The sequence below is a fragment of the Plectropomus leopardus genome, chromosome 9, assembly GCF_008729295.1.
Source record: "Plectropomus leopardus isolate mb chromosome 9, YSFRI_Pleo_2.0, whole genome shotgun sequence".
NCBI classification, from domain to species: domain Eukaryota; kingdom Metazoa; phylum Chordata; class Actinopteri; order Perciformes; family Serranidae; genus Plectropomus; species Plectropomus leopardus.
Window position 1 is genome coordinate 30,246,366 of NC_056471.1, and position 144,179 is coordinate 30,390,544.

At 39.3% G+C, this 144,179-nt stretch overlaps 1 long non-coding RNA gene across 2 annotated transcripts; it reads right to left on the reverse strand.

Moving 5' to 3' along the window:
• Positions 1–18,595: 18,595 nt before the first annotated feature.
• Positions 18,596–95,387, reverse strand: LOC121948544. Of its 2 annotated transcripts, none has more exons than XR_006106159.1 (3): positions 95,060–95,387; positions 29,229–29,347; positions 18,596–19,834 (listed from the first exon to the last, which is right to left on the reverse strand). It is a non-coding gene; the product is annotated as an uncharacterized LOC121948544 (long non-coding RNA). The 2 variants fall into 2 exon arrangements; XR_006106158.1 differs by lacking the exon at positions 95,060–95,387 and adding an exon at positions 29,423–29,516.
• Positions 95,388–144,179: the final 48,792 nt, after the last annotated feature.

The window sequence follows — 144,179 nt, forward strand, 5'->3', positions numbered from 1 at the left end:
TGACTCCCATCCCCAGTTATGACTAGCCATCCTAAAATGACTAAATTAAACAATGCGCCATTTCAAAAGCATATCTCTTTTATATCGACCCATATAATAATGTTGAAGGCAACCAGAGCTGGAAAATCCATCTACTCGTCCAATCAATTCCCAGAAAACACACTTCCTACAGGCTAATGATGTACAGCCCTCTTCATTGTTGCAGTAATCTCAGCCTCCCTGAATGCTGCCAGGTTGACAAGTTTTAAAATAGTTAGTCGCTTATGAAAAACACAGACTGAGAAAATGCATCAAAATACATTAGTTCACACACAAACTCCCTGAACCTCTGTATGTGGTCTAATAGAGCTGAAACATTCAAACCTAATCTGTCTGGTTCTCCAGGCGGGACAAAGCAAATACTGAAATGACTCCACTAAGTGACCTAATGGTCCATTTACATATTATCCTTCTCTTTCATTGACCCTCCTGACAACAGCGTGCAAGGCTCGTAATAAGTCACAGATCCGCTGAATTCATTTATGGGTCCCATCTTTTCCCAGAATACACTTGTAATGAGGATGCTCCTGTCGCCTAGCAACACCTGGAGATAAAATTGGACAGCAGCTGAGCATGAAAGTCATTCCTGAGAGCGAGTTAAAGAGGATACCATCTATAGCCTTCACATTAAATGCCCTATTGGTGAATTGGTGCTGGTTTGATTTTAAAATTGGAAGACATAAAAAAAAAAAAAAATGTTTTTTTTGGCACTGACGCATTTTCAACACATTAGCACCCCCTGTGGTGATAAAAGGAACTACAAAAACATTAATACCTGTTAAGTGACACTTCCTATATTCAGTGTTATTCGAAGCCACTGAGGTGGAAGGGATCATAATGACGAGTATGGTGTTATTGAACTCTCTGTCAGCATCATTGTGCTGACCGTTTGCGGCGCTCTGCGATAACAACTCTGTCTCTGTGAGGGCAGATTACAGCTTTGATGCCATAATTGAAATTTCACAAAGGATTTATCTGAAACCAAAAGCCGTTGCTGTTTAAGTGAGGCGGACAGGTTATTAAGTTTCTTTCACAGCATGATCAGCTTATTTCTCAGTGGCTGTTTCACTGGTGCAGATGTACTGTCAGTTGAAATAATCCTCCAAGTCACTGGTGCGTATCCATACAACCCCTGCAACATCAAGTCATCTTAACATTTATTCAGCGGGGGTTTCTTAGAGGGTGTTTTCTTAAGAAGTTGCTGCATTAGAAACAAACAAACGTTTGTCTGTCTGGCTTCAGTCACGCTCTGGCTCTGGGCCCGCTCAGCTTATCCACTATTACAGGCATATTCTTAGACAGTCAACAAAAATAAAACAAAGCAGCAGGAGACTTGTTTTCTGTTCTTATCTGTGCCTCTTGGTATTTATAAATAGTTTCTAGAATCAGGAATTCAATTTCCTCCAGACAATGTCTTCCAAACAACAATCTTATGTGGATCACAGCTTTCTGCAGACTGTGAAGATGAATCACGCAGAGAGATGAATTTGTTTAGTATTTTACTAATAGCATCCTTGCTTTAAAAGATGCTTGTGGTCACACTGCGACAGAATAGTGTTTCTGTGTGCAACTGTTGCCATTCAGCCGTGTTACGTATGGCTACATCACAATAAGCTCTCTATCAGCAGAGATAATCAAGGCTACTTTACACAGGAGATGCAACCCTGGTGAGAGCTGAACCTCCTCTGCAACCAAAATCACTACATTCCCAATACTGTTCGACACACATTTATGTGAATAAACAGTAGTATCTTTTTGATGCACTGAGCTGTGATTACCACATCACTTCCTGGGAGCCTCCTTACCAGTTTGAAAGCGGTAACCATGGTAAATCATTGCAAACTAACTGATTTACAGATTAAAAAAAAAAAAAAATATGCCTAGCAAAGTGAAATTGTTTACTTGCACTTAAATGGAAACATTATTGAGATTACAGAGCAGCCTTACACGGTGTCTGTTATTAACGTCGTCATCTGCAGCATTGACTGTGGGATATTTATGTTGGCATAAAGCATACTATAATATTTTACTGGAAATTTTATGCAACACATCAGTTTCATACCAAGGTTTTGGACTAAAAAAATAGGACTGCGCAATATGGAGAAAATCAATATTTAAAAAAATATATATTGGCATATATATTGGAACAATATTTTAGGGTGACTTTTTTTTCTTTAACTAAATATTTACAAAATATTAAATGACCGAGTGAGTAAAGGCAAATGATAGAATAGTCAAGTTAAGTTAAGTTGTGAAGTCCAGAAAATCACATCACTTTGCTGTAATGCAGCCTTTAAAACCAGCCAACACAACACTTATGATATTATAATATCTAAAATCAAAGACACTGCCTAGTCTCATATCATGATATTATTATGACACTAATATATTGCCCAGCCCGACTAAAAAAAATCTCACATACTCATTAATTAAACTCATTAATTATACTAAATAGTATGCATGGAGTTTAAATAAATATAATTTCCTGTTTTTGTCCTCTGGTGGGATTTATTTTTGTAAAGGAGAGAGAGGTTGAGGGACAGGATATAACTCTGCTGCTGTCTCATTCCTGCTCACCTGGTTTGCTGTCAGTGGCTCACAGCTGGAAATAACGTCTAAACATTGTGTGTGATGCTGAAACAGCCCCAAAACACCACAAGAAATAGAGAATAAGTATCTTTGGAAAAATACTTTGCTTTTTTAAATCTGTGAAGTTTATGTCATGTAGTGTTTTTTTTCCCCCTTTTCCCTCGCTGTGACTTATCATCTGGATCATATATCGTAGGAGTGCATTGCTTGACACTTCCAGCGGTGTAATAGTGTTTTATTTGCTCGCCACTGAAGCAGTCAGTGTAATATCATACAGACCTGCAGGTTTACGGGGAAGTTTGCAGTGGTGATTAGATATCTATATTACCAACATGTCATGGCCATTTGATGACACGTTTGCAGGTTCTCATACAATATATAATGTGAGCTGCAGCGCTGCAGAGCTCGGTGAGAAAAGACTGCCATTCATCACCCCTCCAGTGACTTTTACTTTTAATAAAAACTAGAGATTATTGTGAAAAAATGTTTTAATTAAAGGTCAGTGTTATCAGTCAGGTGTTGACTCTGAATAGTTATCACCGAGACTGAGGCATCAGGATCCCCTCTGGCATGTGATAAAGACTAAGCCAATATTCTGCAGCCGCAGCTTCTCGCTGATGTGACTTGGAGGATTCATTAATTCACGCAGCTCAACATCATGACTGCTACATGAAGTACACCTTGTTTTTTTCACTTTTGAACTTCCTGCACAGTAAAATAAGATGAACTTTAAGGTATTTAAATTTTAACATTAATGGTTTAAAGTCACCTTTTTCACACTATCAAAGCACTCCTTTGTTACCGGTTGCTGTCTCATGGTACACTACTGTATATTAGTACACTAAAAATGGTCCATTTTCACAGCACCCTGCTTTCTCATTGACCCATATAATAACAATGTTGAAAGCAGATAATAAGTTACAGATCTGGAGAATTCATTTATTGGTCCCATCATTTCCCAGAATACACTTGTGCAACGAGGATGTTCCTGTCGCCTAGCAACTCCCGGAGATAAAATTGGACAGCAGCCAACCATGAAAGTCATCCCGTAGAGGGAGGTAAAGAGGATACCATCTTTAGCCCTCACATTATGGCCCGGTGGTGATTTGGATCCGTTTATCTGCACAAAATTTAGAAAAAAGTTGATGTGCAGGTAAATATTTTGTACAGAGTGATAGTAAAGATATGGGTGAAGGACTGATGTGGGCATTTTGCTGCAGGGTTGAAAACTACGTCGAAGAGATGGATTACTTCTGTTATGTGAACTGACCAAACTGTGCACAAGGTGTGAGTTCAACACGAGTTTAATGCTTTAGCTCTGTCGTCCATTTTAGGAAAGGGCATGAAAATATTATTTCAGTGAGCGGAAACAGCCACATAAGCACCATCGATGTCCATATGTGAGAAATGTATGTAAACTTCTGCTTTTTAAAAGCTTGCTTTTTTGTTCTGATAGTGAGAGAGACAGGAGCGGCAGGGGCGGGGGAGGGGACGACAAAGATGGTGTGTGCTCTCCCGGGGGCGCCAAAACTTTCACTATTAAACTATGTGAAATATGTATCTAGAAGACTATAAACTATTTATAATCTATAAAGATAATCAATAAAAAAGTGAAATTTGAACATTAGATCATCCTTTTTAATCTTTTTTTAACCTCATAGATTTTGAGTATTTAGCGGATTCACCACACTGACAAGCATGTTACATATTCTTACTCTGTTGGTTAGTATACACATCAAATATGGTTGAGTTTTGGGTGTATTAAGATGTATATTGCCGAAAGATGAAAACATTTCAATATATTGTGGTATTTAGGAAAACAACTCATAATTCGTACACGCTTTGTATCATCTCCTGTTGGTAAAAACAAATCCAATCATATAAACTCATTATATGCCATCAAAACAAACAGAAACAAAAGCGTTTCAGCTACAAAGCCATCATCAGCATCACTAACCGTGTACCAGAGACATGTTCAAGATTTTAGAGTTGTGCCTCACCGGCTGACTGTAAAGGCCAGCTCCTTCTCACCGAAAAAATGCCATAGGTCAAGAGTACACGCAGCATATTATGACACATACTAACGTTTATTGTAAAGCTGCGCGCTCATGTGACTGTGGTAATAATAATGGGATCAAAGGAGGATGTAAGGTCAGCAGTAAAGTGCCACAGTCTGCATAATATTGTATGAAGATTAAAGAAGTCCCTGTATGCTGGGCACAGTGGGTGGAGGATGGATCAAGTAAGTGCAGGACTTTCACCCAGGAGGCCAGTATTTGTGCCCAGAAGTCCACGTTAACTTCCTTTAATAACAACACACGGTAGTATGCTTGTATGTGTAGAATATTACTCTGGTGACGTTTGTCATGTGACATGTGTGACATGGAGTATGTGACATGACGTATATGATGCGATGTATGTGAAGTCTGTCAAGTGACATATTTCCCATTATGATAGTAACAAAAGCACTAACTAAAGCCAAACCATGACGGCTTTCTTCAGCCTAACCGACTAGTTTCATAGAGTAACTGTTTAACAACAGTTTAGACGCGTTTAAAACTGCAAACATGAGGACAGTCATTTTTTTGGGACAGTCATAGAAGTTGTTTTGACAGTCAGAAGAAATTGACCTATTCTGTCGTTCAGGTATTAGAGAGTCTCAGATGTGTCCCAGTTCCATATTACAAACTCATTTTTAAGCAGTTTATAAGTCATTTATTCACACTGGAAAAATGTCAAAATTATGTCTAACTTAAATTCATCAGAGTGCAAATGAAGATATGCTGATGTTAACTATTGTCTGAAAAATGCTATTGTCTGCAAACGCACAAAGGAGATAGAGGAGCAACTGACAGCTGCAAACATTTACATAAAACTGAGAAAAACAGATAATTAAAAATGTATTTTTTGCTCTTCTCAATATGGAAAGTTTGTTTGCCAGTGTGCATATTGGGACACTGCAACAGATCCTTATTTGAAAGCACACACACTGAATGTTTAAAAAACAAACAAACTGATTTTAGTATACCAACTGCGAAAATGTAGCCAACACTAACAATTAGTTCAGTGTTTATCAGATGAAAAAAGTACATTGAGTACATTACTAGTATGAAGTTGGGAGAAGACACACTTTTTTGATCCTTTTGAGCACATCGAGGTTTGTGACCTCCAAGAATTGTTTCTGCCCACACAACCTGAGCACCGTCTAATCAGCCAGAGTGACTGAAAACACCTGCGACAGCTCACCAGAGGACTGAAGTACTCAACACCACTATATTTGTTTTCAAGTACTTTCCATTTTATGCAGCTTAATTTGTTTCCATTCATATCTACTTAATTCTAGTCGACACGGTGTTCATTAACAATGGCCCTGGGTTGTTTTTATGTGATCATGTTTCTACATTGATCACCGTCCAAGTGTTAAATTGATCTGTTTTCTATCTTCTGTTATTTAATAATGCAGTGAATTAAAACTGCCAGAGGGTGGTCTTTTCTGCTCTCTTGAGATTGTTTCTGGGGGAGAGTGATGAAAATGTAACTATAGGTTTCATGGAAACGTACAAGATTTATTTCTCTGTAGGTGGGAGCGATCGATAACAACTCGGCTCGTGGTTTCACTAAACTTTAAACTGAACTCATCCAGCTGTTTCATTTCTATGCAAATTGCGGCTCTAATGCTTGGAAGAAGAGCTGTGCAAGATGCCAGCGCTACTAAACTACGATGATACATGAGACCAAAGATGACACTGCTGTGGGTCACTGGCAAAGTTCTGTAACTTCCCAGGAATAAGAAAAACAGATGCCTTTTGCAATGCATGATGGGTGTGCGGTGCATTTTGGAACTTATTTTGGCCCAAATGCCGATGGTAAATTTTGGCAACTGATGTTCCTGCAAACCACAGATACTTCACATTCGTACGTTTCATACATATCATGCCAACATTTCTGAAGTGACGTAGTACATGAGCTGTCTTTGTCATCGGGAGGTGAAGAGGACACCTGCCAAGCTGCAGAAAACTGCAGACCACTGTTTGAGACCAACAAACAACAAAAAACTGTTGTTTTTAGCAGGTCACCGCTGTGTTTCCAGCGGCTTCTTAGCAAACAAACGTGCATTTCTTTTGGCAATCTTCCCTGTGTTTCCAGGTATAGGTATAGTGCCACAAGAAACCTTTGTTTATAACCCAGACATTGCTGTGTTTTCTGTCAGATAGTGCCATGAAAAGTGGTTGTTTTTCCACAGAGAAGCTGTTGTGCTTCCTGTCAGGATAGTGCCATAAAAGCTGTGTTTTTATCCAAGGCTTAACTGCGTCCCCAGTCAGGATAATGCCGCAAAAAGTGGTTGTTTTTTTACCAAGACGTTGCTGCGCTTCCTACCGGGAAAAGTTTGTTTTTAACCAATAAACTGATACATTTCCACCAGGAATAGTTCCACAAAAATAGTTTCTCTCCTACCAAGACGTTGCTGTGCTTCCTGCTGAAATTATGGCATGAAAAGCAGATGTTTTTCACCGAGCCATTGCTGCATTTTTAGCAGGACAAAATATGATCGTTTCAGTGTATGCAAGACACAATACCACACAAATGTATTGAATTAATGGTTTGGCCTGCAGAAATGTAAAATGGATTATTTGCATGCTTTAATAGTTTATGATATGCCAATTTCTCTGCAGCATTTTCTTAAAGGTTAAAACTAAAATTTAGAGACAGGATAAACAAGATGCAGCCCTTTCAAATCAGTGTTATCTGATCTTTATCTGCTGCTGTAGAGCTGAGACATGACAGACACATGACAAAAAAACACTATAATTTAAACACAACCAGTCTGGGACATATCTGGAAATAAAAAAATACTCAGTGGACGTTCAAATGTGATATAGGTAATAAAGTAGAGGAGCAGATCTGCACAGACACTGTGCTTCATTTGTTCCCATAAACACATGACAGGTGCTGCTAAGAAGAGGCTCATTCATAGAAAGGATCACAGCAACAGCTCGGCCAAATGATCCGCTCAGTTCTTAGCTCGGTACAGTTAATGTGTTTTTGTCAGTGGGAAAATTCCAGCGCTGCACCGGGTCCCATGTGGTTGTGGTTTGGGTGAGAGGCACAGTAATGCGTTTGTGACGCAAGAGGGAGGAAATTGCAGAAGCTTCCTGCACAACTGTGCTTTTGTACCACTTCCAGGTGGATGCCGGGCCAGTCTGCAGGCAAACAAGACCTCAGCGACTTGGACCAGAGTGAGGGAATATGGTGCAACAGCACAACCCGAAGGCAGGAAGAGGTACTTCATCTGGGAAAATTAAAACTCCGACAGCCTCCTGGAAACAGGGACTGAATGCAGCTGCAGCTTCAGGTGAATGTTTTAAGGTGAAAAACACACACAGACTATTGTGAAGCAGTTTAAGATCTGTATTCAGGGAGCTACTACGAGTAAAGTTGGTAAGGGGATCAAGGTCAAAGTCAAATCTGAAGGTATCTTTGAAGAACTGAGTGCTGCTGATACACAAGAGACGTAACAGAGGAACATAGCAAGATACTGAAGTTTCAGGGTGGGTCCTTCCTGTTCTTTTCCATGATTTAAAAAAACGTTTAAACACGGTTGTTTCAGATTTTTGAAGAGTCATTGTGTAAGGTACTTCTCTACAGTCAATGATTTATTTTCACCACTCTATCTTGCCATCAGACGGCACTTTCTGACGGGAAAACTGAAGCAGTTATATTCAAAACCACCAGACACCGGAAACATTCATTTCACCTGGCAGAGCAAGGAAGTTGCTGGTCAACCACTGCCTGATCGGTTAGTTTGTTTCAGTTACTGACTTTCGGATCAAAGAATCATTGAGAACACATAATTATCAAATAAAGCTTGGCTCAGTCACAAAGAGGCACTTTAGGTGGGCTAGTTTATTTAGGAAAACTGTTGAGTTTTGGAAAACTACATTTTTGCTGCAAAAACAGACATACTTTGACCAAAACTGAAAGGCTTGGATTTGAATACACAAAGAACATTACTGGAGAGCTACGAAATGATAAGTCAGAGAACCTATCTGCTATTGGGCTGACAACTATAAACCTCAATATTTCAGCTGATTCAGTGTAACAAGCAGACAGCTGAGAGTTTCTCTTCCATGCAAAAGTCATTTCAGCTGATCTCTTTTAACAGATAAAATGCAGATACATTTCTCAGAGAGCTAATATTAAACTAACTCTTCATCAGACAAAGCCGACCGGTTCTGAAATTGCACTTAACCAGTGCACCCGCTTTTGCACAACCGTTGTCCGATTCAATTCAGTTCACACAACTTTTTTTTATCCCAAAGGGCAGTTTGGTTTCAACAGTCTACAGACAACACAAACATTTACAAATAAACAGCAGACAGGAGTAAGCAGTATGTCAGAGACGATGAATACATAAATCAATATGTTGACTGGCACGCTGGTGTCCTCGTGTGAAAATACACGGGTGCTGAGCAAAGAGTACACAGTTCAAAGTTTAAAAAACTATTTTAAAAAAAAAGGAAATAAATAAGGTTACGAGGCAAATGATAGAAAAGCAGTTAATACCCGGATACTAAAATAAAATGCTCATTCCCAGAGACAACTGTCGAGGTCGAACAGCCTGAAAACAGACGCAATGAAGGACTCTGAATGATGTTTTTTTATTTATTTTTTTTTATTTCCTGAGTGAGTACGGTGGACGCAGCTGTTTCAAATGTGATTGGTCAATCCTACTCGGACTACAAATGGACACCACAACACTGCTGATAACAAAATCTTGTCCCGAGAAGCAACATTACAGGGGTTACAGTATGATATCACAACCTAAATAATAACAATAATAATAATAATAATAATAATAATAATAATAATAATAATAATAATAATAGATCCGCCCTTCAAAAAGAGTCTTAAATCCTGACACTTTGAGTAAATCCCAGACAACTTTGTTCCCATCCTTCTTTGCTGATTTCAGCGAAGCCTTCAACACAATTCACAGGATCAAGAAACTTAACCAACTCAGCATCTTTCAACTCCTCATTCACTGATTTCTCAGTTCGCTCAGGTACAAACCAAAGGCAAAGAAACGCCCCTCAGATACTCTCGCTACTCTTTTCTAACAACAAAATGATACAATCACATAAAAATCCAACACACTGTGGCTTCAAGTGAAGTGCTGGATGCATTTTAATGGTATGTCTTTTCTATTGTGGATTTCTGCATATTTCCAAACAACTTTTAGTGAGGAAAACTGTTTGTGCATATAAGTAACTAAGTGAAATCTTTGCCAGATTCTGAGAGATTAGCTGTCAAAGCTCAGTTTCTGTAATGTAGATGAACATTGATGCTGAAATCAATCGGGGCGCAGGGAACATGCAGCTCAAAGACGGCTGAAGTCGAGCTTTCACATCAAAATTCTGCTCACATCCTGTGATATAGATCATTTTTCATCAGAGGAGGGAAGGTCACACACACATAACAGACATTTCACCCCAAAGGAGTGAACCAAAAACGTGATTTTAGACTTTTTCTGTAAACGCAACACTGACTGCGTGTGAAAGCTTTGAATGATTGAATCTGAATATGTGATTGTACTGCACAATATGGAGTTTGCTGTACCTGTCTCAACATATTCACTATGGACACTGTGTATAATTGGGATTTTAGCAGAATAGAGATTTCTGAGAGTGCACAACAACAGCAGGGGACTCACTTAAGGTGAATATGTAAGAAAACCATGCAGGAATGACCGACTAGTGTGGGTTGCAAATCAAAAGCACTTTTCTCAAACAATTATTGGTAAATTTAACAATCGAATAATCATTTTTTGAAAATGAATAAATAAAAAAACATTCTTATCTTTCTTATTTCTAGGAATACCACAAGCAGTTTAAAATAATAAATAATAATAATAAATAAATAAACATAAAAATACATTAAAAAAATAAATAAAATGCTGTTTTATCTCAATCAAAGCTCACAGCAACATATTTCATATACTTTGAAAGTATTGCATAACCTATCAATTAATCAATAAAATTTAACATGTTCAGTAGATTCTTAATGACGGATTAATCGATCATTGACTTATTGTTATCATCCCTACAAACTTGAACTCAATAAAGATCCAGGACTTATCCAACCACTGGCGCTGTGAGCGAAGTTTTTTACTGCAAAAAGCAAATCTGAAATTCTAGTTTGTGAGTTAAAGTTGTATGAGAGTGATGTTTTGTGTGAAAAAAGAAAAATCATTTTGCATCTTAAAGTGTGATTTAAAAGTTACATAGTATCTACTCACAGGTATTCGACCACGCAGTATTGTTTCTCATATTTGGAGTAGTTACGCAGAGGAAAACAAACGTCCAGCTATGGCGCTGTGACCATCACGCATTCACCAACCAGCTACAACATCAAGAAAACAAAAAGCAAACTGCAGAAACATTTGGTTTTAATCACAGGGGAGCTTTGGTCAGGAATAATAGCCATTCACAATCTGCCATCTGCCCTAATATACTTTAGTCTAAATTCAGCTTTTTCTTCATAATTAACATGCAACATTTCCCATCTGGCACAATCACGACTAACATTTCCCATCTGCTACAGTGGATTTTCATTTTGCGTTCCTGACTTTCACTAATATCTTGCTCAAAAAACCAAAATGTCCCCTCTCTGCATGAAACAAGATCATTTCTATAAAAATATATCACATTAAAACTTATAATGTGACTGTATTAGATATTCTACTAGTTTATGATGAAGTGATGTTTTCTCAAATGTTTTTTATGAGCAGAACAGGTGTTACAGTAACTTTTAAGTAAAGATTAGAAACTGCAAGCAGAGAATCTAGACTGTGATTGACCTGCTGCAGGAGTACGTTTATATGCTGATACATCTGCTTTGATATATCGATTCAGTGATCAACGATAAAATATTATAAATGCAAAGTGAAAACATCAATGAATATCATAATATTTAAGATAAGCCTTTATTTTGAAATCCCTACAGCACGCATGTGTCAAAGCTTGCGTTCAAGCACGCCACAGTGCTGGCTGCCAAAATATTTAATGATATTGTCTCATATCGATCACAGGAGTTCAACTGAGTCTAAATCACACTGTGGCAGACTTACTGATATCTGTAAATATCGCTTTGTTGTCCCAAGCAGCAAGATCCTAATAAACTGCGATGAAACTCTTGATTTTTATTCCAACTTGTAACTCCGTAACCACGTGACCACAAGTTTTTACATCACTTAATAAAGACAATTTCAAAAGATTCATTTTCCTTAATTCTAAATATGTTTGGCATTAAAAAAACATTCAGCCAGCACAGTACTAAAGTTTGCAGTGGGTTAAAGATTGGAAAATAAAATGCCTGAAAGTACGACAGTTAACAGTCACAACGTAAAGTTCAGTTCATTGGAGGGTGATCCATAAAACCCGTTTTGTGTTCATACATACTGTGTGCTGCTTTACGTGTTTGTGTACAACATATATATTTAACTCTTTAGCACCATCTGGTGTTTGATTGTTGGTACTAAAAATAAAGAGTGATACTTAAAAAACACGTTTACATATTTAAAACTATTTTGCAGTTGTTCAGTGGACAGTTTGAGTTCGACTTCAGTGCATTATCAACAAACCTAAATATTGGACTAAATGTGTGCAATTTCTTGCATTTTTATAGTAACTATTTTAGTCCTATCACTGGATTTGAATGACATTTTGCATTTCAGGTAGTCCAGTGTCTACAAATGCACTTTCCTTATCGGATGGGATCAGAAACATATTTCTTTTTGTCTAGTTTTGGTAGACTCAGTATGGTGGTGACAGTCTAGAAACGTTGCTGGTGTGAATTTTAAGACTAGCTGGAAAAATGTGACAGATAATAAGTAAAACTCATTTAATACTCCAGATTATAAATATTAAAAAAGGAGTATGCTCTGTTGATCGGTAACTTTAGAAACATGTCTGAACTGACAGCTGTTTTATTTCAAACAACCACTGATGTGGGTTTTTAATAGCTGTGTTAATTAAAACCATCAGCGATTGCTTGAAATAAAACGGCTTGAAATAAAACAGCTCTCTGAAATACACACGAGGAAGGAAATCAGACTCTTTTGTTTCGCAGCCAAACTGACATCAGAAATAGCTTCACAGCATTCATGATGCTGTGTAACTGTACGTGTTCTGTACTTAAGTTAAAAAACACACAAATCAGAGTGAAACACACAAGATCACCATGATCCATAAAACACTGATGATATCATGTTACTCTTTACATCACGCTACTGACTGCACTTAATAAATATTCCTCAAAAAGGAACCTTTTGACTCGTCCATTGTGCTCAAAAACCTGGTAAATATTCTCCGATAGCAAAAGCTTCCAAACACCGAAAGAAGCAAAACAGATGCAACCATACCAGAGTTATGAATCAGGATCCTTCATCTGCGTCACGAACAACTCATCACCATCAGGCTTTCTACTAGAATTAAATCTGATGATACAAGCTATAAGAGGTTTGGAAAGAGTACTGGAAAAGACATACATAGCCAAAAAGTCCAGCTACTTTAAATCTGTTACTATAACACTATTTATAAATATTTTGGTAAAAATGTACATAGATCAAAGTGAGTTAAGTACGGTGAAAGAGTGGTACTTTATAAAAACTTGCATTCTGGAACAATTTACTCAATTGTCCCAGTGCCTGTCCCAATGTCCCAGATTACTGTCCCAATGTCCCAGATTACTGTCCCAATGTCCCAGGTTACTGTCCCAATGCCTGAGCACTCAACTTATATTAATCTCCTGACTACAATACACAGAGGAAAACATTAGGAATAATCAAACACAGAACTGACACGCCATCTCAAACACAATATGTCCAAAAACCACTTTTTACAGGCACAACTGACAAAATGGGATACCCCAAATATTTTGAAAAAAAGATGTAGTGAGAAGAAGTAATTTCAACATCTGAACCAGAATTGGCCAATGCTGGTTTCTGCCAATATCACAAACAGATTTTTTTTTTTTGACAAAAATAAACATGTACAAAACATCAACCCTAAAGTGAACTTTTTTTTCTTATTTTGCACAATAACTTAGTTTTGCAAACATTGAAAAGCATTGTATTTTATGTCTCTATCTGCTGGCGAACCATTAAGATAAGAATATGCATAAGATAATGTTAATATCAATACTTGATGATCAAGTAGGTGGGGAAAACAGTGGATGTATCGGTATCAGTTATTGGCCAAATGAGTTGTTATGTATCAATATATTGGATATCAGCAACAAAAAAAAAAAGAAAAAAAAAAAAAATCCACTATGGTGCATCCCTATTCTTCAAATAGACCAAATCATATAATAAACAACACAACTAAGACTCCTCACCTCCACAACGTATTTTTTTTAACCTTCTTTAAAAAAATCAACCAGGGCTCCCAAAACAATCTGATCAAAAATACCAAGCTCTGATAGATGAAAACCCAAGATATGAGACCAGTGAAACCAGTTAAGAGCCCAACTGGGACAATTCAACAGCAATGACACCAGCAATAAACAACACGTGTGACACCGCGGCGGTGCAACAAGCATTTTCACAAACAAACAACAACAACAACAACAAAAACAACACAATTCAGCTACAGCGCCGTTTCAACACAACTCTCACTCATAACCTAAAACTAACCATCAAAATCAGTTTGCACTCACCAGTCTGAAGATATTTGGGACGGTCTGCTCCTGCTCCAGGTCCAGGTCCGGTCCAGCTCCTCCAAAGCTAACAGTCCAGTGGACCTCTGTGTCCCAGTATAACCAGTCCGCTCGGCCTCTCTGTTACAGGAATCCAGTCCAATGAGCCGCTTTTGTTGCTGAGCTCCTCAAATGTTTCAAAAATGTTGAGCTCTTCGTTTAAAAACAGCAGGAAGTCCTCACACACGTCAAAGGTAAAAGTTCCTCACAGAAACGTCACCTGTAACATCCGCCACGAGCTTTCAGCAACCAGCCTCTTAGCCACACCCACGCGCACCTGTTAATGACGCAACACCGCGGGTGTGTTTCATTTGTATCACTGAGCTGCTGGCCAGGCGGTGCACTGAAACACTGCTTTACCCACCTGTAAGGGTTAATTTGTCATTAAAGCAAAGGAGTGGTGAAGTAACGAGTCCTAAAACGCAGAAGTCCGTTGGCCTTTTAGCACGTCCGGATCTAAAAGTCTGGGTTTTTTTTAATGGGTTTTCGGTAAAATGCATTAATTAGGATCTGCGGTTAACAAAGGCAAAATATATTTAGAAGTTTTGTTCTGCAACATAAAATACGTCTGCTTTAACACGATTTTTGAACTTTTAAGGCTTTACTCGTCTTAAAAAATGCGATTGCTAACACGTGGCTAAATGGGACTACAGTGTTTGTCGGGGACGTTAGACGTCATCACAGCGACACAGAAACTCATTAAACCCGCTTGTCTGCCTTTACAGCTTTAAGGAGTCTCACTCAAACTTGTAAATGTATCTGTTTATAACATTTTTCGATTGTGTAACGTGCTTATATAGTGTTTGTAGCTGTGACGTTTAATACGTGCGACCGCGATGTAGTTCGTGTACAGCCTAACAAAAGCTGTTTGCTTCTGGCGATTTTATTTACTTCAAGTGTTTATCTCATAAGTAAGTAAACAAAACGTGTAAGTCTCGTAAATGTGTGTTAACCCAGAAAGCTTATTTGACGATAATCGCAAATCCCATTCAAAAATCCCATAAGGTTTTTGACGAGGAAACCAGTGCGACGCTAACATCGGCCTACAAAATTACGTCATCCCTTCCCCTCTGTAACATAACGTGTTTGGTTTTAGATTTATAATACATCCATGGTTTGGTTGTGATGCGGATGCGATGGCACATGTTTAAGCATACAAAAGTAGTCAGAAACCATTTAAAAAAAAAAATCAAATACATTATAGTTAATACAATATTAAGTAACATCAGGGGCATCTTTTCTTAAATTTGCCTTTTTTCGAGTTACACCTCGAAAAAAGAAAGGAAATGACCTACATAATAATTAATATCATATATATATATAACATTTAGGTTTTTATTCTTTTTTTTTTTTTAACTTTCTGAAATATTTTTCTTTCTTTCTTTGCAGAGAAAGAAATGCTCTTAATTTGGCACTTCTGACCCTAGTTTCACTGCCATGTACCATTATTATTTTGAAAGCTGATTACACATATTAAGTCCAGTAGAAGAAATTTCCTACTAAAAAAATACTTTAAAATATTTTCCAGAGATTTTCAATTTAAAAAAAAAATGGTTCAAACTGACCTGTAACTTCACAGGAGGTTTAACTGAAATAACTGGACAAACTGTAATCTCACGGGCCGCCACACGGTGTCAGTCTTTTATAACCTAAAAGACAGAAGCTTTCAGTAAAATCTGAGCTCATGATAAGACACTGGTGTTCAGGGGAAACGGCGGTAAGAAGAAAAGAGAAAATATCAATGCAACAAGTCTAGACGTGTTATTTATATTTCTGTCACAGTGAAACACATACATTCAGTTTTCAGCCTGGTTATCACCGTCACACAGGCTTTTAGCAGAAGTCGTCACCGTTTTTCAGGCCAAGGACCCTTTAACCCTGTTACACCTACGCTGACATCAGTTTTCTTGAGCTGTGTTCAGACACCTTTCTCAAGTATTTAAACCCTCAGAAAAATTTTGATGTCTTTCAAAAACTAAGGAAAAAATGCCAAATTCGCAAGAAATGACCCGCAAATTGCAAAAATAAAAATAAGTAAATGGTGATATGATAAGATATGAAAATTAGCTGGATGAGATTATTAGATATGATCAAAAACGAGATTAAAAATGTCCGGAAAATTATATTTAGAAATCTCATAATTATCTATTATTATATTTGTATTACAAAAACAAATTCTCTTTTTTTCGTTTGTTTTTACTTTTTTGGTTATTTTCAGGTAATTTTCTTGAAACTGTTTACTAGTTTTTGCTATAATTAATTAGAATAATAATATTATAAACATTTTTTCCTGGATGATTATCATATTTTTCTTTATTTAATAGTACTTTTTTTTTTTACTTTATCTCTCTTTCTCTCACTTTAAAAACTAATTTTCAGGTCATTTTCTCATCACCTTTCCCTAATTTCTTGCAATTTATTTTTCATTTCTTTGCTCATTCCCTTTTTTCCAATGTTTTTTTTAAAGAAACCAAAGCCATTTGGTCAGGGCTCAAAGTTGTAAACACTTGTTAAAGGTGTCTGAGAGCAGAAAAGTGATGTCAGTCTAGGTTTCAAAGGGTTAATGGAGTCTTGGAGTCTTGACTCCTGCAGTCTTGACCTTTATTTTATTTTTTTCTAGCTAGAAGAGAAAGTCCACTTTCATAAAAATACAATATTGCAAAAGGCAAAAATATATTGAATTTCTGTTAATGTGTATTTTCAGACATATTTAAATTTCTGAAAATAAAATAAAATAAAAAAAAACAGCTGTAAAAAATGATTTGGTGGACCCCTGCAGTAACACTGAGGACCCTCTGGGGGTCCCAGGACCTGATGAAGACTCAGGGCATATTTGATATTGGGAAGTTCCTATAACTCCCATCACACCGTCATACATTTTAACTTGGCTTTCTATTTATTCCCGTCTTTCTGTAAAAGAATCATCAAACTTTCTCTCCTTGATTGATTAAGAATATTTTAAAAGTGAGGGTTTACTTTTTTGAATCATTTCTCACTGGACTGATTTGAACACTTGAGTGTAAACAGTTAAGTTCTGACAAAAAGATGAGAGACTCCCGACAGACATCGGCCTGCTGTCAACAGTCCAGAGACAGAGACAAACAGCGTCCATATTTTTAGATGATGAAATCAGTCTCGAGTGAATTATTGTTGCTTTGTCAGCGAAAAACTGGAAATAATCAGAAACACAAGCCAGAAATTTATGCTCTGCAATTATTCCGGTGGCTAAAAGTAACTTTGTACAAGCAACAAGAAACCCATAAATTTCCTTAGTTAAAATGATCAGCGTCAAAGATTGGATTATTTTTTTTAGATTTCCAGATCTGATGTTTATGACTTTTCTCAAAAGTCTCATTCAGAAAATTAAAGGTTCATGGAAACATTATTAAATTTTACACTATGAATTATTTTAGCTCCAGGTTTGTTGTGATTATATATTTTAATCTATGTTTTTATTGCTGATGTATATTTGATGAATCTTGATTGTCTTGTCTTGTTTGTGTGGACCCCAGGAAGAATAGTTGTTGCTATGGTAACAACCTATGGGGATCCAATGTAAATAAATAAATAAATAAATAAATAAAATGACATTGTGTTGATGTTGTGTTAAATGACACCAATTTTACATTTAACATTAATACATTTATTATTTGGGGTTTACACTCTTATACGGTTTATATAAAAATAAACCTAATATAACAAATAACATTTATAGTAATACATTTAAAAAAATCTAAATCCAAATTCCAAAATCCAAAAAGTTGTTCCTCCAGCTACATCTCATAAAGTTTTTTATTTCCTCTCAATATTTTCATGAAATATGATGTGTTTATATGATTGAATAAAGTTTACTCATTACACTTAGATAATCAGCATATTACATATTTATCTTATGTAAACCAGCTGAAGTGAACAAGGCAAATGTTTCATTTTTTTAGATCAAATTTCTACTTACACTTTCAATAAAAATAGAAAACAAAGATGTATCATGACTTTGTTGTAAATTTACAAAATCAGAATTCTTACAATAAGAAACTGTTTCTGTAACATATTTATTGCTTTTGGAAATCGAGTTTTTATCTCGTATCAAAGTTTCTTATTTTTTATTTGCATTCTGAAATTAAATGTGATTCTTTTTGGGAAACATATTAAGAGATTTCCTTTCCCTGCAGGCAAATGAAATCAAACCAAAGCAAAACATTGCACGGTGAAATTAACAGATGCAGTAAACTTTTTAAAAATATATTCATGTCATAGTCCACATTAGTGCCTGGATTATTGTTTCTAAAGCTGTAAACTTTTCTCTGACTTGTCGTATTAATAAAAAATAAAAAAATATGTGAAATCCTCACTGACTTGAGTCCAAACTGACTGTTCTCTCCTGTGTTTTGTTCCTCCTTTAACTCGCCAGATTTTACTCGCCACAGCAGGAGGATCCATAACATTTCCAAAGGAATTTAACCATTCACAGCCTCGAAAAACTCCTCCTACCTTTAAATAATAGCTCAGTTTTTTATAGCCCCTCTCACTCACACACACACACACACACACACACACGCACACACACACCCTTCAATGAATGTTAATGCAATATGGCCGCAGCCTGGCCAGGGGTGGGGATTGACTTGTTTCCAAACACTTAATTCAATTTGTCATCGCCATTCAGGGAGGCTCAAGTGGTCTAATTTGTGTTAATGAGGGGTAATAAAGTCATAGCCCCCTATATTACTGCCAGGGGGGCGTCAGAGAGTGTGCGCTCAGAGTGTGTGTGTGTGTGTGTTGGGATGGGGGTTGTAGGTACGCTATTGACTTGCTTTGGTCTCAGGCGGCCTCCCTGGCTGTTCTCCGTCTTGCGTGCCGTCCATCAGGACACCGGCGCCCCTCCTTTCTCTCTATTGTGCCCCTAATTAGATAGCCTTTGTTGGGCTAATGCTGCCGCCATCTGGTCGGCCGTCCGGGGGCGTCGGCCGCAAGGTTGAGGTGGGGGACCCAGAAGGATGGGTCTCTGTGGTGGGGAGGCCCCTGTCCTCCCATCCTCCTTTCTGCACGTCCCCTCATTCAATACCTCTGGCCAGGACCATCTTCTCCCTTTGGCTGACACCACAAGGACCCTTTCACACTTGAAGGAATTAGTGAAAGATTGATGTGTCCCTCTCCCTCTGTCAGTGCGAGAGGGCGTAGCAACATAGCGGAGAGACTTTCTCCCAGCAGCCGTCGTATTGTGTTCCCCATCCAGACTGCAGGCTTTTCGCAGGCAGATAAAATATCAGTCTGGGAGGTTATGAGTTGTAGATTTGAGCCGTTTGGTAGTAAAATAGCCAACAGTGGAAGGTCGAGGTGGTCACAATGGGCATCTGCCAGGTGTGAGTGTTAAGCAGTTGGAGTCTAAAACACAAAGTGAATTTTCAGGTGGTCTGAAAGCATCAGACGGTCTCTGGCCTTTATCCATCACCTAACAGGAGAAACAGAGCAGGGCTTTTAGTTGATCGCTTCAGAAAACGATGGTTTTGGTTTCGGATCTCATCTGGTGTTCTCACACAAAGTTGACGACACGCACGAATACTTCAGTCGTTGAATTAGCTCTCACTCTGCCATCAGACGTCTTTAACGGCTGGGATTGGACAAAAGCAGAAGATAAAGTTCCCCACCGTGATAAATAAAGTTTAACTTAACGTCAGCACATCTGTCCTGTCACACCTGTCACACACACGCCTGGAATTTACAAACACACACACACAGGTAAGAAACTGCACATCAGCGGCAGACATCAAAGAAAAATCATCAAGCAGAGTAACAGCTCTTTCTTTGGCTTCAGCAGAGCCTGTGACGGCACATGATCAAATGCAAATAAATGGTTTGTATGAAATCTAGCAAATTAGCAACCTATAAATAGTTTCACCATATTAGGAACTTAATGTTTCAGTTACGTCGTTAAAGTTACATCTGTTAGGTTGGGTGCCGTCACGTTAAAGTTTTATACGTACTCTAAAGTTATGTAGGTCAGGTTTAGGCAAGTAAGTTAGGCTAGTTTTCGGAAAAGAAACATGGTTGGGTGTCATCACGTTGCGTACTTAATGCTAAGTTATAGTATGTACTTAATGTAAAGGTAAGTAGGTCAGGTTTTACTTCTTGATCGCAGCTTTCCTGCTTATGTAGGTTACATAAAGACTCTGGTGCGTTACTTTTCCTGGTTATACGTATGAGAGTGCATGAGAACGGCCTGAGGAGATAAGCAGGCGTAGATAACAAACTGATGGATGAGTCTCAGAATGAGATAGTTGTTGTGCAATGCAGAGTGCAAAAGAGGTTGCTGAGTGGTGAAAATGTGATTAGTTGGCAAAAGTAGGAAAGAAAAAGCACTTCTGCAAAAAAACATTACGAATGTGTTTTTCTAAAACACAACTTGATACATGAACCAAACATCTCCCTTCTCCACAGGTGCTGATTATATTCTTCATGTATGCTTCGGTCATTTTTGCACTATGGGATAGAAGAATTCATACTTTTTGCACGTTTGACATGTAAACCGAGAGGATCGATGACACAGGATTACCCATAGTTTGACCGACAAGTGTTCTCTGTTACTGAACGGAAAAATATCACAGAGAACACTCAACGAGAACGTTTTCCCAGCGACACCCTACTTGTCAATCAGTGTGTTTGTTTTGTTAATAATGTTTGTGTTGGGGACCGTGTGTGTGTGTGTGTGTGTGTGTGTGTGTGTGTGTGTGTGTGATGGGGGTTGTTAAGATTCTGTTGTTGATGTCTTAAGTCGCCCTGCCTCTCTCTTTCAAGTGGAGAGCACAACCCTTCCATGACCCTGAGCAGTTGGCTGACTGCGCCTCCTTCACGCCTCTTTCCTCCCACCCAGAACAACATCGTCCATCTGCCCCCCCCCCCCCAACAGGCTGGGACGCGGGCTGCCATGAGCCTGCAGAGACACACACTCAAGTTTGTGGATACATGAGGAAATCGAGTGAGATCAAGAAGCAGAACAAGAGGCGGCGATTGTCAGCGTGGACGAACAGACAAAGAAAACGGAGCCACGCAGGGAAATTTAAACTACATTAACATAAAATCCAACCACGAAGACATCACAGTGATGCTTAAACTGGTTGACAAGTGAAAGGAAAAATGGGAAATTCCAAAGAAAAAGGTCATCAAAGCCTCACTTTTAAAGGGACAGTTCACCCCGAAATCAAAACCACATATTTTTCTCTTACCTATAATGCTGTTAATCAGTATTTTTTGGTGTGAGCTGCAGACTGTCAGAGATATCAGCAGTAGAGATGTTCACTTTTTCTCATATGTATATGGAACTAAATGGCACTAAGCTTGTGGTGCTGAAAGCACTAAATAAAAAAAACCACAAACATTTGAAACTCAACAGTTTTGCCTCTCTCCAGAGATTATGACCCGGTCACTTCAGATAATCCACAGACCCCATTGTGGGCAGTTTTATGTAGGAACTATTTTCTCTCTACCAAACTACACCAGCCAGGCATATCACTGCGCAGATGGAAGTGTGCATACACTGCTAGCTCACCTGGCACCACTTACTGAGCTGTGGTCTAAATTATACTCACAGCTACATAATGAGACGGACATGGACGGAGTCTTCTGTCTCTGCTCTGCATTCATTCTGTGCATATTTGTGCACATTTTCGAAGAGCGGACAAAGGAGGAAAGTACCACTAGATATTGTGGAGGCAGTGGCGACCATAGGAGATGATGAAGACTTTTAAATAATATATTAATAATATTTATATATTACATAACATTTAATAATATACAGTAATATATGGTGACATTAGTGAAAAGAATTCTCCATCCACATGTAAATAATGGCTGCACAGTCCTCTCTAGTCCACAACACGGGTACAATACGCTATAATAACTGTCTCCACTGTCTCTTCATTTGCTGTTGTGTTAAAGTTTTGAGTCCCACCTTTGGCTGTATTTATGGCAACATAACGGACGCATGGAAGTATGAGGACAGTGATGTCTACAATGTTTGAAACAGAAATATCTATTTTCTTGCGAAAAGGAGGATAAATGAGTCTTAAAGTTACAGCTCAGTTCAGGAGAATCCATCAAAATGTATATCTTGCACTGCTTTCTTCTGTGCATTGATATGGTTAGTGGGTGTAGTTCGGTAAAAAGAAAATAGATATAAATATACATGAAAGTGCTCACAACAAAGTTTGTGGATTATCTTGAGTGACTGGGTCATGGTTTCTGGAAGGAGACTTTGCTGTTGAACGCATTTTTTTGGTGCTTTGAGCATCACAAGCCGAGTGCCATGTAGTTCCATTATATTGGTGAGAAGGCAGTCATCTCTGTGGCTGATATCTTCCAAACTCAAAATCTGACACCAAAACAATCTGGACCGATAAACAGCACTACAGGTAAGAGGAAAAATATGTTTTTTTGATTTAGGGGTGAACTGTCCCTTTAAGAAATGTTGAATTTAGCCAAACAACAAGATATCCCATGGCATGTATCCCATGTTTGTCATACATACATGCATGTCAGCTGCTTATCTCATATCTGTCAATACTATTTTTCATTAGTATTTTTTTAAATATCTAACAGAGGCCAGCTTTTGCTGTTTTCATTTGCAAAAGTCAGCTTCAACTTACTGTCAGCACATTTTTTCTAACAAGATAAAGAAAAAAATCAACAAAATACTCAAAACATGTTAGGAAACATACAAGCTACCAGCTATTTTTCCATATTAATATATTTTCATACTTAAATACAGTCAGAATTACCAAAGACAATACATCTGTGTCCGTGTAGTCCCTCCTGGATCTACATATTATAAAACAACCTTCTGGCACAATATATGCACAGAAAGCAGCGCATACCAAACATGCTTTGCAGACTGAGCTTCATTCCAGCTATTTTCCTTTTTTTTTTTTTTAATACGCTGTGTTGAAATTCACAAAACACAGCAGGCTGAAGCTCCAACAGCAAGCCTCTTTGAAAAGTATTATTTTAGCTGTGAAAGTTTTTCTTGGAATTATAAACTGTGCATAACTTCAGAGCGGCTCGGGCCTAAATTCTCTAATCCTGAAAGTCAAACTTCATTAAAGTATTCGATTTATCTTCCAAGTTCCTTTTCCTCAGCCACATGTCGAGCACACCCTTCGTGTAATGGTCTTATTAAGAGGGAGTTGGTTTCCAAGCAAACTGGCCCGTGTCTCCGATAGCAAAATTAGGCTTGAATGAAATCAGACACGATTAAGGAACTTATTAGTTCTTGTCATGTTCTTGTGGGTAATACAATAAACACGACCCTCAAATAATCACAACCATCAGGGCTGCAATCATACTAACAATTGAATTCCCCCTGAATAAGTATATCCACATTACAGTGTCTTGGCTCAGCTTGATGCAGTGTTATTATAGGTGTCGTTAAAGCCTACACCCTTTGTTACGGAGGTGTTAAGCAAGACATCAGCGCTGTGAAAACATTTTTATAGCCTCTGTACAAATGACATTTTTATATATAAACACCATGTCACTGCTGAGCAAAAAGCAAAGTAATAAATGTCAACGATGCTAAATGCACACAGGTAGTGTACAGTGAGAATATTTTTTTTTTTATCAAGCTCTCGTAGTGCATATTTATATCGTATTGCATGCATGAGTGAAATAAGCACTCAAGTGTTTGACTATAGGCATCAATACTAAATCAATTCATCTGCCACTCTGTCAGTCTCCTACCCCCCACAGTGTCTATATGCATTACATTAACACTCATCTTTATGATCTAATATCTTTGCACATATTTTATTTGCTCTTCTGTGAACTTCTGCAAAACATGTGATTAATATTCTATTCTGCACATCTGCTACAGCTGTCTTTTTCTGAAACAACAGTATTGCACATATTTGTAATGTTACAGTATTTTTAAAAATCTAATTATTTTTATGTTCTTGAGTGTTGCATTACTTTGCCTTATCTGTTTTCTCTTAACCCTTTGAAACTTGGATCAATGTCACTTTTTTTCTGCAGCTTTCAGACGCCTTTCACAAGAATTGAAGTATTTAAAATTTCGGAACCTGAGAAAATCGGGGCAATTTCTTTCAACAACATGGGGAAAACAGGCAACTTGCCAAGAAATGTTCCACAAATTGCAAGAAAATTGTAGATTTAGAAAATATATTTTTTAAAAAGCTAAGGATAAACGTCTGAGGAAAAAAGCAAAGGAAAATCTATATTTATTATCATCATATTTACATAATTTAAATTATGTTACGAAATTATTTTTTAGCACTTTGTCTAGGTCATTTCCTTGTTTTTTTTAAAACTTTCTTTGCTTTAAAACTAACATTTAGGCAGTTTTCTTGTACTTTATGCTAATTTCTTGTTCTTTTTTTTTCTTCCTTTGTTCATTGCCTTCCTCCCATAATTTTGAAAGAAATCAAGCCAGTTTGATCAGGTTTCAAAGGGTTAATAGGTCAATAAATGTTATTCTGATTGTGATGACAGAGTGTCTTTTGTAAAACAGCGGCACTAGGTGTCGCCAAAGTCAGAAATCCTCCATAGAGCGCCTTTAGGTATCAGGAGCAAAGGTGCTCAATATACAGATGTCCTTTTCAGATTTTTTTATTGTTATTTTCTTCTGTACAGAATGGTTTAAGATACCAATCACAGGTTAAAAAAATAAGATGGATTCTTTAAAACACTTATTTTTGCATGTCTGCTTGACTGTAAAGAATTTAAGGATTATCAGAGCTTTGGCCTAATTTCCGTTGATTAACCAACTGAGTGACTGACTGGTTGTTTCAGCACTTTAACACAATTTGGTACTTTAATCTTTTAAAATGTATTTCGCTTCATTAGTTGATGACGCATTTTGTATATAATCCTCATCTGCAAAGTAGTTTTCATGTCACTGTATTGAAGAAAAAAAGGTACATTACCCTCTAAAGATGTAGTGGTGAAGAAATATAAATTACTTACTTTTTGAGTAAAAGTACTTGTTATTTTCTACAAATGATGTTATTGTATATACTATATTATAGTTTAGTGGTTCCCCTTTTGCTCAAGGGATCTCTTTTGTATTATTGAGCAAGCTTACGACCCCTGACTGAGTGACATATTTTATGGATATTTTGTATTATATTCAATACAGTACAGAACAAGTGATTGTGTACAATTGACTCAAATAATGAATGCAAAAACTGCAGAAAGTTTGTGTGAATATTGCATAAAGGGATGAGATTTTATGATATTCTGAATAACTTTTTTATGACTCGGTTTGTCTGTTATGTTCTTTTAAACAGTTTGTACCCATTTTTTTTTTCTCGACAAATTCAGAATTTTCTTTAAATGCATTAAGAGGCTGTTTTGCACAGAGTGAAGACCCTGTGAATATAGCTTTTATTCAGGTCTTGTGCTCTTATCCTGTGAATTTTTCTAGTTTTTTTGCCTTAAATAACAAATGTAAAAGTAGCAATTGAATTTTAGTTTTTGAATTTAATGCAAAAAATGCCTTAAAACAAAAATAAAACAATCTTTTCTTACACCCCATGAAATCAAGGACTCGTGACCCCCTGTGAAGCTTTGGAGACCCCTTGTGGAGGCCGGGACCCCCACATTGAGATTAAGTGCTGTAGTTTATGCTTTAAATTCTAAAAATTAAAAATTAAATTTCAAAACACAAAATAGGTTTTACAGCCTTTTTTTAAATTCTTAAAGGAAATATATCTATCAGCTCCTAACACACAAGTGTATTGAATTCAGTGCAGCAAAAAAATGTAAAAAATATTTAATCTACTAACTCTGACTTTAAAAGTACTGTGTTATATGTGGAATGATTACTGAGAACCACAACAAAAAACTTATGCCACCAATTACACCCCATGGTGGCGAGAACCACTACATCCTGAGATAAATGAGATAAACAAGGACCTCAGAAAGAGTCTTCATCCTTGAGCGCTCACACACACACACACGCACAGACACGCACACACACACACACACACGAACGCACGCACGCACACACACACACACACACACACACACACACACACACACACACCTCCCCAAACAGACACTCTATCTCCAGGCCTTTACGCTCCTGCAATGCTCGCAGGGTTAAAATAAACGTTACTGCTGAACCATATTGTGCCCTCCCTCCTCTCTCCATATCCTTTATTCACAGGCGCGTAATTGGTAGTCAATTTGAGCTCCCCCTTTGCCTATTGTGGGCACATTTTGCTCTGACAGAGTGCGGAAGATTAATGGCTACGAGCAGCCAAGGGAGGCTCGCCTCAGCAAGCATGAGCGCCCTAAATTCATTACACCAATTTCCCCCTGTCCTGCGCTCCCCTACTCGCACCCACGAGAGAGGGGAAAAAAAGGAGGGGGAAAACAAGAATGAAAAGGGATAAAAGCAAAATAGTCAGATGGTGGTGGTGAGAGAAAGGCAGAAAGAGGTGAAGAAACAGAGGATTAAAGAGATGGCGGAGCGTTAGTGGTGATTCTGGGGTCGCACACGCAGGCTGGAGATGAAAGAAAGAGCTGATGTTTTTTTGGAGCAGGATGTTGTCTGTTTAAATTTCAGTCTGTGCTGACCGCTGGAGTAGTTACAGGGACTGGCAATAAACCAGCTCACAGCGTCCCACACTGATACTGTACATATTCTCCAAAAAAACACATGCACGCACACAAATTGCAATCCCAAAGTGTGAATCCTACCTTTGCCAGAGCATCCCAGCAAGCTTTTAACATCCAGCGAGCTTTATTTTTCTTTAAAATTTGACAGCAGAGTAGGAATTTGTATTGAAATGAATTTTAAGTAGAATATTTAGACCCTAATTTCACTAAACGATGCTGGCAGCAGCTAAGAGCTGCCACCAATAGGCATCTCGAACTTCATATTGTTGCTACACTTCAACATTGCTTGGTCAAAATGCCTGCTGGGATGTGAGCAGCCAGCGCTCTGCCTGTGCCAAGCCTTTCACAAGCTTCCAGGGCACATTTATATCTCACTGGCCATGGGTCTGTTGGCAACGAGGCCTGGCTGGCTGGGATGAGCAGGAAACACCTTGAACTTGGGAATGATAAGGGTGACCTGTCCCCATTTACTTGGGCTGACCCATAATTGTGATGATTTATTTCTCCTGTCAAAGCCAAAGGGAATGCCCCGAGCCTCCCCTCTGCATGTAGTCTCCCTGTTTTTCCCCCTTTTTTTCTTCTCTGGCACACATTCTCGCTGTTTTCGCCTCTTGGATTTGGCCGTCGCTCTCTGTTCGCTTCACTCTGACAAACGTGGGAGTTTGCATGTGCGTTTTCATATGTGACGTGCATTTCTCTGTGTGTGCATGCTTGTAAATGCTCCAGTATGCATGTGTGCGGCTCCCTGGCCTCAACAACCTATCAACACGGCTGTGCGCTCAACTGTCAGATGTTCCGTGCCCGCGGCGATGGCACCACGCCCCCCAAAGGACTCGCACAGACCGCCTGAAGAAGATCAGTCTTGCACCAGGGCCGAGCCCATTGTCTCAAAGTGACAGGTCTCGTGGATGGTGCCTTGAGGGACGCCGCCAGGAGCCCGGCTAGGCCCGACTCCTGTAGCTCCACAATGAACCTGTCTGTCACACGTCACCTCCCTCCGGCTGTCCTGCCACGAACCACAGCCAAGAACAGCCCTCCCCCAAATGACACTTCCTGTCTGCTGCTGAGACCACTAATAGATGGCAGTGCTGCAGGAGCCTTTTAAGTGGGAAAAAATATACCCTCTAGTGACTGTGTTGGACATCCTTGCCCATATAGGCAGCATCAGCTGATAATAACTGATTGCATATCCACATTTATATCATTAACAGGTCGTGTGTCATTTTTTTCCTTAATATAAAGAACTAACTGCGTACTGGTCAAGCCCCCAGGAGCGGTGCCGGGCTCTGAAGCCTGTTTTACACAGAGGATAGAAGTGGAATTACAATGACCAGGTCTGTCACCTGATGCCATGGGGACCAAAAATACTTTTTCCCATAGACTAACATTGTAAAATCAGTCAATACATTTTTTTCAGCATCACTGACAAAAATGTGAAATGAGAGTTAGTAGTTTCTCTATCAGGATTTGATCTATTTCGTCTCACAATATTTCGAAAGTCTAGAAGAGCTGCATGATTAAGTAATTTCATCCTTATTTGAGTTAGTGGAGCACTACATCAGAAATTAGCTGTTCGGCCAGCAGAACTTAGTCATTTAACTCCCTCCAAAACCACATCATAGTCATCTTTACATTCCTGTCTGTGCAGAAATTAAACTAATGTCACAATTATTAACCATCAGGTGGATTTCGGACAGAGCCAGGCTAACCATTTGCCTTCTTTTTATGCCAAAATAGGCTAATCCTGCTTAGAGCGCCATACATAAGGCACAAACATAAGCGTAGTATAGATCTTTGCAGACCTTATCATCTCAAGAAAACAGTAAGGTTTTTTCCCAAATTGTCTGATCATTTCTCTTAAGACTTTTTTTGAAATATTTTAGAATATCTTGTTATCCACAAATCTCATGAAAAGGCTACCAGAAAGGCCAAAATATCACTTATCCAGTTAACAAGTTATGTCTCTGTAGCCACAGTCTGATATAGCCTCCATGCCATAAAACTCTGTAAACATCCAAAAACGGATAAAACATGTATTTTTTCCCTGACAGCCAAAACCTGCAAGGCATTTTCAATACAATAAAAATGCTTTGCTTGCATGTTGCACGTGTTATCATGGCTGGTGAAGCAAAGGGAAGAGGACTCAAATCTCGATAATCAAGGCAGACGGGGCAGTTCAATGACCTGTTGACCAAGTAAAGATATGAACTTACCGCCATGCGCAGCAGGCCCAGACAGAAGTGCCTGAGAGTCCACAGGTAACCAGAAAAGGGTGCAGGTGGCAGACAGGTGCAGGTACAGGTTTCAGGATACAGGTTTCATGTTGTAGGGTCTGGGTAAGGATTACAGGTTACAGGTCAAAAAGTACAGAGACAAAAAAAAAAAACAAAGGCTTGAAGCTACATACCAACGTTGTAACTTTAACAATCCGGCAACACTGCAGGGTTGACGAGGTGAAAGTGGAAACAGGTTGGTGGGTAAAATCAGGTAACTGGGACAGGAGAAAAAGTCAGTGGACATCTGGTAGACAGGTAGAGAATAGCAATAAATTGGTTCAATGGAAATGTGACAGTTGCATTATGAACATTTTTGTACCTATCCTGTTCCAAAAAGTCAAGAATGAACTGTTGTAAACAACACTGGACTCACAATACGCCTCTTTTATGTGTTTTAACTTTTGGATGACAGAGGACTACTACGGCACAGAGATTATTCAGCAGGATTAATTCTTTGGCAAACGAGGAGTGCAGCCTGCTGTTGGAGGAAAATGTCCTTATCAGACTTTTTATGTGTTGAATAAATCTGAATGGAAATCACTTTAATCGCAAGAAATCTGCCCACCAAATCTGCTCTTGTCCAGTTGTTACACAAGGTTGTAGATGGACATGTTATAAAGGTCTAATTCAACCAAGCATCTGATCCAAGATGCCCATTTGATAACTCCAGTGTTGTAGCTGCAGTCAGACAAAATGTGAGGTTTTTGGCACATGGTACTGTAACACCTTAACATTTACGAGTGAACAAAACAATGCCTTGTTTTCCATCACTCTTTTCTCATTATTTTACAAAATGAATACCAGAGATTTCAAAATCCCAGAGGCTATGAAACCCTAAATTACCATGTATGATTTCACCAGAAGCAAGAGAAGGGCCGTTTCAGTCATGTGGTTTTGACTGAGGGGTTATTGCAGCCTCAATGCTGTTGTTTTATCTCAAACTTAGTCAAGTTTAATTTAATCTTTGTCAAGGAAATATCTTGGGACAGGCGTTTGTAATCGAGATATTTTACACAATGTTCAGCCTGACGCTTTTGTTTTCAACAGAGTGAAGATGGCTGAGTGTTTTTACAGGATATTTGTTAGGTTGCATGTACTGTAACAACATAACAGCTGTTGTATGATTTTAAAATACAGTGATAATATGCTGAGCATGCATCCATTTCCATAAAGAAAGCCACACTTTGAGTTTAGCCCACCACAGCCACTCCATTGCACTGTATTGCTAGAGAAATAGCATCTCTGTTATAGAAATTAGGTTTTTAGTGCCTTGCTTAAGAGCGACAGTAAGATTTATTTGAAAAATGATTCAAATATTGTGGTACTGGGTGGTTAGAGTTGCAGTGGTCTGCAATAGCTGGGATTGTGCCACCGAATGGGGGATTTTTTTTTAAGCAAGACATCCTTGCATTTCCAACTGTGATTGTGCCTCCAAACAAGGTTGTTTTTAGCAAGACATTGCTGTATTGGCTGAGGCAAATGTGCAACAAAACGCAGGTGTTCCATTACAAGACATCTCTGCATTTCCAGTAGGGATTGTGCTTCCAAATACTGTTGCTTTGAGTGAAACATTGCTGTATTTCCAGTGGGGATTGTGCCACAAAGTGTTTGTCGGTGAGCCATAGCCACATTTCCACTGGTGATCGTGGCACCAAAACTGGATATTTTCAGCCACAACATCTTTCCTACGAATCACCAAATAGTTTTAGTGACTAAACATAACCACACATTAATCCGAGCATTGTTGAAAATGCTCGGATTAATGTACTGGTAAGTTTTCATTTGATCTGCAGTTTGTTTTGTATGTTCAACCTCCATCCATGGTGACATTTCAATATAAAATTGCTCCATTTTTATGATGTTAAAAACTAATATTTTATTCTGCAACGATGCAGCCAAAGGTCAATAGCAAGACTACACTTATGGTGAACATTATAGAGAGTCTTTGCAGCACAGTCAGTTACATCCTTTGATGGTGGCAGTTCAGTCCAGAGGAAGACTTTTTTTCTTCTTTTCGGGGTGAACTCACTTGTCCCGGCCTTCAAAGCTCTTGGCAGATTAACACAGCAACAGTGCTGTGTGATTTGGCCTGCCATGTAATTTATGTACCTTCTCCGGCTCACGGTTTCCACTCTGCACCTGTTCACAGCCGACAATAAGCACTGTTTCCATGCCAGGGCTGCTTTGCAGAAATGGTGACAGTGGAGGTGGCTGCACAGGTCAGAGATTTTTTTAAAAAACTGCACACCATTCTCTTATTTTATTCTCCTTTTGACTTGTACAAGAAAGGGAGAACTTTAGGGGGTTGGAGGCTTTGGGGGGCACTTCCAGGGCAACCAATAAATCAGTGTAGGCGAGATAGATTCATCGATAGGAGAGCAACATAAAAGGCCTCCATTGGAGTAATCTAGACAAGGTGTGCAGGTTCGTTCCTCTGCTGCTCGCAACTCCCTCAAGATGGATACCGAGCGAGCTTGCAAGGTTCCACTTAGCAGCACCTTCCGCAGAGACCTGGAATCGGAAGACACTCCAAATGTTTCGCATTAAGGTTTCACCATTGCTGGAGCTGTGGAGTTGGGAACCAGGGGTGAGTGGGAGACAGGCGGGGGGGTGTGGGTTTATTGCAAGAGATATGGTCAGAATGACGGTGGATGCTGCGATGGGTAAGTGTTCATAAAGATGTCACAAGAAAACTTCAGGAGACACAAAGTCTCAATTTCAGCCATGGTGCTGCCAGCCAGATGTGGAGGCACAACTGGATCATAACCTGCCTGTCCTTCATGCCAAATCTGAAGCTAACAGGCAGAACCTCGGCGTTCTTTTGATGTGGGTGCCAAAAGGTGTCCAGACCCTTAACAACCTACAATTTATTGCATCACCATCCAGCTAGGAGTGAGAGGTCGAAGTTTGTCCGGTGAAACGTCTCTTCATCCTCTCTTTTTTCTCACTGCCTCCCTTTGCTCACTTTTATTCCTCCCACTCCCCCCCCCCCCGCACCTGTTTAACACCTTGACTTCATTAATGACTTTTGTCAGTCTGCTGTTAAGTGTTTCATGTTACTGTTGCCTTCGTAGAGGTGCAGCGGACTAAGCAAACAAGGGCTGAGTGAGATCTCGGGTCCCACTGGACGTCTTTCTCTCTCCCAAAATACTTTTCTCCACATGAACAGTGTCAGAATCAGATATTCATATAAAAGCAAGAGCCAGACTGATACCAAAAAGCAGGAATCAACAATATGATATGGTATTTAGCATGATACAGTGAGACTACAGCTGTGGTGGAGTGAGTTTTCAGTGGTGCAATAAATTGTGCATGAGGGAAAAATAATCCCAAGATCTGATGCTCGAGCACTGATGGGTGTGGGGGAGTGGAGTGTCACTGCAGAGCATTAGTGTAAAAGAGTAAAAGTAAATGAAAAGGCAAAAGTCATCCGGGGTTCAGTACAAAATAAAAAAAAGAAGCAAATTTGTACTTCCACCCTGTCAAATACCGCCGCTTTGTCAGTGGACGTCTGCATTCAGACATTCTGAAGCCGTTAAAAACCTTGTTTTTGCAGTGGTTTCAACATAAAATCCAGATGCCAAAAGTCATCCCTCACACCTGTATGACACGCCACCCGAATGGAACCTGTCACGTCCACACAGTGAGCCACTGGACGGCGTCAGGTTGAAACAATGCCAATAACAACATGATATAATTAGCATGAGCGTCCCTATAGGGAGGGCTAGAGGGGCGGTGGATAGATCAAACAAACCTGGACTTTCATGTGGGAGTCTGGTGTTCGCTTCCTGTCTGAATGTGCTGTTTTTTTTCCCTCAACCTTAATATGTACCTTTATTGCCTAAACCTAACTATCCAAACATTTTTTTGCCTGACATTCGTTGCCATGTGATTTCGTCCACATCCACTACAAATTAGCAACATGTGACAGCTTGGAATAAAAAAGCTTGCCTAGCTTAAATGTGCTCAGTTCGGCCCTGAATGTTTGTGATTTTTTTCTAGTTCAGGGCATAATGAGATTTATGGAGCAGGAGAGAGGGTAAAGTAATTAGTGCTTTAATTTTAATAACAGGACTAAGAGCTGATATTTAACCTTTAAATGGCTAAAGAGTGTGAACACTTGTTAACATACATTATAACCGGGACATACATCATTTTATGGTAGACAAAAAGGGTATTTCTGTACCATTTAAAAGACTGAAGAGAAGGCTTATCCCAGTTGGAGATGTGAGAACATATGGGATTATTAGCTTACACAGATCTGTTATCACACCATTTTATATTTTGAAATGTTCCCTGCACTCCACGCCTCAAGTAGAAAAAAAAAAAAAATCCCTTTCTGTTGATGTAAAGTGAAAGTACTGTTTGACCTGGGAGTGACTCAGGCCAAGACCAGATGGCCTGGTAAATTAATAAAAAAAGCAAAGCCATGTGAAACAAAGCATATGGACTGGAAACAGCAAATTCCAAGGGGATTCCCCCGCCTTTCACTGAGACAAGTGCGCTGCCACAACCTTTAACTGAAACAAAATGTGAGCAAATTTGTACCCGTAAACGTGAAATTACTTTCGCTCATTTGAATCCCCCTGTCTCTTCAACGCTGCCAAACAAGTCTTTGAGGCTTTGCACAGTCGTGTGCAAAAAAGAAACAGAGTTATGTATACGAAGAGGGAGGCGGAAGAGAGGAGGGAGGGGTGAAAAAAATCAAAGAAAATATCTGGCAAGAAGATTTACAACTCTGGCGAAACGTTTCAACTGCTGCTCGAGCAGAAGCAGCAGCAGTAAGTGTTTTAAACCAGAGGTCTGACAGCGCAGGAAAGGTGGCAGGGCGGTGAGGGGGAGGCAGAGGAGGGGGGGACGCCTCAAAATGGCTTTATGACTCTTGTTATCAGGTCTAAATAAATCAATAAAAATCCCACTTAAGGGAGGCTAACATATTTCATTCTTCAGCTGTTATTGATAACTCCAGGCCATTTGGGCCGCCTGGAGTTTTATATTTTAAAAGTCATGATGCTTCAATTTGTATAGATATGCAGCTTGATGTGCTGCAGGTGTGGGGGTTTGATGTTTGAGGAGCATAAAGCTGTGGGGTGAACCGCATGGAAAACTCCACAGCTCCCTGTGGTAACAGCAGATCATTTGTACTGTTATTCATCAGGCAGCACTATTTAATATGTTAACTGCATTAAGCAACAGTGTTAAATATGTTTTCGGTATATTGAGACATCATGCTGAAATAGAAAAGGCAGGAGCAGGAAAAAAAAGGCCATTCCAGGGGTGCTTTATTTTGCACAGCGATTCACCTGTTGTGTTCCAGACTGACTGCGCTCAACTCAACAAGCACTCCGCGAACACATTTTTGGCTTGACGATAAAACATTTTTGCTGTTGCTACACATGCGTTGAAAGGTATTCACAGCCTAAACAAACTGATCTGTCAGGTTTGTCCACTTGTACAGGCCTGATGATGTGTCAGTTTCTTTCTCATCTTTTTAATGAGCAGAAATGTTTTGTCAGGCTGAACTTTTTGGAACAGATGGAATGTTTTCACTGATTTAGCCGTCCAAAAAAAGAAAGTGTGTCAAATGAACATCAAAATAAACTGAGACAGCAACATAATTGCATGGAAAAATGTTTGTATTTTTTTGTGGTGGATATACTGAAACACTTCATTTCAACAAAGCTGTGTGGCTAGATTTAGGCACAAAAAAAACACTCAAAAGATCATATTTTGGCTTATACACAGTTTTGGAGGCACAATCCCCACTGGAAATGCAGTGTTATCACATTAAAAAATGACTTCTTCTTAAGCCACTATCCCAGCTGGAAAAGTAATGTCTAAAAAGACTAAAAAGTCGCAGGAAACACAGCCATGACTCACTAAATCACAGCTAATTTAGTTGTTTGTTGGTCTCAAACAGTGGTCTGCAGCCTGGAAAATGTTTCTCCTTGGTGACGTCCACCATCCCTTCCACCTCCTGATGAATAAGTCCTCTCATACAGGTTATTTTACAAACACTGATATGCAACATGCAAATGTAATGTAGTCATGGTCTGCAGAAATGTGCAAAGTCAACATTCTTTTGGAGACAGACAAGGATACAGAACCAACTACATTTTTGTTTTTGCAGAGCCATATATGATAATGTGTACTTACGTGTGTGGTATTAAAACTGTGTGCACATAAATGTAGATGTATGCCATGTATATTTGTAACTTTGTATATGTTTATGTTTGTGCCGGTTATCCAAAATTACAAAATCCAATTACATTTTTGTCCAATTTTGATGTTTGTCTATTGTCTATTTACATTTGCTGAAAGTCACAGAGCAAGACACAAGCCTTCCTATTTTCTTTGTTAATCACTTGCAAAACTCAATCTTTGTGTTTGTTAAAATTACGCAAAGGCGTCAAAAATAAAAAAGTCAAAAATGCAATTACTTTGCTTTGAATATAGTTACAACATCAGTTTGAAATAAAGAGATTATATATACAGTCTTTACTGAGTAGGTTTAACTTGTCTTACAATGTTATTTATGAAAACAAAAGTGTGATTGCACAATTTGATAATCAGGAACAAATGAGCAGCAGGATGTGTCTTTGATGTCTGCATGTGCACTTGAGCACTGAATATATGTCAAGTGAAGGGGAAGTCCCGTCTTACTATACTGTAAATTACAGCATGTAGTTGTGTTAGGACATACTGTGGAGATACTAGAAACAAGATGACTGGAATATGGGAGTTGGGGGAGGGCGCCATGCTTCCCGCTCATGCCTGGCACGGCGGGGGGCTCCTGGATGGCACTGTCGCCCATATGGCCAATCACTCAAGCAGGGCCGAGGTGCTTTCAAAGGGACCCCGCAGCAACTTGAAGCGGGACTGTCTCCACAGGGGTCAGCGGCCGTCTGGGCAGGAGAGGCCAATCTCCTGCTGGCCTCTTAGAGACAGACGTATCAACTCTTGAGTTGTAACCTCTACACCCCTGCTCCCACACACACACACACACACACACACACACACACACACACACACACACACACACACACACACACACACACACACACACACACACACACACACACACAGCACCATCAAGTCTTTCCATGTATAGCACACAGGGCAGCAGTGGTCTGCTAATGGGCCAGAGACCATGACCTTGAGAGCTGGGCAAACAAACGAGGAGGGAGCTTGACATGAGATGAAGCTAACTAACCAGCCTCTTATTTACGACTTTGTTTTTACTTTTTGACTTTTTAAGACATTAAGCTGTAATCCCAGTAAATACTGCATCAAACTGTAGACCTAGCTACTGTGACTGTAAGAAGGAAGATATATAGTCCATATTAAAACATGTTTTGGATAGTAATTTCTTGACGTATGCTTACGTACAAATAGGTGGTAATTTACCTCATTTTTCTGCAAATATCAACCCATGGCTAGCAGGTGCAGCATACTAGCTAACAAGTTAACAAGTTAACAGTAAGGCTACTTAAAAATAAGTATATAGCTGACTTAAACAATAAAATATGGCTGCTGTTCTTTTTTGAGTTAGTAGTAAAACTTCATATATCTACATACACTATTCTACAATTTGTTTACAAGTTCACAATGCCGATGTATAGAACTGCATTATATCTGGGTGGTGTTAAAGGTCCAGTGTGTTGTTTTTAGCTCCATCTAGTGGTGAGGTTGCAGAATGCGACCAATTGAAACTTCTCCCGTGTGCCAAGCATGTTGCAGAACGACGGCAGCTGATGTGAAAACGCAGAACGTGAGAATACGAATGCGATTATCTAGAGCCGGTTTTTGGCTGCTGTGGAACCAACATAATAGACTTCGTAGAAGAGGACCCACTTCGTATGTAGATACAAACTGCTCATTTTAAGGGCACAAAAATGCAACAATTCTTAGTTTCAGATGATTATACACTCATGTTAACATAGTTCTGAACATATTTTACAATTTCTAATGATATATTTCCCCTTAATCCCACACACTGGACCTTTAACAAACATTACAATTGCTTTCTAATTTTCTGAAGAAAAACCATTAAAAACGCCTCATAATCAACAGGAATCAGCAAAATCTTTGCCACAGTGTTATGAAGTTAGGATCCACTGCAGTGCTGTTGCTCTGAATTTCATCTCACTTCAAATACTTCTATTATGGTGCCTTAATTATTCAAAAAGCCAACATGTTTCGACCACAGTATTGTTGGTCTTGTATGATATGTCTTTTAAACAGGGCTTTTCAAATGTTTCCCTTGTCATTAATATTTTTCCATATATTTTTGAATAAGTGCCTTCTTGTCTATCACATTTTTTTTGCATTTTAAAGGAGCACTTGAGAAAGTTTTGATCTATAAAGGCCAACAAGTCTTTAACTCTAACTTTAAAAAGTTATTTCTTGTTCCTCTATGACAGCTATTTAACTCAATTCCTATGACAATGTCAAACTGTGTGTCAAATATAAAAATGATTACTAGAAACTAAAATAGATACATGGCTGCCTTTTCTTGGAGTGTTCAAGTACTAAACAATGCCAGGAAATGCTACAATAATGTTATTTAATGAGTAGTAAGAAAGTTAGAAATCACTCAAAAAGGACGTTACTAAATATTGTAACTTTCAACAGTATTGTTTTTTAAGGATTAATCAAGAGATTTTTCTTTTTTCATTAATTTCAACAAACAAAATGTATATTTTTAAATTAAATTTAAAAAAGTTCACATAAGCAATAAAAAATTAAGCCATTCAATCAAGTGAAAATAATTACTTAAAGTGCTGAAAATTAAATTTCATTTACATTACGTAAATTATGATGTTTTGAGGAAGACATTATTACATCTTCAGCCCAGTCTGTATTGATATCTGAGGTATTTCTTTGAGTTGGGAGGGTCGAGGGATGAACCCCGTCGAGAATGCAAGGGAGTGACTTTAGATTCAATTTCTCAGTCTCAAGACAGCGTTTATGAGTCTGTGACATTATCCACAGCGACAAAGTCTCACATCTGCACAGATTTTCAGCTGTTAGAGTCATTCACAGACGCTGCAGACGGGAACGGGTGTCGGCCTTGAGTTATCAGTGAACTGCAGACACAGAACTGAAAGACAACACAACGCTAAAAAATATTTGATGCCCATTTCTGAAATTAAATACTTACTCTGATAGCTTTCTTGCTTTGAAAATGTGAGAAATTAAAGAAATGCTTTTGCAGTTAAAACGTCAGGAAAAATTAATGAGCAGCATTTGTAAATCTCAAGCTTTTCCTGCTCATGAGATTTGATGGATTGATGGATCGGGGCTTAGCAGGCTTTTCCTCCCTCCTTCAGAATTCGGTTCTTCTGACAGAAATCTAACAGTTTCCCAAGGCAAAAAGCATAAACCCAGGGTTTTACAAGGATAACACGGTTCATGGCAAATATGTCCTTTACTCAGATGTCTGGCTCTATACCACACATGGAATAAAAACCTGGTCCCATTTGACTGAATGCCAAGCCTGCCTGGACTTACTTTTTCTTCCCCCCACAGTGAACATTTTAAGCATTACAGAATCCTTTCCGACTGCACACTTTTGCTGCTCCACAATTTTTAGAATTTATCTAAAATTTCTAATTTCACTGAAGTTTCAATAAACTAAAACAAATTAAGAAAAAGGTGGAAAAAAAGGGTCTTCAGCATGACAAGCAAACAACAGAAAGCTTTTCAGCTATCTGAAAATTCAATAACAGTTCCCATGAGATTTTTAAAGTTAGAGTTCATGTTGCCTTTTCAGATTTACAGCCATTATTGCTGCTGGATGCACACATCAGGGCTGCAACATCAGAGAATTTTTTTTCCCTTAGTTTTGAAGCTGAAGTAATTTGTACTTGGCGACGCGTTTGCTATTTTCTTACATAAACCCAGTTTTGGCTCTGACTGCAGTTGTTGATTTGTATTTAATACAAAACCTCTGTGGCTGAACACAAGTACAAAACAGTGCAGATGGTTTGTTGTATCGTAGTCTTCATGAATCTGGATCTGAATCACTGTGAGCTCCAGGGTGCTTCTCTGCACCGCCGCTGACCCCGAGCTCTGGCTTTTTCTCTGGAGAGCGTTCAGTGAAAAGAGGATTTTCCCCACCGGGATCAATAAAGTCTCTCATTATCGTTATGTACTCTGGAAGATCTAACAAACAGGAGCAGCACAGCTAGAAGACGCAGAGTGTCTCCACTGCTATACATGTCTGCAGACTGCTGTTGTCAGCATTCCCCCTCTGCTCTCCTCTTTCAGCTGCCCGGTCGCTCAGCGCGCCCTCCTTTCGGGGGTGATCATGAATCATGGAAATTGATTATGCTGTCACATCTCAAATCCCTCTGCCCAGGGCTTGACCGCAGAGTGTGTGACTGCAGGTCGGTCAAGCCTGCTTAAGGGATGCACTGCTGGATGCCCTGGAGAAGGGCCAGTCAGCTGAAGTGCCCCTGCAGGGTCACGCAGCTTCCCACCGTAGCGAATGGAAGAGGATCACTAACGTCGGCGGGAAGGAATGAAGATATCCTGCTTAAAATACCAGAGTCCAGCCATCGCTGCCCGTCCTGCTCCTGACTGCTTCCTACCCCTCCAGCTCCTCGTCACCACTCTCTTTGTGTCATCCGTCTTTATCAGAACGCTATGCTAATGACTTCATCTGTGACTACAGATCATTCCTCATCGACTCTATTGAAATTCTTGGAGAAGTCTTGAGTAACATCATGAGGTGATGGAGGACATCTTGGGGTTTTGAATATCTTTGCCTCATCACATATAAGAGGCACACAAGAGTGATTCAGGGAAAGAAAATCAGGATGCTAATCCCCTCAAAATGATGCATACACTATAAATTGCTCTTCCCAGAACTCAAACTTGCAGAATCAGTGCTGCTTCAGAGTTAATTTAACACAGAGAATGATTTAAAGAAGTGTTTCACTGTTGGAAAGATGGCCTTTCATAAAACAAGGATGTCTGTGCAGTAAAAAGACAAAAATAATTAAAATTGGTGCTACATGACCAGAGAAAACAGAGAAAAAGGACGTTTTTGCTCCAGAGGCAGAAAATCTACCAGAATGCACTGCGCCCCACAAGACCAATAAACACTCCCCCTGGTGAGTGATGTCATGCAAACTCGTATATATTAAACAATAGTGGCAGGCTGGCTAGAAATGATCCCGTACTCCAGTTAATTGGTAAGCTAAAACATGTTTCTGAAAACATATAGATATAGAAAACGTAACAATCTTGATTTATATTTAACCGATGCAGTTTAGTTTAACCACATGATCTCAGTTTTTTCAGCCTCTACAGCCCTAAAATCTCTCACTAACATGTTCTCATCCCAAGTCATCACATATTGCCACTTTGTCAGTGGACCTCCGTGTCTACATATTACACTCTAGGTATCCTTTTACGTCTGCTTGATGTTCCAGGATGCTGCTACCGATGACAGGATGTCAACAAAAGCACATGGTGGAATTAGGCCATGATACCAAAGCATGTGGTCAATTTTAGGAAACAAAAGCACTTGGTAACCAACGCCACAACATCAACAGAAGCACATGCATAGGATAAGGCAACAAACACCAGAATCCTGCATGGAAGTCCAGGGTTTGTTGGACCCATCAACAGCCCCTCCCATTGCTATCCTTCGCTGAAAACACAGCAAAAGCGGCGATATTTGACAACTTCTGAATGAAAACGGGCTGGAGTTTGAGATTTGTTTCTTGAATTGATCTTCGTGTCATCAGTGGTGGGCAACATGAAAATGTGGAAGTACAGCCTGCAGTTTCAACAACAGCCCCAAGAGCCAGTGAAACTCTGCTGGAAGACGTGTTTTGCATCAGTCTGCATCATCTGGCGAAGTCTTGCCAGGGGGAGGAGGGATATCAAGGCACTGGGTAGATGGACGGAAGTTTACTGCAGTTCATCTACACATACTATCCACACTGTTTTTATACAAAGCTGGCTGAAATTTCAAAAAATATCCCCATAAATTTGCAGAATCAAAACTGCCCCAAAATGAATTCACCACAGAAAAAGATACACATGAAAAATGAAAACTGTCCACACAGAGGCAAAATATGATGCAAAAAAAGAAAGAACGTAATTCATAAACACTGCTACAGTTTTTCACAATCAGAGGTTTACATCATTAACTTGGACCAAACTTTGTTTCCTCTTGGGCCTATTTTTCTCTGCAAAACTATGCAGGACATTCAGTCATTTACAGACAACAGTAAAAGTGCTTTTCAAGAGTTTTTTTTTTTTAACTTAACTTTCAAGCGTTTGTAGTTTATCATATCAACATTATTTTTCAGCTGCTCCCCGTGCACCTTTGCCTCTAACCCAGAGTTTCCAACAGACTTCCCTTAATGATTTCTGCAGATTGTTGTTCTTTTTTATTGTGAAGATAAATCTGCTGTAACAAGCTGAAAACACCCATAAATCTGGGCCCGGGCTCAGGTTGCAACTAGACTTTAAGGGTCAATGTTGCTATGACGACGCATCAATCCTTCAAGGGGCCGAGGCGAGCACTATAAAAGAGGTGAGTGTCTGTGACAGTGTTACTGTTGTTATTGTGGGCTCACCATTAAAGCCTGTTTAAACGACACAGACTGAAGGGCCACTTAACCGCCCTCAGGCATGTCTGCACTTCGGGCCCTTTTCGGGTTCTTGTTGAATCAGCGAATATTCAACTCTGCTTGTTACTGTACTGAACTTTTACCACATAGACATTTATTTCAGCGTTATTTATGCGGCAAAGAATTTGCAGAGGATGTACGTAGTTTTGAAGGAATGCCTTGCTTCACTTTCATACTTTAACCCCTCAGAGCTGCAGCGTTCTTCCCAACTCTTCCCACTTAACAGGTTTAACACTTTACTCAAGGTGTTAAAGTCTGAACAGAAGTTGACAAGGAAAGGAAAGGCGTTGTTTACTTACACCTGCCAAGATTGTCCCAGCTGGAATTTCCAACTTTCAACAAGCCTCTGTTCTTAACTTTCATGATGCTTTCCAACCATTATTTTGGCTGCAAACTGGCAGTTACAGGGTAAATATAGTCCTTTTTGTTTTTTACCTGGACTGAAATTTTCCTATGTATTTGTGTCTAAGTGCCTTGTGGGAACAACAATTTTTGAAATCAGTCCAGTACTGAGCAAAAGCACAGCAGTGAAACAGGCTGCCACTAAAAATGTTAGTTTTTGCCACTGACAGGCTCAGATTGCTATCACAAGTTTTCGACAACATTAAAGAAATGATCCCTGGAGAGATGGACATTTTTGTTAAAGAGAATCCTTTTTGCTTGACCAGAAACAGCCCCAAAATTATGATCACCAAAGCCACCAAACTCTTATCAACTTTTATCAGCTAACTTTTAACTGTTTCAACAATCACCGACTTTGGTTTGGTTGAAATGAACCTTTAATTTACCCAGTTACAAAAAAATGCTGGCTCTATGACCCCTAAAATTATTCTTTATTTAAATGGAGTCTGGTGACTTTGGTGAAAGCGATTTCATGGATGTTTCTGGTTGAAAAAAAAGGTCTTTCTCTGTTAGGATCCTTTCCATAATGTTGCCACTCATAATAATAATACTAATAATAATGATAATGATAATAATCTGAGCCTGTCTATGGCAAAACAAGCACTTTTAGTGGACGCACATTAATGGCATGAACATGCCCAGAGTGGTTATACTGCAGTCTGTTTTGAGGCTGCGAGCTGCACTCCTCAATACTTACTTACATTAGTCCCTTGGACACAAAAACATGGTGAAATAGTGTCCTGATTGAAAAATATCTAAGTTACCCTTTAAGTCAGAACCTGGGTCAGAACCATAAAAAGAAATAATGGTTATGAATTTGTCTGCAGACCAAGAAAGAGCACCTGAACAAGCTACTCTGTGATCAGATTCAATTAAACTTCATGGAGTCCAGTCTTTGTGCAGTAAATATACAATGCACAATGGCAAAATTTACATTATTCTTGGGTTGTTAACAAGAAAAAAAAAAACCTAACAGATTAAAGGGCAGAGATTTTGAATCTACAAGAATGATGAAAGAGGGGCACTTGTTTTTTCCTTGTTTGCAATCTGCAATATAGTGATTGTGTCTCATGCTCACATTGCTTTGTTCTTCATTGTCGTAGCGTACTTTAAAATTGGCACTAACATTATTTTCTGGCAGTGGTGGCACAAAGCTGAACTTTGACGAGTAAAGCATTTTATTAATTTGAATAATAGTAAAAAGCTGTCTTGTCACTGAATGTAATCCAGCTTTTTATGTAATCACGGACATCTATGTTGTGTTTGTCCCGTGGTTTGAGTGATTTGCATTGGTTTTAAATTAAACTTAATTTGCTATTACAGACACATGACAGACCAAGCATGTATCAGCAGATCAAAGACGAACACTCTGTCATCATTTGGTCTGCTGCTCGTTGTTTTTTGGAGCCTCCAGCGGCAGCATCCATCCGATGGAGAGCACTCCCAACAAGGTGTCCCAGCAAAGAGCCAGACCTCGTGCTGAAAGACGCATCTCACGCTCAACCTTCACTTGGTCCCAACCAAAGCTCTCTCTTGTTCATTTATCTTTCCAGGGACAGTTCGTTCTCCTCCATATTAATGAATGCCAGTTGTTCCTGTGCTTCACAATCAGGAACTCCAGATTTGGCCTGAGATCAATCAGATCCAAAAGGCTTCGCAGGAGCCAGTTATGTTTGCTGGCTGATTGATCATTTTTCCCTCTCTTCCATATATTCTATAAAGTTATCCATTACACTGTTTTTACTTGATAAATGCATCCAGCAGGGTATAGCATTGGCTGTGTATAAAACCCTGAGAGTTGAAGTAAAACAAACAAAAAAAACAACCAATTTTGAAAATTTATAATAAGAATCCCTTTAATGCATACTTAATGGGATATTCACCAATAATTGTACCTGAGATTTATTTTAGGCCACATACTTGCTGAAGCTACTGGACCAAAAGTTTCTCCAACACCCTGTTATCTAATTAATAATAAATAAAATATAATAAAATAAAACAAAAGAAAAAATAAAATAAAATAAAATAAAATAAAATAAAATAAGCCCATGTCAAAATCATTGTGTTGTAAATTTCTGTAAACCATGAACACGTTTTGTCAACAACCCTGTGATGGATAGACGGTTAGACTTTGGCACAAAAAACGCTTGGTTACTGTTATGAAAACATTATGTTTTGGCTTATAAAGCCATATTTAATGGCACAAATGTTGCTGGAAAAGGTGGGAAACTCAAACTTACTGTAGGGACTGTGTATTTTCGGAAAAACAGAATTTCGGGGCAATTGCTGTTTGTTTTAAGGATAATGTGCTGTTGCAGAAATGGGCTTTTGGTCCAATGGGACATTTTTCTGACTAATGGGGCTTTCGAATTTTTGGCCATTGGTACAATGGCATGGCACCCAGTTTCTGCCCGTCCAGGTTTGGACACAACCACAGAGTTGTTTAAATTACACCAGGGTTAGTAGCGTATTCAGAGGTCTCCGTTTTAGGGGTTCCAAAATGCTGGAGTAGTATGGACGCCAGGCGTAAACATGGGAATATTTATGAATTTTAAAACAAAAATGTGTTTTTGTGGATGTAGACTTAGTCTCCTTCTTAGGGAAGATTAGGGTTTACATATCTAGTACACTGCTGTAGCTCTCTCCATAAACCCTGCAGAGGTACTTTACACTTTTTCTACTGTAGTTCAACTTTGCAATATAATCACAACAGTGGTACTTAAAGAGAAATCTGCTTTATCTACTTTGTAATTGACTTCCTCGTCTCATATTCAAAGCCGAGGTAACTCTTTTTCCATCTTTGCTTCCTCGCCATACTGCAGGTCTCATGTTCTTCTGCACTTTTTGATGCATTGCTCTCGCTGATTAGAGGCTATTGAGTTCAGGCTCAAGACGTTTTCTGTCCACTCCCTGCAAAAAGGTTCGATGAATTACACCACAACCAAAACCCTTCAATTTGGACGTCAACGTTTCAGATCCTAAGCAGCTGCCCACATCCAAATATGATTGCTTCTCAAATACTTTGACCCAATGAATGGGTTGCCAAGAAACAACAAATCGATGCCAGAGTTGCTGGAATCTGAGTAAACACATTGCTAAGATACGCTGCAAATCCCCCATCAACAGCTCCATGCTTGATGACAGCTAAGTGAAATGTGCATTTCCTTGCAGTAGGGGTAAAAGAGGAAAGAAATTCAAAATAGCTGTGGTTATGTGCTTTCTACAAGAGCATCTGTTCAGGATCTGTTTTCAGTTTTGCTCATTAGACCCTTCTTCACTCTTAAGATCAGGATAGTCTTCTCTTAGGAGCTCATCACTGCTGCATAATGCTGCAGGATGAGTCGACTCTTCAGACGGCCGCCATTGCCAAAGCTGGTTATCACTCCAATCAAGCTTTCATCAATTACTTAGCTCTTCCTTGCCATGCAGATCAAACAGTGCCGCAACTCTGTGGTCACTCCGGACCTTTCTGTTCGCAACAGCAATTGGAAACCAGTAAGGAAGAAAGAGAGATGTGGATATTGCAGATTAATAGAAACCATTCAAAAATGCAGTCATAAATTGTAATCATATGTGAAATGTCTTCGTAATCACGTGTCACTGAGAAGAAACATACATAGACTCGCTCACAGGAAGGCAAAATATGCACGGTACTGTTCAATTTATGCACATATGCTTCAGTATTCTTTGTGTGAATTATTCAAATTGCAAAACTCATTTTTAATATTACAAAACAGAGATATGGGGTCCATTTAAAAATAACAAAAGGATGGTTTTCATGACAGCACATGCTTGACTGAACTCAGTTCCTGAGAGTAGGCAGCTGACTTTGAATTTTTATCATTTTATGCATTTTGTAGACTACATTTTGCAGATTTTCCTGGAAATGTTTAAGATTGCAACATCCCAGTAGACCATATGCAAAACCACTGAAATGTTCAGTTTAAGTTACATCTGCCAACGCACGTCACACACCACACATCACACGCCACACATTGGATCTTTCAGGCAGAAAAGTGCAATAACGTCCTGTAATTTCTACAATCCACCTCTAATCTTAGATAATGAAATTGTCATCTGACACTGTGTTGTTTGAGCAGCGTGTGGGGAAGAGACAATCTGTAATCGCCTGCATAGGAATGGTTTCCCCAAGAGCCCTATCCATCACATAATCTTGTTATTGCCCGGAAGATAAGAAATGCATTTAGCTATCTTGTCATTTTCCCTCCAAAAAATGTCTCTGCAAGCATGCAAATGTCCCCTGTCAGCTGCAATTGAGGCGTTGTGCAGGAGGTAAATAAGCATAACACAGCACTGATTTGTTGTTTAATAAAAGAGGGATTAAAAACAAATTTGGATCAGATTCCCATGTGGGTGTCTGCATCGTTGATCTTATTACCAAGATTGTTCATGGACAAGTATTGAGGTACAATGGGTGTTGTACAAGTGTATGTGTCCCACACTGAACTTTTTTTTCTGCTGCGGCATCTTTGTTAATTATAAACAGAATCGTTTTCATTTTTTCTTTGTTTTGTTTGCATCTCTCCTTTCTTTCTGCCAATGTAGCCACCACTGCTCACTCTAGCAGCTACAAGTACAATTTATTTCAAACAAACTGTTGTTCATGCTGCCAATGACTCAAAGAAAGTGTTGCCCAAAGAAAATGTTGACACTGGATGTTTTTGCAAACCATAAATATGTATCACATCAATATTTCTAAGGTGACGCAGGAAATGGGCAGACTATGTCATTGGGAGGTTGAGGGGAAAGTGAAAGGCATGTCACTCAGGCAAAACAGGTGCCAAACTGCAGCTCATTGTCCGAGACTGAACAGCGAGTCAAAGCTGATTCCTGCATTTTTTTAGCCCTCAAACATGGATGTTTTTTAGCAACCCATCGCTTTTTTTTCCAGAGTATATAGTGCCAAAAAAAGCTTCTTTTTTTTATTTTAAACTGAGACATTGCTGGGTTTTTTTCTGCTTGAATAGTGGCAGAAAAAAATGTTTTTTTTACTGAGACTCCCTGTGTTTCCTGCATGGATAGTGCCATGAAAAGCAATGTTTTATAGAGATATTGCTGTATCTCCAGTGTGAATAGTGCCACTAGTTTTTTGGTTTTTCTTTTTTACAGAGACCTCGCTGTATTTCCAGCGTGGATAGTGTCATGAAAAGCTGTTGTTTATTTACTCAGACAGTGCTGCATTTCCAGCATCGATAATGCCATGAAGTTCTTAATTTTTTTTTAATAAGGACATCACTATTTCCAGCGGGGATGATACCCCAACATCTAAGCTAAAATGTTCTCAAGTCCCAAACATAACTGTATTTTATGCCTAAATCTGACCACACATTAACCACAACATTATTGAAACACACAGCTTCTATGTATCCCCTACATAATAATGTGCAAATGTGGGTTTGTAAAAATGTACAATGCCAACATTTTTTCTTGGGTTACTGCCAATATGTATATTTGACTTTCTGCGCATGAGAGGATTTTTACTGGAAAAACTCAAGAAAACCTACAATGAACATGTAAAACAGTAAAAACCTTTCATGAACTGTTGATTAAATCACCACTGCATTAAATCAAATGATAATAAAAAAGTAATTTCCCTCTTTTAAACATTTCTGATTTTCACTTTTACTTTTTACTGTAACAAAAATCAGCCCTTGCCCTTCGAGCCATTAGCAAAGCTGGAAAACTACTCTTTATTAGTAAAGTATGTCCTCTCCCACTTCAGGCCCGTCCCGCTGTGGAAGCCCAGAATTTATGTTCCGCGGGGAGCACGCTGGTGAACAGACGACTCACATGTGTCTTTGCACTGCTTCCCTGCGGCCTCCTTTAAAGGCATTCTGAACTGATTTGGGGGGATATCGTAAAGCAAATGATAAATTTGTACCCCTGTCAAGCGCGGCTGTGCACTGACGATTTGCTCCAGGAATCATGTAGGAATGCCATATATCCCGACTGATTGCTACTCCCCGCTAGCTGATGGCAAAATACATTACATCATTAAAGGTATAGGAGGAAATAACTTAGGCTTTGTTCCTGCTATTGTTCTGACATCCAACAGCCCGTTTGATGTAATAAAGATCTATGCTGAGAGACAGACACTGAACATGTGTCTCCCTACTAAAAACAAATACATATTCATCCTCTCCCTGCTTCCCTCTGTTCTCCTCTAAAGCCTGCACATCTTGCAAATGGTTTCTGGCAAGTGCAGATACCATATCTGCCATTGTGCATCGGCCTGCATTCTACATTCTTCTCGTTTCATTTCCTCCTTTGCATGTCTTTGATTTTACTTCTGCTATACAGAGGACATTGCTTTACCACCAAAGTGATATCGTTCATTATCAGAAAATAACTATTTCTTTCGGCTTGAGAAGCAACACAAGTAACCAACCTTTGACACATATTATATAAGATTATAGGATAGAATAGGATTCAATTTCAGTCACCAAAGTGGTTTGCCACCATAGACAAAAAACAAAGACAACATACACAGCATGTAGACAGAGACATAGACACAATCTACACATTAGCTAACACCAGGGAGAGGCACTGAATAGAAGTATGCATAACTCCACTGCAACAACAATACAGGGGCCAGTAAAAACCAATACAGACAATAACAACATAAGCAATTCTTGTATACACTGAATAAATAGATATGAGAAAATAGATGGTAAGAAAAGACAGTGTATCAACATTCATTAAAAAGCTGCATGAACAAATTAAAGAATCTTTCAGTGGAGCATTTCGGCAACAGGAGCCAGTTGCTTATACATCTGAAAGCACTGTGCAGAGGATCAGAGGATGGGTTTTCTGTGACAAAACAATCATAAGCCTCCATGGTTTTGTTTCAACATTTTAGGGGGGCACGTGTTGCAGGTCAAACACTTTCCTGCACATTTCCTGCATTCTGGTGAGTTTTGTGCATCAATTTGTGCCTTCTCTGCATTTATTTATGCTGGAAATGTCATGTTACTTTCATGCTACAATCCATGGATAGATAGAGAGAACCAGATACAGAACAGGAGGCCGTGGCTCCTTCATTCCCATGAAAGTTGTTTAGGGGCGCATGAAGCCCAAAAGTTGGAAATTTTGGAACTGCTTCCACACAGTTTGGTTTAGTCCTCTGCTAAGTTGAATAGGGAAAAATGATTCAATTGTGCAGCTCTTCTAAACGTTCAAAATGTTATGGGACTCTGGATCAAATCCCAAAAGTGAATCGAGTCATTCCGCAGGGATTGTGATACACACAATGTGATACACACAAAAAATGTATCCATTGATTTTACAGGTGTCTCTTTTGCTATGTAAGTCGACGGGAAAAAAAGAAAATTAATAAACTAATATAATATATAATAGAATAGAATATATACACATATATATAAAAATTTAATCTTATCAATCATTTTCTTGATATATTCCCCAAATTATTTGATATATCACTCAATTATAAAGATTTTCAGGTCATATTCTTGTCACCTTTTTTTTTGTCAACAACATTTCTTGCCAAGTTGCAGATTGCTTTTTTCCCATGTTTTTAAGAGAATTCATTCTAAGGTTCTTAGAGTTCAAATGTTTTAAACACTTTCAAAAGGTTAAGAATATCTGGTGCACCTGGACTTTAAAGAAAATTAAGAAAATACATAAGAGAATATTTAAGAGAATGAGCCCCATTGTTATGTCTGCGAGTTGCATTTTAGCAGCTCGGCACATACATGTTTGTACTTTCAGTGTTTTTACTGCCACATGTTATAAATATTGAGGGGGACGTCTCCCCTGCAATCTATCTACGCCTTTTTTATAAATGGTATAGATAGTGAACAATTTTTCCAATTGTTACATATGTCATCGTCCTGGAGTAATTGGTGCACCACCCTGAATCCCTTTGTGTTTGGAAGACATTAGCAGGATTTGAGCCGTGCTCTCAGATTAGATGGCGTGAGAAATGTGGCTTGTGGGTTCAAGGGAGCGTAGGGCCCTCATGCCGCCGCCTCGGCTGCCCCATCCCTACCTCAGGGGCGACTGGTAATCCCCTCGGGCAGAGGCAATAAAACTCCAATTTCTACTGTACCTGCCAGCTGGGCGTCTTTAGTCAGTTCGAAACACAGGGAGCATGAAATTCCCGAGGAGCCATATCAAAGCGCCAGCCCCCTTCATTATGACATCAGAACCTTCTGAAGTCAACAAGCATGAAGGCAGACTGGAGCGCTGCGTGGGTTCACAGCCTTGAAGGGGGATCTGTCGCTATTAAGGACTGTGCGGGGGGATAGCTAACAGAGGGCAAGAGGGGGAGAGAAGGATTACATCTATCATCATGTATATGTGCTTCCATCTAAAAGGCCTGCCTGCCATTCTCTGCCCCCAGCAAGTCCCCCAACTGTTGTGATAGCCGAGACCGTAATAAAGGCTTTGGCGGTATCATAAACACAGCGTGATGTTGGGTATCAAATGCTTAAGGGCCTGTGACGAAGATCTGAGGAGAAGCCCAGAATGCTGTATGTAAACACAGTAATGGTGATAATTACAGCTGGATGTGGCCGTGATCCATTTGTCATCTTAATAAACGCCTCTCAAAGCCATAAAGTAAAGCCGAAGTGAAGGAAACCTATAAAGGCTTAACGACTGCATTTTAACACTTAAGTAATTGAGAGCATTAATATAAATGTAATGATCAGACGCAAAACTGAAAGAGGACACACAAGATTCAGCTAATGAATGTAAGATATCACAGTAATGAAACATTAATGATCCTCCTCAGGATTTCAGCAGATAATGGGCCAAACAAAAAAAGACAACCAAATGAAAAATGCATAAAAAAGAGAACATTTTGCATAATAACTGTGGTGTCTCTGAAGGCAAATAATGTGTCTGAAGGCATGAAAAGTGAGATTTACTTTAACCTTGAGCCTGCATAACCTGGGCTCTGACTCCAACTCATGTCACCACTGTAAAAGTTTTATTTTCAGCAAATTTTCCAACTAAACTATTAAAAAAATCTCTACCCATAACCTTATTGCCTAACCAGCATTTGCATAAAAGACATGTTTTCTCATAACGATTTCTTATAAAATATTATATATACTAAAATAATTTCTTATTATATTTAGAAATTATTATTCAAAAAATAAATAGATAAAAATTCATTATGCAAAGCTTTCTCTGCCCACCCAACCCTCGGCCAGCCACTGTCCACCCCATGGCATAGCAATGTAAAAAAAAGAATAAAAAAAAAGAATAAAATAAAATAAAAATGTAAAAACTGACAATTGTAAATAAGTAAAAGGGAATAAAAAAATCAGAGTTACATGGTTTAATTGAGAATCTGGAAGTTATCCTGTATCACGTTACAATGTGCACTGGAAAGCCAGAGGCCATATATGGCCACAAACAATAACAGCCTTGTAGTGTAGAATAATAATCGCTGCCATTCTTGCCATAAAATCTATATGCGGTTGACATTAAATAAAAATTTAAAAAAAAAAGTCCTGCCTCTCACATCTTGTGTTCTAACAGAAATTTTATAATGGGATGTAGCTTGAGTGAGAGAAATAGAGAAATAGCATCTATTATTTGTGACTTTTTTAATAAATCATATAGGAACTGCTACTTTGTTTTATTAAACTGTTTTAAAAAACACTCATTATAACAGACAAAAACAATATAAACAACTGCGTATGTCTAAATGTGCATTTCATTTCTCTATATTGTCCACAAATAATGAAAGTCTGAAATATATTGCACTCGTTCTGATTATGCTGCTCAGTTTTTTCATTCAGAGTGTGTAGTTACTCGCAGATATCCTACATACTCACACTCACAGAGTTTTCTAGAAGGTGTTGACAGAGGCAGTCTCCATGCATGGCAACCATTACAGTCAAGCTCAATGAGATGGTCCATTGGAAATGAACAGATCTGTTTTTGCAAGTGATCATCAGTGAGTGCAATTAATCATTTGGGCAATTATTAATCCTGGGGGTTTCCTGGTAATGTTTCACAGAGAAGATAATCTCAGGCAGGGGACTCTGTTGGCTCCCTCACAGCGATGTGCGTATAGCACCACTGTGTAGTGTTAAAATTTGACTTGTGTGTACAGTTTCACAACTGTGCACTGACGTTTGTACATTCAACTGGGTCAGGGTGAAGGAAAAACAGCAGTGCATGAGCAACCCAGTTACAGGAAGAAAATGATGGCATTGTACATTTCCTAAAACCACAAACACGTTAAGTGCACTTTTATCATATCAGCGTTTCTAAAGCGGGGCATGGTTGATGTATTTTCTGCAGCTTTTCAGCATCAAACATGGGTGTTTTGTAGTGACCGGTCACTGTTTATCCAGTGTCCTTTAGGCACCAAATGGTGGTGTTTTGTACCAACCAGTTGTTTTCACAGCAGCTTTTAGGCACCAAGCATGGGTGTTTCTTTCCGACCTGTCACTATTTTTCCAGCAGCTTTCAGGCACCAAACATGGGTGTTTCTTCACGACCCATCACTGTTTTGCAAAGACCCGTCAGTGTTTTTCCAGTGGCTTTTCGGCTCCAAATGATGTATTATGACAACCATTCTGAGCTCTTCCTGTGGCTTTCAAGGCATCTAACGTGGGTGTTTTGTTGTGACCCATCATTGTTTTTTAAGCAGCTTTTTGGCTCCAAATGTTGATGTACTGTGACGACCAGTTGCTGTTTTTCCTGTGGCCTTTTAAGCAGCAAAAATTTGTGTTTTGTAGTGACCCAGTGGGAAAAGAGCTTGTTTTCTTTTGCAAGACAAAAATGCTTTTCAAGAATAGTGGCCCTAAAACAACCAAAACTTGATCTTTTCCTAACCATAACCATTTGTGTTTTGTGCCTAAACCTAACCACGTTACCACAGCATTGCTAGTGGTAACGTGGTTATCTGCTGCATAATAATGTGAAAATGTAACACATCCGTGGTTTGCAGAAAAGTACGATGCCACCATTCTTTCTTATTATTTGGTTGTGCATGATTGTATGAAGCTTTTAAAAATCTAAAACACTGAAAAGCCAAACTGAAATGAGCATAATATAGAATTCGGTTTGGTGTTTGTGTGAAGTCTGGACTTTAAAACTGAGTTTAACATGTGTTTTGTGTGGAAGTTTGAACTAAATAGGACAAAATGCTAGTTTTCAAAGGAATGTGTTCCTTGACAAATACGATAATTTATTAGAGCATTCATCAAAGCTGAACAATCCATTTCTTCTGTGAGCTGGCCTGAGTGGAGACACATGTTAATAATCCAAACTGTTTCCACAATTGTTTAAAAGGAAATATTGGAGACATTTAAAACCAGGATCTAGTCCGGAGTGGAATGTGCTTTAATTGCCGTCCTTGGCAACGGAAACAGACTTGAGTATTTGATCTTGCCCAGTGTTGGCACCGTTCTGAGGAACACGCCTCCATTTCAAACATGGCCAGTCACTCTCTTCCTGCCAAATCAATAAAAGACAATAATTGTTGATGATAACAATGACTGAGCACGCTCGGCCCACGGTCCAAGCTGGCCAAATTCTGATCATTTCTGCGGCTTCCAAAACAACACGTAGCCCACATTAAGGAGCAAAATGAAATTCCTCATGATGGATGACTTTAGGAGGCCTATGGACAGGGGATGGCCGTCCAATGCTGGGACGCGATCCCAAATCTCTGCATAATGGCTTCAGCTGCCTTGTCAGTCACCTGAGCCCCCTCCGCTTTTTAATCGAACCGCCAGTAATGAGTCGGTCAAACATGACCTGACAAATTGATTTGGATTCCCATCTGATGAGTCCGTCCATGAGACAGTCCCTCTCTGTATCGGGCCAAATGTTGTCACGGAAAGAAATGAAATGAAGAAATGCAATAAGCAGAGATGCAATAAAGTTCCAGACAGGCCTTTGATCAATAGAAGACGGAGAGAAAAATGAACGTGAAGTGTCTGATTTGAGGGGACACATGATCCAATTTAGCCGGAGTGCTAAAATAAACTCTGTTGTTTTTGATTGAACTTTACACAAGCATTCAACACAAGCTCACTGCAGCCACTTAATAACCCCAAAATAATATTCACACGCATGCATCTGAATATTCACACACATGCACATGTAATTTGGGCCCTTCTGCATGTGCAAACAGCCATCAAGCACACGCTCTCTTACACACAACTTCAAATAATGATATTGCCTAACCCTTTAAAAACTGTGTAAATCGGCCTGATTCCTTTCAAGTCTATAAAAAGAAAGCAACGAGTAACCTTATGAGAGATGACCCAAAAATATTGGCAAGAAATTAGTAAAGGTTTCAAGAAAATAACCTGAAAATTGCAAAAACTGCAAAATATAGAAAATAAAAAAAACAAAAGCAATGGAAGAAAAGACCTAAAAAAAACAGAGGTTTATATATACACACCCCACCTTAGTTTTTTGTGTTCATTTAATAATAATAATAATAATACTTTTTTTTCTCTCTCTCTCTCTTTATACAGGTCATTTTTTGTCACCTTTTGCTAATTTCATGCAGTTTGCTGGACATTTCTTGTCATGTTGTTCATTGATGTTTTTTCCATGTTTTCGAGGGGTTTACAGGCATCCGAATTCAACACAAGAAAACCGGGTTTCAGAAGGTTAATATGCATACATGGACAAGTCATATTTTCTTGTTAGGTTATGGTATATATTATTCTAAAGTTGCAGAGCTTGCCTGGGACCTTTAAATCTGCCACCTGGGCAGAGTTCAAGTTGAATGAAGACGAAAACGGAGTGTAACGAGTTGACGATTCTGTCTGATATTAGGCAAATATGGAGCAGAAATTCATAATAAATGCACATCACATTTTAAATGATCATAGACAAAGAGATTTGCTTAATTAAACCTCACTGCCCTCTAAGGTTTTTACATTTGCTCAAGAAAAATCTTAATTTCTCATTCTTGTTTTTTTTTTTAGTTTTTGCTCTGTGACTATGTACAGCCAAGTCTTCCAGTGACTTAAAAAAATCCCAGGGAACATATCAGTCTCCCAAACTGTATTCCAGAGTTTGGGGAGCCAGCGAGCGCAGCACGGGGATTCACTTGGGAGGCATTTTGCTGTCACTTACACACAGACTCTTTATCAAATTGTGTCCGACAAACACATCTCACATTCTGCCTCTCCGTGCTCTCCAGACTCCCCGGAGGAAATGTCTTGATGTCCTATCTGCCTGCCTGAATGATGATATCTAAATCTCCGAGCAGCTGCTCTGCCAAAAACAATGAGCAGAGTCAAGGGGAAGGGGATCAGGAGCAGTCAGAGACATGTTGGGACACACCAGAGACTTTCACAGGGCCTGATCGGAGAAGGCGGGGGGACAGCGGGGAAAACTGGACCAAACTTTAAAAGCAGTTCAGTTGGGTTATTGCGAAAATAAAACAGTTGGAATCTGGTTTGGCCTTGAATTTTTGGACGCCTTCCTCATGAAAACAATTGATCGCACAGCATTAAACCATTTATGTACTTCATGAGGCTTAAAATATAGCTTCAAAAACCATAACAAACAAAATAAAAATAGGTTTATATGTTTTATATTTTCTGCGACATTAAATGATTTTGTTTTAGCCCTGCAAGAAATGTTATATCGTGTAACATATAACTCAATTTCTTGCTTGTTACTCTGATAGAAAATGTGTGCGCTTGCAGACGCCACATATATATATATAAAATATTTATATATGCTTTATTGTGCAAGAGTTGGCACGAGACTGATCTGCAATAACTTTTCTGCTTCAGTCCTTCCTGTGAAGTTGAAAGACATTTCCCCTCCTCCTCCCCGCTGTGCGAGGTGAGGCGAAAACTTTCCAAGCACCATTGGGAAGCTAATTAACAAGGCGGGTGTGAAGAAACTCCCGCTCTCGGTTGTTTTTACCCCCTGACGGGAAACACCCACTCAATCGCTCTACCTCAGAGTGTGCCTTTTACTTACAGAGAGGAAGCTGGAGGTGTTTTCCTAAACTGCCCCCCTCTAACTCTCCTTCAGCTTGGTCTTGTCAGTATGTGCTCACGCATTGAGTAACACACACATGGTTAACAGAACACACATTTCCATATGCACACACAGAGTTTTTGATGCTTAGTCTCACACACACATACAAACGAAGGGATAGAGGTCCGCACACGTGTCTATCTTGACAAATAAAAAGAACAGAGAAAACAAAGAAGCTGCATATTGTTCATGCCTCATTAAAGGAGCTACTTAACACCAACTTAAACATCCGCGGTTAAACTTTTAACCCTACTGTAGTGACGTAGAACTGCACGCCGGTCTGCTCGCCAGAGGAAAATGAGTGCATTGTATGTTTCTGCAAATCACTGATACATTACAATCCTACATTTCATACGCATCAAAATCATGTTAACACAGTGAAAGTCCAGCAATGGTTGTAGCAAAAACAACCGGTTATTTTTTAAGGCAACATCAGCACATTTCCAGCGTTGGTTGTGCGACAACAATTGAGTATTTTTGAAGGAGATGTCAGCCCATTTTCAGCATTGTTTTTACTACAGCAACATCAAAACATTTCTACTGGTGTTTGTTTAAACAACAGCCGGGTATTTTTTTAAGGTTGCAGTCACTTTTCCAGCACTGGTTGTAGCAACAGCAATAGTGTATTTTTTAAGGCAGTCTCAGCACTCTGCCAGCGTTCGTTGTGGTGACAACAGCCAGGTATTTTTTAACACAACGTTGGCACACTTCCAACAATGGTTTGATGACAACCGGGAATTTTTTAGGCCACATCATCATAAATGCAGCATGGATTGTGTGACAGCAACCGTGTATTTTTTAACCAGACGCAGACTCATTTCCAGCATTGGTTATTTTTTAAGGCAATCTCTGCAAATTGCCAGCATTAGTTGTGGTGACAACAGTCAGGTATGTTTTAAGATAATGTTGACAAATTTGTAGCATTAACTGCGTATTTTGCCAAAACATGATCTTCTGCTGACCATAACCGGGTATTGTTTGTGCCTGACCACACATTAAACACAACATTGTCACAGCATAAAACTGAATACTGAAACTCAAAGAAAAGTAACTGTCCAACCTATTTACAGGTGCACCAGAACACAGGTCTGACTACACACTACAACTAACGGGCCACATCATAAACTCAGTGCAAGAGACAATGCAGGCTATAGTTTAACAACACTGCGTCCAATTTGTTCTAGCGGCGATGCTTCCCTTGAGCTGGATTCTGGGGCTGGACTCGGCTTTCACTGTGTGTCACACTCACTGCTCACAAAGACAAGAGAGACGCTTATCAGCCTCATTGTATGATTTAAATGATTTAAAGGACACCTGAGTCTATCGATACTATGAGTAATATGTCCTGGAGCTGGACCTATGGACGACTTCAACGTCAGCTTCCAAGCTGTAACACTGAGGCATCATCTCATTGTTTTGCTTTCTCCTGAGTTAATCTGAATGTGTCCTCCTACGTCTCTGTCCCTCTCTCCCGTCCTTCTTGAGATACTTGTTCATGTGCTGTCCTCCTGTTTCTTTTGGCACCTTATTAGCACCACGGCTGTTCTTAAGGAGCACATCTGGACACAGATTCTACAGGCGATGGGCAAATGGCCACAACTTTTGCTAACTGCTCTATATATAATCCCGTATATTCAAGTCTATTAATAACACCCACTAGGTTTGATCTATGAATTGTCTTTAGTCACTGACTTGTTGTTATGCCTCTGAGTGAAGTAATTTATGACCTTGTACCTTTTTCCTGCCAGATGGATAAAGTAGGATATTGACTTCATTGCCTTATCTTAGAAATTTGGAATCCTCAATTGTTGCTATTGCTTGATTAATGTTAACATGGCTGAAAACTGTATCTACTGACAGACTTCGAGAGGCAGCAGGATGGCGCAGTGGGTCTGCAGACAGTTTCTCAAACAGACGGTTTGAGTTTAAGGCTTCATGACAGCAGGTGTCCTTGAGCAAGACAGTGGTTGTCCACCAGCGCTATTGACGTTGTCTGATCTTGACTTCTGATTGCACTCTAGAGGAGGGAAACACCCTTCTTTTAACAGCCCAGTTGCCAGAAGAAAATATTGGCATTACACGCTTCTGCAAACCCCATCATACGAATCATATCAACGATTTTTAACTGACATAATATAAAAGCAGAATTTTGTAATTGGGAAGTGATTTATATGTCTTGAGTTGCTTTTTACCCATGAAAAGTATTTGGTTTTTACAGACAAAATGCTGCTTTCCGTGCTGGATTGGGCACCCCAAACCTGATATTTGAAGTCAAAACATGATTTTTGCCTAACCCCTTACCAAATGTTTTTTTTTTGCGGGAATCAAACCATTCACTAAAGGATTACTTCATCCACAAAATGACCATTTGAATATCAATTAATGAGTTCCCTGTTTTTCAGGGAGGCATGCAAGACTAAAGATTTTTCCAAGTTTTTCCAATTAAAACCCAAACAGAACAAACACTGTTATGTTCCCATGTACCAGACCCTGTATGGGTACAGTGTGACACATAATGTACGAAATGGAAAAACCTAATCACCCCCCTCTCCCCCTTGCACACTCTTTCTGTTCATCTTTAATGGGAAATTTGAGATAGTACTGAGTACAGAGCTTAGTCTGTCACATCACATGACGCGCAGCAACTAATGCAGCCGACAAATGGGCATATCATGGATCCCAGTTTTGTGAACGATCCCTCTTCAGAAACAGGTGGCAGCCGCTGTAAGACCAGATGTCCCAGTGCAGCCGTGGTAAAACGAGGTCTGTCGCAATGCAGTGGTGAACAATGCGTGACGAAGACCGAAGGTGGTCCGGCTTGTGTTCAAACCCCAGGAGGGCCAACAATGGGGTGAAGTCTGGCAAGGGGGTGCGCAGACTCTCCCAGACTGCCCCAGTTGTGCCCGGTCCCCCCGGGGCAAATAAAGAACACGGGCGACCCCACCTTTGAAAACCATCCACTGCTCCGATGTGAGGAAGTGGGTGCTTTTCAGCAATGAGGAAGTCATCTCAGACATCCCTGAGATGCCTTTCCCCTCGACACATAACACTTCATATCCACCGGTTCCTTTGTTCAGACATCTCTGCTTGTTAATGCCACGCTACAAAACCTGCGACGGCCATTTGCTCACACCGTATAAATAGACAGTAAGCATTACCGGTGTGATGGAAGTAAGGTTGTGGAAGTATGCCAGCCTCTGCTGAGAGCTGTCGCCAGATGGCATGGGATCAAACCATAACTGAGCCACGCTGTTACAAAATTAGATTTAACACTTTTGCCCCATATAACACTGCAAGCTTGAATGTTGTGTTTTGACATGTTATTGGTATTTTTTTTTTTTTTTTTACAAATGTGATGAAAAGATCTGTCCAGAGAAATCAGACACAGAAGCCACATGACTGAGACTCTGTAACAGGAATCAACAGGTGTTCTTGAAAGCTGAGACCACAGAGTCTAATAAAAAAATAGAATATTTAAAAGTCACAAGCCCTTACTGATGAAACTGACAGACACATTTCACCTTAAGGGATAATTTGCTGCTGCTGAACAATATCCCATCACACAACGGTGTGTGTGAAATCTTATGAATTAGCGGCCGATGAATTAGCAACCTCCCGCTTTGGTTTTAAGGTTTGGGAAAAGAATCACATTTGGGCATCGTCACATTCTGTCCGTTCTCATTCAGAAGTTGTCAAATACTGCTGCTTTGGCAGTGTTTTTGGTGCAAGATCCTGACATCAAAAGCCACCTTTTGCATCCATGTGCTACATCGCTGGAAGTCGTCAGCTGAGAGTGCGGCCAGACAAAACCATTTGCACGTTACATACTTAATGTAAAGAAGCATGATGTGTTTCTTTTTTTTCCCCACACCTTGTAGCTCCTTCTCCTAATCTGAACCATACAAGCATGTGTGTTTGTTGATGTCCCAGCGTTGGTTGCCATGTGCTTTTGTAGCCTAAATGTTACCATGTAGAGCGTAATCCCATCATGTGCATTTGTTGACATCACGGTAGCAGCATCCGAGAACGTAAAGAGCAGATGTAGAAGGATACCTAGAGCGTGATATGTCGACGCAGAGGTCCACTGCAAAGCAGCAACATGTGATGACCTGGGATGAGAACGTGTTAGAACAGTGCATGAAAACAGCGAGTGCTAACATAAGTTTAAATACAGGTTTTCAGATGACCAAGTAAAATAAATGAGCAGGTGACGATATGAAGCTAAAACAAGCTTCATAGCACCCTGAATTTGAAACACTACACAGTGTTTAACATGAAGCTATGTTGTAATGATGATATGAAAAATGACCAAATTCTTAAAGGTAACAAAATAGGACAGAGATATTCATGTCATCACTGTGTAATTGATTCCACCATGCAGTACAACATAGTGGTGGTAGATGCTGAAATGCGCCTGAGATTTCTGTTAAGCTCACTGTGTAGTTGTAGTCTACATGTTTGTAATTCATGTCATAGTTTCAGACAGATCAAAAAGACATGTATTTAATAGCGCATACGCTGGCGTGGCTTTAAAGGACAAATCATTCCTCGACCACTGCTCATGTCTATTTGGAAAGACAAGTGCGACATAGTTTCATTCTTTCAGGTGCACAGGTGCAAAACAGAAATATTATCCCCGCGCCGGAAACAAACTTCGATCTGAATCCGCCTCGTAAACAAACCCTTTTCACATACTCTTTGATTTAAGGTTAGCTTTCAGCACATTTATTTTTAGTATTTGAATGGTAGTTGCAGTGTTAAAGATGCTCCGTAAAGAACACTTTACAATGTCTGGACCTTATAGATGGACTCAGTGCTCATAATACTGGTAAAAGAAAGTATCAAGTAAGGCTCAGATCTGATTTTTCTCTCTATGAAACAATATTTGTTGGAATCGAAAATACAAGAAAAGGAGCGCTTCCTGGATTCAAAAGTCAGTCTTTGAGGTGCTCTTTGGGTGGGGATATATTAGAATTAAAAATCAAAAAGGAAACTGCCTTTATTTCTAAGGCATGGTCATGATGAACCGTAAAAACACTCTTACCTGACCATGCTTTAGAAATGAAGGCATTTTAATATTTCAGGGGAGTGTCTTGGAGTTTTCTTTTTGATTTTTAAACAATGTTTGGTGCAGAATCCACTGAAGCCACCAACATGTGCAGCAGTAGACACATAGACCTGACTTAAAGCTGTTTATGCTGCTATATATACACACACACATACATATATTCACACACACACACACACACACACACACACACACACACACACAAACACACACACAGACACATATATATATATATCTTTCTATCTCTCTATCTCTACCTATATATTATGATAACTCATTTCCAATACTATGGTAAACAGTTACACTATCACTCGTCGGTGATGATCCTGTCTCAGCAAACCTGCCAGCTGTGTGGCATCCAGCATGGAGCTATCTTACTCCAGGTCCTATTATATTTTGATTCAAGATAAATGTATCAATGATAAATGTGAATTTTGATACTTTATTTAGATACTTAACTTAAGCCCTGTCACAGTGTGAATCTGGAAAACCTCTACTCCAAAAACTGGTCTATGAATCATAATTGAGGTGAATGTTAGTAGCCTGAGTTTTTCCAGTAGGATTAATGTTGGTGCACGCTGTGTTTGGCCGAGATGCAGCGCAAAAAGCCAAATGATATTTAACACTTGGCATGCACATCACACGGCAAATAGTCTGAGTGCGGCACGTAGAAGTGGAGTAAAAATGTGAGTCAGTCAGCTCACTATCAGTCTCATGTTTATCACATTATAACCACCTATTGTCATGATATGACTGTGGCACTGGACCATGTAGGGAAAGAAGGAGAAGTGATGCTCATGCTGCTGATTTCTTTTTTCATCTACTTTTCTCTCCATCATCCCTCTTTTCTCCTTTCTTCTGTCCCCTGTTTTATCTCCCCCTTGTTTGCTCCCCTCCTCTGTGTCTCTCTCCAGCAGGTGGCCGGTCAGTCAGACTGTTTGACACCATAGCAACAGGCTTTAAAAACAACACACATACAAATGCATGCTTGTACACAAAGCAATGCATTCACAAATGTGTACTCACACACAGGAAGGACTATGTGCACGTACATGAACATGAGCTTGCATGTGCACAAGGGGACAAACTTAGCCCACACACTTGCTCACAGTTGTGTTTTGGTTGCAACAGCTTCAGCAGAGTGGCTTTTTTTTTCTTTTTTTTTTTTTTTTTAAAATCTCTCACCTTGTGGAAACATTTTTTTAAAGCAATAACCAATTTAGCACTTCATGCCGGATCAAGCAAAGTGTATCTAAACGGCTGGAGTTCGACCAGACGCCAATGTTAAATACAACACCCCAGCAACAGGTCTTAAATACAAGCCTCATTTCTGTCAGCAGGGGTCAGACCTCAGCTTGGTGTCTGTCCAGGCTCAGCTGCCAGCTGGGGAAGCAGCGGCAGCAGAGGATGCATGGAGAGGAAAGCAGCAGCCAGAATTGGGGTCAAGACAAATGTACAGAGCAGGACTATGACATCTTGCCAAGTGGAGACAGCATAGTCTAACTTTTTTTTCAACATGTGTAAGCTTAACTATTGCTCAGAGTCTCGGCAGTCTGATGGACACTTTTATTCAAAATGCCTAAAGGATCACTGAGGGCATTCTGTACATTTTTAAAGTGAAGTAACAGCTGAAGCTGGCAGTGCCATGAGCTGCTCCTCGACATTTAGCTGGGAAATTTTTTCCACACTGCATGTAATGTTGTTACTCTTACACGCTGGCTTGTCTTTTTAGAATTATGCAGGGAATTTTCAAATATATAAATGTTGGTTTTCCTTCAATTATATATAAGGGTTGAGTGGGAAAAGTCAAAGGTGGCACCAAGTCACTGTTTTGCAAGTCATAAGTCTCATGTCTTTGCACTCGAGTCCCAAGTCCTAAATTATGAGGGCAAAATAAAGTCACAATGTGCAAATGTTCAAATGTAATGTCATTTTAACAGCAGAGTAATAATATATTAAATTTACAAAAATCATGAATGCTTTGAAAAATTGGTTTTTGTAAAAACAAGTAGTGTTGACATTATACATTCATAGCATGCAGAGTGCTACCATTAACCACACCAGAATAGATTTTGCATGTTTCTGTCCTTTCTTATAATATAATGTAAATGTCAGTCAGTCAGTCATTTTCTGTAACCGTCGTGGGGGGGCTGTAGGCGGGGTACACCCTGGACAGGTCGCCAGACTATCGCAGGGCCGACACATATAGACAGACAACATACACACTCACAAATGTAAATGTTGTAAACTAAATAATAAAGTACTTTTACTTAATTCATTCTGCCTTTTTGATCTTTGGGCTTGGGGAAAATCTGAGCAAAAGGAAAAGAGTGAAAACGGGAGACATTTAGGTTAAATTCTACTGTAAATTAAATCTCAGGAAATAGTATTTTGTTGTGATGTCCTCAAGATCCGTTTTTGTTTTAACTTCCTGGCCTGACAGTCCCGAAATGAATTTGACGCAATGGAGTCGAGCAGCGGAGTTTCTTGAACGTGAGGATCTCCCGAGAAGCTTCAAGAAGTCGATCACTCAAAACCTCTTGGTGACAGGAAGCTAATCAATCAGAGGTGGCAATTTCCACACTCAGCTAGCACCAAGAGTAACGCACCCACTTACTCCCCGGGGCAAATAACACGGCGCCTGGATCCCAAAAAAAGAATCACCTCGTCAAGGCAGAGCAATGAGAGAGAGAGAATCCCAAACAAATGGCTGCTGTGAAAACATCCCATTATGGTTTTATGGGGAGGAGTGACGAGGACATTGACGACCTCATCGTGGTCACGTGATGAGGGATTTAGAAAATGAGGCTGCACGCAGAAAAACAAACATACAAGTTTGCATCACATTTGCTGCTGTTCTTTGCATCCTAAGCTCTTACAGGTGACACAAACATATTTACTCTAAATATTCTAAAATAATCTGATATAACAGTTTCACATGGTGAAAATGTTATAAAAATAATGTTCTAATTGATCCAAAGTCGAAAGCAGTTTTCTTTGGTGTCTGTTTGTAGTTAGTGTTTGCAAAGATATACTACAGAAAATATGTTTGACATTAAACATTTACAACTGACATTTAAAATTCCTCTTAAATGCTATGAAAAAACTGTTGAAAAAAATTGTGGAATAACTTTATTTTCATGAGTAATTTACTTAAAACGTGTGTTCAGAAATATGGTAATTACTTTAGAATTTTTTTTAGTTAATGTGGAAAACTTAGTTAAAACAAATGAACTTGTATGGGTTATCAACTTAAAAACTTGTGTTCATAATTATGGTAATTAAGTACTGAAACAACACAAAATTGTTGTTATAGTTACAAAATTGATTAAATCAACAAACTCTTTGTTTTGGTAAAGAAATCCTTAATCTGATATTATCTGCAATGGGAAATATTTTGGGAAAGTTTTTGAGTAGTCTGTTTTCATAGAGAGTATTTCAAAAAGGTTTGGGAGAGCTACAACAAATTTACAATGAACCTCGCCTTGACCTTCCCCTGACCCCACGTCCAACTCTAACCTCCAATAAAAAGTCCTATAATGTCAAGTTAAGTGTGATTAATGGCAGTGCACACACACACAGGTCTTTGCTGCTTATAATACCCAGAACTTCAGGACAGCTCACAGCATTTCAGCTGTAATCCAAAGAATTTGTAAAAATATTTGAGGAGGTCTTCTCCGAGACTCTCAGAGAAATTTGACAAGTTCTTCTGTCACTGTTTTTAAACTATAGCAGATCCAGGCTATAAAACTGTTAGTTTACCTTGTAGTCTTGAAAAAGTACCATCATTTGTTTTCATTTTGTGTTACTGATCATTGTGTGAGAGCAGCTGTCACTTCTCAGAGTGGTCGATGGCTCATTTCGGAGCAGAAACTCTTCACTCCTGTCCACCTTATAGGTTTATTGGCTAATGCGAGAGCTGGCTGTCGAAGTGACACCCATGGCAGCGGAGAGTTTATCATTCTGCTGACAGGCTAAATAACTTGTGCCGAGGCAACAGATAACAAATGGGCTCAAGTTGTGGGTTGAGTGTCTGTGTGTTAAAGACAAGAACAACTGGGCCGCAGCAGAAATAAATGGTTTCTACTTTTTGGCATTTGGCCATTATTCAGAGGGGCACCTGAAGTACACAGAAACAGGAAGATTAATATGTGCTTCACTGTGTGCCAACACATAGCTCGCATTTAGTATTACTGAAAAAAGAATACATGTTTATAATTTTTGTGTCTGAGATTGAGGCAAACTAAGAATAGCTTTTTAACTCGGGCTAACCTAAATGCTTGGAAGCTGTGTTTGTCACCACGGTAATCTACGTCAAAATGAGTTTTCGAATGCTCCGTTTTATGATCATATCCGTCAAATATTGCAGTTTGGTTTGTGCAGTTCACGTCTACACATGACGTGCAATGTACCCACCTGCGTTTGCTACTGACATCCTAAATGAACGTGTCAGTTTATGCCTGTTATATGCACTGTGTCTTTTTAAAATACGCTTCAGTTTTTCAGGAAATGTACAGTTTCTGCTTGTTAGATGCATGCAGTCTTTTTCAAAATAAACTCACATCATAATTTATGTCCTTGTGCTACAGAAGCATGTGGTTAGGTTTAGGCAACAAAAGCAAGTGGTTAGATTTAGAAAAAAACATCATGTTTTGGCTCAATGCTCAAATGGGAAGCAAACAGTGGGCTCCTGGGGGAAAATCCAGGGTTTGTTGGACCCATCCACCTCCTCTCCCCCCTGCCTTTTTTGGTTCTTTCCAGCTCCTTACATTTTGTTCCAGGTCAGGTTTGAGACTTTGGTTAAAGATTATTGACAATTCACTGCACAAAAATAAAAACTTCACCTTTTTCATGTTTTTTTTCTTGAATCTGGACTGTTAGATTTGAAATCTGGAATCTACTCATCTGCCTTTCTAAAATCTGCACAATAAACTGTGCATATTAGCATGTCAAATTGCACCTATGTCCTTGTTATCTGTTCTGCATTCGTGCATTCCTTTTATTTTTTCTGAATGGACCGTATAATTTGCATTTTACAACACCACACTGATTTCATAAGGCAATGCTCAGCTGTACTGATTTATTTTGGCTGACGTTATTACTCATCCCTCATAATAAGCTTTTGGTATCTCGTGTCAAAACAGCAGGCTAATAAGCTAAGGCTGTTGATAGCGCCACACTTGCTGTTCACCTTTGGCTCGAAGGTGTCAAACTGTCAGTAAGAAACCCAGCAGGCTGCTGGAGTTTACTGCAACCACGGCACGACATAAACAAATCAATTTCCCTCTAAAGAAAAATGGTGGCACTTACAGAAGACGATGCACCGTCTTGTAGCCGTGATGTGTCAAAGTATAAACAAATGCCCTGTACCTCTCCCACTCGGGTCTCTATTTACAGCTGTTTCTGCCCTTACAGTAAGTGAGATATACCCTTGAGGCAACCGGGGTGCTGTCTTAAGCCCGTGAAAATGTGCTGCAAGAGATAAATTCCAAGATGTCAGAGGAGCTGTCAGTGTGAAAGAATACACTGGTCATTACCACCTTCAGATCTAGCTTGCATGCAAACTCCCCCTCCCGTCTGAGTCGGACTCCTGCTGAGGATGAGCCGGACTTTCCCACAGTGAAATACTGACTTGCATGCACTCGTTGGACCAAACTTTGATTACATTCAACATATGAGAATTATGTTTTATTCTGTAATGATATTTTTATCTGATTTTTTACGTGTAAAAGTAGAATATGCCCTAAGCACCACTGTGTGGGAATTAGGGGGGTGTACTGGCAGAAATGGAATATAATATATTAAGTATGTTTTCTTTCGTGTATAATCACCTGAAAATAAGAATTGTTGTGTTCCCGTTACCTTTAAATAACATGTTTGTATCTACACGGGGAGCAGATCCTAGTTCACAGAGTCTGCCATGATGCACTGCCATGTTTCTACGGTAGCCCAGAATGGATAAACACAACACTGGCTCGAGACAGGGCCATTCATGTTTTTGCATTTTCGCACCAGTCATTAAACCACAGAGTGGTTTAAATTGTTTTAGAGAGGAAGAGACCTCTGTGAAAAATTCGGCTCCTGGTGAAAAACTCCTGAATGTCTAAGTTAGTTATCAAAAAAAGCACGCACAAAGTTATGAAAGAAAAACAAAGCTTAGCAATGTTGTTGCTCAAAGCTCAACCCAATCAAACAAGAGATGCAACAAATGTTTCTGTGTTAAGACTCAAGATCTGGTGTGTCAGTGTGAGAATTTGCTATAATGTTGTGATGCGTTGTGTAATTGTGCTTTTACATGCTTATTATGACCTACGACTACAACTACAAAACCTATTCTGGCAAAAACACTTCCATGAATGGAAACATTTTCAATGATGCAATTTATGATGCCAAAGCAGCGGCTTCATTACTATGTTAAAACCTACATCGGTATGGTTCGAAAAGAACTCGCCTCAGCTGTCAGATGTCCTTATTAAGGCTGTCTAATAAGCCCAGGTTACAAGATGGTTCTGAGAAGTAAGTGATATCCGCTGAGCGGCTCACACATACAATAAGGCAGCGAGCCTTAGTGTGGATTTCATACTTAGGGCTGAGCATACTCTAAGCCTATTTTTGTTGTCCTGATCTCAGACAACCCTGGACGCCATCCAGAATGGTTAAAGTAATATCAAGCTGTAATACTGCCCGGTCCTGTCACCTCTACTGGGACTTGCGGGCTGAGGGGCTGGGGCTCAAGAGTGACGGGGCAATACCAGTTACGAATTCCCGGGAACCTTGTCCAAACTCAATTTCCATGAGATCTAAGTGTGAGGAGTAAGCATGACATTTTTGTGATGCCCTTCACTTGTCTTTGCAACCAGAGGAGGAATGCACTCTCCTTTTATAGATCCCTCCAACACAAGATACAAAATACTCCACGCTCCCAGAGTCCTCAGTTAAACTGGATACCCGATTAAGACTCGGAACTGCGTCAACTCCCGAGCGAGGCTGCGGGCACACAGTCGTTATAGGGCATTCCATGCACCAACAAGGCCACGTTTTCTCGTTCTTACGCTGGTATCCTGTGAATTTATGGCCACAGAGGCCCTTATTTTCCCCCTCTCCTGTGGAGATAAGGGGTGTTTTTCTTCTGAAAATCTACAGGGGGGTTGGGTGTAGTTAAAGGACACACTCAGCTGCTAGATTAACTCATCAACGCCGCATTGCAGGGTGTCAACAGAAATGTTTCACACACAAGACCGACAAGGAATGAATACCATTTGGAGGTCACAAGTGGCAACCTCTCAGTCCTTCAGGCCTTTTAAATGTTAGTGTCTGCCTTTCAAGAGCAAGGATGTAACCTCTAAACCTTTGAGAGGTAAAAAGATACGTGTTGGACATCATTGACTTCATGTCAGCTTCCACTGTAGACTATGGCTTGGACAGATCAAGCTCATGAGATTTATACCAAATAAATCAACGGACATGAGTTATTTGTAGTCATTTGGGAGCTACAAAAGTTGTATATTTAAACCTGTGATGTCATTTGTATGTCTAAATATTCAATAATAAATCAATGAGACATTTTTAAAGACAGCCACTAGGCGCCGTTAAAGAACCCAGCTACAAATAAGCTGCCACTCTTAGATCTCCATCTGATTCAAATAAATTTTCCTTAAAACTAATTTATCTCAAGTGTATAAAATGTGTTCCCTTTATACCAAAAAGAGACGTGCCAAATCGGATCACACTTTTCCATGTCTCAAAATACACAACACTATGACAAGCTCAATAAACAATCCTGAGATACACCTGCAGTTTCTTGTTTCAGCACCAGAAACATGACTCAAATGTCTTTTAGTGGCTGCGCCCTCCTCCTTAGCTTCTTTGAAGAGCATATTTTCAGGGAACCAAAAAACAACTGACAACCGGAGACGTGGGATCATCTTCAAAAGGAAGACGTATGTCTGTGGCATGCTGTCTTGTAGCTGCTTGAGCAATGCCATTCCTTGTAGTTTGAGTCATCTAAAGTCCCTGCGTAATGGCTTCCAAATTTAGATTACGGTGCAAGTTTTAAATTTGTTGAGATGCTTTGCTCTGACCAGTTAAAGGTCTTGAAAAGGACAGAGGAAAGTTGCAGGATCTTAAAATGAGTCCCTCGGTTGTTGACTCAGACAGTGACTGGGAGCTGGCCAGGTTCCTCACCCTCTACGAGTGCAGCGGATTGCGAGGCCTTTGCACTTGGCGGGCAGCAAAGCTTTGATAGCTGCTCGGGGAAAGTCATTGTTTTCCCTCTAAAGCTGCAGTGCACCAGGGTGGCATGGCTGCCATGTTGTGCCTGTTTGCTTTAGATTTGAGGAAGATCAAGCCACATGGCCTCGGTTAAGCTGTGTCCCAGCGGGCGGCCGCTGCCCTCTGGAACTCGATGGACAATTCGAGTACCATTTAGCGGCCTTTCATATTGCCTCGTCATTGCTACACAGGTGTCCAAGCCGTCCCAAGAAGCTAAAGTCAAAAATGATTAAAGTCCCATCAGAGTCATTAAAGCCAACATTAGTCTTTACTGTTGAGAAATGTTGATCACATTTGTTGAGTTGCACCTGTCCTGGTAGACTATGTTCTTGTTTTTTCTCAACCTGTGTGGTCAATGACATCTCAACCTGCTGCAGGAGTAAAATAGCTTTTTAATACACTGCTTCATCTGACGGAGACCATCTGCAGTCGATCTAAAAGTGAAAAATTTGGTTTCTCTTGAATTCACCTCACTGCTAAAGCTCTGGATGCCAATGTTTTGGCCAAATTTCACATCTCAAAAGTCTCATTAAGTAGGCTGTTTTCATTCAGTGTTTGTGCTTTCACCCACTTAAAGTAATATACTTTAATTCCTAACCCTTGTACCTCCCGCAGTTGTGAGACTGAGGCTGAACTGTCTCATATAACTGGAGCAAAGGAGGAAGTCAGGTGACATACAGTTGTATTAAAGGCCAGAAAGTCTGTTGGGGTTAAACAAACACAGGACTTTGACCCAGGAGTCACCTGTTTGTGTCCCATGTAAAAGCAAAAGTCAACATTGAGTTATTTAAAGTTAAGTACCAACCTAACTTACTTTGACACACTGAACATAACATTGTAATATAACGTCTTGTTCCATTTTGTCAAGTCTTGTTATGTCACAACAAAACGTACCGTAACGTAACCTGACAAAACCCAATAATACTAAATCTAATCTAACCAGTAGGTGTCCTAATTTGTTGGATGCTATTTTGTGAGATGTATGCACCCTTGTATGCACAATTTGGAAACTGAGCATATGTTACATTAAATTATTGATTTGGATTGATTAATATGCCATTAAAGTTGTTTCTTTGATGACAAACATTAGGGAAACTCAACTTGCTTTGCTTGGGGGCCACTTTTGCATAATGACAGCAGCCTAGGGGGCCAGCCGCAGCAGCCCCATACAGGTTTCTAGGATTTTAAGACATTTCTAGGATTTTAAGACATTTCTCAGATTTTAGGCACTTTTTTTTTTATAAACAAGCTCTAGTTTGCTCACTGGCACCTTGTGTATATGAAAGTGCAAAAAAGATTCCCAGTATGAATCACTTTATTTTTACTGTGAATTAGAAAATGGTTGGGGGGCCAACCGTCACCCTAACGGGAGGCCAGATTTGGCTGCAGGCTGTTAGTTTAGCATGACTTAAACATGATTACATGAAAATGTATATTAATGATGTTATTACTGAATTTGATTTCTTCTTCAGATTTTTCTGTCTTGTGTTTTTTTTCTGTAACTTACTGTTTTTTTCTTGTTAACTTGGCCAGTTTCTTCACTTTCAACAGAAATATATTTGTGGCTGCTTAGTTCTGAATCCTCTAAAAACCAGCTTATCAATAAGTTTACTATTGCTACTGATCATGATACGCAAAAATAAGACTATTATGACAGTGTCATCACTTAAACATTTTGTAGAATTGAGGGAAAAAACAAAGGCAAATTGTGACTAAAAAATAACCTTTAAAAATGAAAATACGATTATGTTCCTGATTGGTGGATTGAAGTTAAATTCAACATCCATACAGGCAAAACATACTTGGACTCAAGTGTCACCCTCCACAGTAACTATTTCCACCATTAAAACATCAAATAATTCTGAAATCAATTTCAAAATCAACACAAAGCCAAGATATTCCTGTTTTTCCTCTCTGTAAATGGGGGACGCCATGACAGCGTTTCAGCGTTGGCTCCCTGGTGCCGTAAGGCATCAGCAGGGCGTGGGAGGTTAAGGGGCAAATGGCAGCGTCGGTCCTGTCAGCCCCCCTAGCTCACCAGGTCCCAGGGGCTGGCGCCAAGCTAGCCCCGCTAGCAGCCGGGGCAAAAATAACCCCACTGCAGTTGTCGGGCAGGGGAGAGTGACGGGGAGAGCATGTCACACTGGGGGATCAGGTTTCAGCGGCTGTCATCAGAGAGTGGTCATTACTTCTGGGCTAATTATCTCAGGCCACTTGTAAACAAACAACCTGCCAGTGTGAAGACTACATTGTGTTCACAGCTTCAGGCTTTGTCCTCTTCACTCTTGGTGTTGGCTAAAGTGCTTGTGTCTCAAAAGCTGATACATGTGTGTTATTTTTCTTCTGCCTCTTTTTGAATTCAACATCTTTTTTAGAAAGAAAAATAAGAAAATGTCCTTAAAAATGCTGAAAATAAAAACTATGTATTTGTTTTATATATGTTATTACATTTTTTGTAACATAATTTGAAATATATAATAATAAGACTACTACAGAGTTTTCAGACCCGTGTGAATGCCAATTTTAACCTTTCGCATTACATACCAAAGCCAGATGTAAATAGGTTTTTAGTGGGTTTCTTGTGTTAAACCACTCAAAATTACCACAAACAGACACAAAACAACAAAAAGAACTACCCAAAATTTCCTCAAAGAGACAAAAACCAACAAAAAGATGCAGAACGACTAAAAAGATATGTATAATCACCATCAAAGTCTGTTCATCTTACTCCTATGTAAGAGAGATGGTTGGGGCTCTTTTCATATTTTTGCCCAGGGGCCTATTGTTTCATGATCCACCCATGGCTGAAACAGTTTTCTTTATAAACTTATTATATAATGGCATAATTTTGTACCGTTTAGCTAAAAGAGAGCATTTGGCAGCTTATTTGTTTACATGCTTACAAAAAACAGGGTGAATGTTATTTAATTTGGTAAATTTGTAATTTTCACTAAAGCTCACCTCAAAAATACATCCAGTGTGGGTAATTTTTCAAAATATACAGTGTGTGACATGTAAAAGTACTCCAGCAAACAACTGCAAATCACATTCAGTGTTAGTCCTGTAGGTGAAACAGAATGACCTCTGAGATCAAGGGGATCTGACAAATAATCATTATATTTCAGCTGTGTTTAACTGCCATTCATCATGATTTTATTTCATCAACTGGACTCTGACAGTTTGCACTGAAAACTCTATCCAGCTCAGCCCAGCACCCGGTCTCACATTCCCCGGCCTTTATGGCACGTTTACGGTCCGGGCTCGTATTTCTATCACACGCTTGCCATACCATACCTGTGTACTGCGGCCACAGCCGGGGACCAGTTGCGCGCACCCCATGGTAAAGTTGTCTTCATCTCTTCAGGCTTGAGTTGTGCCTTAAACAGCAGTTGCAGTGATACATAATGATTTTAGTGGAGGCTGTTTATCAAACTGCAATGTTGTTTTTGCCCATAAGTCACATTAAGTAATAAATTAACAAATGAAACTGTTCACTGAGATACAGTTCTTCCACTGTAGAGCTTTGTTTTTCTGTTATTTCAAGAGGAAAGACCAGCTTTAGTGACCTCTACACTCCACTTATTTCCTCATGATTCAGTCAAATTGCATCCCCAAAGCAAATCTTTAGGGGAAAATCAAACTGTTTACTTGTCATGGGGCAGCAGGTTTCATTTTCAAAAATGAATTTTTGTGATTCTTCAGATGTCTACAGTCACCCTATAAGAATAAAATGTTTGCCAAGGTGAAAACCAACTTTTTAAACCCACTATTTCCAGAGCCAGGTCTGAATTTGTCAATATCACTACAAACATGGCTTTGCTAATCTCTTTTTTACAGCACAAGTTGTCCTCTTTGTCCTCTGTGTATGGTACATGATCCTGAAAAACAGCTTTTTGAAACGCGGTCCTGCTGGATAACTGGTTACGTAAAAAAAAAAAAAAGAAGAAGAAAAATAAGGTTTTAAAAATACTGTTACAGCACTGTGATGAAAATAGCTCCATCCAAATGAAAATGCAAAAACACAAATGAAGTGCTGTCAAGAGCGTGCTAAAGCAAAAGGAAGCACTACAGCCTCAACCCTAGAAGATGGCAGCCAGAATCCTTATGAAAGCTATTATCATAGACTGCAAAAATACTGGACGTAGCTACTGTGACGTCACCCACTGGTTTGTGCTCAGTTGTTTTGAAGCCTCGAGTTAGTGAACATATTTGGGTGAGACTGTGGAGGCGTGGAGGAGTAAGGGATGAATATCACTGAGAACCCAAAGTGATGCGTCACAGATGGCGTCGCCTTTTCTATGCGGAACTATAAGCCGTGATAAAATGTAAACCTGTGAGTTATAAAAAAATTTCAACACAGGGTCTTTTGAAACTCATATCTGGAGCCAGCCTCAAGTGGCCATTAGAGGAACTGCAGTTTTTGGGACTTTACATTGGCTCAATTTTTCAGCTCTGGAGGTTGCTGCTCTGCTAGGAGCAGCATATACATTCAGCTACCAGCTAATAAAAGATATTCACTCATTGGATCAAGGGTGTTTATGTTTATTCTTTTTTTTAAATTTTGTTTTTTACTCACTTGTTATAGGGTTTTTACTGTGATTTTTTTCTTTATTGCTGTAGGTCCAAGGACAGACGGATGTCATATGCTGTAAAAACCTCTGAGGCAAATTGTGATTTGTGATGTTATTGGTGTTTTTTTTAGATTGATTTAGATTTTTTAGATTCATTTAAATTATCATTGGCACAGCCCTTTGAGGCTTGATTTGTGATTGGGCTTTAGTGAACTCTAACTTGACCTGTGCCTCTGCATAAGAAATGTGCTACATAAACAAATTTGCCTTGCCTTTGCCTCTCCTTATTAAAGACGCTTTAATAAACTAATTAGCAGCACATTCAACCTCTGTAAAAACTCATGTCTAATAAAGCAGTGAGCGTGGCACACAATCCACGACTGATTTAGCTGAGCATACAGCTGATTGTCAGTGTTGCACGTCTTTGAGGTATTATTCAATAAAGCACGGCGTAATGGAGATGCAAAATGACATTAAGCCCCTGCTTGCATGCTGTCACTTCCACCCTTCTGGGGGTTGTCAGGTCTAACTGTACATTATTAATTGCCCTCTTGATCCCACCTTTGTTTGGAGGTGTTTTGAGTGACCAAGATTTTTCACTCTAATATTTATATATGCCTTCGTAACCAAATTACCCCATCCAACAGACATAGCTAAAGACCTCATTTGCATGCTCGGGCCTTTTTGAAGGGCGTGAGTCAACAGCAAACATTAGTGCACCACTCTGTCAAGCTTATGACTGACATTTCTAATGGAACATGAGCGCTTCGTTGAATATGGATTTAGCTGTGCCATTAGTTCAGGGTACTTTGATGACCACAAGAAATGTGAGAGGTAATTAATTTTTGGGAACAAGTTTGCTCATCCCCACCAATCCCTATTAAGGGGCTGCGTGATCCCCCATTTGCTAATTGAGTTAGCTGCATCAGTCTGGATTCGAACTTGAGAAGTGTCACAAATCAGACTCTGTTTATCTACCATTATGTCGACGTGAGAGGCTTAGTTTTAGGGTATAATTATACCTCACAAGACAGTGACCCTGGCCAACCTTATTTTGTAATGCAGAGCTCTTTGGCAAGGTCCTTGATGCACACTGGGCAGATCTCATCGAGCTTTGTCTGCTGTTTTTTTTCCCCTGCCTGTATCTGCCTCAGCCGCTGTCTAATTGGAGCATGAAATCCGTGCACAACAAGAATACTGAGATTAAAATTCCTTATTTCCTCCAGATGGCATTGTCAGTGTGAAGGCACTGAATATCCATGAGGATGTACTTTTACCCAACCTGTCTTTCTTCATCTTTCTTTCAATCTACGAAAAAGAAGCAGCTTGACAGCTGACGACAATGACCCAACAAGGAGTACAAAAGCAATAGGTCAAAAAACTTCTGAGTGGAAACGCAATCCATTTTGTTGTGGCCCTGAATGTGATTTGATCGACACTATCCACTTGCAGCGCGGGCCTCCCCGTGCCCTCGCCAAAGACATTCGCAAGTGGTGTCAAGGCCCTATAAATCATCCTGTATCAAAGCGGCCATGTAACGCTTTCTACATTTCAACATATGTGGAATCAGAACGCGTCTGTCATCGACGTGAGCCACTCTCGGAGAAAGAGGTTTTTTGGAGGCCGTTCCCACTCTAATGCGGACCATATGTGCTATTGATTTGGGAGGTTTTACCTGCCACAGTGGGATACTCCCGCAATGAGGTGAGGCAGACACTGTCATACCTCTTCAATAGTAAAGGATTAGGCCTGTAAACTAAAATCAACAAGGTGGATAACAACCAAGTGGTAGCAAAAGTGCACCATGAAGAAATTTTCCACTTTTTTAAATCCGCCTTTAAATAGCCTTTAAACACACAGTGATCTGGTTCATTTGCATCAAACGAGACAAACTCCCAACCACGGCGTCTGGTGCCAGGATGAGCCTATTCATCTTAATATTATAAATGGCTCTCACCGTCATCCAAGGTTTTAAGTTCCCAAAGCAACTGATCCTGGTCTTGTACTGGCCATATATCTCCCTTTGAAAGCCAACTCTTCCATCTCCTGCTGCTTTGTATTTAAGGTTGGCCCTCTATCTTGGGTTTAACCTGCTTTCTCAATGACCATCATAACTTAAGGAAAGCGAGGAGGTTCCCGCTTTCGTGAATAATTTAGGAATCTCTATTTGTGGTCTCGGAGTTTGGGGATAAATGAGACTGCAAATCAAATGATTAATGTTTAGAGATTTGGTCCTTCTGTTGTGACCAAGTGTGTTTCTAAATTAAGAGTTGCTTCCACAGAATTACATCCACACTGGGGCCAAAAAAACATTGAATAATGTCTACCATCAAGACTAACAATAAAGTTCCATTATTTGAACATATTATCGCTGTTGATTACTGTCAAACACTGATGGCCAAAGACAGCACAGGCAGTATAAAATCTTTGTCCCACATTATTGATTTTTAGGATAGGTTCTACAGTACTGGAAATAGGTTTTCTTGAAAGTTAGGAAATAAACCTGCAATGTAATTTTTGCTGCAGCATGCTGATATGACAACATGTTGGTAACAACAATCCTCAGTGCAGTTTTCTACATGAAAACGTCCAGTAAAACAATACTGTGAATTTCCAGTCAATGACGATGCATTTCACCCAGTTTGTTGCATGATGTGTGTGTATTTATGTTCCAGAGCTCCACTGTAAGCTTGGTTTTTGGATCGTCCCAGACACAAAATGATTTTATCAAGTCGAGCACAAAGGCTCAGAACTTTACTTCTGAATTTTAAGATTTAATGCCAACGCTAAAGGCCCTATTTCACAATTTTAAAAAAATGAAAAAATGCAAAAATAAAAAATAATTTGTGTATCCACCACATGATTTGGGTCTACTCTAAATTATAATGGGTTAGTCCTTAGCTGATGCTTCACCCTTCCACCAAGTTTCATTAAAATCTGGCCAGTATTTCTTTCGTAAAACTGCTAACAAACAAACTGTACAGAAAACAAAACCTCGTTGGCAAAGTAAGAATTATTATGACATCACATGTTCACAGAAAGATTTTTTTGGTTTTCCTTATTATGAAGCTCACTCTGATAATACATGACTTCACCCTTATAAGTAAAGACAACACTCAGCCAAATGCCTGTGTTTAAACAACAACAGAAGATTTCTGATCCTAACAAGCGTCCATGTTTAACCTTGTTGTCGGTAACGGGAGGCGATACCTGCTGGGAGGGAGGGATCATCCTCGCCATTAGCAAATACTCAACACATTCTGCAGCCGGTGCATTGCAAAGCTCAACTATTCTGGGAAGCCCTAACCTCCCGACCACCCTCTTCCCTCCACAAACTGTCGCTGACTTAACATTCCCGGCTCAGTGTATTGTGTCACATAGAGGAACATGTAATCAGGTCGTAAAACAGTGAGCGTACTCTTGATACAGCAATTAACACTTCGGATTAAGTGTCAGGCACGTTTCAATGGCATTCTGACACAGGAACATCTATATCACAATAAGAGCTCTACTCAGAATTAGTTTATAAAAATACATATGGATTTTTGGTGCTGGAATTTTCCATCACATGCTTCCGGGTTCGGCTTTGTAACTGCTACAGTGTGCCTGTCATAAAGTGATATGTGCCAGACGCTGAAGTCTAACTTGATGCAGTGACTCAAAGATAAATCCAACAAATGATTTTTGCTGCACTCAATATGGTTGTGATCAAACGAACCGAGCTCTGCAGGACAAGCCGCCGCTTCCTTTGGTTCCTGGTAAAGAAATCTCCGGCAGCCGCAGCAGTCCGATATCGAGAAGTGGAAAAAGAGGTATTTCGAAACGATCTATGTCATCCTTACAGCTGCCACGTTGTCTTGAATTACCTTGATGCAGCGTTTCCAAAGAACAGATTGGATTTCCTTCGCCGTAGTTTTCATCCAGATTTTTTCCACAAATGCAGGCAAAAGATTTATTTACAATTTGTCTTCCTGATAGCCCGCTTTCGTTCCCAACGAGCCTCGCAGAGTTCAGGAGGCGGATTAAGGTATGCGGGTGTAAGTGGTGGTAGTTAGAAGGGGTTAGTTTAGAAATAGGTATTAATTTCACATATGGGCATTGGTGCAGGGCCTGGCATGGTTTATGGACAAGTGTTGGACTTTTTCTTTCTGAAAGGATCACTTCAAAGGACTTGGCAAGAGACGAGGTTGAACTTTTAGCTGAAGGTGAGAGCTGCAGATCTTTACTGCTGAAGTCGTAATAAAACCCTTGACACTGAGAAGCTTTGTCATTTGAATCGAAGCTGGATAGCGTAAATCTCCGATTGGTGGTCCGAAAAAGGCATTCAGCTGGTTGATATCAGATTTAACGTGAAAATTTGGAACAAACTGAACTTGTCAATAAAGAAACATTTAATATTGGTATAGTAGTGCAAAAATTGTCTCTCTTCATCAGGAAAACCTCAACTCCATGTCTTATGAGGCTCAATATCTATAAAAATTAAATATTGCGGCTGACATTAAACATCTGCCTCGCCCCTGCCAGTCTTATTACATTATTATTTACAACCAAGTGCATGATATGGTTGTGTGGCTAAAACCAGTCAAGTATCATCATAGCTGTTACCCTATTTTGTGTCAGTTAAGTAAGTGGAGCCTGTGTCTTCATGGCATGGTGCAAATTCCTGAGATTAATGTAAATGATAAGGAATCTGCAACTCTCCGGATTCTGAGATCCTCGGGATTAAAGGTTCAAGTTCCAGTCGACGCTGGAAAAGGATGACTCACTGTCCGGCCCGGACAGCTATCGGGTGTCTCATCTCCACCCAGTTAAGAAATCGAGGAAGAGTACAAACTCTCACAGTGCGGGCTAAAGCTCAACGGGAAATGGCAGCTTTCCACTCGGGCTCAAGAGCTGTGACTGTGAAGATATACGCAGCAGAAAGAAAGAGAAAGAAAGGAAATATAAATGGGTTTTTGTATTGAAGCAGATGTGCTGATGCACTAGAGTGAAAATGGCTATAAAAAAGAAGACTGAAAGGTCATAAACATAAGCAGAAAATCTGAGTGTTTATGTACAAAACCACACAAAAAATAAAGATAAGACAGTAAGAAAGAAAACAGGAAATACAAAAAAAGAACGAAAAGAAAGTGGCAGGCTGGAGTCATTGGCACTGCTGCTGTGACGACCTACATCCCCTCCAAGGTTACTGTCCATTTCATTAAAAGACTCTTTCATTGATCCCTGTCCTTGGTCTGAGTCTCCCCTTCGGCCGTGTCTCCATTAACAAAGTTAACTCTCTTATACGGCGACCTCCTCCTGCTCCTCCTGACCCGGGCAGACAGCTGTGCTTACCTTAGCATAAAGTGCCACTACAGGTCATCATTATCAAATTAATCAAAGCTGTCACAACACAGCACAGTGCTGCGGTCAACTCTGTGCTGCGCCTCGAAAACCACTTAGATCATGTAACACTTGAACGTGCAGCAAAGCAGGCGTGCAGATGTACACTGTGCACGCACACACATATGCTCACGGACGCACACACACAGATGTGTTTAAGAACTGGAACAGAGTGTTGAGCACAGTGCTGTGATAGCAAACATTTAAGGGGTGTTAAGGAATTACATTTATGGAGCTCTTTGGAGAGTCACTTGAAACCTAATCGGATGAGTCATTTTAGAGGTCGGTCTATTCGAACAGCAGCTGGCTACACTGTAAGTAGTCGCAAAAACACATAATAAGAAGGAGATAATATCACTGTACTAAATACTGGAAAACAATCCTATTTATATAGCCTGTTTGTCTGTTGTCTTCCTGTTTTTAGGGCAATAAAAAATATTACACATTATTATGATTTTCTATTTTTTTAGTGGAAATAGCATGCGTTTTCTCCATATGCCAAATATGGTAAAAATTACTATCAGCTGGAAAACAGTAAAACTTACAAATTCCAAGACAAAAGCCAAGAATGACGACCAGAAATAATACAATGTAATTTTAATGCTTTGATGGCTTTGGGATCAAAACTGCAGTGTGAATGGGTTTTAGTGGAGCATTTTTGTATTTTATTTTTTTGCATTTAACAGTATGAATGTAACAATTTCTTTACACAGTGTATTTTAGAGTTATTGTACTGGGTTGAGCTGGAAATTCCAAGAATAAACAAAAATACACAATCCTGCCAAAATGCATGCCATATGCATGAACACAGCCAAATTTATCAAAAAATGAAGAATGAAAGGTGTGTAAAATGCGCCAAACAGTCCCTGAGGGTTCATCAGCATCAGTGAATAATTAATTTCACAGATTTTTTTGTCAGAATACACAGTGTCTATAGCAGGATACTTGACTTCCTTTGGGCCACCTTTGCAAAATGATATCAAGTCATTTGAATCAAGTCATTTTTATTTTGAATTACAAAATGTTCAGTGGGCCACCCAGCAGCCGATCGGCCTGCAGGCCCTAAGTTAAGTATAACTGGTTAAAAGTATTTAATTCAATTTTAAATCTCACAATGATCCCAGGATCACATGCACGTGAAAGAGTTACTGTTTCACAACAGAATTATGACAAATATAAAATCTCAAAACCAATTTTATCATCAATTATTACTATTTTGTTTTTTATTAGTTTATTTGTAATTGCTGCTGTAGGAAACTGCTAAAACATTTTTCTTCACTAAACAATGTATTCTAATGATGAGCACTGCTCAAAAGCTCTACAGGTTATGGAAAATGATAAGAAAAATGTGGCAATATGTAAAATAACTGCAGATTATTCAAATTGCATCCTCTTAGTAAATCAAACCAAGAAGTAGTTTAACTAGAGGGATTTCACATAATTTTTTTAATTTTTTGAAAAACCCAATTATCACAATCATTTCTGCTTTTTGACTTTTTAAAATCTTTTTGTTTTAATTTTAATATTCTAAATTAGATTTTTTTCTCCTTATTTGTTTAATCACATGTAGAATACTAAATTATGTGCCCTAGTTTTTATTTACAGAGGAAAAACTAGCTTTTGTTTGTATGACTTGGAGGAATTACAGTGCAAATTATCATTTTTTCACACCCAAGCTGAGAGTCAGTTACCCCCAGTTACACTCACAGAAACCTGAATGGATGGACAATTAAGACTGCAACCCATCTGACCAATCATTCAGTCCCACTGTCAAACCCTTGATGTCTCTCTTTGTGTGCTGACGCGCAGACTTTTTTTTAAAGTAAATATCTGCAGATGCACCAGCCTGATCAGAGCACTATTACTTGCATCATTCGATGTTACTGTCAAACTACTTCCTGTTCCTCGTGTTAGTTCTTGCAGTGAGTGGAGACATATTTCTCTCACTTTCCATGCAGATGTTCATTGTGTTCAGTTCACTCATTTTGCGAGAAAAGGCTGAGATAACAAGAAGATAATTTCCACCTGCTGTTTAACAACTGAAGCTAGAACATTGCAATACAAACACACACACACCCCTCCCACCCGTCTATGTGTGTGTGTGTGTGTGTGGGTGGGTGGTGGGGTGGGGGGGCACAAGGGAGACGTGCAACACCAAATTGCCAGATTGATTAACTTGTCTGTCAGGCTCTTCACTGTGACAATAAACTCTGTACCTCAGGGAGCTTATTGAGAGATGACATCTCTGAGACCCCCAGGCGCGCACACACACACACACACACACACACACACACACGCTGACACATACACCAGCTAACCCAATCCTTCCTCTCAGCCTCCTCCAGACTCTCCCATTATAAAACACCTTTCCCAGAGAGTCCCTGCCTGTCCTGCAGGCTGCAAACACCTCTCTCTCCTCCGTCTCTCTCTGTCTCTAACACACACACACACACACACACACACACACACTCTTCCCAGTAATCCCCGAGGGTCTTCTGGTCCCTGCTATCCACACCGGGCTCCATTTTTATAAACCGATTCACTTCATAATTGAAAAGGAAACTCTGGGGCGTGTTTGGCCAGTTAATCCATTTAAGATCATTATGTGCATTGTCAATCGGCTTGACCCAGCTGCGGAGAGGACGAGACAATGAGGGGCTCAATGTAACCCCCCCCCCGCCTCTCCTCTGCCGGGTCAGAGGGGTTAATGAATGATTATTTCTCACTTTGTAACACAACAGGATGCCTGTTTAAAGGGCAGCCCCAGCCCCCCCCCATCCACCTTCCACTCTGAGCGTCCTCAGCGGTGCGGGCCGGTGTGAGAGGGTCAGACCCCAAATCAAACAGACATTGATGATGCTGTTGTATGAAGATTAATGAGCTTTAGCTTCCACATGGGATTATGAAGGGTTGTTCGTGGTAATGTCCTAATAGAATAAATAACAGAGTCTTTGTATTGCATAAAATGTGTTTGATCTAATTACTCTTTATTGCCATAGTTGCCATTAATATGAATAAATTAAGGTTTGTTTGAACAGAAAGAGATGAATAGACAAACCTGTCACCTAAAAATTACGTCTGCTTTCTTTACTGCATTATTGTGGCAATGTATTTGCTGTCTGGATCATGTTTAGAGACGTTTCTTTCATGTGTTTTGTGGGCTTCGTAAGGAGAGAGGTTCAAATCCAGTCCTTTGTCTTGAGTTTAGCCAGAAAAAGCATTTTGTTTAAGTTTAGGGATTGATTGTGATTTCAGTTAAATGTTTACAAAAAAGGAGATAAAAAATTAGTGCTGTAGTCACAATGAATGGATATATTTTGGCAGAAAACAAATTAAACATGTTGTCAGAGAACATTTAGTTGTTATGATCACGATCAACAATTTTGCAATATAATGGACATATTAATACGCAACATTTCCTCATTTCATTAAGAGAACAGGTAATTCACTCAGCAACGATTCCCTTGAAATGTGTTTGCTGTTTAAAATTAGCTGAATATAAACATTATTTATCAAAAACTGAGCTGGAATTGAAGAGTAATGCTTGTTTTTGTAAATAAAAACAATTTTAAAACATCAATTCACAACACAAACTGAGTTAAATATTAGCTACAATAATAACTGTTGGCTATAGTTGCATTATAAAAAGACACATATTAGAGGCAGGAATCAGGACGCGATATTATCGCGATAACTAAGTCACAATACAATATTATTGCGACTAAACCTTTAACCGATTTAAACGTTTTGTAAAATGTTGAGTGTTGTGATAACATATATTGTAGTATATTGTGATATATTTTAACTCCAAAAGCAAACTTTCAGCATCTAATCAAATAAAGTTTTTAGTCTGTTCATGTCACTTCAGTCATTTTTATTACAGCAAAAATATTTCTAGTGGACCGACTACTAAGAGTTTAATTTGTATTTGCAATGTTAATAATTCAAATAATAATGTTAAAAAAATATACTTGCCATCCATATCGATACAACACTGCCAACCCAAAATATCGCAATATTTTGATTTTTCCCTCCACCCCCATCATGTGTAATGATGACACCTAAATAAAATCATCCTTGACATCGGGATCTATACACTTATTTTTCAGTATGTTTGCCAGTATCAGTAGTAGTAAGTATCATATTAATGTTAGTTATCAGTCTATTGCATCTCATGCTTTGTTTATTGTCTGTTCATGTTAAATTATGAGATATAAGTTATCTAAGTAATATCAGTAATGTACATTCCACTGCTACCTTTATCTTTATGTCATTATTTTTGGAATTGTTGTAAAAAATATATACCTTTGAATTCGTCAGATATGTATATTCTTTGTACTGGTAAAAATCACATGAAAAATCAAAAATGCAATATTTCACTATTACATTTGTATAATTACTTTTCATTTCTGACCTGCTGAGTTATACAAATCTTTCTTCTTCCTTTCCTAAATGTTTAAACTGCAGCAGAAAACTGTACACTTATGGGAATACAGATAATATAACAAGAGCAGAAATCATATATATTGTCAGGTTTATGAAAATAACAAATCTGAACATGATTAGATAAACCTACCAGCACCATCTGATCCAGGCTCTCCCAACCTTTCTGATCCGTCTGTTTTGATCTACATAATAAAGATATACAGTACAAAAAATGCTAAAAACAAAGGAAATCATTCATTTCATAAGTACGACGATAAACCATCACTCATCTGTGACCTGACAATAAACTACTGTCTGTTCCTAAACATTATTTATCCTTGGTGGGAAATCATTTCCTTTTACTATTCATGCAGTGTTATTTGCATTTTGAGATTATATAAAAATGTCAGAAGTCCTGAGACTCCACTTTTGATCCTGCACAATGAATCACAACCACTCATAATAGGCAATGACAGACACTACAGAGACAAAAAAAACATCACTTATTCCAGTCCAACAGTGCCATTTGTGCCACTGAGCTCAGTGACAGAAAATAATGTGACAGGAGAGAAATCGACCTCGGGCTATTGTTTTTTTGGTGCACCCGTTTGAAGTTGGAGGGCACTTCCTGCCCAGAGTCCTGAATGAACCATTTGTTTATGTCCTGTAGGTCTGTAAATCACTTAGCGCATCAAAGAGCTCCTCGCTGCCCCTACATAACAATAGGGGGTCATGCCAGTGTGCAAACATGACAAGGATACGGAGCAAAAAAATGTTTTCGTTTTCTGGGGTGATGACAGTTGTGCCAAGATTTATGCAATGCTGACATTAGGAAGAGATAGTGTGGAAATCATAAAAGGCAACTTTCTGGGTGGAATATAAAGAGGACGAGAATCTTAACTTTCCTATCAGTAACAAGACATTTTCAACAGTTTTTTTCAACCAAAAACCCAAACAAAGTACAAATCAAGACTGTTGTCAGAGAGTCATCAGTCGCTGAATCCATGCACACCCTGCATGCTTCTTCTTTATTTGAGGTCTGTGCTATTGTTTAGATTTCATATCAGTAAATATGAAACCCATTAACGCTGCCATTTCTGGGCCAATAAAATACAAGTTATTCATTTTATGATTTCAGTCGCTGTTGCAGGGCGAAAAGTACTATTTATTTGGCCTTGTGGTGTTTAAGAAGGAAGCAAGTTACTCACTCTATAAACAGACGGCGCTGAGTCATACTGTCGGAAAAAGTAGCAAATTCATTTTCACCTATTCCTTAGCTCTCGCCGCGTCACGCAAAGTTAACATGTTGCTGACGTCAAGAAGGGATTTACTCGCCTCCCTTGAATATTCTTTCACAGCGGCCCGGTCCCTGGTGTCTTGTAGGTCTAAAAGCCATGCGAACAGGAAACCACAGAAGCAGGCTACCAACTGCCGCCCCTCCCGCTACTCCAAAAGCCCTGGAAGACTGTAGCGTGGTGAGACTCAAGGCCAACAATGTGCCCACGGCCCATGTTCACATCCTCTCTGGAAGCGCTGCCTTTCCCCGGTCCCCTGCAATATTTCGGGGGGCGGAAAAGGCCTCAGTTATACGAGGGCCGGCAGGCCATTGTGTGTGGCTGTGATTCATGCGAGGCTGTATGAACAGTTAAGTGGTTACGGCCGCAGTCAGAGCCAAGGTATTCCCCAAAGGTTCACTTGAATGAGCAGTAGTTGATATCTGGCTTCATTGTGGGATGAATACAAGTATGGACTTTCTTTTAAAAGTGGAAAAACAATCCAAATTTTAAGGGGAACTACGGCAATTTTCAAAATTCATATATGTTATTCCCATGGTCCGAGACAAAAACATCAGTGCACATGAACAACTCTCATGAATCCAAAAACTGAGTGCTTTAACTCAAATTTCCGATTGTATTGGGTAAAAAAGTCTAGAACTTCTCAATACAAGATTAATTTAAAAAGACGCTTTAAATGACACAGAGCACCCAGGGGAATTTTCTGAGTATATAAAGTATAGTTTTAGTTTTCAGCCAAATCACCAGAAAACATGTTAGTATTGTCTGTTTCTGCAAAACATTGATATATTACATTTATATGTTATTGTGACACAGATACGCTGTACTTTATGTTTCAAAAGCACTGTGGTTAGGTTTAGGCACCTTGGTTATGGTTAGAAAAAGATCATGCTCTGGCTCTAAATACCCTGCTTTGACTCCTGCTTGAAAACGTAGTGATGTCTCTGTAAAAAACAACCACTTTTCATGACACTATCCTGACTAGAAACATAGTGATGTGTTGCTAAAAAAATGCTTATGTTGCACTATCCAAACACAAAATGCAGTAAGAAAAAACAACAACCACTTTTCATGCAACTTTCCTGGCAGAAAATGCAGCCATGTCTTGCTAAAAATCAACCGATTAGTGGCTCTATCCAAACACAAAAAGCAGCGATGGCTCAGTAAAAAACAACCAGTTTTAATGGCACTTTCTTGACAGGAAATGCAGTGATGCTTCAATTTAAAAAAAAGCTTTTTGTCACACTATCCCAACACAAAATGCAGTGACCTCTCAGTAAATAACGACTGCTCTTCGTGGCACTATCCCCACTGAAAAAGAGACAGGTCGCTCAAATACACCCACGTTTGGTGCCGAAAAAGCCACTTGTGACAAATTTACGATCTCTGGTATCTGGCTTTGAGAGAAGGTAGCTCAACACAAATACTGATTGTACTTTCCTTAGCCATGGAAATAACATCGCAATTACAAATTTATTTGTGTAATATTAAAGTAAATGTCAGAGGAAATTGTCAATGTTTTCACAACCAATTTAAAAAGAAAGGCTATCACAGCTTTAATATTACAAATACATCAATTAATTGTTGCTGTCGTTGAAAATATTAACTCGAGTAATTACATCCATGAACGCAAAAATATTGACAAGTACAAACTGTAGCAAATAATGCAAGGATGAAGCTCAATGAGTCTTAAAATGGTGCTATTGATTGATGATCTGCAATCAATGATAAGCTTCTGATTACCTTAAATAATCATTAGTTTGTATTTAAGATGTCAGTAAATGAGAGGCTGCATTTGTTTGTATGTTTATTGTATCTATTGGAAAGTTCTCTCATAGTTGGGCCACTAAATGTACTTTCATATTTTATGTCTTGAAAAGGAATGCAAGCACAATGGTATTTTTAAAACACACACAATTTTTTACCAAACAACAGCTACTTGGTGTCACAACTCAGACAATGTTGGACTGAACAACAGCACAAGTCCATAGTCAGGCCAAGAATTCCAGCATCGAAGACAATTTCATATCCAACCTTTGACAGTTTAATCACCCTTTTAGTTACAACCTCCTCGCTCATTTACATACATCATAAAATGCATGAGGGGATTAGATAATTCCTCGCAGAACCTCCTCCATATTAATATCAACATTCACAACGTTATGGCACTTGCATTAATTTGTGTGGGCAATGACATTAGCCTCGATTGCCTCGCATTTCAGCCCAATTCGCCGGGGCAGTCGACCGGATCGGCAACCCGCCCTCCTCCGCTCCCCCTCACTCCTCCCCTCGGCGACTAATGAAAAAGACATCAGCAGGCGTCGAGAAGGTCGCCTGTCCCGTTCGCCGTGACCTCGCCGTGTCTCTGTTCTCCCTCTGACAGGTTTTGATGCGTCAGGGGTGGCTGGTTTCCCGGCCAGGCGGTGGGGATGGGCAGGACGGACCTTTCTCACAGCATCACTTCACTCACAGCCTGAGGCGACAACCCTCCTTTCCTCCACCTCCCCAACTACCTGCACCTCACCCTCCCTTTTCATGCCCTGCACCCTTGCCACTCAATTACAATAACAGCAATTATAACCTTTATCAGTGCAGAATTTAAATATATATATGTAGGAGATACGATGAGATACAGAACAAAATGGGATAATGAGTCCAAAGATCAGGTAAAGAAGGACTAAAAATGACTATAACAGTTAAATAACTACAACAGCTGTCCAGACTGTAGCCCACCTCTCGCCCAAAACATTATGATACTAACCAGAATAAAACATGGGCATCTCCTGCACACATTGTTTAAGGTACACTGAGAGTTTTTGATGGAACTGGCTGGTCAATACCCACACGACGATTATCAAAAGGCCAAAAGAGCGCCGCAGAAATGATGTTTTTCTGTTGGCCAACACAGAAGAGAAAGCCTATGGGATTTTTCCATTGGATTTTGGCAGAAAATAAGCTCTTTATAATAATTACATGTTTTGTTCAGCAAGATAATCTTCACAAATTAACAACACTTTTATGATTTTTTCCTAAATGTAACTGCCAGAAGTAAAAAGCAAAAATTAGGCTATAAATTAACTACATTTTGGCCGTGTCGCCACCACTATGAGGCTGTAAAATCATGTTCAGCGCAGTTTGGCTTGACGATGTTCATAGTCTCATTTAGCCACTTGTTAGCAACCGTCCTTAAGACACATAAAAACTTGAAAGTTCACAAGTGGGGTATTTAATGACATATTTTATGTCATGGAGCAAATGACAGTCTTGTAGGCTTGTGTTAACCACAGACTTATTTCAGGACTGTGTCCCATTCAAAAATCCACTGACTCTGCAGGGGGCTGTAGGGGCCGCAAGTTTTGCAGAAATTGGCTAGCGTATATTTCACATAGTGACGACTCAATCTGCTCTGTCAAAAATACGTAAAGAGTATATTTATTAGCTTTCCTGACCCTTCTTAAAAGTGCTGCTCTGAATCCACTAGAATTGCAAGATGAATTGTCTGAAGGGCTGCGACCAGCTCAGGAGGCTTCGTGAAGGTCTTCTTGCAAATGTATTGCTAAAGTTGAGAAATTATAAGTAGTGTGTAGAAGTGTTTTTAGCTTAGTTAGCAGCAAATTTACATCTGAGATTTACCTCATCTTCAGTCTGACTCGCCCTAACAGTTGTCTTTATCCTCAACCGCCGACAAACCAAGACACCCTTGCCTGAGGATCTCTACGGGTACAACCCAGCATGTAAAGCATCAAAAATTTTGAGACGTAGCTCGGAGCTCGACCGTCACTGTCACATCCAGTGTTGCTCTCCAAGCAAGGTGACGGTGGCTCCCCGGGTCCCCACCAGGTGTTCTTGTGTCCCCTTAATGAAACACAAAGGGCAGTCGGTTGAGACAGAAAGAGCCAAATTGAATCGGGGGCCTCTCCTTTTGTGTGCTGCATTAACAACTCAATGAAATGCCAGCAAGCATCTGCTGCTATGCCAGTCCGGCATGAAACACCTTACTGAGTCTATCGTCTTATTTCAGACTAAGAGGGGGCGAGACACAATAACTGAGAGAGCGAGAGAAAATAGGAGGAAGAGGATAACGTGCAGGCACTCTAATCCTTCTCACTGAGATTCTTATTAATCCTGAAGGTGCGCCGTGCACAGCTAATGCAAAAATTCACAGATAGCAAGACAGAGATACATATATGTGCACAAATACACAAGAATATGAGAGAAAATACTACAGAATAACTTGAAAGTGTAGTTAGGTCCATTACTAAAGCACATTTGAATTTGACAAGAAGTTAGAAATGCATGTGGGAGAAAAACATGATGAAAAAAGTTATAGTTATAAAACTATGCTTTAGTACTTAAATGCTTTAAAAAGAAAATATATGCTTTAATTTCATTTTTACAACAGTGGTGGAACATCCTGTCGGTGACATAAGCTGCCACTTAGGGCGCCATCCAGACATCCGTCACCAAATAACACTCAAAAAAGATGAAACTTGCAGATTTATAGATTAATAAATTCAATAAATAAAAACAGCATCAGCAACAATAAGAATAATAATAAAAATAATCATTGTCATTGTTATGTTGTTGTTGATATTCATATCATAATTATTTATATTCTTATTTTTATTATTATTATTATTATTATAATTACTCAGGAAGCCCGCCTTTAGCACTAAATGTGCTTGTTTTGGCACTGATTTACAAAAATGTTCAAGCAGCTCTATAGCAAATATAATAACAATTTAACAATAACCTATTAAAGGCTTCCTTTAAAGCATCAGTCATATTTTGGGCAACTTATCACAGATTTAGCAGATCTAGCTTCTTCTAACAGCAAATATCCTGTAATCTGTTGTCAGGAACCATCTTTCACGTCCTCCTAAAGCAACATTAAAGCTCCGTGTGTAACATGGCTGGAGGTTGTGGTGAGACAGAGAGCGGCGAGCACGAGGGAGAGAAAGAGAGGAGAGAGTGGGAGGAAGGAGAGACTGCTCATCCCAGTCTGGGAGTTCATCCATCATTGGAATCAGTGTGTGCTGTAATTACTGTGTCAAATAGATGGGATGATGCCTGGGAGGAACGTGCGAGTGTGTGCGTGCATGCATGTGTGTTTGTATGTGCGTACAGAGGCCTGCATGCACTGAGGATGTCTGCATGTGTTTGAGAGGTGTCCCGTGGACACCTTGTCTTCATAATCACCCCCCCACATTCACACACACACACACACACACACACCAAACCGCTCCCTCCACCACTGTCATCTGTCATCCATAGCCGGCGCTGTCAACTGGCGCTGTCATGCATTGCCAACATCGGACCGTCAGGAGAGGAAATCTTAACTCTTTCAGCTACGGAGCCCTTTGAGGATTCGGAAGGATGCAGCTATTTAAGGAATGCGCGCCATAAAGGATGGATGAAGCAACTGAAACATGGGAAGCGTGGATAATGTGGAGTATTGGCGGTGCTCACGGTTTTTCTACGGTTGTCTTTTGGTGGTGTTGATTTGCTCTACGGCAGACATTACGTCACAATGTGAGAATATTAGAGTTTGATCAATGTGGGTGTTTGAAAAGCTGATTAAAAAAAGCAGATTTTTTTACGCTGAAAGACTCTGCATATGCTAAATTTTTAAACGCTACACTAAAAACTAAACTAAAACCGTTTATTAACAGTTTTTTGAACATAGTGTAAGGTGTTTTTTCAGCCAGTATTCCACTACACGTATATCATTTATTCACAACCAGGGACACTTGTACTCAGAGTACTTTGGCAGTTTCTTGGGGGTCTTAGAAAGACTGTAAAATAGCTAACCAAATTTGACAAACTAATATAATTTGAATAGGAAATACAGTATTTTATCTATTTAACCTTAATTTAACCAGAAATAGTCCCACTGATTCAAAATCTCTGTTTCATGGAAGTCTTTGCCAAATTTCACATGAAAGAACAACATACTGAAAATACAACAGCGAAAAGTTAAAAACAAACAGCATGAACATTTTTACAGTGAGACTGTACATCCTCATTTTGAGTCAGCTGTAACACCCAGTATAGTATAGTATATCGTCAGGAGAGACTAAACAGGCAAATATTTGGGCCCCCAACAGCCACTGATAATGACACTTTTCGCATCCACAACTTAAAACCACATTATACCTTCTAACAGGCATTTTAAAGTGCATCACTGCTGCCCCAAAATCCCCAGAGGGGCCTTTTCTAGCTACAGTATAGCCTGTTTTCCACTAAAAAACTGCCAATACCCGCTAACATGGGTTTTTTTATGTAATAGGTAACGTTACAATCAGCAGTCACACACGGGTCAAATGACTGCAGTTTTCATGGGTATTTATCGGCTCTGATCGTCCAACAGTCTGCTGAACGTGCTTAGACTTAGCATGAATGACGCCCTTGAATTGGGCCAAATAAAAGGCCAGATTTTGGCTGCCAGAGCTGCCATCACTGGGAGTGCATTTTTATGGAGGTGTGTGGGGGCCTCACGGGTGTTTCTGCCTGGGGCCCCCAGAGTCTAGGATCAATGGTAACACCTGAGCACCACGTGTTGAGAATGAGCATAAAGTAGTCATCAAATGAAGTTTAAACAGTTAACTAAAGTAGGCTAACTGATAAACGGCTGAAATAAATGATGGCGACGATGAAGGAGTATTTCAGTTATGGTGCATCTGATAAAAAATGTAGAAACTACTGTTCTTTTTTATTTTTAATCCTCATAAATTACCATAAGTTTGTTGTTTTTTTAAAAACCTTGTACCATGTTTTTCACTTTAATTGTTTTCCGGTCTCTCGAGATTAGTTTCTACATTTTTTATCAGATGCACCATAACTGAAATACTCCTTCCTGCATCAGTTTTACTTTCAAACTCAATTTTCACTTTAAAATATCACCCCAAAAGAACCATGACCAGCTAATAACGACTGCTGCTCTGCACACACCGTGCACAGTGGGGGGGGGTTGTTGGATGGGGGGGGTGTTGGATGGGGGTGTACGTCTTTCTTGTGCTTATGTCCTGTCCTCTCGCTTGAGAAGTTATCTGAAAAATGGGGAGCGTGTCCATAAGCCATATGGCTCGGCGAGAGCGGCGACGAGGAGAGCAGCGGAGCACGTAAAGAGGTGGAAATGGTGTTAGCCGCTTGGCTGCTCAATGTTGGCAATCAAAGTCCTGGTGAACCGGTGAAAGATGTAAGCGGCGGAGAGGATCATGAGTCTGGTCACTCTATTTGGCGGCGTGACAGGTCCGTCCTGATGGCGGAACCGTTTGATCTGTTAAGCGTGGGGACGTTCCAGCTGATTTCAGATGAGGGGACTCAGTTGACCAGGCGAGAAATGTCCATCTTAACAAGTAATTTGCAACGTCTTTTTTTGTCGAAACAAATTTAAACATTAGTCCATAATTCTATTGTGCTTGTTGAAGGTTAATTCTGAAAAAAGTAAAGCACCCAGGATCCAAAAATGCCATTTAAATGGGCAAAGACTTAAGCTGAAACATGTAGATTTGTATCTAGAATGAAGGAAAATTAACTAAACAAATACATAAAATAGGGGGAAAAAATTGGTACTTGAACGTGGCTGATTACGTTTCTCACCCTAAATATAAAATATAAATGCCCGTGTTCAATCAGTGATGGATATTTCTATAGGAAGTCAACTTGCTGATTTTATTTTTAAAAAAATGAGTGTATGGGAAGAGCATTAGAGTACGTCCGTTCATCCGAGTGCAGTACAAAAACAAGAAGACAAAATTTGGTGATATGCACATAACATATTATGATTTGTGAGCTAGCTTGTTTATCTGTGTCGATTTCATATTTGCTCTTGTTCCTTTTAGTAATAAATACAATAACAGCTCTCATTTCCCAACTCGTCAAATACTGCTGCTTTGTCAGTTATTTGAGATCAGACATATCAAGGCACCTTTTGCGTCAGTTTAAGATGCCGCCAGGCGGCGTCAGATGGCATCAGTTTGAAACCCCACCAGTAACAACGCAATATAAGGAGCAGTTAAGTCCCCATGGGTGAGTGGGTCGATTAAAACCCTGACGTCCACCCAGAAGCCCGCTGTTCACTTCCCATATGAATGTTGAGCCAAACCATGATGTTTTGTTGTTTTTTTTAACCTAACCACCTGCTGCTGTTTCAAAAGAAAATAAATGCAAATATGATATGTTTTACATTACATTCACATTAAGTTTATTTTTTTTAAAAAACTGTAAGCATCTATTGAGCAAAAACTGTTTTTTTCCTGTGAAAATGTAAGTTTATTTTCAAAATACACAATGCATTTCACAGGTGTAAAACGATACAGCATCTGGGTATGGCGACAACAGATAGGAGGATACCCAGGGAGCGTATGTAGACTTGATAAAAAAAAGAAGTAATAATAATAATAATAACAATGGAAGCTTTTCCAGGGCGCTAAATGTTGTCGGTCCGGCACTGTGTTCAATGAAATTATAAAACTTAAACTTCATTCTAAATATATAATGAAGGAACCTAAACAGCAGGTCATTACACCTCATCAGCACACAAAGAAACCTCATGACAGCTACATGTAAACAAGCATACTTTAGGTAAGCCACCAGCAGATGCCGCACACTGCTGCCATGTCCTTGAGCAAGGCAGTGCTCAAGTACACTGAGGCAGACTCTTGTGCTGCCAGTGAAAAAGATTATAATTAATTATATGTGTACAGTGTGACTTCAGTTCCTCGCTTGTCTCTAATTTGTGAAAGCTGCTCAGCTCGAGGCGCTGCAGAACCCCATGAACTCATAACGCTGGCAGAGTGAATTGACAGCTCTCAGCTCGACTGTTGAGCCCTTGAAATTGCCGGCGTCTCAACGCAGCCTTTCCTTCTCCTTTTAATGGCAGCGCCGCTGCTCTCAGGGGCTATTAGGGAAATGTAACATTTGGCGCCATATGCTTGCAGGTTGTTTGGGAATAGTGATGTGGCCATATCATGACATGCTGTAGCTTACATTTTGCCAGTTAATTACCATCATGACATCAAAACTGGAAACAAACTGCAGATGCCGCTTTGGTAAAAAGCTCTCAGGGAGAGAGGGAGGGAGGGGTGGCTTCAGGGGGGGATCATTAAAAGATAGCGTGCACATAATCAAAGGTGAGGTGACTCACTATTATTCTATCGTTTCATTCAATTTAGCGTTTATGTTTTGGACATGTTCACTTTGTCAATTTTTGCAACATAGGCAGAAATCAGCATGGTGGCCATCGTGTATCCCTAGTGGAAAGCTAAATATTTTTTTACTGGGAGACAAAACACTATACAGTATATATATGAAATATTCCTTCCTATCTAATCTGGCACCCACTGAAAAGAGTTTGTTTGGACACCCCTAGCTAACATATATCACAAATGATTAGTGCAATGCCTATGTGCTCAAAATGTCACTAATATCAAAGAAAGCTATATGAAACTCATCATGCAGGCGTTTTGCAAACCTATATACAAACAATGCAACAAACACATAGATCTCCATAGTCAGAATTCTGCACAGCAGAGTGATTAAAGCAATATTTTAAAATAATATCTTTTCAGCTCTTCAAATTAAAATAATACCAGAAATCTCTGGTGCAACTGTGCATCAAATACACGTAACTAATGAACAGCAACTTAAGGACAAAGGAGCAAATAAGGCTTACCTGTCAGGTGTGTGGGCGGCGTTTTGGAGGCCAAACTTAACATCCGACTCTTTCCATTGATGAAAACCTGCTCAGCTGATTTCTCGTCGGCGCCAAGTTTGTTTGAAATACTCTTCAGTCCTCAAAAGCGTCTTTGGCAAACGCTGACTTTCTCTCGCTTTCCCTCCAAAAGTTTAGGCTACAACCGAAGCGTAATGTAACGTCCTTGCGCTAAATAAACGAGTCAAGGCCTTTTCAGACGCTTTCCGGTTGTTAAAATCCGACTATAACGACACAGAAAACTTTCATAATAATAACGGAAAACTTTCAGTCAGTAAAGTCAAAGTTTGCTCCCCATTCACGCGACTTATTGCGGTTTCTTTGTTTTGTTTTGTTTTTAACGAAGACAATCAAACTTGGTGTTAGTCGGTCATGCTCTCATTGGCTCGTGAGGGCTGGGGGCGGGACGTGAGGAAGGGACGCAGCCGCAGGTGCAGCGTGATTGACACCTGTCTCAACGATTCACTGCTTACAAGCCGGGCATGCTGGGAGCCTGCAGTTACTGCTAGTGGTTACTGCCTTCCTCATAATACGTCTATGGTTATTACGCAATATCACCAAAATAGATCCATGGATATCACTCATGAATAGTTGATGCACATTTCGCCGCTCCTTTTTTTATAAAAAAAAATATTAACCCTTTTAAACCAGCGCGAATTGGTATGACTTCCTACAGAAAGGTACTTAAAAAGCAACTTAACATGACATGACCCAAAATTACCAGAAAATAAGATTTAAAAAAAAAAAAAAAAAAAAACTAACCTGAAAATAAGCAAACAAAGGGAAAGTTAAAAAAAAAACAAAAAAACAAAAAAACAAGAAAAACCCAGCAACAATCTGTAAAAATTTTGGAAAACATTTTTTATATGTTTTTTTCTGTGACATACTTTTAAAATGTAGTTATAATAATCATACATATAGTTTTCTGGACATTTTCCCTATATGTATTTTTTTTAAAAAAAATTTTCCTCTTTCTTTAAAAAGAAAGTATTTAGATGTCATTTTCTTGTGGCCTTTGCTTTTATTTATGGGACATTTCTTGTCAAGTTGATGATTGCCTTTTTACTTATGTTTTCAAAAAAAATCAAAATAATTTGCTTGGCTTTAAGAGTTAAACAGCTTGTGAAAGACATGCCAGCACAGCACAGCCATATGCTTATGTTGCATAAACACAAACCTGTGCAGCGTAATCCCACCACGTGCTTGCGATAACATCGAGGTATCCCTGACCGTCAACAGCAGACGCAGAGGGATACCTAAAGCATAATATGAGGACATAGAAGTCTGCAAAGAGACAACATGTGACGACTTGGAATGAGAATGTGTTAAAGTATCCCCTTCGCCACCCCCAAAATCTACACTTATGGCTTTCTACTCAACATATTTCAGTAATAGTCTGATTTATCACATGTAACTATTGAAATGCAGCAATGTTGATCAAATCTGCAGGTTTAGTGAAACTGAAAATGTGTATTACACGTAACTCAAAAATAGAGCACAGAGTTGTGGTTGTTATATGTGGAGCTCAGGGACGTGTGTGTGCACCAGTGTGTGTGTATGTGCATTTAATATCCCCTGCAATGAAGAAAGCCAACCATGGTCCAGAAAGCCCAGGGGCTATTTATAGAGGGCAGCAGGCTGAGTGGCAGACTTCTCTTAATCAGCATGCTAGTACAAGAGGTAATTTAAAGACGCCTCGCCGCTGACAAGAATTAAATTGTGTTTTGATTTTCTCATTAGCCTAATCTCAAGTGGGCCTCGTTATTGTGTAATTTTCCTGCCTTGACACGACATCTTGTTTTGGGCGATGACAGCCGTATGCCGCCGTTTTGGGGACAGGGGCAAGGGTGGCAGCAGCGCAGAGAAGAGGAGGAGGGAGGGGTTGTTCCATGGTGACAGCTCGGAGTTATTTGGTTGGCTGTTTCTTCTGGTACACCTCCCATCCTCTACCCCACATACACATACAGATACTCACAAACACACAACCATGACTGACGGGAGGCCAGTTGACATTCAATGGCTGCAGGGGGTGTTGAGGAGGTCCAGACGTGTGTGTATTCAGTTGGCAAACGGCGTGCAAATGAATCTTTCAATGTCACTTTGTGGCTGAAGGTTTGTCATCTTAGCAGCCAAGATTATTCACTTGCCAATGTCTGTGTGTGTGTGTGTGTGTGTGTGTGTGTGTCTGAAGCTTGCTCGTTTGTTGATGTGAGAGGGAAGACCTGCAGTTCGCATCAATCTGCAATCTGTATGATCTGATTTATCAGTGCTGATCATTATCAGTAATGGTTAATAAAGCCAATGTCTTCCCTGTCACCTCTGCTCTTTATTATTTATTTATTTTATTTTACTCTTTTTTTGTTTCCGTTAACTGCAATATTGTATTTTCAAGGGCTTTTATTTACAATGATTCCTTTAACTCCCTTTTCAGCATAAATCAATCAGATTAATTATTGCATCAGTTAAATGTGATGTGAAACTGAGGAACTTCAACCCAAGAAAGCATCTATTTTGGTTACAAATGAGTTTATATGTCAAAGATTTGCACTCTAACTGAATTACCGGCTCTTGCCCATATTTTACCCATTTAAAAACATTTTTCTTGAATTTATGAATAGTAGAAACATTGCAACACTGTGAAAGTTTGGCAAGATTTGCATGTGATTTTTATGCCTCCTTTTTCCTGTAAAATCTGTCATGGAACAGCACAGTAGCTATATTAGGAAAATGGCAGAGGTTGATATTTATGTTCCTTTGTTGGCATTTCTGTACTTCTGTGTAATAAAGTATGAAAAAGCACATTACAGCATGACACTGTGGACACACTGGGATTAAAATATTGACAACAGACCCTGTTTTCTAACCCTCCTGGCCGTTTTTCATACAGTCTTGGCAGAATTCTGGCAGAGGTCGTAAATCACATCCTTTAGTATCCTGGATTCTTTTCTTGCCGCAGGTTTCTTGTCGCCAGTCTTTAGCAAGCCAAATGTGAAAGCTGTGACCTCGCCGTTGCCCTCTACACCTGTTGTGGTGAATCTCGCTCCTAGACGAGGTATTAGGCAAAGACAGGAGACAAAGACGACTGAGGGAAAGATGATAAGTTCACTCTGCTTTGGAAACTGCAGCAGTGATGCTTTTTTTCTAAAAGAATTAAACTTGTTTTTTTGTCTCTGAAGTTATAGTTCAATCACGTGCTAAACCAAAATAAAAAGAAAAATCAACCATGGAATTATTTAAAGGGAGACTTTGGTATTTTTTTAACCAAGAATCCATTTTCCAGTGTATTTGTTTTAAGTGACTAATGGGAACAACAATTTTTTAAATTGGTTGTTTTGAGTGAAAGCATTGTAGCCAGTAGCTGCAAAACAGGCTGCAATGTAACCACTCAGGGCAATATGCATCCTCAAAGTATGTCCACTAAAGGTTTTAGCCACTGACAGGATCAGAATATTAATATAAATGTCTGACAACATCATTAAAGGCATCCCCAGAGATATAAACCTTTTGTTATAGAGTGAGATCCTTTATGTTTAACCAAAAACAGCCCAAAATCACTTTTGCCAAAGCAACCAGACTTCACATCTAATTGGTTGAATTAAAGGTTTATTACAACCAAACCTGAGGTGGTGATTGTTGGAGCAGTGGAAAGATGAACCAAGACGTTTTTTGTGAGGTTTTTTTTTTTGACCAAAGTGTGTTTTACATTGTGTAAAATCATTGTGTATTTAAATGAAGTCTGGTGAAATTGTGTTGTAATTTTGGGGCTGTTTCTGCAGCACATTCTCATTGCTATCTCTTCAAGTACTGCCATTTGGTTAGTGATTCTGGCGTCAGACACCCAGGTGAAAAGAAACATTTTGCAGCAGTATGACACGCCACAAGATGACATCAGTTTGAAACACCACCGGCAACACGATAATATAAGGAGCTGTAAAGTTCCTGTAGTGTGAGGAAGGCAGGTGGTCCAACAAACCCTGGACTTTCACCCGGGGAACCCACAGTTCATGTCCTGTATGAATATTGGGCAAACCAAGATGTTGTTTTTTAAAACCTAACCACATACTTTTTGTGCACAAGATAATTAATGTAAAAGTAAGCGTGTTTTACAGACCATGTAAACTTATTTTGAAAAAGACAGCATCTAATGAGCAGAAAGTGTACATTTTCTGTGAAAACAGAAGTGCATTTTGAAAAGACACAATGAATGGAATTGGTGGAAATTGACAGACCAGCCTGTAATGACAACAACAAACGCAGGAGGATACCTCACATGTAATATATAGATGTGAAAGTCCACTGATGAACCTGCTATATTTGATAAAGATTCCTCTCCAATGCTTTCAGACACTTAGAACAACAATCCTGTCAGTACAAGTACTTTAAGTGGACATAAATTGATGGTGCATATGCCCCAAATGGTTACAACGCGGCCTGTTTCGGCGCTGCCAGCTGCAGCAGTCTCGTTGTTGTTCCCATTAATCACCTGGACACAAAACATTAGAAAATGTCCAAGTTTAAAAACACCGTAGTTAACATGTAAGTTTATGTTCATTTTTTGGCTACTGTTCTGAATGATGCCATACTCTACACTGCAGTCCAAGGCACATAGAGCATATTGTGGCTAAATGTGTTCTTTGTTCTCATTGTTGCTTCAATATGGAATAAAATATAGATCAAGTCTATGAAAAACATAATGCCAACAAGGGCTGAACTAAAGAATGATCTATTGACATCATTTTCATCCCTTCACTGGATGTATTTTTCAAGACTTTTCAGTCTCTGGGGATTTAAATTCAGTTTTCAGCATCTGATGAGGAAAGTGTCAAAAATAACACAGTGAAACACTCCCCTTCTGTTATTCACACTTTCATACATCAAAGTCAACGACGGAAACCTCGTCCAGAGAGGTCACAACCATCGAAACGATTTATCAAAGTGAACAATGGTGTGACTTCATCGAACCAACTGATGCCACATTCGCTGTCATCACCGCAGCCTTGGTTCCCACACGTCCACCAGGAGGAAGAAAAGAAAAATGAGGCCTTTGACACTTTTTACAGAAAAAGTGGGCCAGGTTTACAGAAGTCCTCATTCTTCTTTAGGCGTATCCTGTTGGGGGGGGGGGGGGGTCACGCACACTTTGACCTTCATGAGCTGTCAGGGTTCCTGTCAAAGCTTCTGTTAGGAACTGAATGACAACAGTGGACGCTCCTGTCTTGTGCCTCATTTTAAATTGATCCCAGCCTTGTATTACAGCATCACTTGTCTTATTTTTAGGTTATATGACAATGGAAGCCTCTGAAGTGTTTCAGTTAGTCCACACAGTGAGGACACTGAATTGTTACTCGAATTATCACCAAAACATTTATCCTCTAATTATCAGCACTAGTTTACCAAACCTCAAATTACATGCATTAAATTTTCAAAACATGCAAACGTGAGAAAAGATTCAATTATATTCTAAATTACCTGAAAAACTTCCATGTGCAGCATTTTGTCCATTTCACAGTTTCCAAGTATCCCTCTCTCGGTCTAACAGCTTCAATTTACATAAAAATGAGGCTGCCTCGTGTGAGAGTGATGCAACATCTGTGCTGATCAGAATTAATTGAAATCTGTAATGTTGTGCAGCAGCGCTAATTCGCCGTGTTACGAGCAGCATATAAAGAAGCATTATGCTATTTAGGGACGTCTATTCACTACCCCTGATTGAGACTCGAGCTAAACACTTAACTGCACTGCAGCAGTGAAGGCTGTTTCCTTTGTGGGATTTGTATTAACCGTTACTGCATATAAACACGGGTAAATACTCAGACTTTAATGTAGTGAGATTACTTTTGGTCATCTAACTATTAACCTTGGAAAAATGTTGAAAATATTTATTTTGAAAAATGTAAACATCCGACGTGGCTCACTGGCAATCATTTAGCTATTTTAGCTATTGCAAAAATAAAAATAAAAAAAAATAAATGGCAGAAATTTCAACATATTTTCATCCAAAACTCAAAACTCATCTCAGCTCATAAGTGTATTTCACAGACAATGCAGGAGACACACACCCCTAAATATTTAGAGAGTGTGCATTTTGAGCAAATTAAATACATGTACACTATAAACTGATACAGAAAGTCACAAACATATTCATAAAAATTAACAAAAATACAGGAAGTTGACTATTTGATGCTAAAAAGTTTCTAGCAGAGGACCCCCAAACCAGCAGTTTCATACATGTCCACCCCAATGCTGAAACAAAGCCTACACCCGTGATAAAGCTAAAGCAAAAACAACAAAAAACGAAAGAAAGCTGTAGCCTTAGAGCAAGCTGCCACCTTCTTTTTCCTCCAAACACCACTGAAAGGCATTTTTATGCTCTCAGCCTCACCTAAGGGGAACATACCACCTGCCCAGGTAAGTTTGGGGTGAGCTTAAACAGAGCAAACATCAAAATCGAAGAAAATAACTGACAAAACATTAATATAAGATTTCCAAATTACTGCTGAAACCATGAATTGCCTATGTGAACCCACGCACACCAGTGAAAATGCACCAAATGAATAAAAACGTAACTTAGTGCAGAACTATCTTACCAGTCGTTCTCCATCTTAACAAGGCTTAGCCCCTCCCTGCTGAGAGGACATAATGAGGCAAACCTGTTTGCACTTTATCTGATTGAGCAGCTGATTAACGTCGCAGGCAGTATAACAAAAAAAACATCACACACACAGACACACAGGGTGAGCCCCTATCAACAGATTATAATCCTACTGAACAATTTAACATTTAACAAAGCTTTTTTCATTCATTTAACCTGATCGCTAATTTATTAAATACACCGAAACATTGAACCGAAATTAAAAAATAAGCAGACACAAAACGCACAGTGACACCTTTCCATTTGACTCATGATAAATGAGATCCAGCTACAATCACATACATATATAGAATAAGCATGTTACCTGATACTGCCTACTGTGGGTCTTTGTCAACGGATTAACGTTGTCAACACTGGTGTTAATAATAGTTTACTTGCACAAGACAGCAGGGTACTCATGCATCATGAATCCTTTCTCCCTGGATTGTGTGTGTGTGTGTGTGTGTGTGTGTGTGTGTGTGTGTGCTGCCTGCACAGGTTCAGTGTTATTACATTAGCCTGTTCTCTCTGAGTGTCCAAAACGTCACAGCATCCTGCTCTTTCTGGCTCCATTCATACAGATTGGTGATGTGAATCCATGTCAAATGGTGGTGCCTTGTTATTTTCGTTTGAAAAAAATGAAAAAATGACTGGTTTATCGTCTTTTTTACTTGGTATTTTATTTTAAACTAAAAGCGGCTTCTTTTTTTCATTTCATTTTTGGATTTTGAAATGAAAATCAAATAATTATTTGTTTTTTTTTTCATTTCTGTGTCTGAAAGGAAAATGCAAAGACCAAAAAGTACACTGACCCAGAACCAATCTCTTTGTTTTAAAGATTTTTCCGACACCGTCAAAAATAGACATTTTTTTGTAAATGTTGCACCTTTTTGACACAAAACAATGAAATGTGACTGCTTTGATTAAATTTATATCAGCAGCCATCAGTAATCGCATCAAACATTGTATTCATGAAGACATGCCAAACACGTCAGCAGCAGTCGTACCTGTGACTCCGTCACACCGAGGGGTCAACGGGACAATTGCACCCATTTATTCCAGTTTAATCGGGAAAAGAGGATGTGAGAGATGATGGGACGGGGGAGTCGAGGAAGGTTGTGAGAGGGGGGGCCGCTACAACTAATGGGATTTGACTCTTAACCCACGTGTGCATTAGGTGGGCGATGATCTGTAAAGCTGCGCTCCGCTGGGGTACGCTAGCGAGTCTCTTTTACGCCGTGATCTATTGCCCCGCTTTACCTCCGATGATCTATCACACGGAACTGGCAGTAACGGATGAGAATGATCTGCTGGAAAAACTCTCTCATTTGTCTCTGTCGCAGCCAGTGAACTAGAGGAGACGCTAATACAGGGAGACGGCCCGGGGAGGGGATATAATTATGTCTCGGGACTCTTCTGCTCGCTGGCTGAGTATGGAAGGCATATTAGGATATAATAAAGCCAGGCCTCGCTTCCCTCTTTTCTGCTTTTTCAACCTCCTTGATTTCTTTTTTCCCCCAATATTTTCTCTTTCACTCGCTATCTCTCATCCTCTGTCTATTCATGTGTCTCTTGTCATCCTCCTCTTACTGTGACTGTTTCTATAATCTCTCTCTCAGCCGCTTCCACCACCATAAATGGCTTGCCACTAGAAAATCCTAAAGTCTACCTACAGGTAATATATATATATATAAATAAAGCTACACAGATTCAGATTGTGATATTTGGCCTTGGCTCTTCTTTTTCTGATGATGTAACCAAATAAAAAGCAGAGCAAGACAAGTTTACAATAACATGGTTGTGCATAAGCGTACAGTTGTCTTTTTATTCTGTGAGAGGTTACGTTTTCACACGTACACACACACACTTTTTACATCATCCAGCTTGTTGCCAGGCACTGACATCACGATACAAACAATCTAGCCTGTTCTCAATCTGAAGTCGACATATGCCGCTGTTTTGACAGTAATTTTGATACAGATGCCAAAAGCCAACTACCGGCCAAAAGCCAACCCGAAAGTGTGATACACCACCGTAATGCATCTGGATGCAACTGTCTGCGGTGTTTGGAAACGCGTAGAGCAGCAGTATGATATGCTGCTGAACGACATCAAGTTGCCAGTAACAGCATGATAAAAAGGAGCGCAATGGTGCCTTTAGGACGGGCGGGAGGGAGGGAGCAGTGGATGGGTCCAACAAACCCTGGAATTTTACCCGGTAGGTCGCTGTTTGCTTCCTGCTTGAATGTAAAGCCAAACCATGATGTATTTTCCCAAACTTAACCACTTAACCACCTTTAATATTAAACTGGAGTTTTGATTAATTCTAACTAAAACACAGCAGCCCCGTCTCCAAGAAATTACGTCTATATGCAACAAAACTGAAACAGCAAATACATTTTGAGGGAAATGTAATGCAAAGCAAAAATTGATTTTCTGTTAACATAAATTTTGCTAATTATTGTGTCTGGCAAGTCACAAAACTGTTGATATTGAATGTATTAGCAAAGTTTTCACTCTCAACGCATTTCAGGTGTTTTTCACTAAAACAGGCAATCTTGCAGTATACACTTACATACACGTATACACGTATGTACTACATCATTATTTTTTTTAGCCAAAATCATGATTATTTCCAATCTTAACCAAAGTGCTTAGATTGCCTAAACTGAAGACAGGAGTCTGGATGCGAACCAGAAGTTCTTTTGTCAAGGTCCTACACTTGCCATCCACCTGAACCACCTTGTTTTGAAGCTACATGAATGTAGTGTTTCATTACTTTAAAGAAACATAGTCTCTAAACATAATCCAGAGCATTATAGCATATAGCATTTGAGCATGTACGCTCAATTTCCTCCATTCTGACGACTTTTTAGGCACCCATTTGTACATTTTCTTAATTTAAGGTGTAAACATCTTTGAGTGCTACTTAAAGTTTTTATTGGGGTGGACAAATACACATGTTCAACACACTGACGGGGACATGCCCCCAGCGTTCCCCCTGAAATCTACGCCTATGCATTTTTCTGTACAAGAAGACTGAAGAGGAAGAGGAAAAAGAAATGAAATTGTAAAAAAAAAAAGAAATCTACAGCAGATATTCTGAGCTCTCTTCTGTTATCACTTAAACACAGGATGTAATTTACAGTGGAATTTTTACTTTACAAATTCCAGACATGACAGATTCACACATGAAAGTAATGGATGACAGTCATAAACATTTATTTGCAAATCGCTGAACGTCTCCAGGTGATCCTGCTGCAGTATGAATGAGGTCTGAGTCAACAGGCTTTTTTTTTGGAGAGGGGAACAAATACACGGGACTTGCAGCCAGCCCTCCTCTGTGTCTGGCCAGCCGGCCTGAATTGCATTTCTCTCTGGGTTCCAGTTTGGATTTGGTGATAAGTGCTGAGGCCAGGCAGCACTTGGACTCTGACTGCAGGCCGTCGGCTGAGCCAGAGCTGTTGCCTCCCATCTGGGTCTTGGTAGACAAGGCTACAGGCATCGCCTCAAACACAGAGACCAGGCTGACTTATGGCAACTGCAAGCCAAAACTGAGGTGTGTTTTATATATTAAAATAACCTGTAAAATATTTTCAAACAAATAAATATTTCTTTACACTTTTTCATGGTAACAACTTGTCATCATGGTTTTAACATTTGATGTTGTAGACACATTTTGTCGAGCAGTTGTTCCTCTGGCACAAAGGAGGTGATTCATTTCAATGAAGAACGAGGTGGTTAGCTAAAAGTGCCCCTGCGTCTGAGCAGGAAAATACCTAAAAACAGAAAATAAAATGACAGTGCTGTTCATACCAATAGATTACCAGGTGAGCAATTAAATTAAATTAAAGTGCAAAAAGCAAATACCATCTGATATACCATCACATTTTGCAGCTCCTGGTGAAACAACACAATAATTTTCTTGGACTTTTTTGCAATAATATAATGCAGTTTTTGCTCCTCTATTTGCTGTTGCCATATACTGAACTCACATAATGAAATGTGGTTTACATGGATACATAATATACTCCACATGTGGACATTAAAAGGACTTATCTGACTGATTTTATTTCTCACCCTCATACAAAAGCTAAAGTAAACACAGTGAGATCTGCCTTTTAACCTTCAAACAGACTAAGTGCCTATTGTAAGTGTCATGTTTGAGGGAAGACATCCGCAGCCTGCCTGGTGAGTCAGCTGCCCCGCTGCCTATTAAAGCTCCTGTAGGCAGGAAACAACCACTGTGTTACGGGTATAGTTCCTTCCTAGAGCATGGCACAGAGGCACACAGGAGATCTGCAGGATGTGTGTGTGTGTGTGTGCGTTTCTTCAGATTTGAAGTCACACACACTTATGTGTAAATTATTGTTTTGGGCTTCAGTGTGTGCTTGTTTATATTAACTGAATTTGTCTTTGTTCAGGTGTTTCTGGGTAATATTATTTTGAAAACTATGTTCACATGCACGGTTTGTACACAGTAGTTTACTTCCATGCTTTTTTTCTGCAAAATATTCGCTGTTGATGTTTCTTAAAGGGAAAGTGCTTCAATATTAACCACACTTAGAAACTCAGCTTTAGTAAATGCATCATGAGATCTGGTAAAAAATCGGGGTGGGGGGCTCGCTCTGTTCTTTACAAAGATGGGATGACATGATCCCAAAGGAAGACACTGTTTTAACAATTCAGGCTGCTCTCACAAACTGTTTGGCTGTGTTTTTATACATATTCCACATATTTTGAAAGGATGCGATCACGTGACCAGTGTGTTAATGGGAGTAAACAAGGAAGCAGTCCTTAGCAGTAAGAGGGCAGATTTGGTTGGTTGATGGGTCATGAAAAAACAGACTTTCCCCCTGGATATTCCCCTAAAGACTTTTGAGTGAACTCTGAGTCATTTTAAGTTTGTCCTCACCATGTTTCTTCTCCCACAGTGACTCTCCTTGCCTAAATCTAACCTCCATAACTGTACATTAATGACATGACTGTAACGTCATTCAGGGCGTGCTAATTCATATAATACCATAGAAACTGTTGTGCGTGCTTTTTTGTAGGATATCATGTGACCTGTTCTTTGAGAAAACGTTGTTTTTCACTGGCTAGTGCCATTGGAAACACAAGGAAGGTTTGATACAAATGAAAATAATTACTCTTTGGAGAACATGGTCACGTTATTCTTAACAACAGACATGAGATGACATGAATCCCAGTGAAGATATTGTATCAACACTTACCAATATCATTTACATAGAAGTAACACAATTTACCTCCTCGTTGCTAGAGTATCTTAATATTTTTGGCCAGTTTTTCCAACAAATTGTTAATGCTAATGAAAAATTATTGCACAAGTGTTTGTGAGACTTTGTCAAAGAGTGTGTGTATAACTCATGTTATGGGGATAATGTGTAAATCTGTTTATTCAGTCACATTGTTGGGACTCGCCTTCGTTTTGGCGTAAAAAGTCTTCATTACGTAAATCATGAAATTTTAGGGTAAAGATTTGGCTAGTGTTAGGGATAGGCAAGTAGTGGTTAGGGTTAGGCTAACTCTCCAGTGAATCAATGTAAGTTTATGTAATGCCCTCTGAAGTGATGGAAACACAACTGTGTGTGTGTGTGTGTGTGTGTGTGAGAGACGGGATGGAGGATTTCCTGTGAATCAAAGAAAATGACGTCACCTAACCTCATCTGTCATTTCAGTAACGAGGACTGATGTAATCCCCTGCACTGTTTGTTTAAATGGCAAATGTCGCTATCAAACTTTTGTAAAATGCACACGCTGTACTGTACCTATTCCCACATTTATGTGTGTTTGTGTGTTTGCAAGAGAGAGAAAGACAGAGAGATTGTAGGCTGGTATGTGTGAAAATGGGCAAGAAATCACACAATATTGAGGGAAGCATCAACAAAAAGAGAAGAAAATGCATTATAGGTGTAGTGCTAAAATTTGTTTCCTCCCAAAGTTATGTTTCCCTCAGTGTGTCTTCACTTCAGTTCCACGCCAGAGAAGAAAATAACTAAATTATCTCAATTTTTGTGGATTTCTGCTCCCTGTTGCTGCATTTCCACACACTTCACAGGAATACAGAGAATGAAAGGAGACTCCTGAAAGTAACCGCACAGCTGCCCTATAAAAATCTGAGCCGCTGCTTGTTGGTGATCTTATTACTTTAAACCACAAGCAGCGACTGATTCTGCAACTTATCTTGGTATTGTCACTTATTAAGCTTATACCCTGCGTTATAATTTTTCATGTACAGTGGTTAAATAATAACAAAGAACAGGTCCAGGAGACATGATTTGGAACAACGAAATCATTATTTGTGGCTGCATGAAAGAGTACGAAAGTGTCAGAAGGAGAAAGGAGTTAAGCGCAAGTGAAAAAAAAAGATATTTGAGAAAGAAAAATGAAAATGATGCATTTATGGAGATTGGAAAAAGAGAGAAGAAATAAGAAACAGTTTGACAAAGCACCAAAGAGTAGATACAATGAAGGATTGTGAATCAGATGATAGAAATTAGTTTGAGACATGTTTAGGGAGAAGAGGATCTACAAAAAGAGGGGGAAAGTGTGTGTGTGTGTGTTCAACCCGTTAAACAGCCTTTTTATGTGACCGGCAACGCTGCGTGACAGTTTGTTTGTGGAGTTGTAAACACGCTGTGGTGGTGGTGGTGATGACGGCAGAGGCAGGCTGGTGGTTTGGAGGGGACGCTAGACCGCCAAGTGACCGCCTGCCTGGAGGCACGTTACCTCGAACGCCCTCCGCTGGATTACTGACTTATTGTTGTGTGTCATGTTCCATCATTCATCTGCATGTCTCATTCCTCTCCGAGCTGTTTTTCTTCCTTCACCCATAAACACCCTCCACATCCCCGTTTCCTCAGCTTGCTGGCTGACAGACCTGGTTGGTTCACTGGAAAGGTTTCCTATGAGTCAGTTTTTGGGACATTGTTAAAGTTCTTTATGATGTTTTTGACGTTTATGCAGTTTTGTTCAACGTGTTTTTCAATTTCGAATGAGTATTAAGAAGATGAAAAAGTCCTTCTTTGCTGTAGGGAAGGTTAAAGATCAAGAGCTTTCAAGGTAATATTTGCATGTTTTTTTTTTATAACAGAGCAAGTCATTTCTTAACGTGACAAATAGAACACCGTCTTTCCCAAACATGTTAAGACCCTTTTACAGGATCTTCAATTTTTAGCTAATATGATTAAAATATAGATTTAATTAATCTTTAAGCCATACTTGGAGCTAATTTCATAACCAGCTCATGGCAGCTTTTAACACACGTTCTCATCATATATCGATGCTTTGTCACACCCCTAAGCCTCCGAAAGCAATGCACAGGGCACATTTAAACGCAGCTGTGTGATGCACAGTTTAAACACATTGTAAAATGTGGTTAATGTTGTGAAACTGTCAGAGTTAGGTCACAAAATTGTTTGTTATATGACATAATGTGAATGAACATGTAAACACGAACATGTAAATTATAATGTAACACTAAAACATAAGTGACTTTTGGTTTTTATAAGGGACAAGACCTATAGTCTTCTGAGTGAAAGTCATGAAAGTGTGGTTTTGTTGAACACATCTGCCCCTCCTGCCTTCCACCCTATGTGGAATACTTTTTTTTTTTTTTACATTATTTTTACACTCAGCAGTTGCTCTCAGCATGAAGTTTTGCCACAGATGGGTTAATATTGGAGTCATCTGAAAGCCAGGTGTGTCTCATAAAGACACTAAACGCTGCCTTTGGCGTCGATATAAAAAAAGCATCAGTATTTTATGATCTGGTAATGGGAACGGGATAAAATCTGAAAGCAACAGGTGTCCTTTCAGCTGGCAAAATCGACAGTCGCTGGCTAAATACAAGAAGCTGCTTTTGTCTACTTCTGTTTAAAATGAAGAACCTATCATCCCAGAAATGTCTGAGAATTTTGAGTGATCTGCCGTTGTATTTTATTATCATGGCAAACACTCAGTGGTAGTACAGAGACTAAGGGAAATGAGATTTAGTAAACAGTCAGGTCAGGATGGAAATGACCTGACGATGTTATTGTGATAAAAAATGTTAAAAATTAGTCGATCGTGATACATTTCCATTTACGGAATATTCATGAATTTCGTGTGCAGCAGCAACCAAAGAGCTGCTGAGAAACCAACAGTTAAAGAGCCTCTACAAAAACAAATCAGGCTGTATATACACCAACCTTAAAAAAAAGGCAAAAGATCTCATTTGAACAATGGTATATTTATATCAAAAGACATGATACCATTTCAAAAGGTTAAAAAGCCTGGCTTCTTACGGTCATCTGTCAGTCAAATGGATTTTCAAGTTGTGTCCAATGATGCAATAAACATGCATGTTTAACAAAATGTAAAGTGATTCCAGTATGTTTTAGTGTCATTTCAAGAGGTTTAAGCATATTTTTATAATTATTGGGACAATATTGTGAATTCTTTTGGCAAGGAGGATCATGACTGGAAATTTCCATATCGTCCCAGGCCTGGTCAAATCAAATGTGATGAGCTGTGCGATGCTGATTTCAGAAACAGAGTGTGTGTGATCTTTCTTGTGAAAAAAAAAATCTTTCTTAAATGTTTCTTGTTCATAAATGGATCATTTTTTTGGCTGTGTTTTTATATATAATTTGTAAATTGGGGTGTCATTTATATGGTTCTAAACTTTCTGTGTGTTTTTGTGGAAATGAAAGTCAAAAAAACACAAAAACTTGATAGTATTTTACATGAAACATTTAAAAAATATATGAAAATGAAAACACAGCCAAAAAAATGATCCATTTATGAAGAAAATCTGATGACAATACCACTTACCTCTATGCCACTTGCCTAATAAATATTGTACCAATGAAAGGATTTTAAAAATTAAAAACCGGACGCTGCACAAAATACGATTTCACATTTAACACTACGAACAATATGAAATTAGTTGCAATTTAAGCTTGAATAATGTCTGCATTAATGTTATTCTGTGAGCCAAAGAACAGCTTTCACTTTCAGGATGGCTGCAGGTTACAGGGGAATTTTTCATTTAAGGAGATCCATTTTTTTTCTGCAGGCCTACGTTTCCTCTCCAGTTTTAGTCACAGAGAGAGGCAACAGCTCTCAGGTAACACTGATCCTGGAGCTCCATCTCCACGCCTCTGCACTTGACCTGAATATGTCCTCGGAGATCAACAGTCAATTAAGTGCCCCTTCATTTTTTTGTGTGTTGTTTTATCCTGAGAGTAGAGAGGAGCTCAGTTTAGCCCTCTGCACCGTTACTCCGCTAATTGGAACCAGGATCTGTAAAAATGGGAACTTAAGTAAAACATGCCATAAAATTCTGAAGGCTAACCATAAACTAACCAATTTCTTTCATTCTTTTAAAGGGAACTCTAACTGAAACCTCCACGTAAACTTTTACGAGGATCCCTGGGGTCACCCGTAAACCCGTTAATAGAGATGAGATATGAGCGGGGCGCTTGGGCCTCCCATTTCGTTTGCATTTCTCTCTCTCTTTTTTTTTCTTCCTCCCGTTCCATTGCATTCTTGGAAGAGGTCAAATGCTGTTCGGAGGCAAACGCTGCCAAGACTCGGCTGTCGTTTTTATCAAAGAGCAAAATGAAAACTCGATCCACGTGGACAGATTTGAGCGGATAAGTGTCGACACGTTCGAGCTGTCGTCTTGCTCTGCTCGCGCTCTTTGCGCACCGTTCACTTTGACGGGGCGACTTTGGTGCGGAGGTGTGAAAAGGTGAAGCTCACACTGTTTTAGTGGCCGTCGTGCAGCGAGGTTTTACTTTCATGTTCAGCTTGAGACAATTCATTAGCTCCACTTACCGTTTGATTGACGAACTAACAGTTTTACTGACTCAGATATGCTTTTTTTTGTTTTTTGGGGATTATATATAAAACATGCTAATTCTGTAAACTTTAAAACAGAACTGAAATACAGATTAACAGCACATAACATGCTAAAGTATCGCACTGTGGCTCAAAATGGTGGTTTGAATCTTAACCGGCACTAAAATAAAGTCAACCACATCCAGCAAAATGATAAGTATCTTGACAGTGTTAGTGGGCTTAAAAGCTCTCTAGACAATAACACAAAAATAAAAAGAAACAAAAATCTGTTTGAGTGTGTCCTGGCAGGCCTGTAATCCCGCTAAAAATACTCCTAGGAGAGCTAATCAGTCTATGTGGTAGCTTTTGTTGAGTAAAGTCCATTCAAATGTGCTTTGTGGTTTGCAGTATTATTATCAAACACTGCAACTGTAATTACCTTGACATTTTATTTCCTGATTAGTGCTTTAGTAAAGATAATAAACTCATTAACTTGTGGTCTTGTGGACTGAATCTTTTTCCAAATAAAACATATAAGAGAGAAAAAAAGAAGGAAACTAAAACGAGTGCTGTGAGTGTAGTGTTGGGAATCATTATCTACTTAAATGCTCCAGCCTTGGTCTCTTTGTTGCTTTACTCAAAGCACGAGCTGTGTTTCATATCCCGTTGAGACTAATGAGAACAGTCTTGGGACCCGTTGCGGTTTTTTTGACAAATTGAGCCTGTAGTTGTTTTTCCTTTTACTCCCCCATATATTGCAATCTAAATCTTACTGTAACAGAGACGATGTGGATCTTTAGTTGTGTGCTTTCCGGGGCCGAATTATAATACTGAGCGTTGTAACCGCATATCCTGGGAGTGAAGTAAGTGGCCACTGACTCATAGCAGATCTATTAGCACAGGAATGATGGCGGTGCTGAAAAATCTGACAAAACAATTGGTTAATTTTACAAATGATAATGATTTTTTTAAAAGTCAGACGTCCCCTCCGGGCAACCAAAATACAGGCCTCGGCAAAAACGTCATGTCACGAGAGTTCACGAGTCTCTGATGTCTTTGGTCGACAAGACAGCCGGCCACATTTTTTAGTGCGACGAGAACGTCTCAAGTTACGCTGTAGCCCGAGCCAAGCAACGGCCCTGAGACCACCCTTCAATTAATCTTCCCCTTGTAGCGGCTTATAATTTGCCATTACAAAAGCCATTAAACCTGGGGGCCTGATTCAGAGCTCCTGGGACTGCTTTGGGAGGAGGGGACGGGGATCGGACAGGCCTCCAGTTGGCCCCTTGGACCCCGGACGAGCCCCCTTCCACAAAACAGACAGGTACTTAAAAACAGGGTGAAAAGATCACCTTAAAGAAAACAAGGATGATTAATGGGGAAAAATGAGGGCCCTATAGGTCGCTTTCATCTGGGTCTGATTCAGGTCTTCAGTGAGCCATTAACCTAAAGGACAACTGTCCGCCGCCAATGTGAGAAATGAAGTCCCCATGTGCCGGTTAAGACAAATGTTTGAGCTGCTGCAGAAAATTTGGAGTGGGTGGGACGCGGGGAGTAAATGTGGATACTATGCTTGGTCCAAAATCCACTGATCTCACAAGTGATTTACAAAACAGATGCAAACAGTATTTACACAGTATGAGTAAATATCTTGCTTTTATCAACTACAAGACGGTCTCAGAAATTTCATATACAGTAAATCCTTAATTTTCATGACATCATAGCAGAAGTCAATGTCAAACACTTAAAATACTGGAGCAGAAAAACAGGTCACATGGGGTACAATAGGTCAAATTTAGTCAGAGTCAAGGCCAAGTCCAAAAAGGAGTACACGGAGTGTGCGGCTTCTTCAAACGGTGCACATGTCTCTGCCTCATCCAGTTTTTACACACTGCCAGGTAAGAAAAATAAGCTACAACAGGGAGCCAAGCGCCAAGAAACAGGAACTGAGTGGTGGAGTGGTTATGCATCTTTTTGGTTTTGTGTACCACTTCATGTGAAAGTAAAATTTTTTTTGTGTTTTTGTTTTTTTTTTTCTTTTTTAAAACTGACACGTTTCTTTTAGGCGTATTTTATATTCGCAATTTCAATTTGCGCAATATGAGGGTTATTGGAAACCTGCCTTGTGTCTCTTTGTGCCCCTTTGCATCTGGTGGTCTTTGTGTGTCTCTTCCTGGTCCGTATGTGTTACTTTGAGTGACATGTTGCAGATGAAGGTCGAGGTGTGAATAATCACACACTGTACCTGACACAATGTGAAACACAGAGGCACAATAAATCTCATCCATATTGCCAGATATTTCTTACACGTTTCTCAAAAATATGAAACTTTGTTAATGACAAAACTACAACACAAACACATAAATAAAAAAATTTAAAGTGATTTTGAGTTTATGATTTTAAAGGATCATTTTTTTAAGAGTACAACAAGCCTTTCAGAGTAAGCAAAGACAGAAGGCATTTTCAAGCAGGAGATGAGTTGTGTCACTACATTTCAGCACTAACAGCAGGACTCTTTGCCTTCTTCAAAGCTGCTTGCTCTCAGTTTTGGCAGTTTTTATTCTTCATACGAGAACTAAGACCTGCATAAAACCCTTTAGGATTTGACCTGGCAGCAGAGTATCATCCTGTCAGACCTACAAAACATCAGGTTACTACTTCCAAGCATGGTCATGTGTCCTGACATCACTGTGAAGTTTGGTAAGCATGTGGCTCTCGTGTTCTCAAGTGCTACGAATCTGCCAAAACAGCTGGACAAAATTATGAACGCAGATTTCAAACTGTGTGAATGTAGAAAAAGGATTTAGCAAATGTGGTTTGCACTTACAAGTGTGTGACTGCATTGTCTCCAGGCTTTACTCGACAATACTTGTGTTAACTCATTAATTTTGTGATCAATAAACTTCCATGCATGGCCTCTGGTTTGTATCGTCTGCAACATTATTACAGTGCCTGTAAAAACCGTGATATTTTTGCCAGTCCAGCATCAGGATTTGCAGAAAGTGGTGTGATGGACATCTCTTCCTATGCACTTCTGATTTAGGCGTTAGCAATTACGTTGTCACGCAGCCTCCAAAGGTGGGTATAAATAATACGGCGCTGGATGGGAAGGCCGGAGCACCGGTACGGTTCGTGGCAAGTACAAAGCCCACACCTGGCCCCGGAGTGAAATCAAATCTATCCTGAACTCTGTCTCTCCTCTCACTTTGTTTCGGCAGTTTTCCGTGAGCGCGGTTCTGGGTCAGGAGTCAGGAGGAGTGATTTGAGTTCAGGTCACACACACAGACAGTTTCACACAATAATGTGTTTCAAAGCTGTTGCATCACTGGTAAAAGGAAACCACACTGAAATGGCTTTTTTTAAACTCAGCTTTAGATCCATGTTTTTAGCTTGCTAAGCCACCATTTTTCATTCAGTGCATCTTGTGAATCATTTACAGTTACAAAGGCTGGACATTAGCTGATAATGCGCAGTAATCACTGGCCATTAAACCACTTTATATGGATTAACACCCACTGAATCCTCTGCAAGTCATTGTGTTTTTTTAAGGGGATCAATAAACCAATTCCTCTTGGTTATGTTTTCCTTGTCTACAGCAATCAGTTCAGTGCTGATTAAATCACAGCAAATTATCTCCCTGGGATTTATCTTGCCTAAATTGAGTTTCTTTCACCCTCCTGGCCACGGGAGAGTGGGCAAGGCCTGCTGGGAGAGAGAAATAATCATTCATTAACCTCTGACCTGGAGGGAGTGTCAATTGAGTCACCCGACTGTGTTTTTTTCCCCTCTGCACCCCCCTGAGCCCCGAGCCAAGGCAAACTGACAATTTACACGCCACAGCCCAAACTTTATTAACCTGCATGCAGTCACTTGATCAGATGGGAAAGTGAGTCGCAAAGATCATCTCAGATCTGAATTACATGTGTTCAAGTGGGAAATTGTTTGTACCGTCTTTGACTGTTAGGGGGAACTCAATTTTAAGGACAAATTTCAGCAGTGTATATTAGTGCCTTTTCATATGCAGTAAAATTTATGTTGTGACAGCGCTGCGGTTAATGATTGGTTAGGTTTCGACACAAACACCATTTAGTTAGGGTTAGGAAAACATCATGCTATGGCTTTACATGCCTGGTTTGCTGCCACAAACAGATGGAAATGTCCTGAAGTGTTGTCAAAAAATACTGGTTTTGTCATTACAGACGTGGTTGTATATGTCTGGATGCATCATTAAAAAATATAGTTTTCTCAGCACAAACGTGGCTGTAAATGTCCCAATGTGACGTTAACGGATACATGTGTTTTTGTATCAAACATTGCTGCAAATGTCCCATCATGTCATTTAAAAAAAACAAAAACAAAAAAAACCCACAAACATGGCTGTAAATGTCATGACATCTTGTGAAAAATACATGCTTTTGTCATCACAAACATGGCTTTAAATGTCCCAACATGTTGTTAAAAAATACTGGTTTTGTTGCCACAAACATACATAGAAATGTCCAGATGTCTCGTTACTAATACAAGGTTTTGTCACCGCCAAGATGGCTGGAAATTTCCCGACATCACATTAAAAATACATGCTTTTGTCGCCACAAACCTGGCTGAAAATGTCCCAACGTGTCGTTAAATATCACCCAGTTTTGCGCACCACAAACACGGCTGGAAATGTCCAGACGTCTCGTTAAAAAAATACTTGTTTTTTGTCACCACTAATACAGTTGGAAATGTCCAAATATGTTGTTAAAAAAAAACCTGGTTTTGTAGCTACAAACAAGACTGTAAATGTCCTGACGCATTGTTAAACATAGCCTACCACTTTTGTTTTTCGTTGGTGTTAAATAGTGGCCTGCTGCTTTGCCCGCGTCTCACCTGGGTGTCATCCACCATCCCTTCTTCCACCTCCTGATGAGAATTTCAGCTGACATGTAATCTAGATTTCACTTTAGAAATGTTGATATGATGTGTATGAAGTACACAAATGTAACATACCTATGGTTTGCAAAAATATAAAATGTCAATATTTTATCCTGGGCAACTGCGGTGAAGTGAAAACAGACCAAAGGCAAACCGCGGGTGAGTGGACGGATTGCGTGTGAAAACACAACAAGCTTAATTTATGGAGTGTGACGAGCTCAAAGGGACAGACATGTACATCATCCCATCTGTCATTATGGTTCTCGGCTATCTGTCTTTCTTTCTTTTTGAACATCACATAGCTGCTGACCCACTGTGGAGCGCACAGCCTTAGTAGGGTTTGATGTCTTCATATGGTCACAGTAAGTGTGATAAATTACAGAAGACCTTTGTTTTCTGTTCACCACATGGATGTCGTCATGTAGGCATGCATCATTTTTTTAAACGTGTTTCCTGCTGCAAAACACAAATCATTCCCAGTCAATTTTATCACAGTAACATGAAATGATTAGCTAATGTTGTGCAGCATCAAATAGCTTAACACACTGAAACTCAGCACCTTCTGTTTTTACTCTATAGAAAACAAAGAAAAGCAGACCACCAAAAAACTGCAGAAATACAGACATTCAATAAAACTGCCAGCATTAATGCCAGTTTATATGCACTAAACTACATAGAACACTACATATTTCAGTGTAAGTGCTCCAATCATCATGTATGAAAGAGAAAAACAGAAAAGCAGAATGGAGTTCGGTCAGACTTTGAAAGCGCTGCCTTATGTATCGATTCTGTTGTCGATGGAAGTCTTGTGATATGAGTCATAATGCTATTTCTGTCCCTGCACGGTAGCAATAAACACAACCAAGCTGCCCCGAGATCTTTCCCTCTGACATTATTAGGAGCTACAACTGTGTGAGACTCAACATGGTGTAAAAACAAACCAAATGTCAGCGCCATTGCCCAAGCGCCTCTGCTATAGCCAACAGCAAATGTAATGAAAGCTTGGAAGGGTCTGTTAGTACGCTGCTGACCTTTTATACATTTATTGTTCTCCTGACATTTCTCCAAGATGGAGGAGGTGAAAAACAGAATGAGGTGCTAAAGCAGAAATCAGGATTTTCAACTTCCACCCCCTCCTCCCCGTTAGAGAATGACTTTCATCGATCCAAACTCTTGGACTTTACTGAGGGTCGATGCTCTGTGATTGCCAACACTAACTAACTTGCTGCTGCTCTCTCTGTAGACATGACACAGTTTTTATTAGCTTTTGTGTCAGTGGAAAGTGAGAGGGCATGAATTTTCAAAGCTTCTGTTCACTGGCCTGTTTTTCTTTTCTTTTGAAACAAAAAAAGTGAGCATTAAATTGGCCGGTGTTTTTCTAGGTCTTTCACTGTCTGACTGTGGCAACACTGCTGTGAAAGTTCAGCAGAAAAACATGCTAAAAAAACATTATTCAAACCAAGTGAAGGACTAGAGTGAGACTTCCTACTGGCAGCAACTTCCAAGTTAAAAATCAGTGAGTAAAACCAAAGGACCAAGCTGTGAAAACCCGAGACAAAGACGGAAGAGAGTAGAGTAGCACCAGTTCCTACAAAAAGTTAAGCACTTTAATTTGCATTTAACCCACGTAATTGTGAGCCAGGACGCAGTGATAAGGCAAGTGAAGGAGGAAGTCAGGTCACGTAGTTTAAAGAGCCAAAAGATCACGTAGAGTGGCGGTCGGGTCAAACCAACACAGGACTATTACCCACAAGTCTGGGGTTTAAGTCTTGTGTGAGTCATCCGTGAGTTTTTTAACTTAGGTAATGTCACTTTGTCACATCATCATGTTATTTGAAACCATATTTATTTTCCCCTGAATATTACCTAAACTAACTGGTAGGGGCTGTGATTCGATCATACAAAACATGTGCATAACTTTTCGTAGGATGTTATACAAACCGCTGTATGAGGATATAGCACACCTGCACTCCTGCTAGTTTGTTAATCCAGCTGACTGAATTAAAAATCAGCTTTACATTTTTAGCATCAGTGGTGTTCTGTTTTCCGTTTGTAGTGCGAGTAGTGGCGAGCAATCAGATTTGAACGGCAGGTTAACAGTCAATATTAAAAGGCAGAATTTATTTGCCGACTTGACTTGAACAGTATTGAGTTTTGTTGAAAAGTAAAGTGATATGCCCCAAAGTGTTGTTTGCTTTTGTTTTTAAAAAATATAAATGCAAAAAAGAAATATGTACATAATTATGTCCTCTCAGAGATTATTCAAAATGTACTCTTAGACATAGAGTATCACAGTGTGCTGTCACTCATTTTATACCATGTAGACGGTCCTGTTCAGTAGGTCTTTATGTATTGGAAGGTTTAAATTCACTGTGTTGTTGTTTAAACATTTATGGTTGAGGTTTATGTCAGAAAACATTTCATGCCTGTCTACCGTCGCTGGGCAGTCGGCCTCTGAGAGGAAGTGATCCAGTGAGAGCGGGGAAACAGCTGCTTAATAATTCAGGACGTTGAGATTAAAAAGTGAATTTGCCGGGCGCGTTATTAAAAGCTGGTGTAATTACTTCAGAACTCCATGTCACCGCTTCAATAAGAGGCACCTAATTTGGTTACTGCCACCTCACGTGTAATTGGTGAAGATGAACAATGCCACGCACAAAAAAAGAGGTCCGACTGCACAAAGTCCCCACACTTCACACCAGATTCAATGAGGGGAAAGCTCGGGAAATGATAACTGGGATCTAGCATGTTATTTGACACAGTGTTAGAAACAATGGTCTGTCTGTGGGTGTATATAGACATCGCAGTGTGTTTGTGTGTGTGTTCATTTATCTTGATATGCCTCATGTTGACATCTTTCTTAAGGAATTCTGGTGATCTCATTCAGTTGAAGTCTTTTATTTTCATTACAACTAAGCTTTAATTAATAATCGCAAAACAATATATTTTATGTTTGAGAAATTATGGAGAAAATGCACTCTGGAAAAATCACAAAATAAACAAAATATGGTTGTTAAAGGAATCTAATATGGAGCAGCTTTGATTTGGAGGATACTGAAGGTTAACTTATTTCTTAAAGTCATGGTTAAGGTAATTTTGATAAAGTAATTAACTATGGAAATTGTTTTTGTATTTCGGTATATATAAAGTGCCAGAGTGCATAAAACAGCATCAGAATAGAACTTCTTGATCAAAAAAGTGCCAGTGGAGGCATCTCCCGTTAGAGCTCTTAACCAAGCTCTAAGCATCTTAGAAATGTGCTAAAACCTTAGAAATGTCCTAAAATCCTAGAAACATGCTGAATGAAACATGCTAGAAATGTCTGTTAACCTTAAAAACACCCTAAAATCCCAGAAATGTCCAAAAATCCTGGTATTGTCCTAAATCCCAAAAAACATCCCAGACTCCAAGAAATATCTTAAAATCCGAGAATATCCTCAAAACATCCTATATCCCTAAAAAATGTCCTAAAATCCGGGACATATCCAAAAACTCTAAACTCTGAAATCCTAGAATCATCCTTAAATCCTAGAAACATCCTAAAATCCGAGAAACGTCCTACAATCTTAGAGTCATGACTGGGGCTGCTGCGACTGGCCCCTGGCCTCCTGTCATTTTTCAAAACTGGCCCCCAGCAACGCACATTGAGAATTCCTGTTATATAGTATTTGGAAATGAGTTCATTGGAACTGCATCGCTCAGGCCGGCTGTTTTCCTGTAGCTTGACCGCATCAAATCAACAGTGTACGTGCATGCATGCATCCATACTGGGACTGGACTCCTTCCCTCCACAGGCACTCCATCACAAAACAGAGGGAGTTGCTACCAGATGGTTAAACAAACACATCGCCCAACTGCCCATAACTCAAATCCACTTAGCACCCTCTTGTCAACATGTCTCTCACTCGTTCACTACCTCTCCCGTCCTTTGGTGTGCGTGGAGGAGAGGTGAGAGGAAGGAAGGGAGAAAAAAAATAATGCAGGAATAATGAGAATCAGCAAGAAATTCCTGGGGGGTGTGTTTAATTTTAATCACCAAGACTATCCATCCTCGGTAGCTCTCATCTCTCCCTCCCCTCCGTCCCTCCCCCAGGTGTACTGAAATGAAGGGGAATAGCGAGCACCTGGAGTGACAGCGCGTGTAAAAGGTCACAGAGACAAAGTCCAAATGTGATGTTTGACTCAGGGCTTTTTGAGAGCTCTCGGGGAGGCGCCCAGGACGTAGGCCAGGGGTTAAGAGTTTGTAGGTCGCCGGGTCACACAATTTTCCCTTTTCCCTTGGCCTCATCCCTGTGCTTAAAACCTCAGCGGTGTACTTGAGAGGGTAATTTATTATCTTGCGTGCTGTCCAGCTTGGACAAGAAGTTGGGTGCAGAGAATTAAGCTTCCCACTTTTGAGGACATAATGTCTTTTCTCTCTCTTTTTTTCTGCTGGATGTTAGATGTAAGAACATAACAGTTTTTTTAGGAGCCCAGATTTCTCTGCAGCATGACTTACAGTTGTTTTCCTTTATCAAACATGAGATTGTAACTTCATGTTATTATTAAAGTTTATCTTGCAAAACTTTATCTTTTCTTGATTATTTTTCTTTGGACAATTCGTTGTTGTTTTGTGTAACTTTTTTGAGGCTGTCTGCCAAAATGCACAGCTTTTCCTTTAACTCTTTGGAACCTGGACAACATCACATCTTGTGCTGCAGTCGGATGTCTTTCACTAGCAAACTGGTGCGGTTTCTTGACAACCTGACAAGAAATGGCCTGCAAATTTCAAGAAATAAGTACATTTACAAATATATTTCGTTTTAGAGCTAAAATGAAACTATGTATCATAATTATATATAATAATGTATCTATCTATCTATCTATATCTTAATTATTTATAAATTATGGAGTTAATTCACTGTTTTGTTTTTTTTCAGCCATTTCCTTAATTTGGTTTTGTTTGTTTGTTTCCCTCTCTCTTTTTTTTGTGCTAATTTCTTGCTAATTTATGAGTCTTGTTAAGTTGCTGTCATTGCTCTCTATATTTTAGTTTTTAAGCATTTTTTCTTGCTTTTCTTTTTACTAATTTTTTGCAAATTTCTATCTAAGTATTTTCTTGTGAAGCGCTTATTGCTTTCCTCCCATGTTTTTGAAAGAAATCAAGTGCATTTGCCCAAGTTTTAAAGGGTAATAGTGTATTGTCAGAACATCCTTAGGGATAAACTAATTTTGTATTCACTTCTGTTTGTTTCCAAGCCCATCTTGGTTGTAAGACAAAGCCTCACAGTTTGTTTTTCTTCGGGATTTATCTCATAAATGCCGTTCCAACAAGTGGTGCGACTAAGTGTGAGATTAAGACATCCTGTTTGGTGTCTTCTTCCCCATGCTGATAGCGCAGACTCGCAGCGTCTCACCGCAGGTGAAAAGGTGAAAAGATAAGCATTATCTTGGACACATAATTGTCAAAGGCATGGATAATTGACATGCATGCCACCGATGTCCAAAAGTAGGCCCCGCCGATGACAGCCAAACTGCATTTGGCCCCTGGAATGTGCAGAGGCCGTTTCTCAGACATCTGAACATCAAACGGCGCTCAACTCTGTCAATCTAATAGCTCTGGATATGGGATTTATTGGCTCTCACAGGCCAAAAGAGAGACGAGGGGCGAAAGCAAAACCAGATTTTTCTCTCCCATATCAGTTTCTCCTCTGTCAGTCATGCTCTTATAAGAGAGCTCTGGAGAAGAGGTGTTTTATATTGTGACTTTAGATTAACTAGATTAAAAAGAGTTCATTTACATGTTCCTGTACTCCTCAACAGAGAGTCCAAAGGGAGTGCAAAATATAATAATATACAAAACATAAAACACAACAATGCACACAACATATAACCTGGTGCACCATAGCCCATGCAATTGTTTTTATCAAATAATTCGGGTCGAAAGGTTGATGCTAAACAACAACCCGCTTCACAATTCTGCACATTTCAGCCTGTACTGCAACTGTAGTAAGTCTTCACTGGCAACCAAGCAGCTGATAAGCTAATAATACTGTTGGCTGTTTTTCCTGTTACATTAACATATTCCAACTTCTCCTCATACAACTGTTTGTTTGCTATCCTGTGAATTAGCCCCCTACAAATGACATTACAATGTTATGATTCATAATTAATAGGCAAGTTAACTAATTGTGGTTAGGTTGGGGGGGTTGGGTTAGGTTCTACAGGGTAAAGTTGGAAGTATTTAGTGTGACCTTTTTTTCCATTTAGCATGTCTTGAACTCTCGTAGGCAGACAATATGAGAATTGTAATACTAATATTCTGGTGTATTTACACCAGGTTGCATTCAAGACATGTCCAAAGCCCAATTTTGACTGTTTGAACTACCTTTTGTCAAGGTAGCACGATTCGAGCAATTCTTTTTTGGCGTTTTAATGCATTGTACATGCTTTCTGTATTCTTTCTTAATTAAAAGAAATATCCTCATTATAACTGTACAAAAACCAGACTTTGCACGGTACTATTCCTTAATATGTAAATGTTCACACAGTTTCAAACACCCGTCTCCTGGGGTAAGTCCCGGTCTGTTGTTATATGACCCTTTCACCATCCCAACCTTTCTCTGGACTGGATGGCTCTAAAATGCTTCCTTCATTACTCCTGGTTCAGGTTCAGGTTCAGGTTCCTTTATTTGTACCGGCAGGTAAATTTGGTTTGCATTATAGGGTGAAAGGCATCCATCTGACACCGTTTTTAGACACCACAGACAACATACAAGATAAAACGAAAAAAGATAAAACAATTAAAGTGCCCCAGGGCTAAATCAAAATGTTAAATATGTCATAAATACCAATAAAAACACTATAAAACGATACTATAAAAACCAAACCATCAAATGGTAACCCATTGGCCACGTGATCGCAGCTTCACAAAACAGCGAACAGTAGGCTAACGGGTAAAAGTCCCTTCGACCTGCCCTATAGAGACAAGCTCCTTCTATTACATCGTTAGTGGCAGCGTATATAACCGTTGCAGTCCGGCGGTGCATCCAGGTGCCATCCAGCCGTGTTATAAACTGACGGCGCCCAGCAGCGTGTTATACCTCTGTGAAAGGTGCCTTTGTGCATCAGTGTCAGACACCGAAATCCCTTACCAAGTGGTGGTATTTGACAAATGTGGGCTGGTTGTGCACGGATTGATGGCTCATGATCAGCCTGCTGTGATACAAAATGGCAAATGTTTAAACATTTCTCCACAATGCTGCAAAGTGAGGTGTAATTTCAAAATTTCAAAATCAAATTTGTCCCTTTGACTTTCAAAAACATGTTTTTTTTTTTTTTTTTTTGCAACGCTGAATATGCCACTGTTTGGCCATACATCAGAGTTTGGCGGAGAATGTGAATATGGCTACTAATAGATTTAACATATTTATTCATTCTATTCTGGGAGAATTTAGCTTGATAGCAAACTTAATCATTTTCCTGACTTTGTGTTGGTTACAGTGTTTCAAAATGTATGTGGAAATGCAGGAAATGGGGTTCAAATTGCTAAATGAATAAATAAATTAAATAAATTCTGTTGGAGGCGCCCCAGACCTCCCGTTTTATTGTGCACCCCCCCTGCAAATACTGCACTTGCTATTTTTACTCCTCCTCAATAAATCAAAACGCTCCTAACTTAACTGTAATGTTAAGCATTAGATGAGAAGTGTGTGTTGACGATGGGTAACATTTGCAAACTATTTCGAGGAGGGATTTATTGATCATCTTGGTGGGTCTTCCAGGATCATGTTGCACACAGCCTGAATCAGCTGCACTCTCGCGTCATTAAACTTTATTCAGACTCGTGACACAAACACGAGCTGTGGGGCAAGCGGGACGGCGAGGTTTACTGCTGATGAAAACGAATGACAGGCGGCCAAATATGGGGAAGAAAAGTGGAGAGCGGGGCCAAAAGCTGAGGACACAAGTTGGTCTCTTCGTCCTCAAGCCTTGATAAAGACAAAGTTCTCACGGAGGAAGATGGAACCAAGAAAAGTTCTATTTATCTCTGTTAACCCTCCGAAAAACTCCTGTCCCTGCTTAGATAGCCCTGCCAATGTGCCATGATGTCATCCCCCTGGCGTGCAGTGATTGATGCATCCTGGCTGCCAGCTCTGCACTAGCGAGAGGCGGGGGAGCGGGGATAGGAGGTCGAGGTGGGGAAGGGGTAAATTTTCCACAGATAGAGACATCCAAATGTGAACGGAGCCCAGCGTGGGGTCAGTTCAGAGCTCCAGCCAAGCATACCTGCAGCACTGTGAATGTTCTGTTTTCAATGCCTGGGACTCATACGGTCGGTCAGTTTTGATGTTTCAAAGGCGTTCACGAGCAGTGGATAGCTGTGATGGTCTTGCTGGCGGTAGTTTGATGGAGACACAATGGGGGGAAAAGGCCCGGCTCTGATTACGTCCACTCCACTCCATCTTCCCTCCGAGTTCTGTTACATATCAAGTCCGAGGGAAGGAGGGGGGGAGCCGAGAGATGGAAGGGGTTATTGTGAGTGGAAGAGTAAGTGTTTCGCAGATAGTCACGGAGACGTGCTGAGATGAACTCAACGGGGAGCAGCCGTCTTCTTGTCAGCAGGCCAAGTTAGTTCTGGTGCTTTAACGGCTCTATCATATGCTGTTTCGTGACGTTTCATGTCCAAGGGGAGATACAGTAGAGATACAGCGTTTTCCAAGCTTGAAATTGTTAGCTTCCATGTGTGTGCAGTTATTTTGAGAGATTGAGACATAACATTTCTCAATTCTTTTATGTTTTATTCATGCATGTAAATGTGGACGAAAAGGTTGCAGGAATTGCAGCACATAAACATAAATCATTGTGTGAACTAATATGAAAAAAAAGCCTCATTTGTGGAGCTGCAGACATCCAGTTTGTCTGACTCAGGGCATGCATGGGAAAAATGTTTCCCAAAAGCAAAATACATTGTACTTTTCTTCCTTATGCAGTTAAACGCTGTCGTATTTTCCTAAAACATTCAAGGAAAGCAGCTCAACTCCTCGCCAATGTGACTTTTTAACACCGTGTTTCCCAGAGGTGGTCATTATTACCTTGGGATCAATATTGGAAAATAAACATCCACGTTGACAAAAAAGTCAATGATCCTTCACTGAATGTGTAAATGAGTAAACGAAACCTCACGCTTTTCAACTCAGTATTGACAGATTCACAATTAATTGGAGCCTGTTTTGTGTTCTCTTCATAAAAGGATTAATGTGGCGCTTATTCAAAGCTTAAAGGTGCTTCTGACTGTGTTGTTCTTGAGAACGGTTGGCAGTGTGAGCGGGAGGGATGGACCAGCATGCAGGTGCTGATTTTTCAGGTAAAAAAAAAATAAATAAAAATCACAGATGGTCAATGTTTCGTTATGTTTAGGCACAAAAACCACATGTTTTTTTGTCAGGAAAAGATCATGTTTTGGTTTAAAATACTGAGTTTGCGGCACAAAAGCCACTTAATTTTTTTTTTTTTTTAAAGTCATTATGCTCCAAGTTTGCTGTCTTTCAAACCCTTTCATACCCTGTCACCTGCCGCCTGCAGCCAATCAGGGAGGATCTCTGGAATCAGCACCAGTTTCACCCAGGCGTCATCAATCTGCCCTCCTTTGGAGCTAAACTGCACTCAGTTGTTCCTCGACAAAACTATGAATCAAACGTACCCCCTCAAGAGGCATAAGCAAAACAAACATATTGTTTGTGAAGTTCATAACATTCCCGTCTTTGGTACTAACATTACAGCAGAAAAATCTACCAAAAAGACTTTTTAAAGGAAAAGTGCACGCTCTCTTTTTAAGTTGTAGACAGAAAAAACATTTTTCAAACATCACGAGTTCATGGCTCATTGAAATGTTGATCAAGCCATTAAAGTTTTGGCCTAAACCCAAAATTTTGTTCTATTGCCTCTTTAATTTTATCAAACTTTTCTTTTTGATATTTTGTGCTATTTTTAAAAGAGTGATTTTAGCAGACTGTCAATTTTTAGATAGAGTCCCAAAATTCATCCTTAAAATCATGCACTTGTACTGAAAACAAAAGTTCTCATTTATTCAGTGACCTACATTTTTATAATCTAAATTTTGCACCTTGAAGCATAATATTTGCATTTCATTGAGTATTTTGCTTTTTTAGATTTACACTGTTTCAGTGATGGTGTTTAGATACAGATAGTTTGTGTCTGTGTGCCTCTGCAGGTATTTAATATCTTTTAAGTGTGTGTTTGTGTGTGTATGTCTTGAATTAGCCATGTACATGTTTGTGTGCTTATCCGTTTGTTGTCATGCAGAGCGCTGCGCACGGCGTGTCAGAGGGAAGGTGTCTGCTGCTACGCAATCAGTACCGGCCCCCTGCTCCTTTTCACTGTGGTCCGGCAAGTGAGACTGAACATGAGGCGCAGGGAATTGAGGTGCATTGATCTGTCCTCTGCAGCGTCTCCCTGGACTAGTGAAATCATTAACCTTGCTGGCACAGACACAGGAAGCAACAACAGAGTATCTTTGGGAGGTTAATTAAAAATAAAAGCACAAGGGGGAAGGGCAGGGGGTGTATTCACCAGGGAAAAGTGCACTGACTTCCAAATGAGCTCACTCCAATAGCTTACTGGATATGTTTGTGGTCAGCGCATGATGAAATATAAGGAGAAGCTGTTTTCTTTATGAAGCCAACCAACCAACCGAGCTGCTAAACATTAACTTTTGTTTCAAGTAACATACAATAGATGGAAATGATACAAAAAGGCATAAAACAAGCATGTTTAAAAGCTTAAACAGTTTAGGAATTGATTGTAACTGTGCCAGTGTGGTAAGCTTTCCAATGGAAGCCCAGTGTTCATGTTAAGTAATGTTTTGACCTATCACATAAATATACTGGGTCCCATGACACACAGCAATGTTCTCGATACCTTTAAGCTGCTTTTAACTCTTACTCTCACCCAAGCAAAGAGCATACGCTCTACAGCTTGACCTGGACTTGTATCCACTTTGTATCTGTTTAGGCTCATCTGCCACGGCTGGCCCCAATGACAGGCAGTATTTTCATAACGCCTTGACCTGCAGTGGTCCAGCCATCATCCCTACTTATCCAGGGAACACTTATCCTTTTGGGTTTGTGTGAACACTCAGCCCATTCTCACTCCAAACTTGTCAAATAGCTCTGCTCTGTCAGTGCTTTTGGCATCCAAGTATGATGCCAAAAGCCAACTTCTGCGTCCAACCGGGACGTGGCTGGATGGCATCAGATGACAATGTGCTCGGACAGAACCGGTGGCTGGCTGGACCGCACCAGGTGTACCCACATGCAACATGCACGGGCAGCATCACTTGAGAACATGGCCAGACGGAACCGGTCGTGTGCGCATGAAACACTAAAGGACAGAGTAACATAAGAGCGTTGCCGGTAACCATGTAATATAAGAAGTATGAGTGCGCTTATAGGGCGGGAGGGGAGATGGATGGGTCCCACAAACAACTGACTTTTGTGTGGGAGTTCAGAATTTGCTCCCCGTGTGGATATGTGTTTGTTTTACCATGTGCCTCTTTTGCCTAAACCTAACCGTCTGTGACTGTTGCCTAATCCTAACCATCATGATGGTGCACTGTTGTGTAAACATAAGGACTGTGCTGCTCATCCCACCGCATGTGCATTTATTGATATGACTGTAATGGCATCCCAGAGTGTAAACAGCTGACCCAGAAATATACCTAAAATGTCAAAAGTAGACCCAGATGGTCACTGATAGAGCGGCACCATGAAGGTAAATTGGAACGCCACAGCTCGCTCAGTTGGCCCGATCTAAGCAACAGCCAAATAATCACCCTCAGCTTTTTCGTCACGATAGCTTAACTAGCATGCAAGATAATGAGTAGAGTAGATAGACAGAAAAAATGTTAAATTACAGGAGCATGGACTGTGCAAAGTTATATTACTGTGTAGGCTTTTGTGTTACTTAAAAAAAATGCCCTATTTATTGCCAAAATGTATAGTATTTACTACAGTAATTGTGGTGCTCCATTTATAAACTCCAGTGTTCTCCACATTAGATGAAAACGATATCATTGTAATATCTACACTTACAATAACTTCAAAATACAAGTAATAACATGACCAGACGTCATCCAATGAAATGCCATTCAGCTGAGAGACCTTCAGCATCTGTCAGTTTCCAGCAGGTGTGACAGCCTCAAGACGAACGGCGGCTGATGTTTAAATGTCAATAAAATGTCAGATCAACCCGTATGATGAGGTTTGTGAGTCGCCATCGATAAGGCCGGTGTCGAGAAATTTTGGACGATTTCAGCTTCTTGGGACAGTGACGCAAAGTGAAGCGAACATTTTGGCAGACCTTGTCGACAGCGACGGCTCGAGTTCTGCCTGAATTCATACATTCTTTATGAATTTGTTATTGAAAAGTCTCATTATGTTCATCAAACACATATTGGGACCAACGACTCTGTGCCCAATATCGTGTACAGTACAAGAGACATTATTTAAGAAGGCACTTCATTGGATTACACCCACACACAGCAATGAGTTGTTTTATTAGCTTGCTGCTGTTGTTTACAGCATAAATAGGTTAGGTGTTTGCAGTTGTGTGAAAATGTGATGTGGATCAACTTGATAGGCCGGTTGCGCGGTGTTATTGCAGTCTGTGGTCCCTGGGAGCACTCAGGAAATGATGCTCCCCCTGTCAGCGCTGCAAAGCCCCTCTGCCTCGAGATCTATGGGTAATTACTGAGACTCTGCTGACTCAAGACACACACAAACCCATATGAACACTACAAAGCCCCTACACACATGCAAACAGCTCAATATGAATTCAGACACATGGACAAGCCTGTGGCAAATGTGTTCATTCATGATCATGATATGCATGATCCTGGAAGGTCAACGAGTCGGCTAATTAGTCAAGCTACAGAACAATGTGCAGGTAGGCTGCAGGGGACTGATCACCTCTTTTTGGGTGTCACCCTGTTTAAGCCCATATTTATAAACACCCAATGCACTCTGAGTCAAAATCACACCCATTCCTCGAGCCAATACTTAGTCCAATGGAACAGAACAAAATTACACTGAGGAAGCTCTTAGAGCAGTCATGTTCAAAAATGGATCACCAGAAGGTTTGCGTATTGCATAGATCCTGATCCTGAATCTTTCTTATGATAGGTGTTTAACATAAATATCCACAAATCTGAGGAAAAGTCACAACAGAAAAGGTGATTTTTTTCTTTACTGTCAAACTAAATCCAGTTGACTGTTGTCTGAATTCCAACAGGAACTGCTGCTGGCCAATGCTGCAGATTCATCTAAATGCAAACAAATTTGAGCTGAAAATTTGAGCTCAGGTGTGGCTATCTCACCATGCACCAGTTTAAGTCAAATATCAAAATATTTTTTTGACAAAACTAAAGCTCGGGATATCAGATCAACATGATTCTTAAATCTCTGGAAGTCATCTATTTAATCGTATACAGGTATATCCAAAACCTTTGGATATACAAGGTACAAAACTGTTCACGATTTCAAAATGTGTGAAATGCTTTTCTCATACTGTGTCTGAGAACAGATCTAATACACCTCATATGACAAATGATGGCACTTAAAAACAGCCCAGTGAAAAGAACCAACTACAGTATAACATACAAAGCACGTAACTGCCAAAGTCCTGCAAACAAAGAGTGAATTCCAAGCAAAATTAGCCATTGGGGACATTTATGCATCATTTTAGCCATAAAGCAACAGCCCAAGTCCCCAGTTTGCACTTGATAGATTATTAAAGGTGTACACAAGTCATAACATGGGTTTCCATAAACCCACAAATTTTACAAATTGAAATTGCAAATATAAAATATAGCTACTGGAAACATTAATTTTGAAACATCTCCCATTTATTGCAAAAACTTTTTTTTGTTTTTTATGGTTCACATGATGCACAAAACAGACAAACGCTACAAGAGGTATTTTTTCATAATTCTTCAAAAGTTGAACAAACCATCCAATTCCTCTGTAAAATTATAGACTTTCACCTCCCAGAAATCTCTCATACATGGCTGCTCCCTCGTATAAGGAGCTTGCCTTTCTGTTATTGCTCGTATAACGATGACTAGTGCGGTGGCTGCAATAGTAATAAATCTGCTAATGTTTTGAACATCCATCGCCATGCCTCTTGGCATGTTATCGCAAGAGGAGAAGTCGCATAACATCACTCAATGAAAAAACAGTCATCTCCCAATTGTGTTTTATCTACATTAAAAAAATATCACTTAAGTTTTGCACAAATCCATACTAGTTTGACTATACAGCTTAGAAACTTAATAAATGGCTTCATAATTTCTTACTGCATTTTGCTTTGATATATAAACCCTCTTACCATTACCTAAACCCATTAAAATGACCTAGCTCTGTCTGTGAGAAATATTTGTAGAAAAATTCTACATTTCTCTGGTGATAATCTTTTGGTTTTCAAATAACAGGCACAACAACTTCCATGGCAACCACCCACAGGACCTCATGATGTTTCAGTGAGAGAAAGCCCATCCCTTTTCTGAGATGAAATAATTCCCAGGTTTATTAGCCTCTGGAAATTGGCTTCAGTGGGAGGCGGAAAAACAAATCATTTGAATACATACCCGGGTGTCCTAATGTTCATTTCAATGCTGTCACTTAGAAGGGGGGAGGGAGGAGGGACAGATAGAGCGCATTGTGCCGCTGACAGGATTGGCTTTGTGTGTGATGAATGGGGCTGTCACAGACGGTGACAGGTTTGTGTTCAATACATGTGGATGTACAATACGCTCTGCATCCCGTGACAAGCTGGGAGGCTTTTTGTCCCGATAATCTCCATATCGTTTAATCTCCGGCTGCTTATGGCGGATGTGGTCACTGAGGGGTGTGCCATGGCCGCTGCACACAGACTGTCGATCCTCAAGAAGCAAAAATGGGACACAAAGTTGACTGATGCGTTTAAGTTTTTTTTCCTTATTGTTCTCAAAGTCACTGAGAGTTTGTGGAAAATACAGATTGGAGTTTCTGCCTCTACAAACATTTCTTAGGCCCTGTTCATTCTGTATCTAAGGTGATCTATTATATTTTAACTGGCCCTGAATATCGCCCCTGAAAATCGCCCAAAATACATAGAGGATGCAGGATCCAAACACTAAATAAGCCACCATTAGAGAAACATGTACAAATGTATAAACATATATATTGTAACTTTTTTAAGTATTAAGGACCCAAAAAAAAAAAAAAAATCTGATCAGAATGTTTTTATGGGAATATCTTGATTTTCAGCATTAAACAAAAACAAGGAGGCCAAATCCTGTCATAAGTTTTAACTTGAATTATAGCTCAATATCCACATCTGGACACAACCTGCACAGAGGCACAAAAAAGTTAATAATATGTGTTTTTTTAAAGCACTGAAATGGCTAAGTGGCAGATATGCTCTGCAGAGTGGGAACCTGGATAAATTAGGTAAAATGCTAGAGGCAATAAATAAATGAATCATTATTATTGTAAAATTTAATTCATGTGTGATGTTAGTAGTTGAGCTGTCTGTCTAACGAACACATCCATAGCACCTGTAGGCAACTGAGGCTAGTTTGAACATGAAAGATGAGCTCAGTCAACGATCCGTGTTTCCACTTTTAAACAAGAGCATCAGGACTCATAACATCACCGTTGTTTCCTGCTCTCTCTTCTACTTGGATTCGCTCTAATATAAAGGGTGAAGTTTTTTGGCTGATTTATGATTCACCCAACCAATAAGACTTTTTCTACTTCTACAGAGGCTCCTCCTACAGAAAGATTTACAGGTTTACCGAAACAGAAAGAAAGAAAGAAAGAAAGAAAGACACTGCCGTGTCTGTTTTGTTCATGTGTTTACAACTTCACATCCAAAATGATTACTATCATTGACAGGGAAATTTGCTCAGCTATGGTTTAGCTCTACAACTATGCAACATGGAAGTATTGACTGAAACAGTTGTGTTTCAATTACCTCAGAGGACTCACCCTCACCTTAACCTAAACTTAAACTTTAACCAAAGTTTTCATCCTAACATCATTTACATTACTGCCACCTCCCTTACCCCCCCACCATAAACTTTAACCCAAGTCTTCAGCCTAAAATTTCATGATTTACACTATGGGGACTTGTCCCCAAATGGAAGGCAAGTCCCCACATTATCACTGTGTAAACATATGTCCCCAAAACATGAGTAATACATGCGTATACACACACATTGTAGCATTATTTTTACCCCAGATTAAATGACATTAATTTAAATTGATAAGGGTTTAGGGTTGAATTTCAACCCTAAACCCTAAGAATTTGATTATTTATGTCATGGGGACTTGTGTTTTGTCCCAAAAAAGAAGCTGAGTCCTGACAATGTGACTTTGTAAACAGATTTATGTCCCCACAACATCAGTAATACTTACCCACACCCACCCACACACACACACCCACACACACACACACACACACACGAATTTCAGTGGTAATTAAAACTACGGTGATCCACAATCTCTTCTTTGACTGAGTTTGATCAAAATGAACCAGCTCAAAGCCAAATGAATTAAATAAACAAAAACAAAACCAGCAATTCCACAACAGGGCTGAACATATCTGAGTGATGATAACAGCAACATGGAAAATATGGTAAGAATATAATAGCATACATGAAGTGAAATGAAGGAAATGGAGAAATTTATTAAAACGGCTCTGCTGCAGGAAATAAAATCATAGAGGAAGTGACTGAGTCTGAGTGGGAGGGTGAATGCATGCATGTCTGTCTCTCTAAGATTTGTATTTATGCAGGCAGACAGTGTTAAATGGAACAGGGAGGAGAATGAACTTTTGAGAGTTACTATGGAAAATAAACCCTCACTTTATCATACAGCCAGAAAATCTTTTTTTTTTTTTTTTTTTTTTTTAAAATCTATGCATTTTTTTTAAAATTGGCAGCCAAAGAAATTCAGGTATTGAATAATGATTACTGTCAATGTTTTGCATGAGCTAAGCAGTAGAGTATTAACACTGTGATTTTTTTTCTTAGGTCCTAGAAAACAAAATAAACCAGTTTGGCTGTTTGTTTTAAACTCTGTCTTGATGCTGATTTGGAAAATAAATATAAAACAGAGACACAAAAGCTTTTGAGTTTCTCTCCATGGATTCATTGCTCATAGTTGCGATGGAGAGTGAGCCTATTCTTAATATTTATGAACAACTGCAGCCGTGTAAGTTATGGACACAGAGCAGGCCAAGACCTTGGTTAGTATTTTCACTCCCTTAATATTTATGCTCCCCCGACATTTTTTTCCTTTTGCTATTTTTCCTGTTTTCCTGTCCATTAAAATATCTCAACTTGAGAAATGAGGGAAGCCAAAAGTAAGTATAAGAACGTTCTCCTATTGTAGAAGAATTTTGCCAGACAAAAAAAGGTCGATGAGAGGTTAATAAATCCCTAAATATCATTGAGGTTTTTTCCAGGGGAAAGTGCCCGACTAATGTGGTCTGTCATATCCTTTCTTTTAAAAAGTCTTTTTTTTTTTTAAAACAATGCAATTGAAAGAATGGAGTTTTGGTGAGTCTTTTTAAAGCGTCACTATTATGTGTTTTGCTGTAACTCTTTGTCTGTTTCACAAGGAATTTGTATCATTACAGGAACTCCAGCGTCTGGAGGGTTTCCCCTCGAAACTTCAGACGTCAGCATGACTCAAAGAAAAGACTGGCTTTAATTGTCTGGCTAATGGTATTACTTTGATCTCCTGAAGCATTATCGCTATTTAAATATTTCAGAAAGAGTCTCTTCCCAGAGGAACAACTTCAATCTGAATTATCTGTGGAAAATAGAAGGAAATAATAATGATTTAACTGCTGGCGAAAAGCATCCAAACATGTTCCAGTAAGTACTGTGCTGCACCTCAGCTGTAATACACTTAGTTTAATAGCTTATATTTCACCCATGTGGACACATTCATTATTCTGTGAAGCCTATGGTAATTGGGCCAAATAGCAGTGTGTTTGCCAATAATTCTCTGTGTTTGTTTTATCCTGCTGAGGCGAGAGGTGGTTTCTGCATCATGACAATCCATATTTTACATTGGGCCTTAATCACAGAGAGGTATATTGCATTTACTTTCAAAATGATTAAAAACTCTGGCAGTCGTGTTGTCCTGTGTGAGTATCTCCATGTGGTCGTCCAAGTAGGCAAAACAAACACCGGGAGTTACAACTAATCATTTTTACACCTGTTGCTCTCTGCTGGATGGCTAATCAGAGGTGAACAAATCTTCAGTCTGGAACAAATAATCATGTTCACTAAGACATCTTACCATTCAATTGAAAATAATAATAATAATAGTAATAATAATAGTAACAACAACAACAACAACAATAATAATAATATAATACAGCTACTAAATATCAAGTGTTTATTTCATAATATACATTAATGCAGTACTTATTGTTTTAATTTTAATTTAATTTAATCTAATTTAATTCTGTGCTTGACCACTGATCAAACTTCATTCATGGACTAAGTTTTTGTTATAATGTGTTATAAATCATTCAGAGGTTGTCACAATTAATAAATTACAAAAACTTTAGCAATATCCTTACATTTGCTTTTTGGGGGCTGGGGTGATGGTGGTGGGGTTGGAATATCAACCGCTTTGCTGGATTGGTTAGCATTGTACATTTTTGCAAACCATGAATATGTTATATTTGTATGATTCATGTGCTACATTATTTTTACATTTATTGGGCATGTTGAAACCCTACGTTTAAATTTTATGTTGTGAAAATGCTGTGTTTTATGTGTTGTTAGGTTTAGGCACAAAAATCAATTGGTTATGGTTAGTTTAAAAAAAGTCCAAATGTAAAATATGCACAGTTTGCAGAAATCAACAATGCCAACAATTTGTTTTAGACATTGGGCTGAAAATACATTATTTAAAATAATGGCAGATAAATGTCCGTGGAAAAGGCAGGCAGATCATCAAACAGAGTGAGCAGGAATTATTGGCCTCATTGGTAAATAGCATTGAATTCATAAAAATGGGAAGCGTGACGGTAAGATTAATGCACCGTCAAAGGCCAATCATAGGCTGCCAAAACCTCAAAGTGGGTAAAACTACAATAACTGTGTTAGACTTAGAAATAAGTACAATTTCTAGATGATTTCCTCTCATTAATCTCTTGATAGTGAGCTGCATGTTATTCCCCGACATTCCAACGTTTTTGTTAAATATGCCTTTTTTAAAAAAGGGTTACATTTCCACAAGCATACGAGGATGACCACTTATCATGAAATGTTTTCATTCTGGAAGTTTCCCACCACATCCCTGTCTGCCGAATATTGACAGGAAAAGTATACACTGTGCTTTCACCTTTAACCTCAACTTTAAATAGAAGATAACACAAACTCAATCACCAGCATCCCCATGGGGATCATTCAGTAATAATCAAGGACAAACGGATGATGCAATGACCACATTCACATTTATAATTTACTGTGGAAATTACCTCATACCCTGATTAAGATAATATGTATCATACATTTTTCTGAATGCTTGAAAAGCTATAATCTGCTTACAGGTCCACCACAGACTTATGATAACCAGCAGTAAATGCTGTACAATAGAGTTCTGGAGGTGAGTATCACTGGTATTTTTGTTTTAAAGCTGTTTATAGCCAGTGTTATGTGCCTTTATTTAATACATTTAAAAATAAAGGCGAATACTTTTGGCAGAGTAGCAAATCTATTGATACAGCACCTCGACAATTGTCCACCTAAATCCAGATTTATCAAATGTATAGAGTTTGTCAAAACTATCTGCAAGAGCTTCTTAAAGTGAAGGACGAATTGATCTAAAAAATATTTTTGAATGTTAGACCTCAATTAAATAGATGCTACCAGTGGTTATCAGCCTCACAGGTTAGAAGAGCCTTCTACAGTTATAGGTTCAGAAGGCCGTCAGCCAACATTGTGAAGTCACAGTTTCGTTAGGATAGTGTTTTTTTCTTTTGCACAACTTAAACTTAATAAAAAATGAGTTGCTTGAGAGAATATGCTAAGTAAAAAGGGTTTGTATATTAAGCTTAAGCTTCAGTGTAGCTGCAATAATTAGCAGTTACAGTTTTAATTTCATGATTAATATTGGAGTTGAATTAAATCATGCTTTGTGTGTCTTTTGTTAATTAACGTTGATATAGTTTGAGATGAATTATTTTTGTTCCATACTATTTGTTCTCCTTTTAATTTAATAGCTTGATGTTATTTATTCTATATTAAGTGCACTTCTCTTCGAAAATTGTTAACAAGGACCGAAATAAATTACCACAAATACAAAAAATTTCGCATCAAAACTGTGTGATTGGGTTTACAAAAGATCGTGGTTTAGATTATATTTGTAACGTAACGTAACGTAACGTAACGTAACGTAACGTAACGTAACGTAAGCTGGCTGAGTTACTTAAGGACATCAGTTTAAATAAGTCAACACTGACTTTTGGATTCACATGGGTGAAAGTCCTGTGTTTGTCTCACACATCCACCACCCTGACCATCTCTGTCTGCAGACTTTGTTGCTCTTCATGCTCCGTCACCTGATTTCTTTTTTTGCTCCTGTCATAATTATTAAGGAGATCAGAGTCCACTGCGTTACCTTAAAAGGCCACACTATTACAAATCTAAGCTCGCATTGCCAACTCATAACAGCTGATAATCACTGATATCACCTATTCAATCAAGTGATAACATTTTGAAGCAGGTGAATAAAAAGAAAAGGAATATCTAGTATAAAAATCTATATATTTCCATTTTGGGCAGAATTTCTGCAGCTGTGTGGAGGGAGAGACCTCTGTCATCTTAAAAGTACATGAAAACAAATACCTAATATTTAATAATGGCAGTGAACAAACACCGTAAGATATGGGTATGAATCAAATAGGCCTAATCTTACTTTTTGCAAGCATATTCAAGTTTTTACTTACGCACTTTGTTGTGGTTGAAATATATGAAAACAGAACCTCTGCTCCGAATGACATCAGTATATTAATGTGGATTTAAGTGAAAGCACTCCTTGTGTTCCAATTAAGCATCATAAGTCTTACTGTGTGTGCATTTTTTACTTTTATAGAATTGCCTAACTTCCCAAAACATGATGTACACTAGGTACGACTTAGCAGCTCTGAAAGGTTCTGCCTCTCAGAACTGGATGTGTACTTATCCTAAATATTGTTTGACCTTCCCAGTGCCGGGCTATTACTCTCCTGTGAGTCCCCATCACCTCTCCCAACTCCCTTCACTTTTTTTTTCCACGGATGGATTTTTTTGTTGCATTAATCCTACAGATCAGGTGGGTTTTGTCAACGTGTTAAACTTTAATACTTTGGGTCATTTATCTTTACGGACAAACCCGAGGTCTGTCAGCGACCAGACAAGCTATTTCCTCATTTGGTTTGGGAGCAAAGTGGCGCAGAAGAGAGCAAAGGGGGAGGAGGGGGGTGGTGGTGATGGTGGTGATGGAGTGGAGTGGATTGGGTTGGGGGGGGGGGTTTCTCTGCTCACCAGTTAATGAAATCCTGATGTGAGGAGGGAGAGGAGGACTGGGTAGAGGGGTAGAAGGGTGATCTTGGAGGTCGAGGCGCCACACCATCTAAAGAAAACGACGCCCCTCCAGAGAGGTGGCTTCACTTATTCATTTATGTTTTTCTTGTTTGGAGGAGCTCGTAAAGAGAACTTCGACGATCGGCCCCTCATTACGTACGCTCGGACGCTGCATCAGGGACCCGTCGGGCGCCCAAGTGGACAAGGATAGAATTGCAAGTGATTAATTTGTTGAAAGCTCCCCTGGAACGCGGTGTGCTCTCACAAGCATTTGTCTTCATTTGCCAAGATATGTACAGTGACATGAGAAGATGGGACTTCGGAGCCCTGAGTGGAGTTTTTTTTCCTTCTCATTTTAGAAACCAACAGTTCAGGCTGTAGTCAAACATCTTGTACATGCTGGTTGTTGCTCATACATTGTGTTACTCTTTACAAACTGCTGAAAAACATTTTCTCGGTTCATTTAATAGCTAAAATCGTGGAACTAACGGACAAATAATGAGTGTCATAATGAGAGTACATTTAGTTATGTGCCTGCACAGAAGCAAATGAAATGTCAGTGCTGTACTTCACTGGTATAATTGCAACATATAAATACATATAAATACAAGTCTGTCGGTATTCAGAAAGATTGCAATATGTGTGTTAACATGAATTAAATTTGTTGGACCTGGAACAGGAAGACACCAAAGAGTCTTTTCTACTGTGTATCAGTGATGGCTGTTAGAATATAGAGCTACTCAACTTGTGTTTTTACCAGATGAATAAATAAATAAATACAATAACTTAGAGCACCTGAAATAGTTTGCAGAGACTGTTTTTGCACTGTTATCCTGTATTTTTATTTGTGCTTAAACCTACCTCAAACCAAAAAGAGGTTGTAAAAGGAAATGACATTTGTCTGTTATCACTGCTAAGCAGAAATTTAACTAAAATTGACTCCTGGTTGTTTAATTTTGATGTAAAAAGTTTTTAGAATAAATGTTAAAAATGTAACTTTGTGTGTATCTTAAAAGAACTTCAGCCAACTGAATTTTTATTTTAACTTTGAGTAAAGTAACTCAATTATCTATAACACAGTTGAATGCCAATACTTTTTTTGAAACTCCAAAAATGTATTGTATTTGTACAAAATATAATTTTCTAGTTGTGTAAAACTTTGGCTCAAGTGAGGCTAAAAATATAAATTGATGCAAAGTGGAAAGATTGTTGCAAGTAGAAATCATGATTTAATTATTTGTGGAGAATGTGGATTGGTTTAATTAAGATTTTTTTCATGTAACCATAGTTGACATATTTAGTTTGCTCAAACTGTTTTGTTTTCCATTTGGGAAAAACTAGAAAATTAGATGTAACAAGTTAAGGTAATTTTTTAAACGTTAACCTAAAGTCTCCTTTATTTCCCAGTGTACATTTTCTACATTATTAGCCTATTTGGGGGATTTTATTTGCCGATCTCGGAGCCACATAAATGTGACTTTGCCCAAAACAACAGCAGCAATATTTTTCGAGCCATTTTGACAACTCTTTATTTTTACTCTGCACTTTGGCCTGTTGAACATTTATGTTGTGGTTGTTCCTGATCACAGAGCAACTCAGCAACAGAGACCCATGATCATTTATAAATAGATCTGGCCACCTGCACTCTGTATCTGTGTGTGTATGTGTGTGTGTATCTTGTAAAGCAAAGACCATATACTGAATTTAAGGGCTACTCAGCGACATTTATCTCACAAAAGACAGCCTTCCCAGTTAAGCCTTTTTTTTGAAAGCCAGTATATATAAAAATTTAATTACTGTCTTGATGCTGACTTTTAGTTCCTATAAAATTCAAATTGTCAGTGCAATTTTTATGTTAGCAAATAGCAAAACAAGATACTTCCAATGCACCCACAATATGATCAGAGTGTGCTGAGTGTGCATTTCTTCAACTCGCTCAAGCCCTCAGAAAGCATGTCGACACACCCTGATTGGCACCAGGCTGTTTTCAGTTCTTAATTAGGAGTCAGTCCACACCCACACCTGCACAACAGGTGATCTGAATAACCCTCCAATCAATTCAATTTCAGCTAAAATGAACTGAAAAAAGGGATATGAGCAAGCTTTCAAAAACAAGTTACATTTAGACACAAATCCATGTACAATGGCGGACTAAACCATTTTGCGCCTTTAAGGAGTGAGAGGAAGCTTGGAAAGCTCCTACTACTTTTTTTTAACACACAAACTTCAGTTGTTTTGTGGCACAAATTACTTACTACTACTATTAATTCAGGGCTTTTTAAAGGCCCCCTCCACTGGGTAATCAGTCGTCTACCCCCCCCCCACCCCCCACCCCCAAAATTACAACGCCCCTGATTATGATCACTTGAGAGGACACAAAATGCTAGTTGTACAGTTATAACTTAACCCCTTCAGTTTTGTAAACCTTAAATGTATACAGTCATTATTAACTAATAAAGAATAAAGGAGACTTCATCACTTTGTCCCACAAGGTAAATGCAACCAACAACCCAAAGCAAGGAAAATTATTATTTTTAATTAGAACAATATTAGTGTTGGATCATTTTAGTTGCTCTTGTTGGACAAGGCGCCTCTGGGCAACAAACTGTACACACACACACACACACACACACACACACACACACCACCACCAATATAAATCTAATGTCTGGTATCAGATTCCTCGCTGTACCTCCAGTCAGTGAGCTAATTACACAGTAATGAAGCTAATCAAGAGTCAAACAAGAGAAACATTGAGCCTTAATGCTGCTGTAATCCTGCTTAAAGCCTCCACATATCCTTCTTTATGATCTTAAAAGGGCCCCGGTGGGCCATTACAGAGCAACAAGGACGACCACGGTCCTCTCCCAGAGGACGGGGGGTGGTGGTGAGTGGACTGTGTGTGTGTGTGCATGCTCAGACCAACACAATGAAGCTGCAGAGGTCTACTGTAGCTTTGTGCTCAGAGGTGCAAAGGCTTGGAAGCGGTTTGGTTTTGTTTATTTGGGGATCACTGCAGCCTTACTGGGAATCCAAATGGTTCAGTGTGTCAGGGGAGGTGAGCGGGTGGTGACAGAAAAACACAATAAAAACACAGTATGTGGACTACAGAACTGCAGTTTATCTATTTGTGTATGTCAGAGGCAGGTGTGTGATTTTTTTTTGGGCTCTGATCCCATAGTAAAAATAAACTATTTATTTTAACTTTAAAAAGTTAGTGTGCAGGCTGCCTTAAAAATTGCTGTAATTTTGTAATTATTCAACTTTTCTCTCCAAATTTAGTCTACCTAAAAATCTGAGGCGGCCTGGACACTAAATTCTTTTCACAATGAGCCATCGTTATAACATCACCTGGTTCACGATGCACTATAAAAAGCTTAACTAAAAATGTTACTGTCTAGGCTACCTTTAAGTTTTACATTGACTGAATTTACTAATTTACAAGTAATTCGCAATGATTCAAAACAAACTTTTATAGTTAAATGACCCGGAAAGGATTTATGCATAACTGACACAGTTAATTAATGTTTATTTGACTACAAAACGTCAATTTGTTTTGAATCACTGCAAAATTACCTCAACTAGTCTTCCTGAGTTCAGTTAACTCAAAATTTTAAGGCAGCTGGGACAATAATTTTCTTTAAAAAAAAGAAAAAATTTTTTTTTTAACAGTGTGGCCCAACAATGCAAATATACACTGTTGTTGGCAGCTGTGATGCGGGATTTAGAGTGGTATATGTAGTATGATGTAGTGAGAGAAAATTATGCAAGTTGTGCTGACAGATGTCAAGCTGGCTATCAATTTCAAAGTCAAGGGCTTGTTACTTTATTTTCTCTCATTCTGAGATTTTACCTGAACTGCTGTACCACTTGAAAATTCTTATGATCTGTTATTTAAAAAAAAAAAAAAAAGCACTCTTATTTTTAATGTGAATTGCATTGTGGGACAGCAGTATCCACCAACACCACAATTATAATAAATGTGATTATAGCAAGCAGAGATTTTCAAGTGCTATATTTGACTGAGATATATTTAAAAGACAGTCCGGTCAATTAATCAATAACCAACCCAGCATTTTTCAAGCAAAAATGCCCCTAAAAATTACTGGTTCAGGCTTCTCAAATGCTGTTTTTTTTTTGTCATATGTGATAGTAAACTGAGCATATTTGGGTTTTGGACTGTTGGTCTGACCAAGCAAATGATTTTAATATAGTGCTTTCACTACATTTTATAGACAAAATTTGATCTGTCAAGAAAATAATTGATAATGTAATAATACATTGATAATACAATAATGAAAATGAATAGTTGCAGCTTTGATACCATTTGGCTAGGGCAATATACCAAAGTTTCTGAGTCCAAACTGAGAATCTGATATTTTAACAAAAAATAAGTATGAAAAGACAAATAAAAATGTTTCTATAATGTATGTCAGCAGCACCTGCACCAGCATTCTCAGCTGTTTGATTCTGATCAAACAATAAAATCCTATCAATCATTAACGCTCCACACTCTCTCTCCTCAGAAATATATTTAACACCAGTTTCGGAGGTTTGAAGACTACAGTGTGACATCTACTCAAACAAAGAATACTGAGGATAATAAATGATGTACTGGATTGCACTTGATAGAGAGTAATGGCCAATGAGAACAGGCCACGTCACCATCGTCTCCTCCAAACAGCGTGAGGCTGCTGTGGAGGTGAACACCTGTGCGTCTCGACGTCTCGACCGACGTCAGACTGCAACGGTGCGCTCGAGTACAGCTTTGGAGGAACATTTTCCAGGAGTGACACCAACACTGACTGACGCGCTTGTAATTTGATATTTGGCTTCAAAACACACACAAAAACACACACACACACACACACACACACACACACACAAAGAGCAGGTGTGATCAGAGGGCTCTGTGAAGGATGCCGTGGCCTCACCATTAAAAAAAAGAAATCAGCAAATCCGTATATCGTTTTTTTTGTCTCTATATGAATAAAATATATGTCTCTTAAGTGAGCCTTATAATTATTATATTTATTTTTTATTGTAATATTGTTTTAATTATAAGACATCCAAACTATTTACTCCAATATTACAAATAAAATTGTTCATGTCAACAAATAAAAATAAAAATAAAATAAAATAATAACAGAAGTGTCGTGAAGTCTCATCAACACACACACACACACACCTTGATGAGGCCCTTCAGTGAGCCGCACAGTTAGTGTTTTACAGTGGAAACAGTCCGGTTAATAATGGAAACAAACACACCCACAGCGCCCTGGGCAGCCTTCTCCTGTATCATGTTATACTGAGAGGCGTTTACAGCTGTTTTGTTTCATAATACAGGGCGACACGCTGCGCTGTGAGAGCTGCCTCTTTACAACAGCAGTGGAGACAAAAAAAACCTCTGCATGCGGCCTTTACACACGAACAAGACAATAATTAACCCCAAAATAAATAACTCACTTTTAGGGACAATTTCCTGCAATTTTCCCCAAAATAACCATTTGAAACTGGGGACTGAAAGGATTTACGGTATGAATGCTGATGATCTTATGTTATTATAGCCTCCAATTAAACTTGTTGTGTTTATGGTATTGCTATGGAGATTTATTATTATGCATTTTGTCTCCTTTATAATTTGCTTTAATATATCTCTTATTAATATTCCCTTAATTGAAAGATTTTTTATAACGTGATTATCTTTTGAAGGTTTTTTAAAATTGTATTTATTAATTATCCACGAAAGACACATTTTGCGTTTTAAAAATAAAATAATTGCGCTTATCTTCTGAAGATTTTGTTTGTATTTATTTTTGTGTTTTAGCCTTGTACTAAACGGTGCTTAACTAATCGAAAACGAGGGAAAAGCATTCAAATTCATCTTTGCACCAAAAGCTTCGCAGATTGCTGCATGGAGAGCAGAGACTAGCGGTAACGCGCTGCAGCACTGTAACAAATTACATTTTCAGGATTATTATTGCAGTTGTTGCATTTGTCATCGCCTTCTTCTGAGTCTCCGCGATGGAAGTGGATTCTTTCCCCTCATTTTCGCTCTGG